The sequence below is a fragment of the Pelecanus crispus genome, chromosome 3 (assembly GCF_030463565.1).
Source record: "Pelecanus crispus isolate bPelCri1 chromosome 3, bPelCri1.pri, whole genome shotgun sequence".
Classification (NCBI taxonomy): Eukaryota; Metazoa; Chordata; class Aves; order Pelecaniformes; family Pelecanidae; genus Pelecanus; species Pelecanus crispus.
This window is the reverse complement of record NC_134645.1, coordinates 31,204,908-31,349,086: the sequence shown is the minus strand read 5'-3', so window position 1 is coordinate 31,349,086 and position 144,179 is coordinate 31,204,908. Positions and strand designations below refer to the sequence as shown.

The following is a 144,179-nucleotide window of genomic DNA, read 5'->3' as shown; positions in this document are numbered from 1 at the left end:
CCATCTCAAGGTATCTTGAAATCGCACTTGTACTGTACTAATCAACAGCCAGAGGCAATAAAAAAAGTCTGAAAACGTAAAAGTTCTAACATCCAACACATGACAGTAAGTGCTGCCATTTAAAGCGACAAACACTGCTCCCAAGAACAGATATTCTTAGAGGAAAGAGTCGTACATTTTTGTATGGACAAAAAAAATTAAATTGAAGACCAGAAGAAATATATTAGTGCCTGCCTTTTTAAAAGTTTTTTTTTTACATTAAATACAGTTTTCTTTAAAAGCAAGGTACTTTCTAAATTCATGGTTTATATACTATATGTACACAAGAGCAGAACATTGTACAGTGTTTTTTGGATAAAGCAGCACTAACTAGCTATAAGCTGGTACGGTGTTGCTGAACCAAACGCAAGATGACAAGTTAAGCACTCTAGGAGAACTATCTCCATGGTTGGTATGAGAAAAGTAAAGTATCATGTATGTACAAACTGATTATTCAAACAAAATCCTGCAAACTCAACATCACCTGTGGTGGAACTGTACATGCTGCAGCTAATCAATGGAAGTCTGACTGCAAGAACTGATCCGAGAGACCACCCAAAGTAACCATTTTCTTTCAGTAACAGAGTGCGTTACCCACGCAGAGAGCACTTACGGAAGTTGTCATTGCACCACACACCCCTGGGGTGCAGGGCTCCAAGGAGAGCAACTTCTTACTGCAGCCTCAAGTCGTCACCTGCATTTTTCCACTATAAAAATATATGAAATGCCCCAACCAAACCACACGGAATCGAGATTAAAGCTACATTAAGTACCTGTATGCGCACTCTGCCTTTCTGCAGACAGTTACAGATTAAAGCAGAAAGTTTGCACCCAAGTATCACCAGTTCAGATTAAAATAGACTGGCAGTGATTTCCATAATTAGTGCAACATTAACTCCTATACTTTATCAAAGCGACTTGCTGTTCTTCAGATGCACAACGTGCTTATTCAGGTTTCACAAAAACAGACAAACCCGAATGTTGTGCAGGAAACTGGTTTCAGGTTTGTATATTTTTTTTTAAAGTCTACCCCATTAAAAACCCACCAAACTTAGAAATAGTTTGTGCCCTGGTTCAAAGTCAATTGCCTCAAAAAATTACTTTTTTATTCTAGGGTTAGCAGTGGAGCAGAGAGATTAAGATCCTTCTTGTTACATATACTTTTAATTGTCATTCAGTTTACGCCTTCAGAAGAGGTCATTTTCTGTACTTTCAGGATGCTGTTCATCCTTGTCTTAGCCACTACACTGGCTTAAGGAACTGAATGTTTCTTCTTTGATGAGGACAGAAGTGAGACAACTTGTTTCTAAACTGCATCAACTTAAAGTTTCAAGTTTTAATGGTGTAAAAATCTGACATTCAGTTACAGTTAAGAGAAACTTGCTACACAAACTGCATCCAAATCTACCAGTTATTGATGGGACCTTTAAATTAACTGTTATCAAGTTATTAAAAGCATCCAGACCTGGAAACATCAAATCACCCAGCCAGTGAGCCAGCAACTCCCTCCCCCTTTTTCATGAGGCTTTAACAAATGCAACTGATGTGACCTTAGCAGTGGAGCCAATGACTTCCACTGGTTAACTCCAATACCCAAAAGGGCTAGGGAGATCCTGTGTTAAGCCCAATGCAATATGCATTAGTGTCATGGAGCAGGAAGATCCCAGTGTCTACTCGTTAAAGTTCACACAAACCATACAGATACAGACAGGATAAAACACAGACTGAAAAGGATCCATTATGCTTGAAGAAAATTCCAAATAAAATGACATCTTCTGCACAGCCCAGCCTCAGACACAGCCACACCTTTATCTAGTATAATAAACTCTGTAGTAAACTGTTTTTGACCTCCATAGAGAGTAAGAGTTGTCAAATTTAAGGAGATAAACTCCTCTCCCTGGGTACTGGTGGCTACCAGCATACACTTCTTCATGACAGTCTCGTCTGTACACAGGCACTATTTCATCTAGCTGAGGCTTGTTGGCATTCTTTTTGGCTTTTTCTTCACTGCTAGTATTTTCTGTAAGGGGAAAAAAAGTATCAGTTAACATGGGTGGATGCTTTACAAGAGAAAGTTAGACTGATCTGTAGAAGACAAGACACTCTTTGTTAGTTTAAAAATCAGATGGGTCGAAGGGGTTCGTACCAAGGCTATGGCTAAAGCATTCAAAAGCAGAAGGAACAGTAAGCATGCTCACTTTATCATTGATTTTACCATTCTATATTAAAACCTGCCATACCCATCTCCCTAGCACAGCTGGGTCAGTTTGTAGAGATGCCAAACTCTAGTTTTCATTAAGACATTACCCTACATTGAGTGCTACTGATCTGACACACTTACTACTACTGATTACTTAGTAGTAATATCCAGAAGGCCACTGCTTCTTATGTCAGAGCAGTTCCTTCTAAGCAAATCACATGCTCATTTCAAAACATTTTTTTCTGATGGTATGCTAAACTCGCCTGTAGGTAAAGGCTGTGATCTGTGTCCTGGCCACTATCAGGAATTGCTCTTTTAAGCTGTTTATTTGAAGCCTCAAGGAAGCTTTTCCCTAGAAAGAGTTCATGAACAGCAGGAAAGGATTTTTCTTAAGGTTTTCAGTGTGCAGTGTTCACTATGCTCCGTTATGGCACAGGTTTCAATCTAGTTTACTGAATAGTTGAATTGGACAAGAGGGCACGCTAAGGAGTAAGTAAAACTTAGGAAAAGGATTTCCCCACCCTCAACTACTTTAACCTATCTGTGACCAAATGAGGTGACTGAAGTTACCTTCCAAATTGCACTTCCTATGCAAAATTTAAGATGAGACTTAGATGGAAGTCTAGATGGAAGCTGGGGGAACTAGGAGATTACACAAGACAATCAGTTGGGTTTTCCCCCCATGGTAAGCTCTGTAGGACTGGCAGTTTATATAAATAAGCATGCTTACCTTCTTCTTCATCCTCATCATCACTGGATTCGCTGACATGCACACTGACTGCAGTATTAGGGGAGTCTGTCCATTCAAAATACACCCCAAAACCAATGTCATAATTGTCTGTAGCAAACTCCCAAAAGAGGTAAGACCCCTCCTCATGAGTTGGTACTCTAACTGTAACCACTTCTCCTCGGCCCACTGTGATCACAGAGTCTGCATCCTGCCGGATTTTTTCCTTGAAGTCTTTTATCTGGGGTCGTGTCCACATCGATGGGGCAGCTATCATTGGAACAGAATCTGGAGAGAGGAGGGAAAATATTACAGTTAAGCTTTTGTTTCAGTTATTTATCTTGCAGTTAAGTGTGCTTTAAGGGCACTTGAGGACCACAAGCATCAGAGTTGCTTCTAAGTAATTTGCCTTTTTTTTTTTAACTGAAGAAGCATCTTTTCAATCTTTTCACAGGTTAAAAGTTGCATGAAATGCAGTGCAAGTTTAGATACAACCATGCACACAAATCCTACCAGTATACCTATCTGCCACATTTAAACTGACAGTGCTTATGCAGAAAAGACAGACTGCTACAGGTGGCGGGGTTACATTGCACACAACCCTTCACTGAAAGGATCTTTAATGTGACAGAACAGAGGTTGTGATTTGTCTAGAAGTTGTCAAATATTGACTAAAATTACTGACTCTGCAGACAGGGACCATGCTAGTGTTGGTTCCACACTGGGATCCAAGCAAGTCTTTTGAGGACTACCGATTGTGGATGAAAGTATAGAAGTAACACCCAAAAATACCAGTGATGAGAGAGCTGCTAGGAGGCTACTTTTCCTGCTCCACTTCCACAGCTTCCTAGAAGCTGTCTGAAGAAGGTGGGAAATGTGAGGGGACAGCAGTCTGGACTACACATAAGACAGGGCTAAGCCACAGTATTCAGAGAGCAAGAAGGATTTGGCTTTCTTTTCATCTGCAAGGCTAAATCAAAACTCAGTTTTGCCGAGTTCAAGTAAGTTTGAACATATTTCTGCACAGAACAGCTTTCTGCTAGAACTTCTATGCTCCCTTCCTTGAAATCAGGAGTGAAAGGAGGTTCTAGATCTCATCCACCTTTGCTTGAAATGCTTTTACTGCCTCCTCTTTCCCACCTGTCAAGCTGAGTTTTGCCTGTGCAATATTGTTCTCCCTTGAGAGAAACTGGACCCAGGAATCAAACCTAGCTCTTCCATAGCCCAATAAAGCCAAGCAAAGAGCCATAGTAACATCTGAATCCTAAGAAAGGCTTTCACTATTTAATTTTAATTAAGGAATCTAGCTAGTCCTACCTTTTGGTCCATTCTCCAGTGCTTCTTCCAAAGCTTCTGAATCCAGCTCTTTTTCAGGGCTGTCCGGATGTGCACTGGCCTGCCCATTAACAGATGGGGTGTCCCCTGCAGCAGGTGCATTCACCTTTGACGCAGTAGTCAGAGGCGTCCCTGTCGCTACCGCAACCACCTCCTGCTGTTTTTGTAAGGCTGCCTAAAATGACAGAAATTAAGTCAAGTAAAACCAAAACCTCCCAAGATGTCCCCCTCTTCCAGCAGAAGGTATAAAGACACTTTAAAGAAAAAAAACAGTCTCCCCCTGCACTCCACGAGGAGGCTTGACACACAAGACCAGAAGCAGCACACATTAACCAGTGAGAGTTACATGTACTTAGTATCAGGGAAGTGAAGTCACTTTGTTCTGGGCTGGTGGATTCAACCTTAAGAAAAAGATTCGACTTTCAAGTTAATTAGGGCACACACAATAAACTCTTGTACTTAACTAGGGAAGTTCTGTATTTCAGTAACTCCTATAACATTTCTTTCAAAATTGAAACTGACAGTTTGTTTGCTGGTTTTTACCAGTGGGCTGAAAGGGTTTTGGCCTGAGCTCATCCAGGTCTAAAAAGAACTGGAAGTATTTAAGGTCTATTAAGTACTTTGCCAATTTGTGAGTTAACTTGCTCAACAGGGTTCTCTATCAAATCCATGACACCCGGCAAAGGCAGTTATTTAATATGAAAGCAGGAAGCATAAGAGCCTCAAGGACTGTGAGTGGTCTGGGAGAAGAGTTGTTAAAGCTCAAAGGTGCTGCTTTTAGAACATGACTTATGTACACTGAAATTCTTTAGATAGAATTTACCATGCTGTCCCTGTGCAAAGGATTAAATACACCTAAAAAGAGATTATACAAGGCAACAACCATCCTGAGTTTAAGCACAATGCATTATCCCTTTAGCTTCAAGGCTTATTCCTCCGCCCCTACTTATCAGTACAGAGCAATTATACACACTTTTTTTGTTGGGGCAGGGAAAAGGTGTAATTGACAGTACCATTCTTTGAAGAATAACCTAATAAGCACACGATTTTGATGAATGAATAGAATATAGGTATCCTGAAGGAGTATGAAGGCAATATAGTCAAATATTAGTTACATTTCAGATTTGAGTAATTGTACAGATGCTGCCCAGATCCACCTTCTACTAAAGAAGTTCTATGCAGTGACTCAATGTAGAGCGGTGGCAACGTTTTTAGAAAACTACTGTATATAGCCTTTCCAAAATTAATTTTATCAGAAACTGATCTGTAAGCAACCATGACAGCAGAGTTAAAAAGTGCTCATCTAACAGATCCCAAGGCAGCTGAATTACAGGCATCCAAAAGGAAAGTATTCCTCAGAAGTGTTACGGAGGCTACGTGAGTCTTCAGGAAAGTCTGAAGTATTATATAAGATAATTTTACCTCTGTTACACACTGCTTCTCCTCTACAAGAGTTGTCCAAGTACAGATTTGAGAGATAAGGTTCATTGCCTGACAGGCTTAGTATTTTGTAAGCCACTATAAAGGAAAGGCTGATTTGCCCTGGGTCTCAGAGCGCATTAGTCTTCTGTACATCAAAAGCAGATACCTATGATTGAAAGGAGCAGTGCCAATAGCATTGAAGAAAATTGGCAGCAGCATCTCTGACACCTCAGTCTCAAGGGAGCAGTATCAATTACAGAAGGCATCAAGGACAAGAGGAAACAGCCTCAGGTTGTGCCGGGGGACGTTTACATTGGGTATTAGGAAAGATTTCTTCATTACAAGGGTTATCAAGCATTGGAACAGGCTGCCCAGGGAAGTGGTTGCATCACCATCCCTGGAGGTATTTAAAAGATGTGTAGATGTGGCACTTCGGGATATGGTTTAGTGGTGGACTTGGCAGTGTTAGTGTTACAGCCGGACTTGATCTTCAAGGTCTTTTCCAACCTAAATGATTCTACGACAAGACTGATGAGGCTATAGCTTTTGCTCACCGCTGTAACACCAAAGCATTGGTACCAAGGTAGCATCAAGCTTCAAGAGTAACTATTACAGGGCAGGAAGCCTCTGACTTTCCTTTACCACTTCAATTCCATTGAATGATGGTTTGGGTCGGAAGAGACCTTTAAAGATCATCTAGTCCAACGCCCCTGCAATGGGCAGGGACAACTTTCAGTGGATCAGGTTGTTCAAAGCCCCATCCAACCTGACCTTGAACACTTCCAATGATGGGGCATCCACAACTTCTCTGGGCAACCTGGTCCAGTGTCTCACCACCCTCATTATAAAAGATTTATTCCTTATGTCCAATCTAAACCTACCCTCTTCCAGTTTAAAACGGCTGCCCCTTGTCCTGTCACTACAAGCCCTGGTAAAAAGTCTTTCTCTGTCTTTCTTATAAGCCCCTTTTGAGTATTGAACAGCTGCAATAAGGTCTCCCTGGAGCCTTCTTTTCTCCAGGCTAAACCACCCCAGCTCTCTCAGCCCTGCATCGTAGGAGAGGTGTTCCAGCCCTCTGAACATTTTTGCAGCCCTCCTCTGGACCCACTCTAACAGTCCATGTCTGTCTTGTACAGGGCACCCCAGAGCTGGATGCAGGGCTCCAGATGGGGCCTCATGAGAGCTGTGCAGAAAGGAGAATTACCTCCCTCAGTCTTCTGGCCACACTTCTTTTTATGCAGCCCAGGACACTGTTGGCTTTTGGGCTGCAAGTGCACATTGCCAGCTCATATCCAGTTTTTCATCCACCAGTATCCCTAAGTCCATCTCTGTAGGGCTGCTCTCAATCTGTTCATCCCACAGTTTATATTGATGCTGGGGGGTTATCCCCACCCAGGTGCAGGACCTTGCACTTGGCCTTGTTGAACTTTATGAGGTTCACATGGGCCACACGGGTTTCTTCCTTGGACAGCTGTTTGCTGAGGGCATCAGTCTCATCAAAATACAGATGACTTCACAGGAAATCAGTAACTGAATTTTAGGTCTTTAGCTCAAGAACAATAGACCTCAGACTGGCAGTTATAGGCCATTTAAGATTCAGGTCCTGTCCAGATAGGTCAGACTTACTAGAGTCTGAAGTCTGGCTTACATCTGTTTAAGACACTTATAGGTGGACATCTTTGACTTTAAAATAGCTTGAGATGTGAATACAGCACATTTGGCAGAGATGCAAGATTCCCCTAAACAGAGAAGCAGCCTTTCAAGCCCATGCACAAAACCCTTGCAACAAAGTAAGGTACTACTGCCAACCACTGCTACCAGAAATACAAAAGTCTGTCCTCCCACCCAAACCATGAGCAGTCTATTGAAGGCAAGCAAATGAATTAGATACTGATATCAGTCAATGGATGCAAAAGGAGACAGAAGTCAGCAGTGCTCAAGCTGACAGAGAGAAGCAATCTCAAACCCAGCAGTGGTGTGACAGTGCTGCATGCATGTTCAGCTGGAAACACGGGGCTGACCAAAGCCTGCTGCTCTGCACAGATCTTCAGGTGCGATACCTACATGGAGAGTCACTTGAATAGGTTTATTCGCGCTCAGATGCACTGGTATGTACCTCCATTAAGTTACACACACAACAGATGCTGCAGCAGAGTGCTTCACATTTGGTCTCCAAGAATTGTATTGAACAAAGTAATTAAATGCTGCTTAGAATTTTCTTAACTAACAGCTGCTTCAGAAAACTACTCAAAAAGATTAGAGGGGCTTTGGTGTTTGAATCTGAAGCAGCATTAGCTACTAAACACTATCTCTCCTTGTAGCAATTGGCTGTTTAAGGGTGTAAGGGTAGACAAGTTACCATCTCCCAAAGACAGCCTGGGACACAAAATCAAAGTTTCTCAGCTGGTCCGCCATACCTGTTGCTGTGCAAGCTGGACTTGATACAACTGCTGCATGTATTGTTGATAATGCTGCTCCTGGAGCTGCCGAATTAGGATCTGCTGCTGTTCATAGTTGCCCGGATACTGCTGGGCTGCATACTGCTGGAACTGAATGGCAGTCTGGGAGTTCAGTGCTGCCATTATCTGTTGCCTAGATTGGTGGGAGGAGAGTAGGAAGATTACAAGCAGCTGAGGGTGTTGGGGAAATCCCTGTACTTAAGTGATCTAAGTGGCCTCAAAGACAGTTAATTCAATTCCTGCAAAAACCAATTAAAACAAATCTACATAATAAAGCAGAGCCCAGAGGTAATGCAAATGTGAATTTTGCCTAAAAATATTCTCAGAATATAAAGAAGGGAGCAACGTTTTCTACCCAATTTTGAAAACATCAAATGTTAAAAAACCCCAAGAGCTCTTTCATAATTCCCTATCTGTAGTCTGATAAAGAGGTAGTGCTAGAAAAAATGTGTGACTAAATCTCTCAAACAAGCAAGGAAAAAACCCCACATTTGGTTCCTCCAGAAAACATGCAGAAATGATCCTTCTAGCAGCCCTTCTACAAATACTGATAAGAGCAAACCCACTGTGGTACAGCACACCAATGCTTCTTAGTAAATCTAAGAAAAACCACACCACATTACTATCTTAATTTCCCAGGACAGCATGCAAACAGATACAAAAAGCATGACTGACTGTGGCCTAATTCAGGAACAGAAAAACCACTGCCAAATAGGGCATCTGTGTCTCCAATAAACTCAACTGCTGAAACCTGAGGAGGAACACAGGGGTTACTTATGCACAGGCTCAGTTTTCCTCCTCTCTCCAGAGGGCTAACAGAAGCTATATAGTAAAAAACTAACTAGATCCAGAGTTTGTTTTGTCTCACATTATGCCCATCAGTGACTGGCTATTGATGCTTCACAAGAAGAAAGAAGAATCACACAAATGCAGCAGTAATTCTTTGCTTCCTGCCCTTCTTCCTTTCCCCAGCATCATCCTCTAAAAGCCCCAGTATTAGACTGGTTTGTATCCTAAAAGGCAAGATTTACTATTTCAGCAAAACTGTGACCACTTTACATACACTTGGCCTGTATATATGTATCCCTATTCCCTTTCTGTCTAAATTCTTTATCTCTAACCTGTTACAACCACTTAACACACAACTGCTGTTCATGTAACAAAAGTAGTCTCTTAAGTTCAAGGCATATCACACTTCTTGTTACTTAGCACTGTGCAGCATTTTTCTGTTGCATTCTCTTTTCATTTATGTCTATATTTTACACTTCTCTGGCTCTCTCAGTGCTAAACAAACAGTAAAACTTGTGGATTAATTATTTGCTCCCTTCTCAAAACCACTACATAGCAAGCACAGGATCTACTTCAGAGACACCCCCTGCAAAGACATTTTTATTATGGTAAATGATTGCTGACTGATGTAGAACAGCTATGAGGATCTACTATTCTCTCACATATTACGTGTGCAATGCTGGATCCATGTTTTCAGCATCTGAATGTGATGGGAACAATGAAATATAACTAGAGCTGTATATTCTAAGTAAACAACTTAATTCAGGCTACAGAGGTTAAGTGCATTTGAACATTAATTTTAACTCCTTTTAGAAAGGTGCTAAAATCCAGTAATTGCCAGTGTACAAATGAGATTTGCAGACACTTCACACTTCCTAGAAAGGGAGCACCTTTAAGTATGTAGTGTTAGACTACCAAGTTAGAAAACTTCAGCCATGCATTCAAAAGACCCCAATGAACTGCAGTTATCCTTTTTCAAGGCTCCGCCTTCTCTGACAGGATAGAAACTTTCAAGTCACAGTTCAAACAACACCTCCAGTTGGACGCTTAACTCTGCTCAGTTGAGTGCAGCATTAGTCATTTAAGAACCAGAGCCACAAGTTTTCATGAGGTGCAGCCCCTGAACCCAAAAACCTCCAGAGCTTCTCTTTAAACAAAGCTTCTCTGGCACTTTAATCTGAGCAGGCTGCATAGAGTAACACCATAGGATAATTATTCTCTGCAAACTGTGTCCCTCTTAACTAAGGATGCAAATGTCATTGCCAGACTTGAGTGCTCTGAACTTCAGGTATTCAATTCTAGCATAACATTTTAAACAGATAGATACAATTGTCTCAAGTGCAAGGCCGTTATTTTCTTTGAAGTATTGTTTGTTTCAGCTACTCACTTCTGTTGTTCCATGCGAAGCCGTTCCTCCTCTATTCTCCTCCTCTCTTCTTCTTCTCTTCTCAGTCTTTCCTCTTCTTCTCGCCTACGTTTTTCTTCTTCTTTTTGTAAACGCTCACGCTCTTCTTCTTCACGCCGCCTTCGTTCTTCCTCTTCTCTTCTGCAACATCCACTCAGTAAGCTATTTCAGCATTCCAACAATCCTAGGATGTTATTTTCAACATGCTGTAACCTGCCTTTTGCCTGCCCAATAAGGCTTTCTGTTTGGTATCATCTCCACCCACTTCAATTTGACTGCAGCAGTGTCTTATTGGACACAAGAAGAAAACATATTAATGTTTAGTTTTACTGCACTGTGCAGTATGACAAGTATAAATTCTGTATTATAATTTCATATTCATTCTAACCTATTACTATACTATGCTTAGCAGAGAGCAGTAGAAAAAAATGTCTGGAAACCTTAAACACATCTTTCAAGCTTTAACATATGTTCAGTAATTACATGGATAGTATAGTTTAATAATCATGTGATATGTAAACAATAGAAGATAGCTTTTGTCAAGCTGCTAACCCATACTAGAAGAGGAGTTTAAAGCACCTGACAGTTTCATGTTCTGTATACATTTAGTCCACAGACTTACCAGGGCAGATGTTTTGAAGTGTGTATTTCTTAAACAGATGACACTATCACCAAAATCTTAAAAACTCCTTATATTCTAGGTGTCTTCACCTCAGAAACAATCATTCATTACTGGCAAAGTAAAAAGGCTTAGAGATATCAAACAGTACCTCAACCACCTAAACTTCAAGCATTTCTCTTGCCAAGACGATTTCGACCTAAGCTAGCTGTGACACTGTCCATAGGTCAAGAGTTATACACTGAAAATACTCCAACACACATTACCTTTTCTTTTCTTGTTCTTCTTTCTCTATCTTGTGGGAAGTGACATATGTTGAAAACAAGTGGCAGCACCTATTCAGGAGCTTAACAAATTCTGTCATAGCTTTTTGCTTTGACATGTTTCCAAGGGCAGCCCATTCCTTCCTGAGAGAGAGAAAAATCAGCTGAAATAACAGAAGACTCAACTCTTTTCAAGTCAGTAGTAAACTCTGAGAACCCAGCAAAGAAAAAAAAGTTGGGAGATGAGGGACCAAATTTTATTATATGCAGTTTCAGAGAACCAACAACTCTCTCCCATTCAAAGACAGACCTTAAACCTGTAGGTTTCAGTGGTCTCTTCTGTCTGCACCAGAGCAATGCTTTCAGGCAGGCATAACTGAGTGCTTATATGAAATCTCATACATACCATCAACCTGACTTCAAATTCTGAACTACATCCAAAAACTTCCCAGACACAAGTGAACCTTAAATATTTTTTACCCCTCTTCCACTCTAGTGTGTGGAAAAAAATGCGTATGTTTTCCCAGATGAACAAACATAGCAACAACCATCGATTATAGTGCTTGACTGAGTTGGATGCAACAGCCTGGTTCTTCCTAAAGGAAGGTGTCCTTGTTTTGGCTGGGATAGAGTTAATTTTCTTCCTAGTAGCTGGCATAGTGCTGCGTTTTGGATTTAGTAGGAGAAGAATGTTGGTAACACACTGATGTTTTAGTTGTTGCTAAGTAGTGTTTATACTAGTCAAGGACTTTTCAGCTTCCCATGCTCTGCCAGGTACACAAGAAGTTGGGAGGGAACATAGCTAGGACAGCTGACCCAAACTGGCTAAAGGGCTATTCCATACCATATGACGTCATGCTCACTATATAAACTGGGGGGAGCTGGTTGGGGTGCAGCAATCACTGCTCTGGGACTGGCTGGGCATTAGTCAGCAGGTGGTGAGGGGTTGCATTGTGCATCACTTGTTCTGTATATTCTTTTATCATTATTATTATTACTTTCTGTTCCTCTGTTGTCCTATTAAAATGCTTTTATCTCAACCCATGGGTTTTACGTTTGGGTTTTTTTTTTTTATTCTCTCCCCCATCCCACTGGGGGGGGTGGGGGGGGCAGGGGGGCAGTGAGCAAGCAGCTGTGTGGTGCTTAAGTTGCTGGCTGGGTTAAACCACAACAGAAGGCTACGTCCACTTTGGCAAAAGCAGTGCACTAGGTCCAGCTCCAAGAAACCAATGCTGTGTTGCACGTTGCCATTTGCAGTGTGAAGGCAACAACAAACAGCAGAAGTGCAGCCTGAACTGCAAGCAATACAAGAGATAGACCTGAGACTGCCCAGATCTCATCAAAATTTACTCAGAGTTTGAATGAGTCAGGTATCTGATTTCAGAAGTTAGCTTTAATATTAACAAAAGCTATGGTGAATGGTGCTATATTGGCAAAAGGCTTGGCCTGCTGTAGCCCTGGTGCGGAGTTAGGATGAAACATGGGCCTGCGCATTAATGCACAGCTAACCCAAGTCTTAAACTGCTATGAGAAACTGGACTGTCGGCACAGCAGCTTTTCCTGATGTGGTTGAAAAAAACCAATAATCTTCTGTTAGCTCCTTTACTGAACTGTGACTCAGATTTCTAAGATGTATTTGAAGAGGCCACTCTCACTATCCACTACCATACACACACATTGACACAATCCACATATTTGTCTTCTTATCGCGGAAATTGGATGATGTTTTCTTCAGACAGGAAAAGCAGAGTTAAGATCAACAACAGCACCAGTCCTTTTACCTTCTATCATTCCCCAGCACATCAAAGAATCCAACTTCGGGGCAAGTGTCAGGGTTGTAAGGTCCCAGCAAAACCTGCTTGTGCAGAGCCACAAGTTTGAGTTTTTCTTCATACGTTGGATGAAAGGCTTTGCCATCTTTTTCTGTAGAACAAAAGAAAATTTCACCGTTGTGATTAATTGATTAAGCACAGGATAGCAAAGAGCATTTTGTATAACCACTATCATGATTTCTCTGTAAAAAAGGAATAAGAAAGGTAAGTCACAAAAGGTTAGACAAATTAACTCTGTTCTATTCAAATAAAATACAGATCTGTCCAGAAGAAACACATCTAACTTCAGCTGCTGAAACTTAATTATGAAGTGTTTTTCATCACACCACCTAGAATGAATCTTAGCTAGTAGGTTATCACATATATATTTATGTTAATTAGTTGAACATCATACCATGTGGATCTATCTCTCTGAAATATTTAAAAACCTTAACTTAAATTCCAATGTGTCTGCCAAGTCTATTGTAGTGTGGATAGGAATGATTTTCCACAAAGAAAGATGCGATGTTAACTTTATAGATTGCTCCCCTTTCATGCTCTTCATACCAATGAAGGCAGAACAAGCAAGGTTTAAAGCAAGTAAAACTGCAGAGAGGAAAAATCAGAATTAAGGGAAAATTTTCCTTGAGGCAAATTGATTGCTTCACTTTGCCAAGGAAGCTGGAATAACCCCTCACAATGAAAAGTCTTAGAGGTGACTCCATCAGCACCAACGTGTACAGAGAGCTCTGGCCCTGAGACACAGGCAACATAAGCTTGAACATAATCAGAATTCCAATGGCTCCACACCAACACCTGCTGAAGCAGTCCCAGTTAGATCCTGCCACATGTTTACTGGTAAGAAGAGACTTGCATTGATTTAAAATGATATATGGATTAGTCAGCTAGGACTTACCTCAGCACATTTAAACTGCCAAAACAGATCAAAGAAACAGGCACCGCTATATGTAATTATACTGCCCATTAAGAGGAGACCTTTTTCTTGAACAGGAAAACAAATAAATAACCATCATCTCCTTTTGGAAAGGCCAAAATGAGGAAGCCATTATCGGATGTAAACAATAAACATTTCACAGGACTGTACTAATAACTGCTCTCCACGTAATCAGGAACCACAGGCAGAGCTGCCACTAGTCTCTGGCTCTCCTTTTACAATAAAGGTCACTTTGGAGCAAGTTGTTTACAGCCCCAAACTGAACAGCCCAATTCAGAGGGCAGACGTTTATGTATTGCAAAATCACTTGGCTGATGCTTGTAAGCAGAGTTATTAACAGGAAAAGAAGCAAATCTCAGAACAAAAGAGGAGGGGAGATACCTCTACTATGGCTTATTGAGAAACTCAGAGCAAGTACTTCTGAAAATTGGAAACAACCCCAGAGGGAACGTGTTTGCAGGTCACAGCAAGAAGCTATATTTTACTGACAGATCAAGTTCAGTACATTACTGGACTTACTCAGCTAAAACATCACAAGGAACCACTACATGCATGCCATTAATTCTGAAGCCAGAAAAACTTTTAATCACTTATCCACTTCTAGAGGCCCACTGCACCTTCTAGAATCTCAAGTATTCACTCTTCTCCCAGTGTCACACAACCTTACAGCAAATATCTCTTCCAGCTTCAAAAAACAGAAGCCTTTGTCCACAAAAACATCCATTTCCAAAAACACCTGGTGGGGTGGAAAAGGGGGGGGGGTGTAAAGGCTGAACCAGAGTCTACCCAGTGGTATCCAGTGAAAGGACAAGAGGCAGCCAATGTAAACTGACATACAGGACATTTCACTTAAGCATACAAAGTGGGGGTTTTTTGTTGGTTTTTTTTTTTAAACTGTGAAAGTGATCAATCACTGGAACAGCTTGCCCAGAGAGGTTTTGAAGTCTCCACCCTTGGAGATATTCAAAGCCCAAATGGATGGGTCCCAAGAAGCCTGCTCTGAACAGTGAGGGCTGAACTTGACAGTCCCCAGAAGTCCCTTCCCACCTCCACAAGTCTGTGACCCTTAAGAGATGCAAATCACTGCATCCTGGTAGGCTCTCTCCCTGGGTCTCAGATCTCCTGCTCTCAGGCCACCCAAAGAGTCCTTTGGCTTTTCCTCAATTCTTGACACTTCTCACTTAACTCAGAGTTTGCTTATTAGGTAGCAAGCACTTCCATTAGCCTCAATGAACAGCACGCACTTTGAAATCATACTTAATATCCTGGGGCAGCGTGCTTAAAAGCAAGTCAATTGATAAGGGTACTACACTGAAATTTTGCCAGGCTTCCGAGTGAAGTCCATTTCTCTAGGGGGTCCCTATGGCATAGTTTACCTTGCACAACCTGTACACCTACAGTTGTCTGCCAAAAACTATAGCCCTTTGCTGTACTAGACTGCTACATAAGCCAGCTAACGTCATCAGTATTTGAACTCACTTCTGAAGACGGTTAAAGGGAAAAAAACCCATAGTTTCCCACACTATATACAGCACGTCTGCATTACCACAGAACAGCAAAGTCAGACCTCAAGCCCTAACTATCGAGAGCAGCCAAAATCTGCATTATGAAGAATGGTGACCCAAGGGAAGAAGAACAAACAAGCCAAGTAAGAGGAAGAGACACAGATGAGGAAAACATGAGACAGGCATTCAGTGACTGTAGATAATGCAGATGAGAAGCAAACTCTCAGCAAAGTATTTGGAGCCAGTCAAAACAGCAAAGCTGTATACTAGCTATTTTTCAGTTGAATTCTTCAGCACGAACCACACTATAATTATCCCAAAGATTTGGAATTTGTTGCCGTTAAACTGAACCAGAGGACCTGAAGCCATCTGCAGAGTCAAATATGCCAAAAAAGAGCATTAGTGAGTCCAGACAAGCAGAAGTGCCGAATTTATTCAAGCACCCGTGAACATACCATTTAAGTAGGTATTACCCACACATCTAATACAGCAGTCAGGAAGCTGAAGAACATCAAAGAGCTCTAGGAAACACACTGAGTAATCCAAAGGATGTGCACAGGGGTAGTACAGCAACTATACAACCCTCCCTATGCCACTGCTATGCTCAACCCAACAGGGCCAGAGAGAGGCTCAGCCTTCTTACAGAAGATTAGGCAACTTCTTTCCTGACAACACTTCAAACTATCATTCACTGAAATGGCACTTTCTCAAGTCAACCAAACTCTACACTTAAGCAGTGGCCGCTAAGAGATCAAACTCCAGTAGCGATTAAGGGGATGATGACATGAACAAGGCTGGATACGGACCCTTCAATGCTTTAGGCATTCTACAGTAAGGGTCCGTATATACACACACACATATATACACACATGTACTTCACTAATGACACAAAGTAGTTCACCCAGAACACAAAGAAAGACTGGCTCCCGCTTACTGCAAGCTCAGGCCTCATTGATGTGTGCCATGAAACCACAACACTGCATTACCTTCTTGTCACGCCGGAAGGGAAATCCCTGCACACCTAATATCAGCTCTTCATACTACCGCTCTCATTGACAGTGGCTACTTTGTTTAGATGCCCACAAAACTGAGATCCATTGCGGGCAACTCAGTTGGATACTCCAGAAAAACAGTACTTAAAACACTAACGACCTTCCTTGCGCTATAGGTAATTAATTGTATGCTTGAAAACCACCATTTGTGTCGGCATGCAAACACAACAGAAAGATGAAGCTATAACTACTAAGGAAAAGCAGATGAGAGGCTTATGTCACCATGTACTACTGTACCATTGACATGAATTGGTATAAAACCATAAATTCAAACTCAAGGATGTTTAAGAAATATGCTTAAGAGACTGCATCATGCAAGGTACTGTTACTCCCATGTAACTTCCGATTATTTTTCTCCTGTAAGAAATATGGCACAACATGCTGCAGCTTCCACTCCAATTTCACCTACTGCACTCATTCTAAACACCTAATTCCTGTGGGATAGCATTCAGTTGAGTCATCTGGAAGAAGCAGCTAGAAAACAGTTTGTTAACTGTGATTTTTCACCTCATAGTTTTTAAAAGCAGAAATCACTTATGTTAATGCTATTCTTTTGCAAAGTTTTAATGAGCAAGACCAAAACTGAGAAGCACGAGAACTAAATTGCTGCCTGCAGATCCCAGTACACACTCTTACACTTGTAATTCTCCTCTCCTGAAGATGTTCTGCATCAACGTAAGAGTTACCAACCGGCCCTTCCAATTAAATGTGATCAAAGCTCAACTTCACATCAAATGTAGATACGTCATAGGGGTTTTCATATTCTTGAAAACAAGAACGTACCTAACTTATGAATGACAAAAAAGAAAAAAAAAGTGAGGTCAAACAATTAATTCAGAATGATGTATTGCTGAGGTTGAAGATGCACTCTTGTTAGGATAAGAGGAAATAACTTGTAGCAGTCAAATAAAATTAGAGTACTTAACATACCAGGAGAGCTTTTAGATACCAAAATGATACGGTTTGTATACTGTCGACTCAGATGTGCTGCACTGCGAATCACTTTAGACAGTGCATGAACACTTCAGGGACTGTCATATATTGAAGGTTGGGTGCAATGGTATTTCAATGACAGGATATGGAAAACCATAACGCCAGGTTGATACCGGAAAAGATTTGCTGGCAGAGCTCTGCAAGCCACCCCCTCCTACTGACACAGGACACAGCTGACACCTTAAACAAATTGCCTTCACTTGCATAGCTTGTACCTGCTCAACAAGCAAAATAAGCCAGAGACACTTCTGCCAGCTGCCCTGGGGCAAACAATTACAGACAGTCCAAGAGACAAAGAAACGTACCCATTTCAGTAACATGACTGCACTCTCCCCTGTACACTGGATCCAGCACAGTGGAGCAGCTTCTTAATGGCAGCCAAAATGCTGGTCGACCTGAACTAGGCTCGACAGAGCAGTAAAGGAGAGAGTTCGTATTCTAAGGCAGGCTCTTGTCTCTCACAGGAAAATAGACTGGAACACTATTAACCATCTATTTTCTATGCCTCTATTATTCTGAAAACCTTTCTTCACAAGCCATTATGGATGCTAAAAAAAGCTAGCACACATCTCCTGCACAGCCTAAGGCCTAACAGTTGAAGTGACCCACGGTCTTTACCAGAGATGGAATAAAGTAGCTTTTGAGTCTCTTTAATATCCTAGCCTAGTTTCAGTTGTGTTTTTCACATTGTTTATATGCACTCCCACCTTGTCTTGTCTTCGAGCAATTCTGTTATATGCCACCACAGATAAGTGTTAACAGCCATTGCAATAAGCAAATCTGAACTATTTTGACCAGATTGAGCCTTTCTAGGAAGAAAGTACCTCATGAGTTACAACCAGACAACTCTGCACGCTGAAGCTGAAAGGAAGCTGCTTAACTAGCTATCGCTGCTTGCCCTTTCACCTCACCCAGGGACAACTCTAGCATCCCGACTCCAGCTCCTTCCACCCCAATAGCCACAGTTAATCCAGATACTGTTGTCCTCAAACAAGCGCTGCCCTGGGTCGCTTGTTTGTTCCATGGTAGCTGTGTGGGTAGGTAATATCATACGATGAGGCATGGATATCAACTAGCTTTAAGAAAGAAAGTTTTTCAAAGATACCCCCCCCATCTCCAAATCAGTGGTTTTTAGAAGAATGATCAGAAACAAGATCTCAGCACTGACCTATTAACATGGGTCAACCTTCAGATCCCTCATACATTGCTTCTTGAAGTAAAGGAGGAATCCGTATTTGTGCCTTGGCATCTACAAGGCTGCTAAACAAGCATGCCCACTCCCACAGTTGTTTTGACAGTGGATGCACGAAAATCATTTGGAAACAAGACCAATTATTTTTGGAGCCATGCAGATATAGAACAAGCAGGCAGAATCGGTAATCCAAGTATTACAAGCTCCTGTAACTCACCATCACATCTATAAATAAAAATTCTCGTGTTATGTCACCTTCAGCAAAAAAACTGCAGATGAAAATACGGGCAATGACTTCATATGACTTATTCCAGCCATAAGGATAGAGGAACAAAGTCTTCATTCGGAAAGTCTGACAACTCCATACAATGTGGAAAGTTTTCCTCTTATAAGCAAAACCATGAGTTACACGAAATTGCAGAAGGTTAAAAAAAAGAGCAAGTTGAAACACGTTCAAGTTAAGCTTTTAATAAAAGGAAGGCAATAAACCCACTGTTGAGACAACACCACAAGAAACTGGAACCTAGACACAAGTAACACTCCACTGACTTTTCACCATCCAAGAGGAGATAAATGTAGAGCATAAGTTTCATTAAAACATGAGACATAATAGACATAGGTTATCAATAACATAAATAAGCTTATTCACAGTGTGTAATTTTTACACTGTAAATACAGGTTCCAGTAGAATATTAAACCCAAGACAAAATGAGACCACAGTTGACTGAGACAAGGAATTCGCTACTGCAGAGACATTTCTTTTTGCATCATGTTTTAAGAACAAATGCTCATTAAACCAAACTAGAATTCTTTCAGGCAGCTTGTTTTACAGAAACGGTAGTGACAAAAGTCACAATGCTTTCAGCCTGACATCTGGTTGCAGCAGCTTCTAACACAGGAAAAAAAGAAAAAAAAATCTCTGGATGTCAGCATGCTAACAAAACAATTGCTTTGTGGAAGGGCATCAGAACAGGGTCAAAGAACCAGACTCAAGAAAACTGCTTAGAGCCTTACATGCTCCTAACAACTATCAGGGTGCAAGTCAGCCAAAGTGAAGAAAACAGACACCTCCATCCTTCTAGCACGGTTTCTATCTGCCAGTATGCTTGCCCTCAGAAGATGCAGCTTTCCTGCGGGGATCATCTAACAACTGACCGCCACAAGACTGACCTTTCCAAGTACAGAGTTATACGTTCCCTAGCACAGGCAGGGTGCTAGACTCCCTGCTCTGTGCCCCACATTAAGCAAGCAGCCACCTGAAAGCCAGCAAAGCAACACATCACTGCGAGGTGCTCAAACGCTGTAGCGCAATGTAACGCCACAACAAATGCAGTTCTTCCTCAAAAACCACACAGTTGATTTCCTCCTCTTGAGGAAAGCGACTGTGGCAAGGTACCTCTGGCTTCCCGCAGAAGCAAACCTGGCTACAGGGGATCCCAAGACAAACGTTCCAGGTTTACACCCTGGTTATTTCACGGCTCCCTCGCACAGCTGCCAGCCGGAGTCATGACGGCACACGAAGCAGCAACGCCAGCGCTGAAGTTAGCATCTTGTGGAGACAGCACAACATCCCATGCCAGCACCCTGGCTGTCAGCAGACTCCACAACACTCAAAGAAAAAGCTCTTCGCCTACGTTTGCAAGGTTTTTCTGTGCATGCCACAAGCAAGGATGGGTTTCTTTGCTCCGTTTTTAGGTCGGGTGGTGCAAACCCTGGGAAATACCTTCCCGGCCCCACGGAGCAGGCACACTGCGGCCCGGGGCAGCCTCCCGGCTCTTCTCTCGGTCCCCCGTCCCGGCTCAGTTCTCACACCAAGAAAAGCGCATCCCCACAAGCCGTCACCGACCGCCGTGACGCGACGCCCGCCCCGGCTCGCCGCCGCGCCCGGCACATCGACCCACTGGGGCCGCGGGCGGTGCCAGCGCTGCCGCCTGCCCCGCTACGGCGCCACCCCCCGCGGCTCTCGGGGGATCCGGGGCTCCGCCTGCGCCCCGGAGCCCGGCGGGGAGGCGGGCGATGCCGCCGCCCGGCACTTCCCGGGACGCGACAGCTCCCGCCTCGCCGCCCCAGTCCCGGCGGGGGATGTGCGGGCCGCGTCGCCGGGCGGCCTCACCTTTGAAGAAGCGCAGCGCCAGGCCGTACAGCTCCTCTAGCGCGAAGCCCCAGCGCCGCTCCGGACTCAGCGCCGCCTCCTCCGCCGCCTCGCCGCCGGCCTCCGCCTGGCCCGGGGAGCCGGAGCCCGCTCGGCTCCGCCCCGCCGCGGGCTCCCCCTGCCCCGGCCGCGGTTCACAGTGCGGCACCTCAGCGTTGGGGCTCAGCGTCAGCCCGTCCACCGAGACCTCGAGCCGGTCCGAGCTCAGCACCGCCGCCATCATCATCCTCCACCGCCTCCCTCCCGCCCGCCCTCCGCCTCCTGCTCCGCTGCGGCGGCCACGTCCCGACTTCCTGTTCCCTCCGACCCGGAACTTCCGGTCCCGCCCAATTGCCCCGCCCCTCCCGCGGCCGCCCCCGCGCCTCTCGCCAACGGCCGCCCCCGCGGCCCCGCCCCCTCGCCAACGGCTGCCGGCGGCTGAGGCGGCGGAGGCCCCGCGCTCGCCTCAGGCCCCGGCGGCGCCGAGGGCGGCCCCGGCGGGCAGGAGGACGGGGCCCCCTGACCCAGCCGGGCAGCGGGGAGCGGGAGGCTCTGTTTCTGTGGCCGGTGGAGCCCGTGAGGTGCCTCGCAACCCCGTCTTCCCGCCTTGCCGTGCTCCCGGGGCCTTGAACTCGGCTCCCGGGGCGCGGGTTACAGCCGCCCGTGGCAGCCTGCCCCAGCCCCTCGGGGGTGGGGCTGCAAATAAACTCGCCCCCTTCCCCCGGGCGGGAGGTAGGGCAGCCTCGGCCGGGCGGGCGGCCAGGGCAGCGGGGCCATGGCCCAGGGAGCTGCCCTGAGGCAGCGGCGCAGCTTTTTCCGGAAACGTTTGGGCTGCCTGCCCCGGATCGCAGGCCCTCCTCCGCGGCAGCCCTCGAATCCCAGGGCACAGGAGGTTGCATTAGTGTTTGGGGAAGCTGCCGCTCAATACTCTGTGCGCTTTTTGGTTGCTTTATAGGAGGGAATAATGATTTTTCAACAGCTTTATAGCACAGGTTGAAAGCCTTTTGCTCCAGCTGGAAGGTGGTGTGGGGTCTGCCACTGACCTCTCTTACTCCTCTCTCAGGAAACATGCTTCAGGCCTCACACAGGAAAGGAAAGAAATGAGCCAGAGAAAAAAAAAAAAAAAGAGTACAAGGCAATTACTTCTCCAAGAGCTATATCTGCAATTAGCTCACTCTCTTGTGACCATGAAACACCATTCACAATAATACTACTATTATGTGCTATGCAAGGGGGGAGAGTCGCTCCTGCACATGGCTAAGGAGGTTTATTCCCAGCACAAGTGATCGTTCTCACAGGACTTCGGGAAAGACTGCGTTAGCATTGAGTGCTTTTGGTCACATTTCTCACCCAAACCAAGGTGCAAACTACATGCCTAGGAAGCGAGGTGTTTGTGTCTGGTGTTCATGAAGCTGATGCAAAGGAAGAGAACCACAGTTCTGCAACCTCCTGAAACTCAGGGGTGCATGCGGGAGTCCCCCTCCGCCCCATCCCCAGTACCTTGCTGAAGCCTGCTGCCCATTTCTGGGGTCATCCCCTGGAGTCGGTCACACCGCTTAGGAGTTTATCTAACATTCAAGGTAGTTTTAGATCCATCTGCTGATCTCTCTTAAGTCACACTTATAAAGTGCTTTCAAGCCTTTGGGTGAAAGAAGAAATATGAAGATTTAATTAGAAGTACTTCATTTCCAGTTAGTATTTCTTGAAAGAGTGAATGCCACACAGGGCACTGTTTACTACAAATGGGACAGAATTTGATTCAGATGATGATGAAGCTTCAAAAGAAATTTTACAATCAATTGGAAATCTTTTGTAGCTTCTTCACTAGCATTTTGGCTTTGGTTTTTTTTTTGATTGAGCATCAAATGTAACACTGTATTGTTTGCTTTGTCCTGCCAAAGACTGCAGAACAAGGGTGTACCATCCTGTTGGAGCTCTCCAGGGCACACAGTTCTCCATACTGACTATTTGGTGCTATCTCGTGGACCAGACTAACAGCAGAACAGATGATTTTATCTCCTCATACAAGCCTGCACCCTGCTTTACAAGTCTGTCACTTCAGCATCAGATTCAGCTCCACTTTAAGATTTGTTAGTTAATTTATAAAATCACTTGTATTAAAACGTCTGTTTTCAGAGTTTTGATCTGACACATTTCCTGCTTGGCTCGAGGAGTTTGTGCTTCTTAAGTATTTTCTTATGGCATCAGTTCTACAGTTTAATCCATAGTGAGATTAATCTTAAAGTTCCTGCTTTAAGAAAATCTAAATTCTTGTGGTAGGTTGACCTTGGCTGGATGCCAGGTGCCACCAAGCTGCTCTATTGCTCCCCTCCTCAGCAGGATGGGGGGGGGGGGGAGAAAATGAGATGGAAAAAAAACCCCTCATATGTCAAGATAACGGCAGTTTAATAAAAGCAAAAGCAAAGGCTGTGCACAGAAGCAAAAGGAAAAAAAAGATTTTATTTTCTACTTCCCATCAGCAGGCGATGTCCAGCCACTTCCCGGGAAGCAGGGCTTCAATAAGCGTAGTGGTTGCTCTGGAAGACAAATGTTGTAAATAACAAATGCCCCCCGCCCGTGTCCTCCTCCTTTCTCTTAGCTTTTATTGTTGAGCAGACGTCATTTGTTATGGAATATCCCTTTGGTCAGTTTGGGTCAGCTGTCCTGGCTGTGTCCCCTCCCAAGATCTTGCCCATCCCAGCCTACTGGTGAGGGGGGAATGTTGGCGAGACAGCCTTGATGCTGTGCGAGCACTGCTCAGCAGTAGCCAAAACACTGGTGTGTTATCAGCACCTTTCTAGCTACCAATACAAAGCACAGCACCATGAGGGCTGCTGTGAGGAAAATTAACTCCATCTCAGCCAGACCCAATACAATTCTGTGTCCTAAAATGCATCCTTGTGTAAAAGAAACTGAAGTTCTGACTGATCCCTACTGGATTTGCTATGTTTCACCCAAATGGAAGGAAATACTTACTTCATTTCATATACTAGCAAAACCAGAGGTGTTTCTGCTTTGTGGTAGGAGACTGGCCCAAAACCAGGCAGCCCTTAGTTTGCCTGTGTGTTTGGAGGCCAAGCTAAATCCAAGATGCTCCACAGGCATCTTGCTTGACAAGCCGATTTTGGGAAGAATTACAGAAAACTGATGTCTCTCCTGACAGGCTCTCCCTGTAGCAAATGTTTGGTACATTTAGCAAATATGAGACTGTTCTCTTCTCATGCCAGCTTTGCTAACCATGCAACAGGCACGCGAGCTGGCGCCAGCAGAGCAGGTTTCTCCACGACGTGCAGTGTCGTCTCTTGGAGAGGTCCCAGCTGGAGAGTCGAAGCAAGACATCTCTGCTAGCGCTGCATCCGACGGAGGCATGGCCAAGGCACGGCGCTGCAGCCTGGTTTGCCTCCATTCGGAGAGCCACCCGGCAGCGCTGAGCTGCCCTTAGTGGATCTTCGCCTTCCTTCCCCATAGCACAGCTGCCTGGTGAGCGTGGCATGGACACGTTACATCGACTCTCCTCTGTTTCATGGTGCTTCCCAGTTGGATTTATAAATACAGAAACCTGCTGTTACACTGCGGTGTCAGGAAATGCTGTGATGTGCAACTGGCGGACAAGCTGAGTGCATGATTAGGTATAGGAAGGGGAATAGCTGTGAGGTGATATATTAGAAAAAAAATGGAGGTTCAAATTTTAAGAGGATTCAGGAAGTCCTGGTCTGGGATAATAACAAATGACAAAATATTTTTCCAGAAGAAAATTTTGAATTTGCAGAGATGGTTATTTGAGCTACAGCGTGGAATCCTGGCTCATCTGGTATAAAACAGAGATTTACCCAGAGCTACGTGTCCAGGCAGCCATGGGGCCCTGAGCGCATCCTCCCTGCTGCTGGAGGTCTGGCCGCCGGGCTCAGGGCCTGCTCGCGGCCGTGGGGAGCGCTCCCGGGCAGCGTGGTGGGGAGAACCCCGCCGGCACGGAGCCCTGGGAGCTGCTTCAGCTGAGGTTCTTGTCCTTGGCCCCCACCTGAGCTATGGCCACGGGCCCCCAGATCCTCACCTGCGCCCCGACCTGCTGGCTCACACTCCCAGCCCCCTTGGCTCGCTGGCCCTCAGGCAGCAGCCGGCCCTGGCTGTTCCCTGGCATGCAGCCAGTATGACTTCTAACACCTTCAGTGAATTGCTCATGAATCCTGTAAATGAAGAAGTATTTCCCAAATGATTATGACAAAGAGTTCCCGATAGTTTATGTATTTGAGAAAACCCTTAGCTTAATTCACAGATAAGATGAAAATGCTAAGTTCAGCCAGTAAATTATTCATTTATTTCTTGTAACAGCTGGTTCTGCATGGGAAAGAAACACAGAAGAAATACAAGTCCCAGAGAGGTACTCTAGTCCAGCAACAGTGCCCTCCACTAAGAAATGTAGACCTAGAAACTTTATATAGAATAAATCAGTTGTTTAAGTCAAGCTGGTGAATGTTTAACAGTTAAAAATACCAACCTACTTATTGCAATTATACAGTGAACCATTAAAACGTTCACAGAGCACTAGTCTCACTTAAACAAACAGATCTTCTATGCTTCCTAGTGTTCACAGGAACCAGACCGTCAACTCTTCCTCGCAGGCACCCATGGGTGAAACCCGTGTGCTTCCTGAGGCAGGAGCTGTCCTTGGGAGGCATCCCACTTTCTCGGTGGTGGCTAACAGAGGAAGGAGCCCTGCTGCGTAAGATATGGCCTAATGTGGTGTTTGCTAGAGCAACGGCTGCTAAATATTTGATTATCTCAGATGAACGCGTACAAGCAGCTGGGTCTGGCACTGTGCTGTGGACTCAGAAATGCAAATCATTCACTAGGAAAATATTGTTATCACCTTCTCAGGAATGGCTATGTTGAATAAAGCAGGTGTGAACATCACTCCCAGCCCTAGTGTTACCGTACCAGGCCAGAGCTCCTGTAGCTGGGAGAGAGGAGAGTGGAGTGCCTGGAAGGAAAGGCTATGTGTATCTCCAGGAGGGTGACCAGGGTAATGGAAGAATGAAATTCCCCAGGGTTTGGCAATTGATTTACATTCGTGAGCAGTAACAGGATTTACCTTTTTCCAGAACATGACAGTTCTGTTCCTCTTTTTACTGTCTTCATTTCGCATTCATGAGAGTTGTGCTGGCTGGAACAGACCAGGACCAGAAAGAAGTAAGTGTTTGTCGTGGTTTAGCCCCAGCCAGCAACTAAGCACCACGCAGCCGCTCGCTCACCCCCCCTACCCCGATGGGATGGGGGAGAGAATCGGAGGAGTAAGAGTGAGAAACACTCCTGGGTTGAGATAAGAACACTTTAATAATAGAAATAAAGTAAAATAGTAATGATAATAATAACAATATAATAATGATAATAACAATAATAATATACCAAGCAAGTGATGCACAATGCAATTGCTCACCACCCGCCGACCGATACCCAGACAGCTCCCGAGCAGCGATCGCTGCTCCCCGGCCAACCCCCCGCAGTTTATATACTGAGCATGACATCATATGGTATGGAATAGCCCTTTAGCCAGTTTGGGTCAGCTGTCCTAGCTATGTTCCCTCCCAACTTCTTGTGTACCTGGCAGAGCATGGGAAGCTGAAAAGTCCTTGACTAGTATAAACACTACTTAGCAACAACTAAAACATCAGTGTGTTACCAACATTATTCTCCTACTAAATCCAAAACGCAGCACTATGCCAGCTACTAGGAAGAAAATTAACTCTATCCCAGCCGAAACCAGGACAGTGTTCAAGTTCTTTTACTTTAAATTACAGGCTTCTCTTTGTCTTTCTGCCTTTCCTTAAAGGATGGATACAAGCTGTTTGGTTAGGAGCTGATCTTACACTCGAAAACCACCCATGGAGGCACTGTTATGGGGTAGTAGACTCCCAACTCTGCTAGCAACACGGAGGAAAACAAATTTGGTTTGTCCTTATGTCTCTACATTGCTCTGGCTCATATAATCTAGACTAAAAAGTATATGTAAATATTTTTGTTTTCCCTTTATAGTTCTCTTGATCACAGTCATTTTATAGAAAATGATTTTTATTTTTTTGGAAGCCTGTTGGAAAATATCTTTGTCCCAGGAGCTACAGTGAATCTGCCAGTGTTCCCCATTTTGGTGACCACTCAACCTCATCTACCACCAAGCTGCTTTTTTGTGGCTGCTTATTGGTTTTCCTAAAGTTTAGGAGCCCAGGACGACCCTACTGTACGTGTGACAGACAGCGGACCTTCTCAGTAACTCTTTAGGTGTTCAGGACACATTAAACTCAAGGATCACACTCCAACCATTTCTGCATGCACAGTGAACTGGGTTTGGACCTACTGGGATTGGCAGATCTGAGACAACAAAGTGTATAATGGCACCACAGGATTAATTGAGAGAAAATTTTCTTAAGTCATTTAAATCCGTCCTTTTTCATTACTACTTGTTTATTTAAATGTCGTATGTCTGTGGAGAAAAATAAGCCAACTCAAGATTTTATGTTTCTGCTTTTCAGTTAAGCAAGAGAGCACTTTCAATCCACTTCTGCAAGACCTCCACCGCAGTCTCCAGATTGAATAGTTTCAGTTTTTCTAAGAACTAATGAAAGCTCCAAAAACAGAGGGAGAGGAAAAAAAAAAGAGAAAGGTAATTTTCCAAGTAGAAACCTGTATTCAATTTCCAAGTAGAAACTTGCATGCAATTTGGGTCGATGCCTGAAAATAACCACAATTCCATTTTCTTTTTCCTTTAAGAGGTCTCCTTTAAAGTATGGTCTCATCTTCCCTGGCACCCAAGAGCAAACAGTGCCGTGTGCTTCACGTCCTGTTGGACAACTCTGAAAGATGGCAGTGCAGCTGCAATTTTGCAAACAACTTGAGGTCTCTTCTGGGACCTCTCTACAGTGGGGTGGATAATAGTTGTCTCTGCTTTGAAGCTAACACCATTCACTGCACTGCTGCCTTACATTACATTTATGTAGTAATTTATGGTGACATTCACACTGACTTCTCTAAATTATTACATGAGGTGCTGAATAACAGTCAATCGGATGTAGGGTCTGGCAATACCTTTTTAGCCGTGTCAGCAAACACTGCTGAAAACAGGTTTATTGACAGAGTGCTAGAGTGACTCCTGAGGAAACATACATGTGCTAAAGTCCATCTTCACTAAATATCCCCATTTTGACAGACAGCAGACATCCTGTAGCATGGATACGGTTATACCAGCTACAGGTGATCATAAAAGAACAGTTCAGTTTAATAAAATAAGCGATACCAGTTTGATACATCTTATGCTGAAAGGATTGCATCTGCAGCAGCGTAACTGTAAACAATCATGCCTTTTACAGGCACATGAGCTGAGAGAAGTAGTACGGCACTGTTACCAAGAAGTCTTTGTAAACAAGATATAGCCGGGAATTTGAGCACTTCCTGAATTTAACCAGCTCCTCTAATAAAGTGATTTTACAGAAGAGAGAACATGGAAATTGATGCAAATAACAATTGCATTTTTGGCTCTCTGCCCAGGAAAAACTGTGAATCAGCAGCCAGATGAATGATTTCCATCCACGTAAGTTCAGAGCACCTATGGATGCTCTTTTAAAACACCTCCAGAAGGGAGTGGTACCTCTGGGTCAGGGTCTGACCCCAACTAGCACATGTCCCCAAAGGGGAAAGAGATGGCACACCCTGCCCCTGAGCTCTCCTGATATTCCAGACACATCCTCCTCTGTGCTGTGCTATATACCAGCTTCCTCCTTCCTGTGGCTATTCCTTTTGGCTTTATTTTCAAAGGAACTATATCTGCCTTTGGGCCTCCAAGCTGCCCAATGGCATGGGAAATGATAGGCAGAGAGGAGATTTCTTTGCAAAACTGTTTGCTGACCCTCCTGCCTGTATCTTGGGAAGAGCAAGGCTACGTGTACAATATGTGGCACTATGCATGTTGCTCCTTCCATTCAGCGAACAGAAGGATAACATACCTTTCAAAAACATGTGTTACACCTGTCCCTCTTCATCTAATTATCAGATGCACTCTTTTTGAATGGAGAGCATGCGGCTGGTTCCCATCTGCTCAGGTGTGGCTCACTTTTTTATGTTGTTTGGGGTTTTTTTTCCTGCTTTGGGTTAAATTGAGAATGAGGTTTCATAAAATGGCTGCTGTCAGAAGGAGCTGCCCTGGTCTGCTCCCAGCCACTCACCACACACTCCCATCAGCATTCTTGTTGCCAGCTCTTACACTCGTCGGACCTCTCAGCAATGCCCTTCACCTTATCAAGCAGGCAGAAAACTATTTGCTTTCTAGGTGCTGGGTTAGTTCTCTGCTGGCTTAGAGAGCTGGTCTGGTTCACTGAGGGGTCAGGAAAGCACTGGCATCAGCAGGGACGTGCTGCCGGGAGCAGGGAAAGGAGGATGGGAGCAGGTTGTCCTTTTGCAGGCAGTTTGAGGTTAGAGCCACGAGCTAATGCCAAATAGTGGTGGTCACACTCCACCACAGCTTCCAGCTGCATTCTCCTGCCCTTTCCCTTGCATTGAATTTAGTGATGGAGTGGCTTCAGGGTGAGTTGATTTGGCTGGCTGATCTGGCTGAAAACTACTCATTTTTATGGCATGGTTATTTTGCCGCTGTTGTCAGCCAGATGAACAGATTTGCCCTGTGGTCACACAGCCACTAGATGCAATGTAAGTAAAGCAATGCAAACAGGAAACATGGACAGCAACTAGCTTGTAGATCAGCTCAGCTGTCATACCAAACTGCACCCTAAGAAGTAGCTACACCAATCCAGCCACCCTGCTGTTACTGGAATAGTCAGATCACTGGATATTTTGCTTCCCTACCTGTGCTCTTCTGCTCTAATGAACATATTTCCAGGGCAGGAAGTATATTTTTATCTCCCTTATTCTGTGCAAATAGAATTGTACTCCAGCAGGCAATTTCAACCTCTTCTGATTTGTGGGCTACTAGTGGAGAGGCAGGTCCTGCACAATGGGACGAAATCTATTGACTTCCATTCCTTTGTGGCTTTTGTGGACCTTGGAAGTTGTTCACAGCGGCAACAACTGTAGACTGAAATCTACTGTGCAGCCGAACTGCTGAGAATCACACAGGTCCCATCAGACTGGTGATAGTGTTTTGACATCATTTTCTTCTCTCATTTCTTTTCTTTCTCATCAAGGATAATAAAATCAGAGCAGATTATGGTGCGCGAGGCTGGTGAACAAAGATGGAAACTTTGAGCTAAAAAGCTTCTCACTCTGGTTTCCTAATGGACAGCACAGGGCAAATTACTGAGACAGGACTTCCCATTCTCTTGATCTGTGAGTAGGCTGTCCTGAAAGGAGATAAGCAGTAACATCCTTTCTTACAAAAGTAATGCAAGCTCCTTTGTTGCATGGCAGAGTCACAAATCTAACTTTGTGTATGGGCTGCACTAGTAACCGTGCCTTTTCTTGGCTTGCAGATGTTTCTCTTGGAGACACTGTGGCTCCTCTTCCCATCCCTGCAGAAGGCTGTGTATGATGGGGTTTCAGTGGCAATACTGGCTCGTAGTGAAATGCAGACTCCTTCCTTTTATTCCACTCTCTCTCTCTCTCTCTTTCTTTTTAAACTGGCTTTATTCCCAGATCTGGTTCACAGCCCAGCCCCATAAACAATTGAGTCAGTACAATTGTCAGGGGAAGGGCTGCAAGGAGAGGAGTGTGAATGAGGGAGATGGCAAAGGGAGTGGCAGGCAGGATCTCCTTAAGCTGACAAACCCTACTTTTTCATCAAGCCAGAGTTCAAGACTGGCACATTTACTACACCCATAATCTGACCCAGCCCCTTTGGCTTAAAATGTCTACAGTTTATTTACACACCTTCTGGTCCATATCTTGCTGATGCTTGAGAGGAATTGCTGTTGAACAGGTCGTATATGTTTCCTCTTAAATACAGGGAGACGTGAATCCTCTTCCTTTCACATGCTTTGCTGCAAGATATAATGAAATCTTTGAATGAGGAGGGGAATGACATATTAACATATAATTTAAAGTAGTCATGGAGTCATCCACTGGGGACCTCATCATGTATCTCATGTAAAACAGGGTCCGGGATGGCTGGCATGTGAGGGATTTTCATCAGGGAAAAACAGGGCAAGAGTTCTCAACGGAAAAGCTTAACCAAGGTGATTACATCTTACCAGCCAGATTTCTGAACCATATTCCCAGGAGAGAAGTATCTGAATGCCTGATTCAGTAGTGATGTGCTCCTACACACCAGTCCTAAAATAGCAGAGGTTAACAACACTCAAAATGTCAGCACTAGGCCCCCGAGATAAAATGCTATCATGATGAAAGGAGCAATTGTCTTGCTTCCTTCCGTCTGCAGAATCTGTATAAGCTGGCCTCCACTTAAGCAGCCTCACCAGTGCAATTATGTGAGTTAAGAGCTGGGTCTTTTGCTGACATAGTTATGTTGGTAAAAGCCCTCGTTTAGATGTAGCTATACAGACATAGGCAGGAAGAGTGTGTCTTTAACATCACTGAGATACAGCAAAAAAAAAATATCTCTAGTATAGACAAGCCCTTAGGCTCAAAAATATGTGAATGTAATATCTCCTTTTGTGTGTTGCTTTTATTACAGGCCTCCATAGAGTGCCCATCATTGTAATCATTGAGTAGCCTTTATATAACAGCAAAACAACAATATTTTCAAGCTAGAGAACAGGCTCTGATATTCGCAACAGCAGCTGACATTTCTTTCCCAATCAAAACCTGGGGAGGAAAATTCCTTGCCAGATGGAGTCCCAGACATCACCAGTAGTGTGCCCAGCACCTCCCAGTAACCTGTTAGCCACGACAGACAGCCATTTCTTGCTAATCCTCTCTATTCAAAAGAGGGCAGTAGCAATCTTTGCTGGTTGAACCTTATCGCTGTGGTGTGAAATGCTGCATTCAGGTCAGTGGGTATTCGTTCTGACCCCCTCACTACATTTTGTGTGCAAAATGTAATTATCTCACCATTGATCACTTTAACAGAATAATCCAGTCCCCAGGCTTTAGTGGTCATGTCAGGAAGGGGCTGGTCCTGACTAGGACTCCCAAATCCCACAAAAATAAGTTAAAGCATCCAATACGACTGCTTTAATGAAAATAACACTTATTTAGAGGCAAGTAATTTAATGCACTGCAAAATACCTAATAATTTTCATCTTTTTAACAGTCACCTAGGAGTCAGGAGAAAAACCCTTCAGGAGGACTGGAAAGTTGTGAAGATCCAAAGAAAATTTCTCTAACCGTAAGTGAAAAAACCAAGATGTCAGCGTTAGCATCACAATCATTGCAAAAGGATCCAAGTTTTCAATTAATTTTATTTTTTGAAAGAGTTTGTTTTCCTCGACTTGTAAAATACATCAGCGGGAAAACATCTGTTTTGAAAGAAAAGTTATTTTTTTTCCCCAGTGACACATTGCAAGATCTTGCCTTCTAATGCCTTGCAGGAGTTAGTTTGATGATTCCTTCTGACACCCTAAAGCTCTGAGACTCTACAAAGAGGTAGTGAAAGGATTAAATAAATTACTGGGTCACTGTGGAAAATCAGAGCCAGGGAGTCAGAACAGGAGCCTGAGGTTTCTATGGCTATTGTATGAGACAGACAGCTTCATCTTGTCACCTGTGTAGGATTGCAGTACTATTTTCTTTTCTTCTTTGAACAAATGGGCTCATGGCCAATGATTTACCGGTCTCACTTCTAGAAGCGTGGAAGCCACTTAGTTGTCACAAAGCCTCAGACAAAGGTAGACAAAAGCTGTGCAAAAAGTCTCAGCCGTCCCTATCTAGAATGGAGGCTGCTCAATATCTAAAAAACTGAGCTCCTAGTTATCAAGGGATATAGTAAAGTCTTAAATAATCTGCAGACTATTAGAGGACAAATAAAGGCTCTGGCTGGGAAGTTACTGAGCGTTCAAGGATTTCCAGTATCCTGTTCCTAGGTGCCACTGAAAACCCACAACCTTAAATTCCACAGCAACTCAGCTTCCCCTGTGATACCATTATGTATACATGGCTGGACACAAAAAGTGTGCCACTTCTTACCTAACAGCATATTGCTACGTGCTGTAGCATGTAAATTCACCTCTGTCTGTTGACACAAGTCACCCTTCTTCAAAATCACTTTATTTAAACAACTGTACGGTGTGTGTTTGCATGTGTATTTGTGCATAGAAGAAACTAGCTCCCCCGGTCAGCTCCTCATCCTGCTAACTCTGCTCATGCCTGCAGCACAGAAAACAGCCGAGTGCCCTGGCAAACTGGGGGAGCTCGAGGGGTTTCCAGAGAGCCGGCAGGGAAGGATGGGCCTGCACCTGCAGGGCACCGAGGCTGCTCCCTGGCTCCCTCCCAAGCTTCCCGTGTGACTGGAGGCCGCTTGCTTTCCTTTCTGGGTGCATCCGATGTCCTCGCGGATGAAACATCCCTGCTTGGGAGCTGGGTGCAGCCAGTGCTTGGAGACACGGCTGAGCCCATCCCGTGGTGTGCGCGTTTCCGTCCCAGCGGCTTTGTCTGATGCCAAATCGTTCCTCATGTTGCCTAACTGTCCTGTCACCTTTGGCAGCCGACCATTTCCTTGCAGACTGGTGAGCTCACCACCGCTTCAAACCTGTGTCAGAGAAGTTTACACGTCACTTAGGAACAGGCTGTTCTTCACCCACGCTACAAAGGCCCTATCTGCACTACAAAACAAACAAAAAGAACCTGCCTACAACAATGCGGCCACTTTGCACTGCTGAGTCTTGTCGAGGATGCAGAAGGGACCTGGAGCTCGGGTGGATCCGCTTGGCTCTGCGAGGCAGGAGGGTGCTGTCCCTCAGCCTCGCTGGTCCCCACGACAGACCCCCACCAAGTCAGGGCTCAGCCCAGCGGGACTTCAAGCAACCACAACACCAAACTGGGCACTCGTCAGATTTTTTTCTGAAACTTTCCCTTGCCCCTTTTATGTAGCTGGTGCTTCCTGGACTCATATTGTTCAAATTGTCTCATTTGGTTGTAGAAAAATTGGATGGTGGTAGTGTCAGCTCACCAGACAGCAAGCCCAGTGATGGAAGGGAAGGGGGAAAGGGGAAAAGGAAAGGGGGAAGGGGGAAGGGGGAAGGGGGAAGGGGGAAAGGGGAAAGGGGAAAGGGGAAAGGGGAAAGGGGAAAGGGGAAAGGGGAAAGGGGAAAGGGGAAAGGGGAAAGGAAAGGGAAGGGAAGGGAAGGGAAGGGAAGGGAAGGGAAGGGAAGGGAAGGGAAGGGAAGGGAAGGGAAGGGAAGGGAAGGGAAGGGAAGGGAAGGGAAGGGAAGGGAAGGGAAGGGAAGGGAAGGGAAAAAGCAGAGCCAGGCTCCCCTTCTTGCTCTGCTACTTGCTAGCTTTTGCATAACTGTGGGCAGGTCACTCAACCTTCCCATGTTTTAGTAAAACAGAGACATATCCCTGGAAAATGTATCAAGGTCCTCAACAAACAAAGACCACAGAGTGAAATGCAGGGATTACTCCTAAATCTTCATTGTGCAGATTTTAGAAAAGAATCAGCTTTATTACAGCATTCACAGTTTCAGTGCTGTCCTTAACAGAGACCCAGCTGAGACCCCGTCTCCAGTACTGAGATCGTGTGTACTCCTAGCACAATTCCACAGTCATTCACTTCTCTCTGTTCAGTCTAGATTAATAAATCACGTTTTCTTAAATAGTCCTGCTTTTATGGGAAATTTTGGCCTGGTTAGTGTGTTTTCAAATACATGTGGCCACATCCAGTTAAGAACAAAACCAGGTTTCATATGTTGGGTAATATATTGCTGGATGTGTGTCATGCAGTACAGACGAGCTCGGTTTATAACTGTATGTGAACAACATTCAGCAAAAGTGCCCAAAGGAAAGCTTTGCTGCTCTGTTGTCACTATGTAGGGATCGCTAATAGCACGTAGTCAAGTGCTAGGTAAAAGTCAGGCTACATTGCAAAGCCAGATAAAATTACCTTTCTGTTAACAAACTGTGTAAAATTACCCCGTTTGGCTAACCTTGAATTTCTCCTGGTTTCTGGGGAATTTATGTCCCAAATTCCTTGAACTATATAATAAGATGATTGCTATAATATTTTATTTTGGTTGTGTGCAGATGAAATAGGGCAGACTGGTAATACACCAGAGACTCTGTAGAGCAGCAGCTGTTACACTTTCAAAGAGCATTACTGAGCTTTTTATAGTTGGCTGCAGTTGACATCATGGCTAAATAGAGTCTCGCTCTAAAATATATTCCACCCAGCCTATGCAACCTTAAAGCCACGCATGGCTGGGAGGAGAGAGGGTCACAGGAAGCAATGCAATGCCAGCACGGAAGTAAAAGCATGGGGATGTGTTTACTTCTTTTTCCTGCATCCATTAGAAATGCTCTTGAAAGACTTCTTCAGGAAGAGCAGCTGCCTGTGGAGAAGAACAATAGGGTGAGACCTCTCATCTTGGGGCCCAGCATTCAAATCTGGCCCAGGTCAGCAGTGACCGACAGCTGTGGTGACCTAGCGAGTAGGTAGCTCTCTTAGTACCTCACAGATGACTGTCCAGACCAAAAGAGGCTAAAATCACAGCTGCTGCTTTTACACTCTTACCACTGGTGCCCACCGTGATGTGCTAGAAGTTGGGTAAAAGCAGCTGTGCAGTAAAAACCATAGGTGAGGAGCATCGCACACCCAAGACCCTTTATGGACCGGACCAGCACCTTCCAGAGCTTTTGGGAGAGTGCTTTCCACCACACTCACTATTAAGAAAATAACAAAGCTGGGTTTGGGGGAAGCTTATCCAGAAATCGAGGGTATTGGGGATAATGATCCCTGAGGGTGGCATGTGCTGCAGCACAGACCTCCTGAATGACAACACTGCATTGCTTTAAATCCTCGCAGCCTCGAACACCACTGCCCTGAGGACCTTCTGCAGTAGCACGAGGGGGTTGCAGTTTGGGAACAAGTCCCATAAACCTGAAGATGGGGACTCACCACGCTGATTTAGAGCAACTCCTGCCTGTACTCTGCAATCTCTGTAGCTAACACAAAGGGATTAAGGACTAAGGGAAGAGTTTGGGCCAGGATGGCCCTTCACACTGCAATGCTCTATGAACTCATCTGGGCTGCTATAGCACATAAAAAGTCACATGCTTGCCCTGCTGCTAGAGAGATATGGGATGAGATACATGATGTGCTTCTTCCCTATGCCTGCTTGGCATTTCTGTCCAGCTAGCAATGATGCCAGCCGGTGGAGCTGAAATCACACATACGCATCAAGTATTTTTCCCCAAAGTATCCAAACTGTTGCCCAGGTTCCTTCCTTCCATCATCACATCTGCTGACTGAAAACAGACATGATGGTACAAGAATAGGAGCAGCTGCTGTGACTTCTTCACGTAACCGATTCTCTTCCATGTGGGATACTCAGAAGACACCTTTGGTTCACTTTCTTTCAAGGGTGCTGCTCAGGGGACTGCCTGTGTGATACTAGACATGCAAACTAGGAGAAAATAAAATAGTGGAGGCTGAAATGCTGCCAAATAAAAGTTTAGTGCACCGGTTTCACCAATGCTGACTGTATGAGCTCGAGCCCCCAAAACTTCTAAATCCACCCTGCATTTACGTTGTGTCTGAATATCTACACTACTATATTGCTGGACATACTCCATGTGAATGGCCTGGGTTTCCTGAGGTACCTTTCACAGGTTAACACACACTGCACCTCCCCTCTGAGTCTGACCGAAGACTGTTTGGTTTTCAGCTATGGTTTCTTCTGAGATCCTAAAAGACCTCACAGGAAAATGCTGACATCTTACACTTTCCCTGACCTGCTCTGTTTCATCTTGCAGGGGCCCACTGTCCTGGCAAGAAGTCCATTTAAAAGGCAAGGCCGGGGATGTCTAGCCTATCTTCACCAGGAAAGGTGTGAAATGTGAGGAGACAGTGCATCACCCCAGTCTGAGAGCCTTCCCTGGGCGTTGGTTAGATGGTGTGCCAAAAATGTCATGGGTAAGAGTTACTGGTACAGCCCCTTTCACAATCTGCCACTGTTTACTGTCTTAAGGGTGTGATGGCACAACTTGACCTTAAAACTGCATGGACACAAGCCTCCTCTATGCTGGAAAATGCATCATCCTCATAGCCAAGTGCATCGGCACGTACCCAGCACAGCAGCCAGGAATGATCGCCACAGCCTTCCCCTGTCCAAAATGTCACATGAATTTCTGCTTAAACACGTGACACCAGCAACCACAGAAGGCCTCTCCAGCCCCACCCCCAGGTTGTTGCTGCCCTCTTTATGCTGTGCTCCCAGCTGGCACTACACGCGGGGACCAGCGGAGAGTGTCACACCATCTCATTAAGGCACGTGTAGCCCGTGTACTTCGTGCAGGGCAACTGAGCATGGTGCCCTCCAGCATCCCCACAACATTGCCAGTGCTGCCCTCCACTCTTCTGTGCTGTATTAAAAGCACAGTTCTAACAGCAAAATCTCTGTTTTAACAAGCACTGCTTATATTCTTCAGGAAGGAGGTGGAAAATAACACTGCTATATGGCAACAGCCATACTAGGAGTATTTTGCTAATGTAGTCCACCAACAAATAGGTCTAATGGAGGCATTTCCTCACCAAAAATTGCCAGCCAAAGCTGGTATGTCCCTCACTTATTTCTGCTGAGCCTACCTGAGGCATTGCTGGCAAAGATATTTTCCACTTAGCGTTCCCCTTCCTATTCATACTATGCTTAATGGTCAATTCCCAAATGGGCCAAACTTCACCCAGCAAAAAAAAGTTGCAATTATCTAAACCATGGCTATTCTGCAAGTGCTCCAAAGAGCACTTCATGACTCCTTTTTTTCATGATTCATGATTTCTACATGCCTACATAGAGAAAACCAGCAACCTGGACACACAGATATAGAGAGGATTTTGCAGGAGTGGCTGTCCTGTTGTTGTGAAGAAAAAATAAGTCTTTCGTACCGTGTGATGTGGTCCATGGTTCTGCATCTGCTGAAAACACTGGTAAGAGTTTGAGAGCTGACCCTGGGAAATGTGGACAGAGAAAAGAGGTCAGGCAGACCTGCAATGACCTGGTCTTCTGCAGCTTTTTGTGCATATGCATTTTACATGGTCCTAAGTAAAATTCCCATCTGAAACCAGCTTTTCGACTTTGGTTAGCCAAAGGAATCTGGTGAAGCTGCATTGCTGCAAGATTAGATAAATGTCTGGAGAGCAGGAAGCAGGCACCAACCCTGGTCTGGAACACGGATCTTCTAGGAACAACCCTGTGTGTCTCTGCCAGCATGCCATGTACCTTCCCTTCAGCAATGGGGCCACAGGCAAGTTACAGTGGCATTTGATGTATACATTTGGACAGCTCAGACTTGGCTATACACTGTTAATGGCAACCGGCTGCTGTGGAAAGCTGAAATGTAAAGACCTGCTTGAGATGAAGGAGGTCAGTGCTCACACACATTCTGGACACTTTGTTAGGATGAGGAGAGAGCTCAGCATACAGCAGTTTGCTTGTGTGGGCACCTGTGTGGCTCTTCACATCTCACAGGTAGAAATTATCCTGGTCCCTCAGGCAGGAGCCTGCTCCATGCAGCCAGTGGAAAGATCACCATTCATCTGAAGAGATGCAAAATCAAGCTCTTCGGGCCCGGCGGATCAATCTGCAGTCGGTCGGGATTTTCAGTGTCAGCAGGTTCCCTGTTTCTCCTGGACTGCTCTGTACATGCCAGGACTCCTGCTGCCTTATCTGGTAAGAAATACAAAACACACAGAGGGAGGACAGTTCAACCAAGAGAGATTAATCAAAGGAAACTCCTTATCTTCTCACTTCTGCCCTTTGAAGACCCCACCTTTTTCTATCCTGTCAAGATTTGAGAGAAATACAGCCTTTATGAAATGCTAGAAAACCATGAATGCTGTTATGCTGGCACTGACCAAGACACACATGATGTAAAACCCCCAGGTGATGCTGTGACTGACGTGATATTGTGCCCAGTTTTGCAAGTTCCAGCCACCATCATAAAGACCTTCCCTACAGTCATGCTTCAGGCATCGACAGTGAGCCCGAGGGTGGTGACAAAAGAGGATAGCAGTGGTGGAACTGCAAATAGAAACCTACACTACGATGCTGCTGCACCCTTTTCTGACCACTCAGCCTTGCAGCAAACTCTTGTCACTCCTTTATACCTTCTCTTACCTCAAAGTCCTTCAGACAGCCTCCCAGATATGAATGTATGACAGCAAAAGAGGAAAAACGTGGTCTTGTAAGGATATGGGGGATGGCTAAGATGGCAGTAGAGAGCTGCTGCGATCACTGCCACCTGGAGTCACTCTCGATCTGGGATTGCAGTTGTCTCGTTTGGAGTAATAAATGTATTTGCTCTTTGGCATGTGTCCTGCGGCACGGAGAAACTTCCAGGGGGTGGGGAAGAAAAGCTGTCAAACAAGAAAATTCTTAAAACCCCCAAGTAATATGTATAAGACAAGCTTGGTCAAATGCAAAAGAGAGGAGAAAGAATCGAGGGGACTAAAAGATAACAGAGAGAGAGATAAAAGTACCAATAAAAGGAAAGAGAGGAAGACCTTTAGACAACAAAGGGGAGGATTAGACTAAGGAGGCGACAAGGGTGCGCCCTTGACAAATGGAGCCAAAGTCAAATAGAAAAATAACCTTGCCAGAAATAAAAGCAGAGGAGCAGAGCTTGAATAGTGGGGGAAGAAAAACAGCTGTCATATAAAATGGGGATGAGACAACAAGAGGCGTTTTAAAGGTCTGGTGCCAGAGCTGCCTGAGCAGGGCAGCCCAAGGGGCACCGGTCCCGGGTGGAGGGCAGGAACGTGCCCTGGAGAGTGTGTCTGCGCAGAGGAGTGAGGCAACATGCGGGATGGTGTCGGACAGCTTATCTGGGATGGTTGAGGCAGGAGAACCGGATAGTGGGGGAGGAAGACACAGATAATTTTCTATGCAAGCGCGTGGAGCTTCTGTGTGAGTCAGACACCAGAAAATTGTGCCGTGGGCTTACAAAAATCAGGCTAACCCACAGGAATAATGCCTACCGGGTTTGTTGCGTGGTATTTTCTTTCTTTTTCTTTTCTTCGGTGTGATTTTAAATAGCAAAGAAATATGAGTCAATTCATGCATGGAAGACAATTACTTCATCAAATGGCATAGTAACCACTGCACTCCCCAGCTATGATCACCCAAAACTGCTGATTTAATGATCAACTGCAAATCCCCAACTCAGGTGGAACTTCCCACCTTCTATCTACATGTTAAAGCTGAAAATCTTCCAAACTGTACAGAGGCCTTAGTATCTTTGAAATGAAACACCCCAGAAAAAGATGCTAGAGCAAACCAAAATGATTTTGTTGGAAATGCCATGATACACGAGAGACCAACAGTCCCTTGTCTCCAAAACTAACCGGAAAAGAAGATGGGAAACAGAATGAATGGTAAGACTGAAACCAGAGCACCGGCCTTGGCACCTGCCTGGGCAGCAGCAGGGAAGCGCAGGGAAGTCAGCTGAAGAAATCTCCAGTCAATACCACTCAGAGAGGGAAGATGTGGGGTTTAATAGCAATAGAGCAGCCAGGGGCAGAGAAAGATAGTGGATCCGTGTTCGTATTGTAACAGGCGTCCGACCTTACCAGGAAAGTTCTGGTTCTATGTATTGCCTTCTGGTTTTGAACCACTGGAGAAAAATTTCCTTCACATTTGGATCCTTTTCTCAATAACCATGAGACATAAGCGTTAACAAAAAACAAGAAGAAAGTGAAATTCTCGTTAAAAAATCTATTGATTTTAGCAGCTCACGCACGCAGACAGATACCAAACACTGCAAGACAGAAACAGAGAATCTTGTGACTGTCGTTTGATAAGTTGGGGTAGAAGGAAGACCTCACCACATGCAGGGGATGATGATAAGGGTTTAGGAGTCTGCCAAGAAAAGGTACAAAACAATGCCTTAACACTGCTTCCTAAGGCCAAGGAGCCTGAAAAAGGAAGAGGGGACTGTTCAGAGCTTTTCTTTCCGTTATTCAGTGCTATTAAAAGAGGATGTGGCTTCTCTGCTATATATCACCCTGCCTTCCCCTGCCAGCCCTGCTGTGATTGCATATTCTGGCTGCACCCTGGAAGGCTGCCTCTCCTAAGTAGGTGCTGCATGAGAAGGAGGTAAACAGGGTCATGTCTTTTTCCTTTAGCTGTTCTGTTCTTATCTTCTTCTTTCTTTTTTTTTTTTTTTTGTTCATCTGCAGAGACAGAGTTTTTTCCTTTGCTTGTACAGTGAATCCATTAAATGTTACTGGGAGTTCAGCTAACCCAATAATTTTATTTATACAATCACCTGCATCAACAGTTGTTATAAAATCCTTCATTAAGGATAATATCTCTACGAATGGCATATGACCTTGTTCAGAGCATGCAAATAAGCAAAGCAACATGATGAGCCCTATGAGGCTTTAGGTTCTCTCACAGTACCGCACGCTACAAAGTCAGAGAGGGCACAGATAAATCGCAACAAGGACTTTTTTAAGCCTAGGGCTTGCTGCCACAGCCATCTTTGTGGGACTGCTCACTCACTGCAGAAGCAACAGTGAGAGTCAGGTACACGCGTCCTGCCATTCTCAGGGTATCCCAAAACTCAAAGGCAGGCTGAGGTTTAACAGTGTCTAAACTCAACCCTAAATATTACCTGCCCTTTCAACCAGGTACCTCCAGGTAGCTTCCTCCCTATTGCCCTTTCCTTTCCCTCTTCCCACCCCCACCATTTGCTCTTATCTCCCTCCCACTCCCAAATCCTTGATCTTCCTCTCCCTCCGAAGGCAGGGAGCCAGCTGCCAGGCATCAGACATACTCTGCTCTTGCCCCTTTGCTACGTCTGGGTCCCCTCTGAACCTGGGCATCTCGCCCCAAATCTGTTCCTGTTCGGATTTAGCAAATGCAGCCCCTTGATCTTTTCATATGCATTTGCTAGGTTCTTACGCCTCCCCCACGGCTGCTTTCTTCAAGGCTTTCTGTGAGTCTGAAGCTCTTATCAACTCCTCGGAACAGAATACACGAATGGCACCACCAGGTCTTGAAGTCACGTCTCACACCTCTCAGGAAATGGCTTACCCCACCAAGTCACATCCCCCTCCTAAGCACAGGGCTAAAGTCACAAGATACTATTAGTTCCCTGTTGCCAAAAGCAAGGAGAGGCAGCAGTTTAATTTTCAAAGGAAAATAGATCATGCATACATAGATGTAATCAGATCCTAGCCAAGCAAGACAGTCATCTTTCAGAGAGAACACAACCGCTTGTCACATCGCATTTATTTTAACCCCGTGGAAGATCTGTGCATAGAGCTGTTGGGCAAGACTGGCCCTTTGCGATCTGAAATAACTGGTGGCACTGCAGCTGGGCTGGGCTGCACGAGCAGTGTCCTGCGCTGGGCATTGATGTCACCAGGCTCTGACATCATTCTGGTTCTCCAGTGCGATGGGCTCCATCACATATTTCTTACCTGAAAAAATCACATATTTCTTACCTGACAAAAGCCCTGAAAGGTGTTCAGCCCAGCCCCTTGGTCACAGGTCACTACTGAGGATAGAATCATAGAATCGTTTAGGTTGGAAGAGACCTTTAAGATCATCAAGTCCAACCATTAACCTAACACTACCAAGTCCACCACTAAACCAATTAAGGGTAGAGTAGTAATTTCATGTTTCCTGGCTTGGTGGCTGGATTATTTTTTAATGAAAGTAAAAACTAGGAATCATTAAGGATACTGCGGCCATGCTGCCACGGGTCACGCTGTCAGCCAGCCAAGAGGGACAGCACCGCTCTCCCTTTCGCTCCCCAGCCCCAGGTGCCTGCTGCCAACCGGGACAGCCTGGAGCACGGCCAAGTCACGCTTCTGACTGTGTAGCAAGACACTGGATCCACCTCAGTGTCTCACAGGTGGAGGCGAGCCTGAGGGTCAAATACAGCTATTTCAGTTTTACAGATGGTGAAGCCAAGACATTTTGCCTGGGACCACACAAGAGAGCAGAGACGGAGCTGTGAATGCAATAGTGGCATCCTCAGCCTGCGGCGCTTTTCGAGCAAGTCACCGTACTGATCACACCCACCACACACGTGCGATGGGAGCGGCACAGCCCTAAGCCTGAGTGTGCCATCGTCCATCCTTCTGAGGGGCAGAAGGAGCCCTCTACATCAAGTACACTTCCTGGGCTGACCAGGAAGGCAAAACCCATCTTCTCTGTAGAGTGCTGGTCCCTGTCTTCAGGGAGGCTGGGATCTGTTCTGGGACTCCCCTAGGAGCAGAGGACAATGTGCCAGGTGAGGCAGTGAGGACCTCCTCAGCACCTCTGGCGAGGAGGAGCTCTCAGGGACACAGCTGGACATCCAGGATGGACAGGCAGCTCAACACCACGCTTCAAGACATCTGCACACTATGCCAGAGTGAGAACTATACACAGTGCGCTTTCTCAAGCTCTTCCTTCTTATAGCCCTGAGGGCTAAAGACACAAACATTACAAAATTACAATTTTAAATTAAAAACATGACATCACTGTGAGACCTCAGAACTCTACCTAAAAGCCTAGATGTGCCTCAATATATAGATCTCGGTGTATGTACATTGGGAAGACCTCTAAAAGCTATTCGGAGGCTGTAAAAGCTTTGTCACGGTGACGAGAAGCAATTGGAGGGAAATTAAGCATTCACCTAAAGATTCCTCTTAGGCAGAATGAAAAAAGCCTCAAAACCTAAGCCTAGCATGCATTAATGATTTTTTTGCTATCAGGGTCTTGCTAGAGAAGCTGGAAATTATATGGCATTTTTATGCCAGCAGAAACTCTGCTGCAAATGTAGTTATATATGCAACCATAAAAATGTGTCTGGTTGGCAATTAATTTTGTTTGTGCAGTAGTTATACAGGCATTGCTTCTTCAATACAGCTTAACTTTAAGGTAAGTCTTAACAGCAAAAAAGTGTTTTTTTTTTTTTCTTAAACTTTCTCCAAGTTAATGAAATCAGGTTTGTGTGACCACTGTTCCTTTTTTGGTCAGTCTCCTAATACAAGCTTTTGAACCTGTTGGCCAGTTTCAATTAAAACTGATGTAGAAATCGAGATCTCCAAGATACCAAGTCTTTGCAAGTTTAATCAGGGAGTCAAGAGACTGCTAAATTTGCACTACTAAAAGCTTTAATCTTGGGTTTAGGCACCAGAGAATTCACGTTAAAGACAGCCACCAAAAAGGAGAAAAAAAAAAAAGCTTTGCTGGAATGAAAAAATACTGTGCAAGAGTTGTCTCCGTGCAGAGCCCTAGAAGGAACAAAGCGATGTGACAAGCCAGAGGAGTTTGAACACAGCAAAAGTGGTACTAGTGGTTACAGACCACTGCGTGGCAAAACCCATCGTGTCTCATCCCCTCTGGGACTGAGCAGCAGAACTGCTCATGTGTGTTTATCTAAAGGGGCGCGTTTGTTTTGGCAGCAAAGACACGACTGAATGTCACACCACTGCCTGCTCTTGCCATGCGTTCTGGGATGCTTCCCAAGCCCCAGCTCTCAAGTCAATAAGGCAGGAGCTTAACCTGCACATTTAAAAGATGACTTTGTGGCCCTTAACAGCCTGAGAGAACCTCCCCAGCTTGATATGCAAAAAGCCAGCAGGCCAGCAAACCCTGCACAGGGCCCATCTCCCCCCTTCCCCAAAATCAGTTTTTCAGAGCCTGTCTTATCCTTGCTGGATGCCTGAAGCTGGCAGTGGTGACATGATAGCGTGTTCTCCACCTGAAGCTTAAAACCATGTTTTCATTGCAGGTATAGGTGCATTTTGTATTGTGAGAGTCCCCTTGGCACAGGTACCTCAGTGCAGAGGTGCTCCCAGCATGGACAAAAGCATGACGAGTTTCTCTCGACAAATACAGTGAAAATCAATGTAATCAGCCTCTGAGGCAGGCTGTAATCTGTTATCTACACAAGATAGTCCGCTCTTCCCTTAGAGGTAGCGATCTCAAATTTAGCCATCTTAATTTCAAAAAGCAAGCCACTTCTGGCCTTACGTCATAGCTTCTGCGTCTTGAGGGAAGAAGTAAAATCCCCCTTTGTGCCTAGACAGGACAGAAATAAAAGCAAGTATGCAGAACAGGAACGGACAAAAGTCTGAATGTCTTCCTAAATGCTTCCAGCCCCTACCTAGGTATAACTCCATGCAGACGCTGGCACCTACAAGGCATTGGAAACCTCATCAGACTACGAGGAGCACAGCAGGATGCAAAACTTCTTGTTGGGGAAAGGAAACTCTGCCGAACCCAGACACAGTGGGTTTTTTTCTTGCTGCAGGAGGCATGCTGCGGTACCTCACAGGCATCACTTTTAGCACATCGGTAGGATGACACTCTGCGGGAGCTGCGGAGAGGTGTGCCAATGCTGGGAGGGGAGAGAACTGGCAGGAGAAAGCGAAGAGCTGTCTTTCCTGCCGTCCTGCTTCCCTAGGAGGAGGCAAAAGCCTCCTACTCTGATCTCCACCTAACAGCACACTCCTTTACAGTTAGAGCACTGTCCCCCTTACCTTTCTTCAGTCTCAGATCCCTTTCAAACCAGGCCAACACAAAAGGGTGGTCACCAGGATCCCACAGAGGAAGTTAGTGTGGAATGCTTTGAGCGACAGGAAAGGGAAAATGCGATTCCTGGGCTCTGGTCTTGCCCCAGAATTGCTCTGCTTTCGTGTCCAGCGCACACCGCTGGTACGCAGAAGAGGACTCATCACCAAGGTGTATCAACATGCTGGTATTAGCCAGCCAGCCCAGAAAGGGAAACTGAGGCAGAAAAAGTGGAAGTAAACAGAGGTCAGCCCCAAAGGCGTGCAGCCGGGCAGCGCAAGCAGGCCTGCCTACAGCTGCCTCAGCCACTCACGGGTAGCTGTGGGAACGCCTGCTAGGAAACGCAATCGTCCGCAGACGGGTAATTCAGTGACTGAGCATGAACCCCATACCCTGGAGCCTGTGTGTAATTTGGGGCTGCCTTGAGGGCACTGACCATCTTTCCCACATGACTCAGTCATGGTAGCACAGGTGTACCGAGCCTGTTTTATAGAGCTGCAAAACACAGGCTTCCCATTCCGTATCGCAGAACTAGCCGTCAAACTGCAGTCACATACAAGATCTATTGCAACAAAGTTTAGTATGTAGAAGTTATTTTTCTTCCACTGTAACAGAGTGGGCTTATCTTTTTTTTATGGTCTATAAATGTTATATCTGTGTCTCCCAATGAAAGCTTTTAGGCCTGGGAAAATGTCTCCATTCATTTCCTCATCAGGGGAGGCACGTTAGCTGCTGCTACAAGATAGCTATTGGAACACCTCTGGTACCGTAAAGCGCAAGGGAACTGAGGCGGCTTTTGGCCCGAAGGATGTCACAGCAGTCAGAGATCAAAGAGTCAGCCCATTTCCAGATTTATGAGTTGGGAATAGGTCTATTAGCAACCAGTACTCGCTCCTTCCTGAGTATGTATTCAATATACATTGATAAAGTAGTTGTCTTAATGGGAAGTCTGACACTGAAAACCACCACGCTCGGGAGAGTCTGTCTTCAGTTTTGTCTTCTTCTACCTCAGCATCAGATCCAGGTGGCAGCAGTCCTAGAAGCACCCCCAGATGGGATCCCCTCATTTCCCTCCTGCTCCACCTGGCAGTGCCCTCTCGCTTGTATGTCTGTCCCAGGGGCTGTTGGTGGCCCACGGGCAGGGAATCCCGCATCTGGACTAAAAAAGCCCCACAAACTGCTGTTACCGTACAGTTAATTTAACTGGGATGAGTTCCCTGATCATACTGTGTGGACCCACGTACAGCTCAGCGACCCACTCAGCTGAAGGGAAAGCAGCAGGGTGGGGGTGAACGGTGGGGGGCCTGCGGTGCCAGCAGCTACTTCAGCCTGGGCTGCTGCTGCTGAAAGAAAAATGCACGTACATGTGTGAAAAAACACATCTCCTTAAAAAAGCTGCGCACTCTGTCTGGCGTACTTAATCCGCCTTACTCAAATCCTAGAAATGAAAGTCAATATCCTATAAGGGCATAATTCAAAGCAGGATGAAATCCTTCAGAAACCTAAAGGATGTCACATCTCTGTTCTGCATTACACAGGAAAGAAACCTCTGCTTATGTTTTTCAACAAATGTTGTTTGATGTAGAACAGAGTAAAATATTCATCATGTAAAGGTAATACGGAGTAATTCCCTTTTGGTGCCACCCATGGCATCTTCTAAATCTGCACAGAATCTGCAGAGTAATTCAACCCTCCCCAAGTCTTTTATTAAAAACCTAAAATAATGCTGTCCTTGCTTTCTGGATCACCACTCACCTGTGCCCTTTCTCACCACCGTGCCCTCTCGTTACACTGCTAACACTGTACAAGTCTCGTGTTTCTGACCGCTGTCTGCAGGCTACAGGCCATGATTTTGGGAACAAACGACCTGGAAACTTCAATAATGAAAACACCCAGATAGCTGCACGTGTAAAAGCACAGAGGTACAAGTGCTTTAGGAATCAAACTTTCAAAAATGGCTTTTAACAATCAAAACACCATTCTTTCACAGGAAATGGTCCCGTAAGGGCAAACCCTTTCTCAAGCGCCGCGGTGACAGTCAGGCATGGCCCGGTGGAGCGCGCGGGCAAGGTTTCAGCGCCGAGACCTCTCCAGCTGGGAAACACTTATCCCAGAAGCGCCTGGACTGCGCGAGCGGGCGTACGCAGGCATTCGCAAGTGGGTGGAAAAGGCGACGACACCAGCGTCTGTCTCTGCGCCGTCTGAGCTGCTGGGGCTCTCCAGGTGCGTTTAACTTGCATCTGGAAAAGAAAGAGATGTTTTTGCAGCAGCGGCCACAGGCACAGCAGGAGGCCGTACGCTGGCTGCACAGCGTGCGGCAAAGCGCTGCAAAGAGAGCAGCCAGGGCCTCGGGAAGAGATAACTTTTGTTTACTTTGAGTCTCGCACCAGGTGAGATCCCTCACTCACCAAAGCGGACAGCTGCTGGAAAACACCCACCTCCACACCAGTAGCTGGAGGGGGGCAAACTCCGTCACCACATCGGCCCAGATGCCGCATCGGCCCAGCTGCGGGACGGGGCCCTGTCCCGGGCGCCCACCACCCCACGCCAAGCTGCTGTGCCCCCAGAAGGCGGATGCAAACCCCGCTCCGCTCTCCCCTTCGCTGCCCGCGGTTCGTGCAGGGGGTCGAGGGCCGCCTGCCGTCACCCACCCCGTCGGGCAGGCGCCGAGGCCTCCGGGCTGAGCAGGGCCAGGGGCCGCCCCCGGCGGGCACCCCACCGGCACGCCGGGGGTGCGGGGCCAGGCGGCTCGGCGGGGTGCCCGCACCTCCGCGCCCACCTTCCCCACGGGGCCGTGCCGCCTCCCCTCGAACCCCCGCCCCTGCCGAGCCCCCTCCCCGGCTATAAAGGGCGGCGGGACGGCCCGGGCCCCCTCCTCGCCCGCCGCCATGGCCGCGCTCCGCTTCGGGGAGCCCCCGGCGGAGCCGCCCGCCTTCCCCGCAGGCAGGTGGGCGGGGGGCGGCGGGCCCGGCCCGGCCTCGCCCGCCCTCAGGGCGCTTCCCTCGGCGGAGCGGGGCCGGCCGCCGGCGGCCGAGCCGTCGGAGGGGGCGCCGGCGGCCGCGCAGCGTCGGAAGCGGACCAGCTTCACGGCGGCGCAGCTGGAGACGCTGGAGCTGGTCTTCCAGGACACCATGTACCCCGACATCTACCTGCGGGAGAAGCTGGCCGACGCCACGCAGATCCCCGAGTCCCGCATCCAGGTGAGGGGCGCCGGCCGCGCCGCGCCGCCCCGCCCGGGGCCGCCCCCGGCCGCCCTCACCGCCGCCCTCTCTCCCCAGGTCTGGTTCCAGAACCGGCGCGCCAAGTCCCGCCGCCAGCGGGGGCCGACCCGCCCCGGCCCCGCTCCCGGCCCCGCCGAGCCGCCGCCGCCGCCGCCGCTGGGCTACCCGCGGCCGCCCCGCTTCGCCGCCCTGCGCCCCCCAGAGCGGCCTCGCTACGCCCTCTCCAGCCTGGCCCAGATCGTCCAGATCAAGGAGGAGGGCTCGGCCCCCTACGAGTGGCCGCCGGCCGCCGCCTTCCCCCCCGGCCCCGGCTTCGAGGGCTTCCCGCCCAGCCAGCCCGGCGGCGCCGAGGCCGCCTCCTTCGCGGGGCCGCCGCCGGCGGCCGGCCCCTATCCGGCGGCCCGCGCCTTCTGCGGGCAGTACTCGCCCGTGTCGGACGCCGAGGACACCAGCGGCTACTCGGAGTCGGGCTCGGAGTGGGAGGAGAACGCCCTCGGCGCCTTCCGAGCCCTCTGAGCGCTGCCCCGGGCGGGACCCGGCCCTGGGGGGTTCGGGCTGCACCCCCCGGCCTCGGCGCCAAGCCCGGCCTGGGGCACGCTGCTCGGGCGGGGAGCGGGCCCCGAGCGCCCTACCGCACCCCTGCTCTGCGACTCTTGCACTTTATCCGGTAGTAACTGATTTTACCTATTTATTTAAGAAAGATACGGGTCAGCTCCGTCAGCTGGGGGCATCTTTTTACGCTGTATTTAAAGATTTCTGTTAGCACGTTTTGTATTCCTATTTAACCTTCTTTAGCCAAAAAGCTAACCAAATCCACTGTGTTTTGGGGGTGGGAGCCGGTCTTAGAAAAGTAGAAGAGTGGGATGGTCTGTTGGGATTTTTTGACCGAGGGGGGGGAAAAAAAAAGAAAATAAAGATTTACATTTTTGCTTTACTTGTGTGCATACCCGGGACGGGGTTTCTTACCTTGGCTGATGTGGGGTAGAGGACAGGGGTGGCAGATACCCCAGCTGCGGGTTCTCTTCCCAGGTCCTGCAGAGCCACGGCTGCGGTGCAGGTGTGAATAAGAGACCTAAGGGGCCTGAAGGACGGGTTACAGAACCTGCCGTAAACCACCTCTGTCAGCGTTTGCTTTAGATCTGCTCTGAACAGCCACCCCGATCCCTGAATGAAAATGGAAATTTATGGCCTAATACAAAACCCAAACCATCAAATCATTGTCTTGCTTGGACAAAAGCCTCAACTCTGCCACTTCAGCCAAGGTTCATGTTAAACTACAGAAAAGTAGGAGTATTTTGTGAACATGCTAAAGGCGCTTTAGCTTTGGATTTGAATACTAGGGATGGCACAGAAGTTCACATGATCGGGAGTGGGCTGGATGGCTCCACACTGAACACTTCCAAACACCAAAAGTGGTAGTAACAGAAGCCTCTCCTGCAATTCAGTCAGTTTATTAAGGAAGGATATATTAATATATATGCATTTTGAGGATAAGGCCAATTCTTACTGCCTAGAAAGCTGTACTTCAGAGCCTTGCAGAGCAAGTTGTTAAGACCCCAGTTACGGAAGAGCACCTGAGTGCCACGAGGCTCTGATGGTTTGGAAGCACAGAAAAAGTGAGCCATGTGCTGGTGGCAGAAATACCCTGTATCAGGAATCATGGCCCACAGAATAAGGTTACCACCAATGCACAAAATCCCTCAGTGTCACCCTGTAATGTACCTGTGCTTGCAAGATCTGGGACACCTGAACCGTGGTTGAGCTGCAAGCTCGTAAGGCTACGTGGCGTAGCAGGATTGCAGATTAATATTCTCCATCCAAAAACCAGAGCTGTCCTTAAAAAAAAAAAAAAAACAAAAACCCACCACAAACCATGAAGCAAAACCCAATGAACCAAACAAAATCAGGCGCCATCCTCCCCAGGGGGACTTCGGTGCCTAAGGAGCTGTTACCTTAGGGGTCAGGAAGACCCAGAAGAGAAGCACTTACAGCAGGAGACGGAAAATGAGGCAATCATTTCTTGGGGGTGCAGGGTGAATTCAAGTTTCCTGACTGTAAGAAACCAAACTCACTTGTTCTGCTCCTGCAGACTTAAGTTACAGTAGTTGTAGTGAGTTCTTGAGATTCCTATGCAGCACTTGGGCTGCATTCAGCAGAAACAGTTGTATTTGTTACAGTATTTCACCAAAACTTGGCAACATTAACTCTGACCCAACATACCAGTAATTGAGGGGAAATGTAGCCCCTTGAAGCAGCATGTATATTCACATTGCCCACATGTGTTGGCCAAATGCCATGTGCAAGTACACGGATACTTTTATCACAAATTACACATCTTCCTATTATGTTACATGACCCTGCAATGATTAAAAAAAACCCATTTCAACACAAAACACGTTAGAAAGAGCATATTTAAGAATCCACATGTAAAAAACATCACACCTATGGAATCAGAGTTAAGACTGGAGCGTGGTGGTTATTACAAATATTCTGTATCTGGCAAGAAATGAGTTTGTCAGGAAAAGCACGTTCCCAAATCCTCTTTGCCGAATACCATTCTTGGTAGCAGTTACCTACCAGTGTCTACAACTTCTCCCTCCCTCGGTTTGGGGTGCTTGCTATCAAGTGGGCAAAGTTAGCCTCTGCAACTGCCTGTCATTTCGTATAGGGAAGTCCTATTCCACAAAAGCATCCATGCATACGCTTAACTTTTAAGTACTGCTCCGTCAGGGCTCCGCTTGCGTGAGGGATTACGGAGGTTCATACAGTAAGCCAGCGAGCTGCTGCTGGAAAAGGTAGTCCTTGCCGTGCCCTTGTGCCAGTGCTGGCGCCCATCAGCGGGCGAGTTTGGTGCGCTACGCAGGTGGAAAACTTGACCAGAAAGGCAGACTGCTCTTCAGCAGCAAGGCTCCCTGAAACGGCGTGCTAGCGGGCTTTGCGAGCGGCAGATGACGAGGATAGGGGTGCAAGTAAACAGCGAGGGGACAGTTCCTTTCTCCCAAGGTTAGCTGTAGCACGTGTTAGCTTTGGCACGTTTCGCTGTTTACATGAAAAGGGTGGTGGGAGAGGACCTTTCTGTCGTCTTTACCAAACAGATGGTAACACCACAAAATGATGGGTAATGTAATTACAAAAGTAATTGCAGGGACCCCTACAGTGTTCTGTTGCATTACGAGAGGTAAATTTCCATGGGTAACTCGGCAAAATCAGCGTTTAGCATTATTTTGTAATATCCCTTGTAAAGTTTCTAAATACCTTTTAAAACAGCTACTCACCTTGTCCTCATAACATTTCCTTTTCAGCAATTAACTTCTCTTTAAAAAATGACCTGAGACCATCTGCAAAAAAGTTTGCATTTTTGTGAAATATATCAACTCTCATAGGTCAATTTATTCAGAGTTACAAATTTCATTGAGAATAAAAGATTTATGCATTTCTCTTAATTAACAGAACAAGTTTAGCTAAATATAAACTCTGCACTAAAGTTTTGCAGTGGCACAATACCAACACAGAATACAGAAGCATCTTTAAACTATACAAAATTTTAAAATTGAAAATAATCCTGTTTACATATTCTTTATACATTAACATATAAAAGACCTCATTTAATGAGGCATCTAAAAGAATCAAAAACATCTCTACAGCTATCTCTGAAAATCCGTATCTGGAAACAATTCATTACACAGAAGCTTTACAAGACTATTTAAACAAACCAATACACACTTTTTACAAGATTAACATTCCAAAAGGTACTCATAGGCAGGTTGTCACTTATTTTTGCAGTTTACCTCACTGGTTATCTTTAATTGTAAAAATCTTCATATTTATATATGTTGGGTATTGGTGGATAACCAGTAATCTAATTTAAAAGTTGTGCAAAACAAACAAAAATTTGGAAAAACAGTATGTTTAACCAGTCATTTATATAAAATACCAAACTAAAGCGCTTCTTTTGCCCCGTGTGGGAAAAAGGGAAAAAGCCATAACCAATCTCTTTCTGGAAAGTTACCAGTTACATTTTTATATTCCTTCATGAGACTCCTTCTATAAGTTATGATAAATTAAAAGTTCCAATAAGACACTGACTGATGGATGGACCTGCCCAGCATCCTCCAGTTTCCAGCTTCTGTTTGCTGTCCGTATCCTGCTGCTGCTTCTTGAGATCAGGAACACTCAGCCTGCGTTGGCACCATGCTACCCGACGGCTGAAATGGCAGCTCTCGAGACCTACCGAGAAGCGGAGCTCTACATAACAAAGACCTGCCATGGGGCTACTAATTTGAGCCATTTCCTCTTCATCGCTTCTAACATACCAGGCGAGCCAACAGCAAGAGGTGTGCAGAAGTCATCTGAACTTTTAAAAACTAAGTTCAAATTATATTGAAAGTATGTTTTCAAGTTTGTTATAATAAATGCAATTACTAAGAGATTACCAGTTAGCAAAACTACTGCATGTGAATAACAAATGGAGAAATCTAACATAACGCTGGCCAGTAATGCTGGTTTTAAGAAGCAGATATAATATATTTAAAAGGGTCCTTTCTGAGAGGTTTTCTTTCCCCTTATCTTCTGGCAGTTAGGATATTTGGTGAAGCCCATATAAAGGAACAGGATTTTCCAGAACTACTTGCTGTACACTTGAAAAAAAAATTTTCAGTCTCTGTTGGTGTTATTAGCTGCAAAAGCATGTAGATTTCCCATCTGGCTCAGACCACTCTGAATATGTGCAACGTGGATCTCAACGTTATTCTGAAAACAACTACAGGAAGAAAAGAAGAAGAAAAAAAAATATCTGTTAAACCCCATATTTAAGAGTTGTGCCTGAATATTTCTACAGTGAAAGCCAAGGTACAAACGTAGCCAATACAAATATTCAGACAAATCAGACAGTAGTACATACTAATGCAACTTGATGGACACATATGTGAAAATAGCATTTGCATAAACAGCTGCATGAAATCAAGAGTTACTGACTTGGGTACTTTTAAAGATGACTTTAACATGACCAGAATTAATGAAAGAAAAATATTGCAAAGAGATGCTAAAATGCCCAAAGTAAGTACAGTGAAATGGAAACATCATCACCTTCGCAGTGTACATCAACCTCTAGTTGAATCCATTCCAACATGCATTTGCAGTGTTGATTATGGAGAAGTTTCACCAACGTTTAGGGTTTATTTGTGTTTTTACTAACAAAAAATGCTATAAAACAGCATTTCTTAATCATTATTTTTAAATCAAAAGGCCATCCTACTATCCTTGCCAAAAAAAAAAAAAAAAATTCATGGCTGCAGCCTCCCATTATTATGTAGCAATACGAGTATGGAGGGTATAAGGAAATACTTAGCATTTAGGTATATTTTCTAAATTATGTAATTTAGCACCATTTTAAGTATAAAAATATCCTGGTCACAAATTGCTGGAGGCTGCAGTGTACTCCAGACAAGCATAACCACATTCTTGCTATCACCACATTCTTGATATTTTTATGCTTCCTCAGGCACCTGCTTGTGACAACTGTTGAAAAATGGCCCATCTAGCCTAGATGGGCCTTTGATCTGGCACAATATGGCTGTTCTTCTGTTGCTTGGTTTAAAATACTGCTAATGGAAGCTGGTCAGAAGCTATAATTATCTCATATGGCAGCTTTTGGTATTTACAGACAAGAGGTTGAATAACTGTAGAAGAAGAATACTGAAATTGTACTGTTCTATGGTTTAAAGAACTTACATTTAGTAGTGGGATTTCAAAGTCTGAAAATATTCTAAAATAACTTACTAGTCATAAATGACTGAAGAGCAAGAAAATCTAGTTGTTGCTGCTTTTTTTTTTTTTTTTAAATTGGGTTACTCCACTGATAGGTTCAAACAGAAAACTGCTAATTTCACGCCCCCTTTTAAATGGGACCATTCCTATAAGTTAAAGTTATGAGATTAAACCCTTCATTATATAAACAATGTTCACCTCTAAAATCCAGTAAGAATTGCTTGCTGGCACAAAATGTGTAATTAAGAATGAAATATTCAAAAAGTAATACCTGATATTTGATGAGTCTATTGAATTCTTAATGTCATTTAATGAATCTGTTAGTGATTTAAATTCAAAGGAATTCAGATCACCTCCTTCTGCTAGACACTGTAGGAGAAGAAAACGAACAAACAAAAAAGTTCTCACAGTTCGGCACAAAAAAAACTGACAGAGCTTTAATACTACGTATTTTATGGAAACTATTTTTTTGCAAACATTTTACCTTAATTTGCAGTAATATTGCTGTAAGTTTAGAGATAAGATCAGTTAAATTTTCACTCTCAACACAAAGCTGTCCTGTTGTTGAGGAATTTGCTTGCCTGACGATCTCCTGAGCCTCTTCTTCACACCTACGCCTCAGATCTGTTGGTTGGTCGGCAGGCTGGAGGCCTTGATCAGGAGCAAGCTGCGTAGATATAATGAAGAGAAATTAAGAATAAAGACCTCCTTTGCATTTAGTGTATGTGTGAAATGACAAATGATTTCAAAGAGAGTTCACAGGTATATAGTACACAGTATTTTTTTTGCATTTATGTACATGTATGTCTGTTTCAAAACTGGCCACTGGCATCTGCAAAAGTTCTGGTAACAGACAGACGGAGAGAGAGAGAAGGAATCCAATCAGCTACTACTAGCTTCATTTCAAAGTGACCCCCACCTACACCCTATTCCCAGGAAATCCTAATTTTTTTTTTTAACTTCGGTTAAACGAAGCCAACAAGTACATACAGATTCCAGCAAAGTCTTACCTCATAACAATACTGTTGAACTTTATGCAAAACTTTATTTAAGTCTTTGTTTAGTTGTTCTAGATCTAGAACAATAGTTGCGTATCTCCTCTGAAACTCAATACCTATTGGCATAGAATAGGATTTCTGTGGAAAAGACAAAGCGTATTAAAGTTAATGCAATACTGTACATTTATTTCTTTTGAACTCATCAAAAGGAATTTTCACTTGAAAAATAATACTGAGATATTTGAAATCCCAGTGTTTAACAGAAAAATGTTAACATACAAAATACTAAAATGCAGTATCACTATTTAAAACTCCAAGTGACAACTGTGTAGTAAGTACCATGCTTTTATTCTCTTCATAAAGTGCTATGATAATCTGTGGTGGTACATATGCTACAGAAGATGGGTATGGTCTGACCTGCTTATTTCTCCAGTAGTTGGGTAAGGCTTTTCTCTACTATATTAACAGAAAACTATCCTGTCAGTAGGAGAACAGTACAGGACAATATGGCCATGACCACCTCTGCTCCAGGGTGGGCGACACAGTTGTCTAGTAAGTTAGTGGTCACTTGAGGATGACTCAGTGCTACGCACCTTCTGTTACAACTAACAGTTCTGCCAAAAAAGAAAGTTACTAGAGCTTATATTTAGTACCATAAGTATTTTGGGTAAGCACAATTCTTCACAAAAAATAAATACCAGAATACAGTACTTTTTTCTTACACTGTTTTCAGAATGTGTCTGGACACTGGTTGGGTGATATTTACAAATATATTGCAAACTGTCCTCCACAAATGGCCTCTACTGCAAGGTAAGCTGGATGTTATTTCCACTGTTTCTCAGCCACAAGTGTGAGATACAGGTACGTCATACGATCAAACCTGTAGCTGTAGATTTCACACCACGAGATAAAGCAAATTGCAAAGTCAAGAGCTTTCATCAGGAGGATCCAGGTCAAAAACTCAAAATCAAGGTTTCAGTTATCAGTTCAGTTCAAAGTTCCCCATTAAACTTAATCACTGAAATGATCTCCATGGATTTACAAGTCTGAATACCAAATAAATAGGGCTTTAAACTAACACCATAACTTCAGAAGTCACCTAAGAGCAAACTGGAAACCAGCATAAATTTGATGTATTTCCTGCAGCTCTGGAACTTAAGGAAAAAATTGTAACTTTCAGACCGTCTTCAGTGACCAGCCCCTCTAGAGCAGACTAACACAGGTTGGCTGTGAAAGCCGCAGACAACTGTCAATTCCCCATCAGAGAGGAAAGGCTACGGGCATTCTATGCTAGCGATGATGAAAGAAACACTTCTCAGCACCAGCACTATTTCTGATCCGGGAGCAATCCAAGATCTGGAAACACTGACAAACAGCTGAATTGGCAGGCAAAAGATGGATGGCTTTCAGTTGATATGGAAGCAGATAAGATCTCTGTCACTAAGCATCTACATGCTTCTCTGGAATGACCAGCATCACCTTAACCTTGTCAAGTGAAAAAATGAACTAGCCATCCTTTTTATTTAGATTTGTTTATCCAAATGGCTATCAGAAAAGTCTTTACTGTTTAATGTACATGGTAACTTGTTTATAGCCTGCAACCAAGACTAGTATAGTGATGTCAAGATGCTTAACTATTAATAACCTGTCCTTTCAAAGAAAGGAAATAGAAAATCTGCAGTTGTATGTATCAATAGCTCCTCTGAAGGCATGCCCTGCCTCATGTAAATTTATTATTATTGATAGATAATAATGGACTACATTCAGTACCAGTCCTGATTTTGGTCAGTTCCGTTTATTTCTATATTGGATCAGTCATTAAAAAAAAAAAAAGTCTCCATAAAAGGATTGCTTTAAACCAAACAGTGGTGTTACTATAACAATTATCAAATCACAATTGTATGAATTATTATCAAAGTCTGACAATTAAACTATACCTGAATGAACTCAAAGGATTCTATTTTATTCATGTTCAGGTACGTTACTGATGTTCAAGTGCATTGGTGCCGGAAAAAGATTCTTGTTCAAAGAAAATACATTTTAAAGGAGAAACAACATACACTCAGTGGCACAAACGTAGATGGGATTGCCAAGGGACAAAGAGGATTAGAAGACAGGCTAAGAATATGGCCCAATAGAAAGGTATCACATCCTCTATTTTTATCAGGACAGCCTTGAATAGTAATGGAGCTTGCTTTATGATCGCTGGTTTACAAAGGCAACAGTGCAAGGGAAGAATTTCAGAAGCATCTCGAAGTACTTATCTAGGCTACAACTAAGCTAAAATATATCAAATTTAACATTTATTTCTAGATTCCCTCCTTCCCTGTTGCTTCTTTGCTCTCTCAATTTTGTTATTTTCCTTGATATTCTTACTCCACAATACAGTTGATTTATGACTTAATAGCTGAGTGACATGTTGATATCTGGATTCTTGTCAGAGGAAGGCTACTGTCATTCCTATGGATTTCCTATCTACGCAAATGTACTAACATCTCAGTAAAAACAAGAAGTTTTTTAGTTTGTTTTAGGAAGAGTTGGTAATTTTTCAGTATCAGAGTTACAGATTGCAATGGTATGTTTTAATCTTGTTTCTTTTTGGATCTATTTTAATTATTAATACAAAATTAAAAGAAAACATTTGATGCACAGGAAAAAATAATGTAGTAACTGAAATGATAACAAGGTTTTGAAGAGCAGCATCACAGCACAAAAGAAGAAAATTACAGAGACATAGGGATGGGACAGTAGGAAGCAGAATAACAGAACGTGCATGTGATCACTGAAGGGACAAAGAGGGAAATCTTACCACAATAAATCAAATCCTTCAACATTCAAATATTTTATATTAAAAAAAAAATTAGCATTTTTGGTTTCAAGAAATAAAAAGGACTCCTCTTCCTCTCCACAAACCTTTAGCCTTCTGTCTGTATGTTGTAGAGACAACTGTCTGAATGGACGCTAGCAGAAGGTTGAGACTGATAGCTTTCCACTTTCAAGTTGATTGATAGCCATGGGTGGTAGAAGAGGCATTCTTATCATTTTGATTTACTGACTGATGATTAGATAAAGCCTAGCAAGAAAAACTATTCTGCTGCTGCTAATTATGCTGTAGCTGCTCTGGCATTGTAATTTTAAATGCCGGTCAAGGGCACTCAGAACTTTATATAGAAAATCTCTGAACTGAGTTATTGTTTTAGCCAGAAAGCTAAATAAATAAGTACCTACCATCCACAAAATAAAATAATGATGAATGCCTTACCATATAAACTTATACCCAAGATTCTCAAAGTACGTAGTATTTCCTTACTTTACGTGTCAACTGACATATGCTATTCCAATGTTAACATTAATCAGTTTCCAAAGCATAATGCTTTCAAAGAAGAATCATATTTGAAACAACTGACCTCTCTGACTTGTCTTGAAAAAAAAAAAAAAAGTCACATTATAGAAAGTGATAAAATACAGATTTTATCTAGACTTTAGTTTTAATTGTATCTATTTGCATGAGCTGTTAAAGCATATCCTGTTTTAAGAACTGAAAAGGTAATATTCTCACCAGCTTTTCTGCTTCTGTATTCATCTCTCTCAATTGTTTGATGTGTTCTTTCTTGATCATAAGGATTTTCGATAACCTGGTCTAAAACAAAGGAACTATTTTTAGAATGAATAGGTCCTTAAGCAGTTTTGAAATGCCACAGAAATTCAAGACAATAAAATGTGTGTTTCTTTCATCATTTTAAGATACATTTCTCAGTTGTTCATCAAAGTTAAGATGCAGAAATAAAAATTAATTCAAATTAAACAATGGATTTTCCACAGATTTTTAAAGCATTTTCAAGTGCCCTAGATTGGAGAATGCTAAAAATCCATCAGCCAAAATTCCCTATAGGAAGACTAGAATCATAGAATCGTTTAGGTTGGAAAAGACCTTTAAGATCATCCAGTCCAACCATTAACCTACACTACCAAGTCCACACTAAACCAATCAAGGGTAGACTAGACTAAACCATGTCCCAAAGTGCCACATCTACCCGCTTTCTAAACAATTCCAGGGATGGGGACTCCATCACCTCTCTGGGCAGCCTGTTCCAATGCTTGACCACCCTTTCCATAAAGAAATTTTTCCTGATATCCAACCTAAACCTCCCCTGGCGCAGCTTGAGCCCATTTCCTCTCATCCTATCGCTAACTACTGGGGAGAAGAGACCAACACCCACCTCACTACAACCTCCTTTCAGGGAGTTGTAGAGAGTGATAAGGTCTCCCCTCAGCCGCTCCTCTTCTCAGGCTAAACAACCCCAGTTCACTCAGCCGCTCCTCATAAGGCCTGTGCTCCAGAGCCTTCACCAGCCTTGTTGACCTTCTCTGAACATGCTCCAGCACCTCAATGTCTTTCTTGTATTGAGGGGCCCAAAACTGGACACAGGATTCCAGGTGCAACCTCACCAGCGCCGAGTACAGGGGGACAATCACCTCCCTGCTCCTGCTGGCCACACTATTCCTGATACAAGCCAGGATGCTGTTGGCCTTCTTGGCCACCTGGGCACACTGCTGGCTCATGTTCAGCCGGCTGTCAACCAACACCCCCAGGGTCCTTTTTGGCCAGGCAGCTTTCCAGCCACTCTTCCCCAAGCCTGTAGCGTTGCATGGGGTTGTTGTGACCCAAGTGCAGGACCCGGCACTTGGCCTTGTTGAACCTCATACAGTTGGCCTTGGCCCATCGGTCCAGCCTGTCCAGGTCCCTCTGCAGGGCCATCCTACCCTCCAGCAGATCGACACTCCCACCCAGCTTGGTGTCATCTGCAAACTTGCTGAGGGTGCACTCAATCCCCTCATCCAGATCATTGATAAAGATATTAAACAAGGCTGGCCCCAAAACAGAGCCCTGGGGAACACCGCTCATGACCGGCCGCCAACTGGACTTAACTCCGTTCACCACTACTCTCTGGGCTCGGCCACCCAACCAGTTTTTTACCCAGTGAAGACTACGCCCGTCCAAGCCATGAGCTGCCAGCTTCCCAAGGAGAATATTATGGGAGACTGTGTCAAAGGCTTTGCTAAAGTCCAGGTAAATGACGTCCACAGCCTTTCCTTCATCCACCAGGCAGGTCACCAGGTCATAAAAGGAGATCAGGTTGGTCAAGTAGGACCTGCCTTTCATGAACCCATGCTGGCTGGGCCTGATCCCCTGGTTGATCTGCACTTGCCTGTTGAGTTCACTCAATATGAACCGCTCCATAATCTTTCATAAATATAATTTATGGCTAGCTAGAGGCTGAAGAATCTTCTCTATTTGCAGCCTGAAGGAAAGCGAAGGGTGTTATCATCATGTACTACAGTTAATATCACTCACCTTACCATACCTTTTTTCATACAGTTCTCAGCCTGTTCTCAGCTATGCCCTTGACCGAGCACCAGCCCTTTGTGTACACTCCTGCAGTAAAATTCGGTATAGAGATTGGATCTATTTTATAGACAACAACTGTGGGCTTTCCATTTCCCTCTTTCATAATGGGAATACCCTGTTTCTGCTGCCCTTGGGACCTAGCAGGCTAAAGTGGAAGTCACTGGGAGTGCTCTCAACACACACATCACTCCTAAAACTATTCATAGTCTCTAGGGCCATGAAAGAAATCCTAGCTCTGCTACAACCAGCAACAGTTTTATTACTGATGTAAACAGAGCCAAGATTTCAGGTTTTATAAATTGCAAAGGGGTTAACTGCATTCTAGTAGTGGAACATGGAACTGGGAGAAATAGTTCAACATAAATCTGTTTATATATCATCTCCTTTGTTGATTTTCAAGTTCAGTCTTAAAGCAGCTAGGTTTCTGGTCCTCACAAATCCTAATGGAAAATTGTTTCAGGACCTCTTTCAGCTAATTATGAATCTTCTTGGAATTTCCATGTTAAATGCATCCTGGTTCACTTCATAGCAATTTGTTCTGCCAAAGCTGTTTTTCAGCTAAATATAGGCTCTCCCTCCTAGTATTTATCCCTGTTTATTCACAGAGGGTGAAGCGTTTCTTCTCCACCCTTCTTTCACTAGACTAAAAACAAGCCAAGCCTTTCCAGTCCCCTCTCCCATAAAAGGCTCTTGATGTCCTAAACTTTTGTGGCCCTTTCTGTATCTTTTTTCCATTCACTGTCATCATTCCTGAATGTGAGCAGCAGGAAGCCTGTACCGGTATTCCAAGTGACAGACCTGTAAACCAGACCTGTAAAACAGCATCAATGCTTCTCTCTTTCTACCACAAATACTTTCCCAGATGTATCTTATGAACGGATGGCAAGCCATGGTCAGACGCACAGAGACAATGCTGTGTAGGTTATCACTCTTCCAATTCTAGCTGCTCATTTCTGTCGTTGTGCTGTCCCCCAATGCCTGTGCTGAGTCAGCACTTTTTGCAGCTATGTGAAGAATCCAATCAGGGAACCGATAATGACAAACAATAAATTCAGAAAAGGCAAGAAAAAAAAAGTTTTAAAATTGTTACTTGTGAGCTGGATTATCTCTCTGATCTAGTTTCTAACACACCACATTAATGCTCATGTTGGCAAAAAAACACCTGGGAGGAAGGAAAGCACTGTACACCATCTGCCACTGCTGCCAAAAAGTAACTCGTCAAACTCTGCTCATCTCCATCCAGCAACTGCCTAACATGTCTAAGGCCTCCTCTTTGATGAGGCTGGTGAGTCCCCACCTTAATGCAGAATATATTATTTGTCCCCAAAATTTGCAAGGTATTTGGTGTTTTACTTCCACGCTGATGTCCACACGTATTCGAGGATGCAGGGCCCTAGTTCTCCAGTTCATGAGCTTCAATTTTATATTATATTCATCCTATTTGCAGATATACTCCAGTGATCAAGATAATATGATTCTTTCTACAAGAAACTCTGACCTTTCACTGTATCTATGATGTCTACCAACTTTCTCTCATTGGAATATTTTATTGAATAGACTTCCATTTTCATTTGCCAGTATCATCAGTGAATGCTTTGACTCAGCTCAGGCCTATTTTCCTTGAGGAATTCTTGCCTAACAGCTCTTTTTTCAGCATAACTCATCCTGTTTACTGTTATAGTTTATAGTTCTCATTAAACTGGAAATGAGGTTTTAGTACGATGTTTTTCCACATTAAAAGAGATGAAGGAACAACCCAACCACTATGTTTAGATTTGTGCTTTAGATTTCATTTTTACTTAAAGGAGTATTTATAAGAACACAAACATTTCAAAGTAAAGTGTGCAATAACTTACTATGGAATACTTTCAAAATTTTCATAAGCACAAAACTGTCAAAAAACCAGCATTCATTTTTAGATTTTTCCTCATGCATTTTCCTTTTTCCACAACAATCAGGAAGACACGGATTCACTTTTCCGAATGCGCTGCATGAACATACTCCCTCTACTGGACATGCAGCAACCCTGCAATATGTTTTGTCCTAGATTGGTTCCTTCCCAGTCTAATTCTTTTCCCAAAACAAAACAGGAAGGGCAAGGGAGGGAGGAAGGGCAAGGGAGGGGGGAAGGCCAAAAAAAAAAAAAAAAAAAAAAAAAAGCTGTAGTGAGCACTTGGAAAAACATCCCCCAAATTTTAATACTGACTAGAATGTAAGAATGTAATCTGTCAATATTGACATGCAGTATAGCCTATGAACTATTTAAGGATACATTACAAGTGGCATGTAAGCATGAAAGAGTTTTTTTTTTTAGATTTATTAGTTGTTTCTTGTTGACTTTATTCTTAATATCATAATGTTAATTTTCAAGCCATTCGTCTCCTAACATGCGTATATTTGTCCACAGTAAAATCCAAAAAGAATAGCAGTCTCTGATGCCAAAATGTAAACATGTAGAAATTAATATAAAGATTTAGAAAAACTAAGACTTACCAGTGTAGAACTATGATTAAAATAGTTGTTACAAGTCCCAATGTTTGCTTACAACTGCAAGTTATACGTAAAGAGAATATCCCTAACATTTATTTGTCAGTGTCTGCACATGATTTTGGCTACGCTTCCTTTTGTTCCTAATTAATTTCAGAACCTGTAAAAGAGAACTAAGGGGCTGGGTTGAAACCTTATTCAAGGTGTGCTGCATTTTTTCTGTTTTGTCCAAAATAAAGATTTCCCATGAAATTGTTTATTCATGGTATCATAAATAATTGCCTAGCAATAGTTCTCCAGAAAATTTTCTTTGAATCAAACATTTTCTGATCATTTACTTCCTGAATTGCCATTAAATCAGAATGAGGGCTTTGACCTTTTTACTGTACCAGTGTATAAGAAAGGCTAGAACATCTTCAATGGTCACCTTTAACATAAAAATACCTTCTGGACTGGTGAAAGCAGTGCAGTCAATAATCAGTATTCACCAGTCTCACGTATTTCACAACACCAAATTTCAGTACCATCGTTAAACTTCTAATAAAAAAAGTTGACACTTAAAATGCTTACGATGCTAGGCTTAAAAATAATGCATGGTCCTTCAATAAATGTTTTTTTTAAGCCTTGTGATTTTTTTATCAAAAACCTGGATAAAGTATTAAGATGCTCACATAAACAAATGCCAAAAATCTGTGGCTTCATTTTGTTCAATATCTTCTGACAATCTTCAAGCAAAAATACATATTAATGCAATAGCTTTGTAAAATGCCACCATTTCTAATACAAGCAAGAGGCCTACACTTTTAAAACTCAGATTTCCTTAGAACGAGTAATAATATACCACTAAATGTGACTGAGAAATCACACATTTTCAGATATAAAATACAGAAACCATATCATAAACAGATCAACTCGACGCACTAAATAGTTGTAAAGCTCAATACAACTTTGTTACCCAGTTTCATTGCTCATACTCAGTGACTCAAGGAGATCAGCTGCAGACACAATTTAGCAGCATAAACAAAAGACCGTATCTTTTGTGTATTTCAATTTTTAACATAATTAATCTTACAGCAACTACATCTATTTTGAATTTTCTTAGCTAAGCTAGATGCCAAGCCACCTTTTTCAAAGTTAGCTTCATACAATAAGTTTCCCCTTAAAATCTGAAGGGATCATTCTGTCAAATAAAATTCATTATGTTGAACGGCCAAAATATTAGTGTCTCATGTGAGCTACAGACACAACTTGATTCTTTTGACCAATTACATACACTTTAAAATTTGAGAAGCATTTAGCAATGTTATTTCTCAGTTCTTAGTATTTTAAACACAGATCATTCCAATCTCCTTTAGCATGTTCAAACCAGCTTTCGTTGTTAAAGAATTCAATCATAGATCTTAAGCTAAGCCAACATGAGCAATTACATTCTTCCAACATCCTGAAGAGTAACTTGCTTCAATGAGTTTTGATATTCAATAAATCTCAGCTTCCTAGCGTTACTTGACTGTGCCTCTTCTGAACTGGTGTACAAAAATAACTGAGGAATTCTTTCATAAGATGAAGACAAAAAATAGTTTTCTTATAACATGTATGTTTGCTTTCAGGGAAAAGAGTGCTTCTTTTCTTCTCCAAGAGGGTAGGACATAACAAAATACAATATTATACAATATAAGATCATGCACATGGGCAAATGTTCTTTGCATAATGCAAGTATATTTTAAATGAAAAAGAAGTCTTAGCACAGTACAAAGTTTGCAGGTAGAAATAATATCTTTTTTTAGACCAAGTGGTAGAGCTGGGAAAAAATAAGACACACTTTTGGAGACATAAGCCCCTCCTGCAGTCTGAAGAGCAGCATATTTGAAAGCTTATGGACAAGTGAGAAAATTAAGAAGGGGCAGGGAGGGGTTAAAAGTTATTAACATCTTTTCAAAAGTTCATTTGGATATCACCATATCTGTCACAAATCAACAGAAGGCCATTTAACTGCAGAATAATTGGCAGAACAAAAGGACAATACACAAAATTAAGAGTTGCTGTTAACACTTACCACTTGAATGAGGAATTCTACTGGAAAGCCTCCTAGTGTTTCACTATCTGTGCCTGAAATTTTGTTTTTCCACGAAGATTGTCCTAATAAAGGATCACTGTCCTATACAAGAAAGAACATTTAATTTAATAGCTTATTTTTAGAGGGATTTGGTAAAATTTTTATCTTGCCAAATTATTTATCTCGGAAAATTAATCTCAAAAACTGTTTAAGGTAACAGCTTCAACATGTATCAGAAAATATTTCAATGATTAATATTACATAAAAATAGTAACGTACTGTAATTGGAGACTGGAGTGAAGGTGTATAATGCAATCGGGGAGGGGTCACAAAGAACCTTGAAGGACGTTGTTTCTGTCCAAAGGCAGCAATTGGCATGGTTTCATGAGGCTCATTACTCTGTAAGGAAAAGGAAGGATATACTTCAGCTGTCAGATTAATTAATTTTACACACCTCTTGGAATACATAATTCATTTCTGGAATCTGGACTAGCCATGCCCATCCACGCCCCAAACCCAAAAACGTTAAAAGATTAACATTTTGCTTTTGGGCTAGCAGGAGCTTCAAAATTGTATTCCATTGCTGGAGTTTTCAAAGTGTTACAGCATCACATTAAATAAAACCTGCGAGAGCATTTCAGAAAATTCTATTGGCAAGTTGCAGGCAAATCATGACTGAACAGGAGTTCAGCAGAGGCTTCAAACTCAGATCATGACAGAGACTAGTTCTTAGACAAATTATGGGCCCTTAGTAGATTCAACACTACAGAAGATCGAAAAGAACATGAGGTCCTCTGAAAAGCTTGAAGTCTAGGTCAGATGGTTTGGCAGGAACAATTCCTGGAGCTTATAAATTGGTACAAAAGCCAATGAGCTAGGAAATAATCCCAAATTGTTTGACCAAAGCAACATCCCCACAGGTAGCTTCATTACCATAAGAAGTTTCAAAGTAAGGTTCAATCAACTCACGATACTTGCTTGTGACTACCAGAGGCTTTTCCAGACTTTGGCAAATTACAGAGGGGCAGGTTTTCTTGAACATTTTCTGCAAATCCTGCCAGGAACCCATAGCAGAATTTTCTTTGGGATCTTACACTACTTGTTATATTTCTTCATATTAAACTCAGACTATTATAATAACCTATAAATAGCAGGCCTAGTAAATTATTCCAGCCTGAGCCATTATGTTTTTATCAGAGGGTTATCCTGTTCTAAAAAAGCATAAACAGTAGAAGCTCATTCCCCTGGAATTTCCCATGCATCTGTTATTCTTCTTTCTTTATGGCCAAACCACCTGGATGTAATATTTTGAATTGTCTTCCTTTTGATTAAAACATAGTTGTAGGTTTATTTTATTTTTTATTACAGCTATTTTAAGAATGTGTCATTGATACTTACAAGAACTTCATAATCTGGGACTGTGTGTGTTCCAAGACCTGCCCTGTCGAAAGTCACTCTGTATGTAGCATTAAGAGTGTCTACAGCGTCTATTTGTCCAGTGAATAGCCCATCATGGACACCTCGCAAACGTGCTTAAGAAAAAAAGAAAGAACAATAAACCAAACATTATAATGTTCTGATACCATTGAGAAAAATAGACTTAATACATCTTTTGCAAGTAAACAGACTTAATACATCTTTTGCAAATAACCCCTTATGTGTATATTTAAAACCCACAGATTAAATGAAAAAGTAAACCCAGAAAAATAATTGTATACAGTAGAAATACTATCCAAATTTTTGTCAAATTTATCTTTGCAAGTCAAGTATTTCCCAAGTCTAATCCTTAGCACTACACTTATGTCTAAATAAAATACTACTGAATACCCAATACCTGACAGACAGATTTTGCAGGCAAAAGTCAATTTCCGGATGATTTTGCATACCATTTCTCTTTGATCACTTCCACTGATGAGTGCATATTTAGCAAAAGACAATAAGGAATGCAGCTCAAGGATACAGCTCTAGGAGAGTGAGGAGAGGCAGTGTTGTGCATGCCTGCTCTTCAGCAAGAATTAAGGGCAGCGTTGCTGAAGAATGCAAAAAGCAACAAACAGTAGTGGCTTGAGTGGGAGATACCATGCTTAAGTGAAAAGCATCTGGATCACAAACAGACAGGACAGAGGAATTCAAGTTTTTATAAAATTAGACAAAACCTGTGGAATGTTTTTAGCAATATTCCTTCCTCAGTTATGTGTAAGTTTTTCAGTAAGGCAATGTCATGTTTAGTATACATGTCCAACTACACTGCAATATCAAATGTAATACCTGTTTTGAAACAGATATTTTATATTTATGGAAAAATAAAGCTCAAGTTTTATATTAGGTTAGATTTTAAACTTTCAGACAGCACTCAGCTCTTTGCATTTAAGCATCTCTCCCTCCAAGATTTGTTAGATATACTAGACATAAGAAAAAAAAAACCTACAATTTGAACAGCAGAAATAAAAACCATACTAAGTTTGTACCTCAAAACCCATATAACTGTTTTAAAAATACTAGCTAGTCCTCACAAGCACCTTCTCAATGAGATAACAATAAAAACATGTTTTTTGATGTTTTAAATTTATTTTAACTACGTGCACTAAGTATATTATGGTTTGCTAAAATCTTTGCAAAACACTTAGCTGGTTTTTTTTTGTTTGTTTGTTTTCAAGACATTACCTGTAACTTTTGTTCCTATTACAAGCGGTAACGGAATTTCTTCTGGAAGATCTTTGAACTGTGAAATATCTGCAACTTTCCGCTGCTGCAAAAGTCTTATTTTCTGCCGTTTCTGTTTTAATGCTGACCTCTCTTCCTCAAAGAATGCAGAGGAACACCTGTAATACAGTTAGGTAAAACAATACTTAAAAGTCAGCACTGAAAACATACATATGTGAAGACACATCAGATAAATATGCATAGTTTACAAATCAGTGAGGGAAAAAGAAAAAGCTTGGGGTGAAGCATTCAAGAGAAAAGGATTTCGTTGAACAGATTTAGACAGTCTTACTCCCCAGAATTATCACTCCTAAAATAACAGTTTATTTCAAAATAATACTCAGGAATGCTAGCTGTTTACATTAGTGTATCCGAAGAGTACAACTTTTTAGGACTTTTTCTGCTTATAGGGATCCACCTGGTGTCATAACAAAGCTAAAGCAGGTCCCACATCCAGTCTACTCTGAATACCAGTTCAATGCATGTAAGGACTTACTGTGAGGTCTCTGGCTGCCATCACTTACTGATATATAGTAGATCCCTTTCACATGTGCTCAGCAGCTCAATTAAACTAACTTGGTATGAAAGGGTAGTTCTCTGTTTCTTGTACTCTGCCCAGATGCAAGCAAAACTCAGCCACAAAATCTCTGTTCTGCAGATGAATTGTTCTGAGATCGATCATAGTAAAAATACAAATTTGTCTGAACTTGGGCTGTTGTTCAGCTAATCTCTAGCAGTCCCCTCCCCCATTTTGCAGGGGGTCTTAAAATGCAATCTAAAAGATGAAAGACTTACGCCCAAAGTCCTTACTTGGGTTTATTCATTTTTCACTTTTAACCTACTGAACAGGCATGATGCACGAGGGAGATACTGAAAGCATAAAGACATTAAGGACTCGATCCTATCTCTGATTCCCTTATTAAAAATAGTTTTATTATTTTTGTGTCAATGAAATAAGTCTTTTAAAAAAGGAGTACAGATGCTATTGTAGGTCTGCTTAATTGCAGAAGCAGTTGTTTATCAAATAATTTACTACCTTTGCTAATTGCGTTACTGCAGGCAAATGCAATTTAAACATTTTCTGTGGAACTCATACATTTATATATTGATTACTGATTAGTAAAAAGTCCTATTTTATGAGGTTATTTTAGAAGACACTGACAACTCCTCTGCTGGTTCCCCCTTCTACACTGCAAATGATTTTCTCTTTTAAACCCCTTCAAGATCTTTCTCAGTTATTTATCTCTCACTCAGGAGCTGACTGCTCGGTACTATTTCCAAGTCTGCTTCTACTACTCTCTTATTATATGCCGAAATAAACATTTTCATGTTTTCTTCTGTATACCCCTCACTCTGAGAGTTCCACAAAGCCATTTCACTATTCTCCAAAATGTCTCTTCCTTGCAACACGTATGAGAAGATCATAAGAACTAAGCTGCTAGGATGCCGAGACCACTTTCTTTCATATTGACCAGTAGTTTCACACTCATTTGTCTAAATGCATACATCATTTGCCTTTTATCTTATACATGGTTTCTAAGTTATATGGAGCATAGACCATCTGTTTTGTCCAGTGTGTACAGTGTTAACACAATAAGATCTTAGTCCTAAGCGAGACATTAAAAAAAGAACGAGCAGGAATGAACTGAAGCTGCGATGTACTTCTGTCAGGTAGGTGCAGTAATGCACTGCACTGAAGGTTCCTTTACTAGGCTTTCCAATCACTATCACCGCAGAAGTCAACACTAGCCTTTGTACAGTCTATAAACTGTGTTGTAGATTGAGCGACTGTAGGTGCGTGTCCCACTCACCAGTTCACCACTGAAGAGCAGAATGTGTTTACCTGGAGTTGTGTATTGCCTAATGATCCTCTTATTAGGAATTCAAAACATCTGGAAAGGGATATGGCAGAGAGAGAACGATGGTGGTTGGGAGACTTATGCTAAGCTTATTCGGATATTCTCATTTAAAGATGCTATCTGCTTCCTGTTTACTACTGGGGAGGAAGAAGTCTGAAATTATGCTTGCCATGGGCTGTGAATATGAACTAGCAAAATACAGGTCAGAGCTTTTCAATTCCATTGAGGAGAACAGAGTGAATAATCACAGCAAGACAAGAAAAAAATAGCAACACAGACTATAATATTAGTCCTTCTAATCAATGTCCAGGGTCTTAACATCAGGAACATCAGATATTGCCTGATGTTCTTTGACCCGTGCTCTTAGAAACACAAATTCAAATGCTAATATACTAATCACTGACCTTGGAGGTCCCTACAACAGCAGCTACTGTTTTACTGCTAGCTCAGATATTCTTAAAATGCCTCTGTTCTGAATGCTGTAGGTCATGGATGTAGAAAGTATTTGCAACATATTTCTGGCTTCTGTTAAAGAAAATCTCCAACCCCACGCCCCCCAAATGTTTTTAATAAAGGTTATCCCATCTTCATGCCATTCCTATGAAAAAAAATGAAGATTAGAACTATGGTACAGATCACGTTGCAACCTCATTAGTTTTCTGTAGAGACTTTTTAAGAGGTTGAACATACTTCTCAGTTTCTGCCTTGGTCATGAGAATTTGAACAAACAGAGGAATCATCACCGTCATATAGTGGCAGAACAAGCATATCTGAGCTTAATTCATATCCATTGCTATTTCACAACCCCAATTAAATTTATACAGAGTACACAATACTAACTATTACCTCTTCCTTTCCTTGGAGCATATCTTTCCCCACAGTCTACTGGAATCTTACAAGCTTTGCAGGCTCCCATGAAGAATACTGTTGTGCCAATCAACCACACTGTTGATGGTGTGATAGGACATTTAAAGTAGCAGCAGACATAAGAAAATATTACAATATATTTAAAACAAAATTAAAAAAAAAAGACGACAACCACGTGCACAGCTATCACACAGAGACATTATTATCCTCTGCCATCAACACTGTGGATGTAAAATGTCTTATTTTTTTTCTTCCCTCATGGGGAGATATCAGTATTGACATGGTATTTAGCTTACTTGCATATGATGAAGACAGACAGACAAAATTTCTAACAGAATAGTAATGTAAGAAAAACCTTTGCTCTACAGGTAGATGACAGTTATCTTGAAAAAGCATTCAAATGATTTAGAATAATTCAAAATCTTTTAGAACTAAGGCCAAAAACTCTGGACATCTTGAAAAAGACTACCAATAAGTGGGTTTTTTTTAAAATTATTAAAGAAGTGAAAAGCAAACAGGAATGCTTATTTTACGTTGATAAAAAGCAAAAACTTGTCAAGTTTTGGTTAACAAAACAAGACTCTATATCCAGTCAAATACTGGTACTTCAGAATTCAGATAAAAACTTCCTGCCCATTTAGACCTGTGGTTCCTTAGGCACGAGTCTCTCTCTTTAAAAAACTAACTGTATGACAGCTTAACAAAGAAACCCAAACCCAAACCAACAAGCCATCGTCCCCCCAACTTTTGGCAAAAATCAAATGAATAAGTGATGATTTAACCTCCAAATACACCATTTTCCTCTCAGTGGGAAGCATGATGCTAGAGGAATGAAAAGCTATCTCGGTTAAGCCCAAATGATATGAACACCTTTCCAAAAGGAACTATTTTTAAAGCTGGTTCTGCTCCCTTACCTTGACTGGCAATCTTTAGTTATGTAAAATTGTTTATAGGTATAGGAGATGAAATAGCCTCCATCAGACAAAATATAATCTGACTCAGCACAGTGATCTATGAAATGGATTCAGTGCTTTAGTGTTCGTACTTTCATAAATAAACCAGTCTTTTATTTCTGCAACACTACTTATACATTTTTCTCCTGATCTTACACAATGACAGGATGGTTGAGTTTGGGAGGGACCTCTGGAGGTCATCTGCTCCAACCCCTCCAGCAGAGTCACCTGTAGGAGGCTGCCCAGGACCATGTCCAGATGGCCTTTAAGTATCTCTAAAAATGGAGATTCTACCACCTCTCTGAGCAACCTCTGCCAGTGCTCAGTCACCCTCACAGTAAAAGGAAGTGTTTCCTTATGTTAAGACTGAACCTCCTGTGTTTCAGCTTGTGCCTATTTCCTCTTATCCTGTCTCCAGACAATACTGAAAAAAGCCTGGCCTCATCTTCTCTATGCCTTCCCTTCAGATATTTATACATAGAGATGAGGTCCTCCCTGAGCCTTCTCTTCTCTAGGCTAAATTGTATAGGTTCTGTGAAAAGGCTGAACTGAATCAGTGCGTTTAAGAATTAAGAATTCTAAATTAGAGGAAAAAACTATGCCCTTCGTTAAATTCTGGCTGCTTCTCTACAGTGTACAATATTTTATGGGTGACTTTCTCCTCTGTCTGTTTTGGCAGCCAAGCCAGGAAAAGTTGAGGATCTATAAAATGGTTTAAAAAGTACTCAGATAAATGAGATGAAAATGTGCACTTGTTTTCCCCATAAAGAGCTAGTTATAGCCAGAAAAAAAAACTTAGTGGAAAAATTGGCCTGTCTTCCATGCCAGGAAGCACTGCAGCATAGAAGATACAATGATAATTTCAACATATCCTAGCTTGGACACTCAGTTATGTAGAGTGGGAAGAGAGCATTTCAAGTATAGGCTCATGAGAACTACGTGGACTGGACACATGCATGTAAGGAATAGGGTGTGTGGGGAAGCGGGATGTGTACTCAGAGAACACCTTTTCAATAACATGTTTTTCTACTCTCAGCTATTATTTTGCTTTACTACCTGCATGCAAAATTAGTTTAGAAGGAACAATTCCAGTAACATCAAAACTACATGTAGTTATTAGTTGAAAAGAAAGAAAGAAAAAAATTACCTCCGTGGTTTTCCCATTAATCGTCTGATTTTCCCCCACTCTACTCTCGTCAATTTTCTGGTTTTCAAATTTGGAAAAGATTCTTTCAGGCATACACAGAAGTCATTATCTCCTTCAAATAGCGGTCTGTTGAGACATAATTGGTCCTCTGTTAAGTACACTTAGTAAACTTTTGTCATGAGATTCCAAAAAACATCCATCATAAGGAATACATTGAAAACAAAAAGTATAAATTAGTCATATAAACAAGACACTGCTATTCAAAGGACAAATTTAACCTGCAATACATTCAACTGAAAACAAAGACACAAAGTTTCCAGGACTACTGTTCTATTTGAGCCTTACTATCAGTGATGTTTAAAAATGTTCCCCTCTCTTGTTACTACAGGGAAACATATGTATTCATCCTACTTTGTAATGTATATAAAGGCACCAAATGAAACTCCAGCAAAGCCAATGCAGTGTCATGAGGATTCTGCAACACACTGAAGGAAACCATAGAGATATGGTAAGGTATTGAGAATAAAGGAAGGGACAATGTGATACTGAGAAATAGAAAGACGGTACCTTTTTCATAAATTCCTTCAGTTATAACCCAGATTCTCAACAGAGGGTTCCAAAATACAGGAAATTGAGCCATTTTGTCATTCTCTACAGCTATACAGGTGAGACTTTTATTCTATCATACTATGACTCCATGATGAAGCATGGGATCAATATCATGGAAGTGACAGTTCAGAGACCTTCCTACACAACTTATTAATTTCTCTTTGATGCTACGACCTGTTTGTATCTCTGTGCTTTATGACTGCCTTTTACTTTGTAGTACCACATCCTTCTTGGGCTGAAGAGACAAGGGAGCAGCAATGGATATGCCTGTCTAATAGCAGGTCAATCATTAAAGACTATGTGCAACTGAAATAGATCTCACCTGGTGAGAACAAAATAACTGCCTCCTAGATAAAGCCACTTTTCTCCACTCTGCAGGGTGCCAGGGTTTAGAGGGGAACATCCCCAAGCACAGAACAAAGAGGATCTTGGAAGCAACACTGCTTTCAAGTGAGTGTGTGGGGTGGTGGGAGAGAGGAAAGGTGCATGGAGATAAGGAGGCTTGGGCAAGAATGGAAGAGAGTATTTTGCAGTAGAAGGATCTGCAGCTGTAGCAAGAAGCGAAAAGGAAACCATAAAGAGCAACGAGGCTCAGGAAACAGACAAGGAAGTGTATAAAAGTTTTATTTTATCCAGATTTACTGTAGCTAACATAAAATATCTGTGTAAAGAACAACTCTTTTGGGGTTTTTCTGGAGAAAGAAAATCCGTATTTGATTGGTTTTACTATCACTTGTCCCTAAGCAGGCAAACTGTAAACCCACAGCGTCCACAAGATTGGAAGCTCTGGGAAATGGTGTAAGCAAGCTACAGCTGCCTCTGGTTCTGAAGGCCCGTGATCACTGTAGTAGTAAGTAGCTCTTTAGAAGTCTCTGCATGTCAGAAGTCAATGGGATTTTACAGAAAAACGGTCCTCTGCAGCAGCATAGAGAGAATCCAGCTGGAACAGCTTCAATAATCTAATAATCACAGATGATAGTTGTAGAGATTAAAATATTTCAAAAACTTATAGTAGACATGGCATTTAAATTGATGATTTCAATTTTGGGTGAGACAATTTGATTAAAATATTTTGAGACTTGTACAGTGAGCTATATTTTGTCAGTTGACAGTTAGCTCTATGCTTTAAACTTTTTTAAGCTTCTCATTACATCTAGATCATATCACTCAAAACAACATACATCAACATTTTTCTTCCGAAGATATGTAGTTTCTTAGTAAACTATGGTATAATATCTTAACGTGATGAAATCTTACTAGCATTACATGCATACATTGATAACTATCAAAGGGGTTTTCAGAATTACCTGCTAAACTCAAATTCTAGTCTACTGATAGACCTAAAGTTCCACAGACAATTATTTGAGAATAAACTAAAAGTTCTTGGACTGTTGTAAAAATCATACTTATAAATGTCACATATTAAAATTACTACTAGGAATAAGTAGGGTTTGGGTTCTTTGTTTTGTTTTTTTGTTTTTTCAAATAAGGGGGCGGGGAAAGCATGTAAAGACTACTTCTTTCAAAGGAATTAAATCCTACAGATGATGAATTTAAAACTAACTAAAATGGACATGTAGTTTTTCTGCTTGTGATGAACATATCCTAAAATGTTTTTCTGTTGCTATGACTGCCTTCTCAGCTAAGGAAAACAGCCACAGCAATCATGATTAAAACAGGAAGGAAAAAAGGTAATTATTTTGTTATGAATAAATTCTGGAAAAGAATGCTTGTTAACTCTGAAGCCATTCTTTAGAATATTAAATACTAGTGTTTCATCTATTAGCCAATCAGTGTAGATTCTAAGATTCCATTCATCAATGATGATTTTTACATTTTAGATTTTTAGTTTTTCATGATTAGGAACTAAATTAAAATGGTTCTTTTAAACAATTCACACCACCTTGCTAGTGGCGTTAAGAGAACAAGTGCCAAAGACTTTGAGGCACAAATTGCAGGAACAGTCTAGGAGATAGATTAGGAGATCCAAGAAGGACGCTGATGTCTAGACAACAGCTGAATAGTCCCAACGCAGAGCTCTGTTAGCGATCACAATAAAAACAGGATGATGGGGAAGAAATACCCAAAATTAACATTTACAGCTTTTAGGGAAGCAGCACCTTATGAAGAAGCAGTCTCCTTCCCATCCCCCATGTGTAACACTGACTCAAGGGTTCCAAAAAGTCTGAGTGTTCTGATAACTTCATGCTTAAGAGGGTAAAAACATTATGAATAAAATCTTATATCTGGTAGATGCAGAGGTGATAAAATTATTTCCATGAAGGAAGGCTTTCCTTAGAAGACTACCAAAGGAACTACCCAAGTAGGTAGCTCATTATAAAAAAAGAGAAAAAAACAAACCAAACCAATAAAATAATTTTCAATAACTAATAATGTAAGAATAAACTTTGGACTATCTAACTAATATATAGAAATTTGCAGCTCAATTTCAGAAAATTACTTGTTTCTATGCTAATAAGAGATAATTATATAAACAAAACATACTTATCTATATTTGAATAGAACCATTCGTATATGCACCACTTGTGAGCTTTGGGGAGTTTCAGCAGGTTACGAAGCCGTAAACCAATCTTCTGTGATGCTTTCTTGTCTGGTGTTGGCATTGTTGTATTAAACTTCTGTGTAGTAAAATAAAGGAAATGGTTAAACGCAGTCTAACATTCTTCAATATTCAAATAATTAAATTAGATTTTCGTGATAAAAGTTTGCACATTAATAATTGTTACATTTTAATTGCACATACTGTTTTATGACATTTTTTTTGTTGCAGATCTATAATAATCCTTACTGCTTTATATCAGCAATGCAATCAAACACAAGAGATGGCAAACTTCAGCAGGATCAATACAAGAAATTATCTCTGGACAAAGCTCTTCTAACAGAAACATTTTCCAACACTTAAACTACATTATTGGCAACAATAGGTTGGCACTAAAGTACACACAGACTTCAAAAGTTTGAGGCACCACTGAACAGTCTCAAGTGAGCATACATGATGCTGCAGCTCAGATGCCAGCAACACCAATTGCCTCATTTGCACTAGAGTGCTTCTACTCTTGCTAACTCCTCTTAAACTGAGGATGAAGCTAGCACAGGAATGTAATACAGCCAAAGGTTTGAGCAGAGTGTCTGCTTTTTAGAAAAACTGCAAGAGAAACTAGCAGGGTCATAAGCAATCAAGTTTTAACTTCATTTGAAAGCTATTTTATAAATTGCAGAAGACACTGTCTTAGATTGCATGCATAATACATAGACCTGTGTTTAAACAAGACCACAGAAAAATAATTCCATAATTTTGTTCCAGGGATGGCTGTCTTAATTGACAGAAAGAAAAACTTATTTGCAAAAATAACAGCTTTTTGAGAATATTAGTTTAACTGAGTGCCCATGCCATAATCAGTTGTTATCATTCTCCAAACGCTCAGAAGTATTTTGACCTTTAATAGCAGCAATAACAGGATAAAGCATAAGCTAGGCACCTTGCTGGCTCTTGCTGTGCTTAACCACCACCTTCTAGATACAGGTCCCCTTTCTCCCACTGGAAGTCCAGGAAACAAAGCATAGCAGGACAGCAAAATCTGTGAGCTATGGCAGCTGCAGTCCCTCATAAATGTTCATCTAGCAGCCACTGGACCTCCTGAACCAGACATTTAAGTACAAACCAACCGGGCTTAGAACATTAACCAGGCCTTTCTACTGTTAAGAAATCATGGTAATCAATAGAGAGAAATGTCATGGTCCTCATCTCTGACAAAATGGACCCAGCAAAATGGTAACTGCTAAGTCTTCCCCATTCGACACTGCACAGTACAGTTCAGAAGGCAAATAAGACCAGTATTCAAATAGTACTTTTCCAGTGTGGCAAATTCAGGCTCATAAGGTGATGGTATAGAGAAGTGATTTGGATGACAAAGGTACTAGAGAGCCAGTTCTTTGAGACTAAGAGATATTGCCCTGCCTAACATAGCAAATAAAGGCTGAGAGAAATTACAGCTGCTCTTTCATACTATATCAAGGAGTAGATGGTCAAGTGGAGGAGTAGAAAAACAAGCTGTTTGAATTGGAGGACATTATCATTACAGGATCAAGAAGGTATAGATGGCCATGAATACATTCAGGCTACAAATCTAGAGCAAGTTCCTAACTGTTGGAATAAATTAAGTTCTATAGCAGCCTTCTAAATGATGTAGTCAGTGCAAGAAACCTAGTCAGTTTTTAACTGAAGCTGAATAAATTTATGCAGACTACAGGATATGATTGTTTGCAGGACCAAGACGGGCAATTAGTCTGGAATCCTTTCTAGCTCTGTATGCTTATGTCCAGGATCAAAAAGAACAGGTACTCCCATAAACAAACTGAGGAACCCAGTTGTGAGGAAGAAAAATAGAAATCTGTTTTGAATTGTGGCTTACTCCTAGCAACAGCTTTCCTCACAAGAATATTCATAAACTGATACTGCAACTTGAAAAGCAAATGTATTCTAATTTTCAACTAACACAGATAGGTTTTTTTCCCCTTTTTGGTAAAAATATCTGCATACATGTAGGTACCTGTGGAACCATCGCAACCTTCTGATTTCTTTTGGGTGACCTTGTGTTTATTTGTCTGTCATCTTCTTCACAGAAGAGTCGACTCCGTTTTGAATTTCTGAAGGGCTGCATGTATCAAAATTAAGAATGAATTACAAGAAAAAAAAAATCTGATTTCTCTGTTCATGCACAGAATTCACAGTGAGAGAAATGGAATGCCTTTTCTCTTGCCACCTATTAGTTTTAAGGCACACGGTACACAATAAATAGTGCCTCCTAGCAGTTAGAGATCTAAGGGCTGAGAGAAGAGAAGAAGGAATTTAAGATTCCAGGCTTTCCAATGCTAACTATAACCCATTACTATACTGCTGGCCCAGTTCCATGGAAGTATTTAGAACCTAACTCCCACTTGTTTCCAGAGGAGTTAGGTGTCTAAACACTTGTGTATCTAAGCTTAAAATAGTCCTTGCTTTGATTATAAGCACATCTGTTAAACAGTTTGTTCTGAAGTTTGGGTCAAAAAAAAATTTATTCAGTGTTATTTGTTTTGGTACGTTCTCAGTAAAAATATTAGCCAGATATAATTCTTTTGCAAGGATTTCTTATGAGTCTAATAAAGTGTTGTGGGTTTGTTGTTTTAACTCATTGAAAGTGCCTACACTGCAAAATGCTAAGAACCTGAAGTTTGAATCAAACTAAAGCTTTCATAAATTATGTGAAAATACCAGAAAAGAGAAGAATTTAGAATTTATGCTAACTAAAATTTACTTCTGTGCTAAGATGTTACAGCTCAAGAAAAATTAGAAGGCTGATTGAGAACAAGAAACCATATTGCAAATACATGTCCTGAAAAAATACTTCCATTTAGTTATTCCTCAACATTTTACCCTATGACAAAAAACTTATGCTTTCAGTGAGGACAAAAGAGTAACCTATGACTGGCTGTTAATGCTGCGAGCAAGTGGCTTTTCCTTCCATGAAGATTTGGTGGCCCAGAGCAGGAACCAGCCACAACTGAAACGTATCTCCTTTGCAGAACCCCAAGACCGCACCCTGTAGTGTTCCTTGTATTTCAAACTATTTACAAAGGTGATGAGTAAAAGTAGAACAAATGCAGATTTCACTTCTTTCTGTACAGATGGTGAAAGTGCTACAAATTGATATGGGTATGAAGTCTATAACACCCACAATGTGAAGAATACTGACGACAAAGATAAGCCCTTAATAGGGGTCAGAAACAAAATAAATTTAAGTGAAATAAAACTTCACTAATAAGCATTTACACTTAAGAAAGACATTTAATAAGTTTGTGACTGATTAAAGGATCTGTTTGAAAAGAGATATTCTCTATCAAATTAATTAGTGGTAGCAAAAAATCCGTCTGTCCCATGCCATGAGAAAAGCTGGAGCTTTCCCAGGGAAATGTGCCTTTCTTACTCTAAATTATATCTGTTTTATAAATATAACTACACAAGTGTACTTAAGTAACAGTAGTGCCCTGTATGTGCTAGACACCTAAGCACATTCAGCACAGAAGAAAACGTCCATTCCCTGTAGATGTTAGAAAGCAGGAAAGAGACACACACTGACAGAGGAACTATATATCAGCAAGGTAACCAAATGGTGCCCACATATTAACACAGTAATTATTAACATCAGTAATCATATTAACACAGTAATTAGTTTATCACATTAATTATTATGAATGTTGTTTTTCTCTCTCCACCTAGATACATCAAGTTCTTTTCTTCAAATCTTCCAATTCACTAAACCTTAAGAACAATCTTAAATTTCAATTACCATGTCTTTATGTTCTTTTATAACATCTCTCCATCCTTGACAAACCATCACCCTAAAAAAGAAAGGTTGGAACTATTCTAACTTTTGAGCAAGAAAACAACTCACAATCCTGTTCCAACAAATAAAAACTCCTACGCTGCAGAACTCCAGGACTTTTAAATCACAGCATTCTGCCCACAGGATGAAGAGCCAGGTTCCTATTGAATATTTGCAATTATATTTTAGTCTTGACATTTGAGATGCTGGTTCCAGAACAACATTTTTCTCCCAAATGTCTATATAGGTCTTCTTGATTTTCTGACATTGTACCAGATGAAAAGCATGTGCCAACGCAGGAACACAAATGCTAAAACAATCCAGACAAAACTTAAGAGTTCCTTCAACTTTATACTATGATCCAGATCAAGAGAACCATTTTAAAACCCTCAACAGAAGCTGCCAAATTCTATTCTAAGGAACTATCCAAAATGATAAGAGTGTTTCATCAGTCAGGATTGCCGGTGTCTCACACAAGAATAAAATAACAAGCGTCGCAAAGAGGTATAATCCATGTTAGCTAAATAGGTCAGGCATTTTTGGAAGGATTTTTCAACCAACAGTACAACATATCTGCAAAACTTCCAGTGTTCAGGGAACTCAAACTAGTGCAGAAGACTACACCACATCTCAGCAACACGGGCCCTTGCTAACACATCAGACTATCCTCTGATCTTTCTCCCAGCTGTCTACAGAATACTAAGCTACACTCAGAGTTTGACTCCTTAATACCTACAGCCAGCATTCCTAAAGATTCACAAAGTTTTCGTGCAAATACTATGGCTAGTGACTCTGGTTCTTTAGCACATGTGATCTAAATTACTGGTAAGGCTTGTTTCTGTGAGAAGATGAGCATTCCTGGGGAACAGCTGAAAACTGTGACATGAACTCCTGCAGGAGCTAAGGGCCATCACAAAGTTCTGGTCACTGCCTGGAACTGCATTTTGTAGACCTTACGTTCTTTAGCATAAACACATAGCAACATGTATCTGTGTGAATCCTACCAAAATAAACACCTTATCTGTGTACATTTCTCTCTACAGGGAGAAGATCATAGAACAAGCTACATATGACAGATGTTAGTCCCATTGCTTAATGCACTACTGGATGCTGCTCAGGTATTTTGATTATGCGCAGAGCAGGCAAGTGCGATAGTTTTCAAACTAATGTTTCCCTTCCAGTAAACAAGCAGTTCATAAAAAAAATAATGATTTGAATAAGAAACAGATGATAGTTGGCAAGTTGGTCACAATTACTGTAGAAGAAGGCAGCACCAGAAGGGTATGGGAGAAAGACCTGCCTAGCAATTGAGACAGTATTTCATATACTCTCCACGGTGTAGTAAAAAGACAGTATTACAGATGTAGACAAACAAGGCACTGGGTGCAATATAGTTGGTGGCAAAACCAAACCAAAATCACATAATTCAGTAAGGTAGAGGAGGTTGAGAATAGCCAAGAAAAGCTTGAATGTGATACAATGGGGAAGGAAACAACAATGGAATATTTCAAAAAGAGAGAGGGAAATGGTCAACCCAAAGACCAGACACCTGCCCTTGGAGGTTGTAGGCTCCTTACCTTTCTTTCCCCCACCCCAACATTGTTTTTTAATGTCAGGTCTTCTATGAGACCTCTCAGAATACTACATGACATTTCACTGACATTCCTTTATTTTTATTAAAAACTGCCCCCAGAAGGCATGATGATGGAAGTGCATTATGACATTTTCCTTTCCTTTTCTTTATGCATCAGTTCGCAGCCATAATTAGAAGTGAGATATTTCATGAGATAAAACAAATCCTTGATCAGAAATGGCGATTCCTAAGTTCAAGGTGGTAGATACAGTACAAATGTTTCACACAGCACTTGCTTTACAAAAAAGAGAGAAAATTATTATGAGCTATTTTGAACAAGGTCAGCAATTTCATTTGTTTGATTATTCATTTAAAAAATATGTTTTCACCCCATATTCAAACTGTGTAGACTGCTTGTGAAGGACATAGTTTAACATTCGAAAATTATGAAACTATAAATCCCAGCCAAGTTTTTTGATCCTTAAATTTGATTCACTTCATGGTATTTTACCAATGCTGAAGTTGTCTTTTTATTGCTTCTTACCATTTCCACTGCAGAACCAGCATTCTTGCTTTTCCAAATGGGTGTTTTCTGCAGAGAATTATACTTTTCATTCCACGAACTGGATAAACTTCCCTCTGTTGTGCAAAAATCATGTCATTAATATACATATAGATAGATGTATGTTTTAACTAACTACTACCCAAGAGCTACAATAACATCATCAACTACTAATACTTTTTTGTTATTTGCAACATCTTCTTTGGATTCCACTACAAATGGATTTTAGATCTCAATATTTTTATTAAATTGTTCTGAACACTAATTAAAAGAAAATTGAAAGAGATTTTTATTACAGGGAGAAACATGAACAAAACATTTTTTACTCCTCACAACATTTAGATTTCTTGAAACCTGCCTTGGTGGAATCAGTTACTTCCATTGCCAGGTTGACACACATCTACACAGCCGTACTGTGGCTGTAACTGAAATCTGAAGAAGGTGAAGTTCTACAAGACCTGGCCTCCTTCTGGTTGTAAAAAATTAAGTGGGGGCACACCAACAAGTAAATAAAATTTTATTGAAACAAACCTATATTAGTTACAACATATTCAACAAACCATGCCTTCTTCCTTGTGTAATAGAAGCCTTGTAATAGATACAGAAACTTTTATTGATGGGCAGATTATAAGCATTCAAAATTTATATGAGTGTTCATTAAGACAATTCCAAAGAAAAAGATACAAGAAACAGATTTTTTTTATTTAGCCCACAACTTGCTGACAGAAAACACAATGAGAGTGTGAAATTCCTTCCTAATGTAAATTTTGTCACATGTACAGGTCTCGCTAAGAAACCTTTTCCTATCTCATCCTCAAGAGAGGAAAGATTACCTCAATCTTCTCATCAAACCTGATGCCTAGGCAGTACTTAGGAAGAAAAAACACATTTCAGGAATTTCACCGAGAAGAGCAGTGTCTAAATACACCACAACATATGTAGTTTCAACCACCAAGGATTATTAGTCTATAGAACTAATGAATATCCACAATAAACCCAATCGCATTTCAACAAGAAACCTTTTTCGGTGTTATTTTCTTGAACTTTTTGAAGCCGGAAACTAAGTACACCTGAAAGTCAGATTGGTACAAGTAAATAACACATTAATTTCTTACCTTTCAAGCTCACAAGTGCTTTTGCTGAAGAACCTGCAATATATCAAAAAGTCCACATAAATCATAAGTTATTTCAAACCATACAACCTATGCAGCATCTACTCATTCTTAATTAATTCTTAGGCAGAAAGTGGAATTTAATATTAAATCTTTCACAGCTGAATGAGTGAACCCAGTGCGCCCTCCATGGCAGGAAGTATAGCACTACACGTTTATTACCCAATAAATCTTGAAACCATATTAATGTTTCATTTTTTCCCTTTAGTTTCACACTACAAAACAGCTTCAGATGCCGAGCACTCTTGTTTAACACAGCAAATTCTGAACAAGCTTTATGTTCAAACTACATACTTCCATGCAGCTGCCTGTTTGATGCAGTTGCAAATATATTATACAACTGACAAGGAAACTGTAATGAACACTTCTTTTTTTGGGTTTCTTTTTTTTATTTTTTTTTATTTTTTTTTATTTCCAGCAATTCAAAATTCTTCAATGCCAAACATTTCCACGAAAGCAGTAGTTTACGCTCTCTAAGCTTGGTTCACGAGTAGGGAGATGGATAGTTAGTTGCCCCCTGGTGGAACCTCCTTATTCAGAAAGGCAGCAGATTGAGATATAAATGCAGATGGCACCCTTAGTTTGCTTGAACTGTTCAAACTGTGTAATGCATCCATCAAAATTTCACTGCTCCCCTTCCACTGCATCTGTAGGACCTCTGCAGTGCTTCTGGGCAAGGAAGGACAAAACTGGGCCTATGTCCTTCATGCTCTGGAATTTTCAAATGTCTCTCTAAGAATGACCTGTTTGAAGCAACTGCATTAGCAGAGGGGAAAGATATGTCTGCATGACAATGCTTCCACAAATTCATGCTTTTCTCTCAAATCAACTTTATCTTTCCAGTTACGTTCCAGTGTTGCAACCACTCCTTCTTGCATTGCATCCTCTTCTCCCCCTCACTTTCCCCACTCCCTCCTTCAGCTTCTCTTTGGAACTGCTGTTCCAAGAACATTTCTGACTCCAAAGGTCTGGAAATTCCTTTTCTTGTGGATGCGCTATACCTAGGTACTAACCCCACTAACTTCACAGTGCCAGAGATCCTTGCCTCTAAAAGGATGCACTCCAGGGAATATCACAGAGCCAAAAAATGAATTATTGTCCCTTTCCAGGGGAACAGAGCATTTTGGTTTGGGGTGGACTGTTGAAAAGAATATAGGTGCAGCAATGGCAAAACACACCCCTACATTCCTTATTTTTTCATCATATTATTTTGTTTGCTGCTATCTTATTTTGTCATGTGTTAAAAAAATTTCAGTAAAAAAAAAAGAAAAAGGAAAGAAAGTTTCTATTCTTTTCAAAAAATTTTAAAAAATATTTAACATATGAAATGGAACTAGTTTTGACTCACTGGTGGTTTAGAGGGCCTCCACCCCAGTATCTCCCAAGCTGTTCAAATCTACAACAGCTAATGCATATGGGATTACACGTCAAAAACAAGGTGACAAACGTGGGCTATATGTTTCTTTTCTGACATATCACTTTTGCCAGGTTGAATACCTCCCAGTGACTGGTACAGGAACATGCTTCTATGATGATCTGATTCACAGTGAATTCAGCTCTTGTAACTAAGCTGTACATTAAAGGTATCACAGGATTAAAGCCTTATTTTTTTTTCATTTCATACTAATAATCAGATACTGTACACCGTGCTTGCATAAATACATGGGTACCCTGCTATCAACCAAGAATGCAGTCCTGAACAGTAACAGTAAGAACAATAAAGAACTAGTGTCCCCCCCAAATTAACATAAGATATGGTGGGAAACGTGTGCAGGGATTAGTAAGTACACGCAGTTTAAGAACATCGAGAAAGTACATGTCATTGGAGATGGAGAGGCAGAAACAGGGTCATCAGGATTGTCAAATGGAGGAGATGCTGGCTTTTCAGAATGGATCACTCTTCTGAAAGATCTTAGGCATTTCACCTGCAAGACTGAACATACGATCGTTTTCCTCTTTTTCTGACCATCTTGGTCATATGAATCAAGTTCAATCAATTCAGTCAAGGGTGAGTATGTCAACAATGGAAATGAAACAACTCAGCAAGAGGCAGCAAAGCTTTATATAGGGGTGGTGTCAATCTCATAGCTGAAGTGCCTGAGATCCTTTGCTAACCATCAAACTCAGATGCTTTGCCTGTGAGACTGATGATGGGTCAGTGGAGCAGGGCATTAGATGACTGGCATCAGAAACAACAGGCAGAGAAGTGATGGACAGCAGAATGTTACTGCGCTACCTTCTAGCTTTAGAAGGTTACCACTCCAAAACAGCATTAGTTGCCAGGGACTTTTCCACATGGGATAGTCAATCTTCAACAGATGCATGCTAGACTAAGGCTGCATTTGTTTTCACTTAACCTGCAACTAAGGTAATGTAACCGGAAAAAGGGTATCTTTATTTAGGAATACAAGTTTCCAAATAAGAAATTCCTGATCTAGGCAAGTTCAAAGTTAAACTAAACTATTTTAATGTAACAAGTTGCAGAAAATTATTAACACCAACACTTCTGTAGCTTAAATCATTAGAATACATGTAGGATATCAAAATGACAATGGAGATGTCAAGCTGAATTTTACCTTAAAGGTAACAACATGATACATGGGTTTTCTTGTCAAGTTCTTCTATATTGATTTTAGGGGCTACCTGCAACACCACCAAGGTTCAAGGAATACGGTACATCTCCCTACTCTTTCCATTTAGTTTGGCAGTACTGTACATACTACCAGGGCCACAAAACCAGAAGCTAGGATTATCTTCTAAGCAATAATGTGTTACAATAAAAAACAACCAACATTTAATACAGATAAAGGCATTTCAGAAACTATAAAAATTGCAAAGTGATTTGGGATAGATTAAGTTTATTAAAACTATCCAAAATTCTAGTTAAAATAATTATTAGATTTATAATATCCCAGCCTCACATTAAATGCCAGTAATTTTTTACACTCCTGTTCTGAATAACAAATATATAATCATAGGCAGTCTTTTTAACCAGCATTTTAATTATAAACATAGAGATTAAAGTAGAATATACACAGATGCTCGAGTGTAAATACCTATTATGAAAATGACACAGATTTCGTTTCTACAAACATCAAACACTTAAAAAACAAATGGGTAGAAAGGAAGAAATAAGGCCTATGCATCATTTAGGGTATTACAACCAAAATCTACTTCCAGCTCCTCCAGGTTCAGAGGATCACGGAGGTGACTTTCTTAATACTGAGAGTAAAAAAACGTCAACCTAGGGAGGAAGTTCAGCCAGCTCACCACGGCAGTGGCTGAGGAGTTAGAAGGCCCGCTTTCAGTAGCCTACACTGGCATACTATTCCAGTGCAAACTGTACTATTCGCTTAGTCTTGCCTTAGCATCCTACTGAGTATTACTTTGCATATATTGTTAGTAAATTAATTACTTGAACACAGGGTTCACATTTCACTAATTTTGAAAAATTAGGAAAGGATTCAAAACAGAGCTAGGAGAAAGATTTGAAGATCTAAAAACATGCCTTATTGCGAGAAAGTCAAGACACTCCAATCTTGTTCTTCCCAAAGAAGGTCAAGATCTGCACTGATCACAAGTATCTACAAAGGAAGATAATTCAGACAGTAAATAGCTCTGCAGCCTTTTTCTACAAGGAAAGGCATAACTAGATCTATTTGTTGGAAAATGACATTGGATAAGTTCACGTTAGCAATGAATGCAAAGTTTAACAGATTTTTATGTAACTATACTAAGAAAGGGCATGTTGAGCTCCCTATCATTCACAATCTTTACACAAAGTTTATATCTACTTTTAAAGAGAAAACTACAGCTAAAAAGGAAGCATGGACCTGATACACAGAAATTCCAAACACAAGTATCCTAGCATGCTTAATGAAGAATGTAAGAAGATTATAATGGCCTTTTCTGGCCCTAAAAACAAAAAAAAATTTGTAAGATATGTGCACCACAGATGTGCAGTAAAAATAACTGTGTGCTAGATTATGAGGCATTTGATAGTATGATAACAGGAAGCTCATTAGTAACTAAGAATCAGAAATAAGTCTATTTATGTGTTTTATAAGACTTCCAAGAAATGATTTTCAGGAAGTCCATGTAAAACTGAATTAAAAAAAAAAAATCAACATTAAAATAACTTCAAGTCCGCCAAGTCTAGCATGATGAGGACCCTGATGGTTTCATGCTAGGCTAGCTAGAACCCGATTGGCTTCAGTGGCTGCCAGTGCGGGGTCCAGCGGACGGACAGCTCCCTGAGTCCTGAACCGCCGCTCTCCCTGTGCCGGCGTGGCTGCCAGCAATCATTCCTCTAGCCCCAACCTCCTTCTCCCAGCACAAGGGAGCACATACAGAAGATTACCAGGAAGAGAACCTAAAAAGTCTCTAACTGCTCTGCAAGCAGCATGAACAGACTTAAAAAGGAACTCTGATAGTTTGCCCTCCAAAAAGTATTTCTGATGCGGAGATATGCTTTGAGGCATGGGAAAAAAAAGTGCAAAAGCTTTTCTCCTTTTCAAAAATTAACATTGGGTTTAAGTTTAAAAAGAAGCGTGAATTGCCTCCCCTCATTTGAAAATACCGTAACTAAACAAAAGAGGTGGAGCATGACTGCAATTCAATAAGGCAGTTGTGGATGCCCTGATGTGTATTTTCAGTCCTAACATGAAGCAAAGCAGTTTAAATACAGCTTCTCAACAGCTGATCTTAAATTTTAAAGAGGAACACAGACAAGCCCATTATATTTGTGAAAGTGTTTTCAGATTTTTTTTTTATAATGAATTTGTAACAGCTGATTACAATTTTGAAAATAAAGGTTACAAGGAACCACAGGGATGTTCCATAACTACTGATTTTACTAATGTGTGGGTGCAAAGGGGCATATCTAAATCAATACAGAAAATTCTAGGATCCAGATAAGCAATTACATAATGTAAAACCTGTCGTCTCCAGATCATTACACTATTTCGTCTAAATTCTGCACAGGTGAGCAGTTATTTTAACATTGGTTGCATGACTACCTCAAAAACCTATGTAATTAAACTACATCACCAGCACTAAAAATGGTGTGACAGAGGAAACTCATGGACCAGAAGGGAAAAACACAATCCTTCATTATAGATTGAGTCATTAACCCTCCAAGAGATCATTCATCTACACAAGCACAGCACAAGTTCTTTCAGCAGAGGAAGCGTCTCAATTGATTGGCCACTAAAAGGACAGCTTAGTTAGGAAAGCTTAGAAAGTAAAAAGCACGCATCAGAGGAAAAAGCGGCTTTGGGTAGCTTTTAAGCTCCCCCAAAACTTTGGGCTTGTTGAAGAGGTAAATAAATAAACAAATGAAGAATAACTTTTTGCTTCAAGCATGAATCAGTATTTCCCTCATGCTGTGAGCCCACTAATAAACTGACATTTGTGTATTTCCAAATCCTAATTTAACTACTGGATGGAAGTCAGTTTTGCAGCCACGTGAACCCTTATTACAGGACTTGTGAAGGCAATAACCACAATAACAAAGACCTCTTCTTGAAACAGTACGTTCTCATGATGGACAATACGCTGATACCATGGTAACATAAGGTTTTAAAGGTATGCAGCACAAACGATCCCAAAATTATTAGTTGTGGGTATTATTTAGCAGCCACGAAACTAATCTTGAGCCTTCTCCCAAATACTGTAATCTCATCTAGTTCTGCTGATTTTTTGCCTCAAACATCCAGAGCACAGTGGTGCTATGCTCACAGCTCCTTGGGACTGGAAAACAACAGTGGCAAGAGGTGCACTACATCCCTCCTCCAGCTATCCTGGAAAGTGTCAGAGCAGGGTCTGACAGGTCATAGCCTGCAACTGGCTATGCAGGGGCAGGGTGCCTGTGAACCACAGCAAAAGGTTGTGCTGCGGGTAAAGACAACGTGCTGCCCTTATGCTGCAGCCTCCATCCATGGGATAAAAGGCCATGCAGAAAGATCCTTGTCCCCCTTCCCTTCCTCTGCCTGTCCTAAAACACAAGCCCCTAGAAACAGCACCAGCGATGTCTACCAGTATATGGTATTTGGCAACATGCTACTGTTTTCAGTATTTGTACTGTAAGAGGTCAACACTTTGACACCCATCACTACTACAGCCTGGCTTCTTTCTCCGACTCACCTGCCACTTGTTGGTGGCTGCCTACATAAACACAGAAACACTGCACTCTGCAGTAGCTCAGTGGTTTACTCCTGCCGGCCGCCCCGTGCTGACAATCATTTAGTTAGCTAAGCATGCTTTCACTTCTATCAAAAATGGCATCTCACTCTCACTTTTACAGAGCCGATTCCAGGTGTCCTCCTCATTCAGACACGCTTGTGCAAAAGAACACACCAAAATGCAGCTTTGCCTGTGCTGTTGTCTGCCGAGCTCTGCCTCTACTGGGACTAAGACAGCCTTCTAGTCACATTTGCACGTGTTGTCTGTTTTATCAAAGTCCCACCTCAGCTTTACTGCGTGTACTTTATAACCAAGTAATCAGCAAATAAGATTGCTATTACTAGTAGCAAGAGACAGGGCAGCATTATATACACTCCAATACAATCAACTGTTTTCCTCTTCCGAGACAGAGAGAAACAGCCATCTGGTTTGCAGCAGTAAAACTGCCCACCATTTACCTCCACTGCAAAATTATCAGGAGAGAAGGGGGGCAGGGAGGGGGAAATGCATTGACTGAAATTAGTCACTCATCAGGCACCAATCCAACAGCCTGCAGAAACAAATTTTGTCTCCAAAATATAATTCCAATTATTAGTACTTCTGCAACTGGGACCTTTAATATTCCGGAATTTTTCAGCTAGAGGATTTGCCACAAGATTCTTCACAGCACTTTGCTCCATCCTAAGCTACTAGGCAAGAGGATCCCTTTCCCCTGGCAGCACTAGTAAGAAAAGGCCTCAACTACAAGAAATGCATGTAAACTTACGCACTGCCACCTTCTTCCATTTTTAGGATGTCAGTGTGAACTCTCTTATCCGTTTCAAAAGGACAGAATGTCAGCTTCAGAGAAGAATGGAACAAGAGTAACTTTAGCAGATAAAATAAGCACCTATTACGAGAGACAACTATGTGCATTACATTCATCTCCCTCCTGGGTTAAGGAATAGTCACTGCCCAGCTGCATTACAGAACCTGCCAGAGGGCAAGCAGGGGCTATCAGAATACTCTGGGACAAGTTCCACTTAATCAGACTTCCAATTTGAAAGTGAAACTGCATAGTTCTTACAACACTGCAAAATATCAGTTTTCTTGTCACCGAGTATACTGTGTTTACTTACAAATCTTTTTACGTGAAAACTCATTTATGGTCTACTACTTTACTATAAACTATGCTGGAGAAAATTCAGTGATGATACATAAATCTGAAAGGCTGTTAGTCATGAACTATTCTAACTTTTTTAGGAACTTATTTTCACACCACTGTGGAAGATTCCAAAAACAATTTTGCAATGCTTACTGTTATGATCCCTTATAAATTAAGTTGCAAACTGAAAGCTGCATGAAGTCAGCATTAAATCAGTCAGGACTAAGTTTACATCTTCATTTTAAGCATCGGACTGGAAATGAAGGAACTATGTGTGGTGATAGTTACAGTGTAATTTAAAAACATCCAGTTTACCAAAACAGGAAAGAATAGGAATGGAGGCACAAGGCAAACACTCTGAAACTTTCCCATTTCTAGCAGTTCACCAATGCTACCGAAAACATGAAGCTCCCTATTTGATGAAAAACCAAAACATCTCCTACTTGCACCAAACTTATAATACAAACCTCAGGGGCAAGGTCAGCACAGCAGAAGCCTACTACCTTCACAAATACACGCACTGTGTGTCTGCTTCACCTGCTGAGCAGATACCATAACAATGACACTGCTGGCAAGGGTCTGCAGTATAGCACAATCCGAAGTGAAACCAAGTCACACGCTCTATTCTAGTACCTGTTACAGGTGAAGCAACAGACCTGTCCAATCTTCCTGATGCCACTGTAGGCAATACAAAGGTGACAGAGACAAAAAATTTGTTTTTCATATTTTATGTTAACTTTTTGCAACACGTGGTGCCTTTCCTGGAAGATGGGTAAGGCAAAAGGTGACACAGTAACTTAAACACTGTCCATTCTAGTGAAGAGAGAAGGTTGATTCAATAAGCAATAAAACGCTGCTAATTATTAATTACGGTTGTTTCAGTTGGTCCATGACTTGTATTAATCAGACTCTAATGCGGTACAGTGTACATGACTGAGCTGTACCAAATTGAGAGTGTCAGTTCTATCCTTAATTTACGATGATCCTTCATAAATCTGTTCGGTTAACACAATGACACTGGCCACAGAGGCATATTAACCAATTTTTCTCCTGACAGCTGTTGGAGCAGTAACAAAGACCCACAGAGAGTAGTCAGAAGCAAGATTTTAACTCTGAGTCACACCTCTCTGAAAATCTTCTGATATAGAAATAGTTGGTATGTTCACGAACTTGCATGGTGATGCACAAAACAGTGTCACCAAAAACATAAGTCCACCCTGTTGTGTGCACATTTATTGAGACTACTAAATGCCCTAGTTTTAGCTTGGCATGTATTTAGTTTGTAAGAAGACATACCAAGAGAGTGTGCAGACACATCTTACGTTTAATAATTTCCTCTTTTATAACACTCAAGTACCTTGCGCGTGAAGCCATATATACAACAATATGTGTATCTTTCGTCTATGCCTACATTCTTATCTAATCCTCGTGTGCATTGAAAATGACATCCACACAAACCCTATGTCGATGTATAGGTCTGTATGTACACAAGCACGTATTTTCATATTGTCTTCCTATACAACTAGCTTTCACCTACTGACACACAATACGGGGTCTTTGAGCTCTTCCCTCTACGTTTATCAGTGCCCCCTAGATGCAGTGTGCGTACCCTAAGCCCCCCAGTCCTTCAGAGGTGCTCACACTGTACACAGCCCATGCTGCGGATGCGTAAGCCCTCCTTCCCCCCTAGGACGACAGCGGGGACAGGAGCACTAGGCTACTCACCCCCTCCCCGGGACAGGACGCTCCTTCCCCCCGCGCTGCCCTCACCCCCACCGGCAGGACAGGCTGTCAGGTGTGCCCCGCACACTCACGCCCTCCCCTCCCCGCCCGGCTCCCGGTTCCCGCGCCCCGCACCCCGCCCGCCCGGCAGGTGACGCCCGGCCAGCCCCGCCGCTTCACCCGGGCGGGGCGGGGGCCCAGCCCCAGCACCCCCGAGGGCAACGGGTGTCGCACCCTCGGGAGGGAGCTCCTCGCCCACTGCCCTCTCCGCGCCACCGGCTGGGCCAGGGCCTCGCCCGGGAGGGGCGACGGCGGCGGCGACGGGGGGGGGGGGGGGGGGGGGCCGGGCCGGCCCGGTTGCCAGGGAGGAGGCTCGGGCTCCGGCCCCGCACAGCGCCCACGACGAGAGGGAGGGAGGCGGGCCGGCGGCGGGGCGCGGCGCGGGCGTCCCGCCAGGGGCGGAAAGAGGGGGCGGCGGTGCCGGGAGGGCGGCGGCGGCGGGGGCACGGGTCGCTACTCACTCTCGTCAGGCAGCTGATCGAGCTCCGCCATCTTGAACGAGCCGCGCCGCTTTTTCAAAGGCTGCCTGGCGCGGTGCATTCTGGGGGAGGAGACGGGGCCTTGCGCGAGGCGGCGCTGCCGCGCGGGGACGGCGCTGGCGGGCCGGGCGCGTGCGCGGGGAGGGGGCCGGATAACGGGCGTTCGCCGCCCGTGAGGAGCCGCCGGCGGAGGGGAGGGGGCGGCGGGCGGCCCGCCCCGGGTCCCCGGGGCGTTTGCGAGGCGGAAAGGGGCTCTGCCCCGATCCGCTGCGGTGCGAGGGAGAGGGGGGGACAGCGCCCGTGACGGAAACCGTACGCTCCTCCCCGCGGGCCTGCTGGATCTTGGCAGGATGAGAGGGACCGGGCAGCCGGCGGTTCAAGGGTGGCAGACTGGCACTCGGTCCAAAGGGTCACCCCGAAGTAGCCGTGCTAGCTTACTGTCTTTAAACAAGCCCTATAGTATATCCATCTTCCTTCATTAAATAATTTTTTTGCTAAACTACTTCTCCTTGTCTTTGCTTTTCACTGTTAGCAGTCCCATGCCTAACCAAAATGACTGCAAAGGTGAGACTTCAGGATGGGTAAGCGAGAAGAATAAAAAAGCCCAGCCTAATCCGTCCTGGCCCTGTAGTCACGGTCTGTGGCACTCTTCCTGAAGAGCTGACTGAAACGCTCACCGAGTCCAGGGCCTGAAGGTCAAGGTCTCGCTTGTTCTCACCCAGTGTGAGAGCCAACAAACCACTGACAGTGGATGGCTGCTGCTCAACAACCTCCTTGTCTTGGTCTGCCCTCTAATGCAGTCCCCAACCATCACAGCTGAGAGCTTTCTGCAAGCAGCAGAGATGGGTTCCTCGTGTGGTCCCCTTAGGTCTCTGCACCACAGGGAATTTTAAAGCTGCTGCACCAAGAAATCTAAGCATAGAGACACTATCGTAAGCCACAAGCACCTTAAATGCTTATGGACCAGACTGTGTGTGTGTTGGGCTTTGACAACGGTACCTACTGCTACTTATACCAACCAAAATTCCTTTTTTTTTTTTTTAATATATGAAAATGCAAACTGAAGTTCAAGATAAATTAACAGTATGTCTTAGTCAAGGCTAAGTCAGTGTCACATCTTAAATATATTGCCAACAGCACCATGGTGTAATGCAAAATGGATGCTATGCCTGTTTGCATCTCTTTAAAAGCATCTAGGTGAATCCAAGGATTCTGCAAAAACCAGAAAATTTGTATCTCAGGACATGGAATAGGGTTTTTAATTTGTGTTCTTAATTTGCTAATGAACTCAGATGACTAGGTGCCCTAGCAGGTTGAGAGGGCCAGGATATAGGTCATGTTATTAAACAATTTTAAAAGAAAAAAAAAAAAAATCAATGCTGCCCTTCTGCTTAAGAGGAAAAAAGTGAGCTTCTAAGAAAAGAAACAAACAGAGTAAAATGCTTTAGAAATTCCCCCAGGGCTTTCTATGTACATTGTAGCAGAGGTTTGGGGTTTTGGGTTGGTTGGTTTTTTGGTTTTTTTTTTGGGGGGGGCGGGGTGCATTTTTTTTTGTTTGTGGGGTTTTTTTTTAAAGTAAAAAGAAAAGATAAAGCCTAGCATGCATTTCTACTCCCTTTTTCAGGTCATTTTGAAAAGCTGTTAAAACAGCCTTCCTTCCCCTTAGCCCCCACAGGGCCTAAGACACTTCAGCGAGAGCTTTCCATGCTGCACAGCACAAAACAAAGCAACTACAGTAGACAGATGCAAAGCCGCGTAGGCATAACACTAAATAAACTAGTAACAAAAAGCAACAAAACAGTAATCTGTGCTATTTCAAAGGCAAATCCTACACAACGTTAAACCCTGTACAATCTCCCCCTTTGATAAAACACCTCCACCACCCAAAAGGCCCGACAGGGACCCGACCTTCCAGGCTCAGGTAAAAAATAACATGTTAACGACACTAATACTTTTTCCGTATTTCAGCTAGGCTCCCCTTGTTCCAAGGGCTGTATGTTAACGCTCAACTAAGAGTGGCGACACTGAGAGTTCCACAGTTGACAGAAGACACTGATCAGCAGCGAGATTTTTACTGCTGTCTTTTGTGAAGCTTGTCATCGGGTCTCACTGTGCTGAAAGCAGCGGTTGCCCAGCCCCACCCTGATGCTAGAACTTTCACCGAGGCAAGGGATTTTCAGGGGAGGGAAGAAAAGTTTTCTGCAACACAATCACATTTTGCAACAGTCCTCAAGGCCTGAATTTCTGGAAGGGAAAGAGGAAAAAAGAAACCAAAAAAGCCCAATGCCTTTCAGGGCTTCTTTGTATATTGTGATAAAACCAGAACACAGATGAAAAAGCTGAGAGATTTCCCCCTGCCCCCAACACCTCCTGCTGATTATCTTAAAAGTTACCAGGTCAGAAGGTAGAATTCAGCTCCCAACAGCATGATGCTGGGTATTCCTTCATTTCATTCCAACCGCTGCATTTGGAAAATATTTAGCAGAAGCTATTGCCATTCACTGTGCTGAAAGGGCAACAATCAACAGTGTATTGTGAGGATTCCTGCTATAAAAGACCTTTTACATCTTGGCCTTTTATGAATGCTGCAGTATCTCTATATTCTGGTTTTTCATTTCTCCTCTGCATGCTGTTTCCAAGTCACACAAATGCAACCCTGTCTGACAAAGCTGTAGCCAGTGCCACTTGACAGTAGGCAGACAAATACACAGTGTTTTTTCAGTGCGGCCTTCTACCATTCTGGCAAATTTGTGGTCTGCGCTTGGGCAACATGGAAGTGAAACAACTAGTCTGATAGACAGGCTCGGTGACCGAGAACATCGGTGCTCATTGCTAACAACCTGCCATTAGGTACTGCTGACTCACCTGCCTCGCACAGATGGAGGGAGATCTTTAAACTGGCTTCACTCATGCCATTTGCTTTCCCAGAGGGTCACGTTAGGCAACTGCTCTAAATGGCATGCGCTGGAATGCTGCAGAAAGCACTTCCGCGCTTCCAGTTCTTCTTAATCGCTGCAGATGATATTAAGACATGGGTTACACCGCCTACTACTCAATGCATTCAGCGTCTTGTCAGCACAGTGCAGGTAGCGCTATGTCCTGGGGACAGGAGACGGCTGGGGTGTCATTTTCTCACCTCCCCAGGCAGGCGCTGGTAGTAGGAAGAAAAGCACAGACGGCTAGCAGAAGAGTGTGCTCTTCAGTCACTGAAGCATGTTCTTGTGAAGTCTGAGTCCTGCTGCATTAATCACGTTATGAAATTAGAATTTGTAAGGAGGGGGTGGGGGAAGCAGCAATTTCCCCTTTCAGCTGTTGGGAAGCCGTTCCTTCTTCTCACCTTCAGACTGTACTTGCATATCTCACTTTCTGTGAAAGTGACCCACAACGCCCACTGGCTCACATGCTACCTTCACACTGAACAAATGAAAACCAGCAAATCATCTTGACTGGGATCTACATCTGCACTTCTTCTCACAGGTGCCACTGCATCTCCAAAATGATCACTTCTGGAGAAGTACCCCAGCATTTATTTGAAAGTAAAAGGACATGCAAGCTCTTGGTCAGATGCATGTACTTCCACAAACTATCTTTTTATGGGCATAACAGAAGGAGTGAGAGTATAATGGACTAAGTTAGGGGCCTCACCACATATATAAAAGCAATTTAAGCAAAATACTAAATGGGGTATAAACTGGCCACAAAAACACTTCAGCAGAAAATTACATCCCCAGAACTCACAGAGGGAAGTCTGGAACAGTCTTCCAGAAAGAAAGCTGAAGCAAAGACCTCAGTAGTTACAACCACTCCATGGCTCATTTAAGAACACGAGTACAACTCTTTATGGTATTGAGAAAGTTTGATATGGCCAGAGGTCTTTTTCACATATAAATTATTTTGGGTTGGTTGGTTTTTTTTTTTCCCTTTCCTCCAACTAGAAACAGAAGGGGGGCAGGGGGTGGGGAAGACTTCATTAAAGGCTGTACCAACTGATTTAAAGATAGGTTTAAGGCTGAAGTATGGGGTTGCGTGACCTGTGCTGTACTTCTTTCTCAGCCACTTCTTTCCTGCCTGAACTTGGACAAGTCACAAACAATGTACACTGACTGCCAATCAGTAAGCCTAGGCTGGCTTCCTTCAGTTTACCCAATTCATATAAACTGCACGGACTATCTTAACATTTGCAAGCCATCGTACAACAGAGCCTCCAGCCACACTAAATAAAGATACAATGGTTAAATATTTATACGTTGCTGCTTTTTGTAGCTTAACATTTAGATCAGAATGCATTTCTCAACATCCCTCCTCTGAAAAAAAGCAGAGGATGTCACGGGACCTGATGCCTTGACAACTCATTCCTTTCAAGTAGTTTTGACAGAAATGGGACTACCTATTCATCCAGCTCTGCTTCGTGCACATACTCCAAAAGTAATGCCTTCAGTGCTTGTCGCTGTGCTGCTCTTCTCAGCCTGGCCCCAGGGAGAGGCTGTCCGTATGCTGCGTCTCAGCAACACCAGCGCCTGCTTCCAGAAGCAAGTCCGCTTTGTGGTCGGAGAAGCTGGCAGCAGCAGCAGCACCCTGAATTCACATTAGATTCCACTGCAGGACAGTCACACCAGGGTTCTCCTACGGTCCCCAAAGGGCATCCGTCGCTGCTTCGAAAAGTCCTGTCCCACTGTACCTTTTACTGCTGTATTTGTGAGGTTAGAGACAGCTTGGGATATACTTGCTTCTGCTGCAATTATTAACTCAGCACTACGTACACATCATAAAACACTCCTTGCGCTACACAGCGCTTATGGCTGTATCTTAGGGCAGGACAAGAGGTCTTAAAGCAAAAGGGAACTCTGAGCCACCTTTGGTACAGGTGACAGAAGGAACATTGAAAGCATCAGCCTTTAATTCCTGGTCCCAAACTGACCTGTAAGCTGTTGTTTTGGTTTGGGTTTTTTTTTTTTTTGGGTGGGTGGGTGGGGGGGGTGAATATTCTACCTCACAACTAAACTGAACCATTTCTCATGTTCTCTTTCATAGACTGACAAGATTATACTTAAGTCTTAAATGACTGATCAAAAGTTTCTGTTGAAAGTGAAATGATTAGCCATTGGTTAAGCTACTGAAGAACCAGAAGACAAGGGCCACTCTCTTCACTTCCTCTCAAATCCATGAGCACCGACCTCAGTCGATTCTCTTGTGTTCACCTGTCCTCAAGTCATATGACTTACCCAGTCCTTCTACATTTCCTTCTCTCCCCAACAGCAGCTGCTCTGTTTTCCATCTATCACTCCTCATCCTCCTCTCCTTCATGGGTCCTGGAAACAGCTGCACTGTAAGCAACCACTTTGGCCTGGAGCTCCTCTTTCAAAAGGCACTGGGGCATCACAACATTTTAGGAAATGGATCTGTTTTTTTCCATGCAGGTTACCAAAGACTGAAGCTGCACCTGTCAGAATGAGCTTGAACTGTCCCTCCTTGGGAAAGGAACTGTCATAGTGGAGAAGATACTGAATTCACTGCTCATGCAGAGCTGTCCCTGGGGATTAGCCAACTTGCCCTAATAGCTCAGGGAAATCAGTAATTCTTGAAGAGAAAGAACTGATGTTGCACTATAGTCAAATACTCCCGTATCGCTCAATGACTTACTGAAAGTGAGTTGGTTTAAGAGAAGTAACAAACATCATTAAACATTGAAATTATTCGTTTATATTGATTTTTCAAGACACGTAATTCAAGACTACCCACAGAGTAGCAATACACCTCACTCCAGTCACAATGAGTGAAGCTTGAGCCCAAACTCAACTTATGGCTTTGTTAGGACTTGAGTCTACAACAACCAACTTACATCACGTTGAAGGTAGGTATTTAAAGGAGGTTTATTGGGGCTAATACTAAATTCAAACAGCCACAAGTTCATTTTCCATGTTTACCACACCAACTGTTGACAGATGAAGTCTCAGTGGAAAGTCCAAATTTTCATTTCACCATGACTTCCTGAAACATGACTACAGATTTCAATATTTGGCATTTGATCTTCAGAGAGAAACCATGTTTAAGAACATTCTACCAAATACATTTAAATCATGACTCAAAACCAAAACAATTTGGAAGTTCTGAAACATAAAGCTGTTAGTATGAAATTAGCTTTTATTTTTTACCTCAAAATAAATGCACATTTATCATTTATTCAAATGAAAACTGAAAAAGGGTATCTTAAACAAGAGGGAATGGAACCTTAACAGAGCAAATACCAGAAACATCCTCAAGTTCCTTCTCCTTCTATTGCCCAACTCTGGCTAAAAACACATGCTTGATTTTTTTTTTTTTTGGGTCAGTTTGGTCAATTAAAAGAAACACTTGAAAGCCCCCAAATTCAAAGTGGTATAAAACAAACCCAGGTACTCGTTCTCATCAGAATTCAGGTTCATGTGTTGCCACACATTTATATAAAACTTTCACTAAGTGTTGTACTAAATAAGATTTAGTAACCTCTTCTGCAGGTTAGCTCTTGATATCTTGGTAAGAGAAGTCAATGCATAAGCATGTCAGAAGTCAACGCTATAGTGTAACTACAGTATAACAGGGCTTCTAAATACTGTTCACCAGAGTGATGTCTTATAGTTGAATTTCAGTTTCAGCAGGTACTTCAGGTTTACCTGAGCAACATCATACACAATATATCTGGGAAGAATGTTAAGGAATAATTATGGTTGTTGATATTAATAACACAGAAAAACCTCAAAACACAGTCAAGCTTCACCTTTGAACTTAAGTTACCATAGAGATGCCTGTGTCATTAAGCAGTTCTAACAGATCAAACCACAAATCTTTAAATATGACTTTTCGTTGACTCTGAAAATGTTTTATACAATAGCTAGAAACAAGCAACTAACAGTCATGTCGAGAATTAATGGTGGTGCAGCAGGAATCCTGAGTGACAGGCAGGTGAACTGACTTGGGATATGGGGCTGTAGCTCTTGAGATTATTTTTTGTCAGCCAGAGCCATAACACACAACATTTCTCTCACTATCTAAACAGTGGAGTGATGCAGCCTAGATGAGATCTGCAGTTACAGACCTGGCACCTACAATTATAACTGTAGCTCTATTGCTACCTTCCAGCACAAAGTCATTAATGTCCTCTTAATTTCCCACTAAAAAACCCAAACTGGAACCACAGAAAAGAGCTCTACAATGGTTGGCAGTGCCTGCACATTCTATGACTGCACCATTTTATTTTTTCAGAAGATAGTCCCAGCTCGTCTATTTGTTTCTCAATGCTTTAGGTCTCAAACTTACCTCTAATCCCAATTTTAGATGAAAAGCATCCCCATTAAACAGTGTAAAACAAAATGAATGCACATCATGTTACCTCAGTTAGCTACTATTAACTGTATTATATTTTATCATCTGACCAAGATAGATGCTATATTTAAGAAAACTCAAGATAAAACCAGTAATTGCCATGAATTCTGTTGCCAAGACTACTTGTAAGAGGAAAACAGCTTACCAAGAAAGAAGACAGTTTCTACACAACCCAGAAGTTGTATTAATGGGTTACTTGCTTCACTGACAGTGAAGAGATTGATCTGGGACCTTAGACATCACTTATTCTTATGACCTCGTGAGCACTGAGCACAGGTTAATTTGGGGGCACTTCTGCCTAGAAAGAACCTTAACAGCTACATCTCGGATGGGCATCTTGAGATTTACCTCAATACTTGCAAAGGCTCTGGAGAACACAAAAGAAGCTGTGTGATGAGAGACTCCATCAAGCCACAGAGCTGGCTCCCCACCTCCTCCTGGCCAAGATGGCCAGGCACAGCACCACAAGGAAGAAACCAGACTGGAGTGATACAAAACAACTATAGGTTGCAGTCCCCTTCCCTTGCCCTGGCACGTCTCTGGGCAAGGCACTACTGGGCAGCGTTACTTGGCCACTCCAGTGCCTTCAGGTATTGAGTCCTGTTGGGGCAACAGCTATTTGCTATGTGTATTATTTCCGCTTTTGCAGAATGACAATTTAAGCATGACAACTGTAAAATCATCTCCCTTGGAGAAGAGATTCTAAATTGCGAGTACTCCAAAGCAGATCTAAAAGAAACAAAACACACTGTGCCAAAACTCCTGACTGACATTAGCGAGGTCCTGCTAAACTCAGCAACACTCAAACACAGTGTGCAGCCAACATAATAGCAAAGGATACTCATTATACAGAAGACAGGTATCATTAATTCCTGTTGAGATCCCATTCCCTAAGGGAACCTCTACACCACCAAGGGTGGTAGTGGCTGTGGGATCAGGTGCAGTTTTGCCCAAGCCTAGAAAGGGAAAAAACATTAGTTACAAATCTAGAAGGCAGAACGGACTTTGCACTTAAAGAAAGTGACTTGACCAGCCAAATATTACTTGACGTGTATTTTCAAATGCTGACCAAGTGCAAAAGTATCTTAAAAAGAACACAGAGGAAATAGTCCGTTTATGCAATTCAGCATCACCATACTAATGGTAGTCACACTCTGCTACATTGAAAGTGAGAATTTTGGACTTTTGACTGTTAATTGTCTAATCTGTATGATCAAAGCTGAAACAGACCAGTCTTACAGCTCTCAAATCCTAGGTCCATTAATGAAAACATGCACATTGTAACATTTTCAGAAAAGCGTAACAAACCAATTCTTATTCTCTTTAAACTCTTCAATACAAATCTGATTTGACATCCATAATAGTGTGAGTAGTATGTATTGAAAAAAATTGCTAAATCACATTTTATTCTATTTTAGGCAACTGATTGCTTAAGCCTCTCAAAATGAATAGTTTAAGAAAAGCCACTCATTACTGAATGTTACTGTTCTCCGCTCTCCCATCTCAGTACAGAAGATAGCCATGATTACCATTTCTTTTGCTTGAATTAGAGCGCTAAGTCTTTTCTCTCATCTTCTTTTTCAGTGCAATATACTGATACTTTTTGCAGCTAGAAATGTAATGAGAACAGCTGTTCCATTTGAACTTTTATTCTTAGCTTTTCGCTTCTCTCAAAGCTTCTAAAGCACTTCGAAAGCTAAACCATTATTCTTCTGATCTGTCAAACCTCTCATCTTTCTTCTAAAATACATAGTATTGTTATGATGAAAGCAAGTAGGAAGTTGCAGAATGCACCTTACATTTTCTCTTGGATAATATCAAGTGAAAGTTTCCTCCTGAACTTCAGGCAACACATTAACGTCAGTCTTAAGCTTCCAAGCGTACTAACTCCTATCTCAAAACATCACATACACATATACAGATGCAACTATAGGGCAACATTATGCAAACTCTTAAAGGAAGTACAGCTATGAAGTGACTGTAGTTCTCTTCGCTAAGCAGAGAGCCACAAGGTGATTTTGCCATCAATAACAGATTACCAACGACAACCGCTAATGCTTACCTTTCACACTGTGTTTTCCCTTGGGCAATTTTGTTATGTGAGAAGCATTCTTTAACTCATACCTGGACAGCACAAAGAACACACAATAGCATTTTACATTCATCTTAAACTATCTTGGTGAAAACCCCCCTTTTTTCAGGCTTCACTTTATGGTGAGTTAATATAAAGTTAATTTAGATTCTGTTCTTCTGGAACTCAAGAGCCTTCCTTCTTTGTCTCAGTTACCAATTTTAATGATATTAACATTTAGTACAAGATCCTAGAACTGAAAGACTGATTTTTTTTGCCCCACCAAATAGCTGTCATTGTAAGAAAAAAGAAATTTTGTTTCTGAAGAAATACAGAGTGCTCTTTCTTCACACTGAAGAAAAGGCTTGCAATTTTTACATCACCTTCTACCATGATGTATTAAGCATGTTCGGCAAACACTCTTTGTAAGTTACTTACATATTTCCAAGGGCAACTTCTCCCAGTAGTATTAAGCCTATGGGATCAGCCTGAGATGTGTGACAGTAGTTGGCACTCTTGGATACCATGTCTGCAAAATAGATGCCCTTCCCAAACATGTAGCCAGTCTGCAAGCAGCAAAAGAAAAGGAAAAAAAAAAAAGAAAAGAGGGAGAGAAAAAAAAAGATTAGAACAATAATACTAAGGCAGTATTGAATCCACCTAGCTGGGCTCTCAGGAGAGCAAAGCTGCAACTCAAGCTCTTGCGGACACCAGTCAGCAACTGACTCTGGACACACAATGTTGTCTGCATGCCAAGAGATAACATTGAGCCCTCCCCACACAGAAATTCTCCTACTTAAGTTGTCTCCGACTGTGGCCATCTCTGGGCACAGAGATGGTGGCAGCCAGAGAAGCTATGTGTTTAACATACCACAGGAGCTTCAGGGGGAGCTATCCGAAGACCCTGTGAGAGGATACCAGCGAAGTTGGTGGTACGGGAACCATGCCACAGCAACTGGCGATTATGAAGCTGCTTAAATGGCTTGTAACGCTGACTCTCTCCTTCACGCTCAATCCTGAAGATCTTCAATTCAAAAAGGGATAGGAGAAAAAGAACAATGAAGCCAGTAAACCATTACCTTCATGCAACTAATCAGATAAAAAAAAAAAAAAAACAAACCCAAACCACAAAAGAATTCATCCAGTGTGGAATATACACTAATCTGCTAGGAAAACTGATCTGGATGGTTTTTAGTATTTGCAGTTTGCTATGTCATGCTAGCAAAAAGAGGTAGCATCGATCACACAGTACTTGTTATTGATTACTTCTGCACCTTCCCTTCTGCATTTTCATGAGGCCATAGTTTTCTGAAAAAATCATTCAATGAACTAAGGCTCAATTTTAGAAGATGATTACTCCTCCACCTCCTTTTTGAGGCCAATTAAATTAAAATAAAAACACACCCCCAACGACACCTCAGTAAGCTTAGATTCATCTCTGCCCAGACTTTTGCTATTCTATTAAATAGCAATTGGTCTATCAAACCATCCCTTCAACAAGGGAAACTAGATAAGCTACTAAAAAATAAAAGGAAACTGTGAACAAGTAAGTCAACTTAGAAGAGTCCATCTTCACAAACTTCAACCCCAGTATTGCCCAGCTTACATCCACGACTTTGAGATCATATGCGTTGTGAGTAGCAGCATGAGTATTTTTCACATATTGTTTAATAATCTTGGCTTCTTCTGAATCTTTGTCAACAACCTGCAAAGAGGCAAACAAGAGAAGTTTCTTTAGCATACAAACTATCAGGCTTCTTATAACATGACAACATCCACCCTATGCTTGCAACGCCCCAGTTTAAGCCTCCTTTATCATTTAGGTGGAAATTTATTCCCAGCTAGAGAAGATGTACAGATACACAGACAGCACTCGGTCACAGAATATCTAAGACATGAAGGCACCTCTGGAAATTGAGATGATTTCCAACTCCCCTGCTCAAAGCAGGGTCAGGTGGAGGAAGTTGCCAAGGGCTGAGTCTAGTCAGGCTTTCAACATCTCCAAGAATGGCGCCTCCACAGCCTCTCTGGGCAACCTTTTCCAGTGTTTGACCACCCTCACAGTAAACCAACCAACAAACCCAACCCAACCCAACCACCATCAAAACCAAAAGCTGCTTCTTTTGTTTAAATACAATTTCCTGTATTTCAATTTGTGCCTATTACCTCTTGTCACTGGAAACCACTGAGAAGAGCCTGTCTCTGGCTTTACTCCCTTCCTCCATCAGGTATAGACATGGATAAGATATCCCCTGGCCCTTCTTTTCTCCCTGTTAAAAAGCCGCAGCTCTCTCAGCATCTCCTCATACAACACATGCTCCAGTACCTTTACCATCTCAGTGGCCCTTCATTGAACTCATGCCAATACATCTGTCCACTTACAGTTTAGGCGATTTGTTACACTCCAAACTAACAGGACAGCAGCTTGTATTCACACTCATTTCCTTTTACTTCCTTTACCTTAATATCAGTTCGAAGTTTTTCATAGTTGATGTCAATTGGGTCTTTATCTCCATCTTCATTTCCACCTCTGAGAAGGCTGTAAGCAACCTCAATATCAAGCAAGTTGTCCAACATCTGCACTTTAGCCTGAAGAATTTAAAGACGTTATTTTACTTGTGCCTTTGATATGTTCAGAATAACTCTGGAATATTCCAAATTATAAAAGTGTATGTGAATCACTGGCCACACACTGCCATCTAAAAACACAACACTGCTTTTTTTTTTTTTTTTTAAAATATACACATATACTTAAATATACTAAAACACACACACACATATATACATATATAAAAATAGACCATAATATATCATACCTTAAATATATAATTATTTCTACATGTATACACACATACATGCACATAAACAAAGACACTCTGAAGAAAAACAAGCATAAGCTCATAAAAGCATGAGGTTTAGGTCAGTCTTAAAACCTCACAAATTCTCTGTGTTAGACGTCCGATATCAGACCTGTTGCCTGCAAACAACATACTTTCCAGTCAATACCTGAATGTATTCCAAGTTGTTTAGTAGAGGTGGTTTCTTCATCCCAAAGTCATGAGGAATCAGAGTATAGAAGCGGTTGGAGAGGTCCAAGATCTGGGATTCTGAACCACTGTCAGAAACTGCCTAGAGAAGACAACAAGCACCAAAGAAAATTACTGAGTAAGATCGTCTCCACAGCAATAGACACACACAAGATATTTCAGGACTAATACACAGAAGCAGCAATACAAATAGTGTTAATGCTGAAACTCTCACAGGACTAAAAAGGGCAATTCTATTTAATTGTTTTGCATGTATTAAGTCACAGTACTTGCACAGAAATACACAGAATTTCTGGTACGAGAAAAATCTAATGGGGATTACGTTTCTGGAAGGCAAAATAAAGGCTTCTGGATATGGAAGGAGTGCATGTCCTTGGCAAGGCTCTGGTCTGCTCTAACAATTGATGTAAAACTTCCCCTATCTGTTCTTTGCCAGGGAGCCCATGGCAAAAAATGGGGCATCCCTGTACACTTTTGCAAGTTGTTCAGGCAATACTGTGTAGTGATTCTTGGAAAGGTCCAGATCATGGTGTGTAAATACAGTAATGCCATCAAGCCAGACCCTTTCCTGTGTCAACTTAACCTTTACTCTCATCCCCAGAGACTTCTCTGGAGTGGAAACACCAGCTTGCTACTAGATCAAGACACTGGCTTCATTTGCCAACTACCATTTATGTCTGGCTCAGCCTGAAGTTTGTGCTACACAAGTGTGAAAGATACAAGTACTGCCTACACTGGTACAACAGTGAAGAGAACTAACTAGTTACTCATGGAAGGCACATCCTCTTCTCCAGCAAGAGACAGCACAGATCTTTATACACACAGCTCAGCATTCACCCCACTCCAAGCCCAGAACAACTTCTGAATTCCGCTCTTGCTCCAACATCTCTTTCATGCTCACCTGCTGAACCTCGTTAAGGATGGAGTATGCGCTCTGGATCTGTCGCTTGCTCAGTTTTCCCAATGGCATCTTCTGCAGGTCAATCTAATGAAGATTTAAACGATTAAAACAGGATTTTGCTACATTGAAACCACTACAGCATTCCCTCTCTAGTTTCTAGGGAACAAATCTCTCCATCCTGGTAGGACACAGAGAATGGAAATATTCCAGATTTTGTATTCACGTCTGTGGATCGAGACGCTTCGTATTTGTTAACGAAAAACGAACTGAAAAAAAAAGCAACTGAGTTAGAAGTGATGTCTTGGTTGCCTGCATTTATCCAGCGATTTAATTTATATGTTACTTTTGTTTGTGTATTGATGGATCTTGGGAGAGTTTTGGATTTGCATTAAATCCTTGCATAGCTAAAGACTAACTGAATGCAAAAACGTTTGACGAAAGTCAAGTCCAGTGGAGTCTTTTACAAAGATCATACATACACCCTCTAGACTCCTGACAGTACTCACCGTACACCCTGCAGGTGGTCAAAGTAGCTTTTATTTAACTTGATGGGTTTAAGATTCAGCTAAAGGACAGAAGATCCTATGAAACCATGTATATCATGTACCATCTGGTTACGTTCCACATTATTTATTCATTATGGAGCTAGGAAACCCAGCTGTACACAAATCTTCTCTGCAAGCTGAACTCAGAAGGCTCTTCCAAGCTACAGACTAGTGTGAAAGCCCTGAAGTGATTTTGTCCGGAGATTTCCACCCTGTACCAGGCTTAGGAGAACTTTCACCTTTAGCTGCAGCTAAGCATACATAAAGCCAGATACTAAGAAAAGCCAAGATGGACTGCAAGAAAGAAGACAGGCTTCAAAACTGATCATGTCTTGAGGACACAAAAGAGTCACAAAGTCAAGATTAATAACCTAATGAAAACCAACTTGCAATAGTTTTGTAGCTCCCAAACTTTTGGGGCCAATACTTTCTTGTTGAGTACCATCCATCTGTACTATCTGTTAGCTGAAAAAATCATGATGGACACGTAGAAGTAAAATGGGCCATTTAACTTGGATGTGCAGAATAGCTGCAGACACCTGTACTAACTGTAAGTTATATAAACCTATAAACTAACGCATATAAGCACTAACACGTAAACACTAACACCTATAAACTAACACATCCCCCAACAATGTGACTGAGTAATATATCTCTTACAGAGCCCACATACAGCCAAAGGGCTGGAGTTTGTGCCTCCTATGAGTCATGGGAGGTGAACAGAGCCCTGCAGAGCTAATATAAAGCTCAACTGCATCCAAAGCTTTATCATTAGATGCATCAAAAGAGCACGGCAGCCAAGAGGCTGGGTCTAAAACAACAGCACTGCAATCGCTGCCAGATGCACTGAGGGTAACATGAAGAATCAGCTCCACATCACAGATGTGTTCACCAAGATTGTCATGAGAGGCAAGGGAGACGTTTGCCTTCCACCCAGGCAAGAGAGGACACAGCACTAGAGTAGACTCAGCCCTCTAACTGGCCTTTTCATGTAAGGCAATGACATAGATAATTATAAAAAACCCCTGTGTGCTTGGTGAGGTAAAACTCTTGAAACCTAAATTAGAAGCAGGAAGAGAAATGCATCAGGTAAATCTATTGTCATGTAATGGAAAGACTAAGAATTCGCTACAGTTTTGGCAGAGGGAGAGCGGCTGGATGGAATGAAGTACTTGAGATCAGGCTGATTAAAGGAACCAAGCAGCCGCCTTCAGAGGATGCACAGAAACTCTAACTAGGAAAAACATTATTTCCCCTAACAGAAAACAGCTGTTTGGCAGCAACAGTACAGAAAGATAAATCTAATAGGAAGACAGGCCCATCTGGACTCCCAGGTCTCCTATAGATCTGCAGCTGGCGTGAATTAACATAGTTTCAACAGAGTTCTACAAAACCAGAAGACATCAGATGATGATCAGTTCAGAGTCTTTAGCCAGTTCCAGTTACAAAAATTTATTAATATTTTAGAAGACTTTGATGTAAAGAATGACTGAAGATACAGGAGAACATAATTAACTCAAGGTACTACAAAATGTTGGGCAAGCCATCTGAAAGCTTTCAGAAAAGCTGTACGAAATGGTGCGAAGCCTGTTCTGAAAAGTAGATACACGAAATACTGATACAGAGAGCAAACAACAGCTGCTTAAATATGAAGTCTTAGAGCAGGATAACTAAGCTGGCTGAAGAAAACTGAAATTTGTTATTTAGAATTAACCCAGTTTGAATGGCTGCATTAAAGCAAACTGCAGGATTTCTGAACACCAGTAAAACTGTTTCTATGCAAGGAGACACAGATACTACCAGCCCACTCCCCGAAAGCTTGTCAGAAGCACGGATCAAGAGCATGGAGGAAAGAAGAATGGATGAGAATAGGGTATTGTTAGAACAAATGAGAAATACAACAAAAAAATCTCAAGTTTGGCCCTGTTCAGAAGAGGATCTGGACTCCGTCAAGGCCAGTGCATGTATCAACTGGCAGCATTTCTCAAGTCTGAGCTGTATGCTCATTTGCTACGTAAGTTAGTGGTAGTGCTGCCCTCCCAAAGTGTGGTTCACCACTCACAAAAAGGAAGTGCCTCCTGCCTCACATCACCAGCAAATTGGCCATCTGTGTTAGTATTTTGAGAGCATTCAGCAAACACTGGTCATGATACATGTGTCACTGGAAAAAACAGAGAATGATTACTGATCCCAGGACCTGTAGATGAGTTTCTCATAGGCTTGTTAAGTTGAAAACGCTGATACAGACATTCTCCACTGAAGAACAAAGGCGGCACCCATGTTATAAAAACTGCATGCATCATAACTAAGTTACTGCTTCCAGTGCTGGGCAAATTCTGGTCGGACTCTTGCCTTTATTTTAAGGCTGATCTGAAACTCACACTGACTTCTGGGAAGTATGATGCACCCTGGATTGCAAAGAACTTGCTTCTGGCCGTGTAAGTATGACATAAAGAAAGAAAGGAGGATTAGCAGTGAGAAACATGAACGTGTGTGGTCACCTCAAATTCCACCATTGCTTTCTTCATGCTCTCCACATCAAAGATCATCTTAATAAGGTCTTGGATTGGCTTAGGAAGTTTTGACTTAGTCCCGGCACCCACTGTCAGTTTCCTGACAGCTTCTTCATCCTGGGAGGTAAAAACAGTATCAGAATTAGCAAAATCACAAAGGATAAAAGTAACAGGCTGGCTGCCATGGTAACAACTCAAAACCAATTTAGTATATGCATACTATGACTAGTCTGAAGTTCACGGAGAGCGTGGGACATTGCTCTGACATTTTGGAACAAAGAGGGTTTAAAAATCCACCTATTCAGTAATTTGGCAGACATTATTTTAAGAGGTGGCACTATAAACTATAAGTAGAATTAAGGGAACATGAACTCTGTGTGCATCTCTGCTTCACCTCAAGTAACAGTATTAATTACTTTTTCTGCAAGCTTTCTGCTGCATAGAGACCTTGACAGCAGAAAATGACTGTTTACTTTGTTGCTTTTATAACAAAATAGAGATGCAATAACCAGTTTCACTAAGTTTTTGTAATAAGAACTGTCGTAGATGAGTACAGGAATCATCAATTAGCCATAATACCATCTAGATGCTTTCATGGATAGAGCATTGCACCAATAAAGCATCTGCCAGATGCTGTAGAATATCACTCACTTTGCCGCTGCAATATTCAGATTTCCAGAAATAAAGCTAAGTATTGAGTACTTTGCACTGAAAGATGACATCTGGTAATTTGGCCACAGAAAAATGCAACGGCTTGAAAATATGTTCTCTTCATAGCTATTAACAGCATTGAACTATTTAATCTGAAAATAGTTTAAGTTATGGGTATGCCTTTAAATAAACACACAAAGCCCCACTAGGCAGAAGGAAGAGAATTCTTCTTTAGCGTAGCTGTCTAAATAGCAAATCTTACTGGCAATAAGTAATCTCTCTTTCTCAGCCTGCTCAATATGTGCACTAAGCAGAATACTGCATAGGAGTTGCTTCACCATTTGGGAGGATTTTGGATGTGGAAGACAGATGAGAAATATCTATTTTAAATAAAAGAAAATGGTGTTTTCAGACAGGAAGTATGTGAAATCACTGCTGAATTAAGTTAAAATTAACATCCTTAGAATTACAGAGTAGACAGGAATGAGCACTAAAGGGACTTCAGACTTGACAGTGGAAAACTAAAGTTTCCCAACACATACGTTTTAATGCATGACACTCATTGATCTACAGCTCTCTGTAGCACAGTGAAGATGCAATAGTTGCACCTGCACTTCATTCCTCAGGTTTGTTAAGTGTAAGTGATCCAACAGTGAGCTCAGAACACAACAGCTAGAGGAAAGCAGCTGACCAATGCTCCACCTGGTACAGGGACATTTCAGAGTTACCTGCCCATAATCTATTTCCAGCGGGTAGAATTTTTTGGGATATTTAGTGAAGTTCTTTGAATGCCAACAATTGCCAGTTTTCTCTTCATACAAATTCAGGAAGTGTTCAACGGCATCTTCTTTTGAGGGCATCTGCTCCAGCTTGTTACTCCCAATTACAGTGCCCACGCGACCCCAAGATCTGAACACCCAGTATCTAGAGAAGTAAAACATGAGAAAAGAACAGACATAACATACTCTGGCTCTAGATCTCAGTCCAAATGAAACAGAGAAGCCACCACAGAGCATATGTCCAAGAAGTGGTGTAAAAAATTGCTCAGTGTTAACACACCAGACCTACAGCCCTGAAGATAAACGTGTGCACAGCAGGAATAGAGAGGCTAGTATCTCTTCAGCGTTCATGTTTCACAAATATGAATCTTCATACTATTGGGATCATGTATTTGAAAAACAAACACCATGCATCTTATAAGCCTCAAGTCCTAGAGTTCAGATTTTTACAGAGACCAAAAGTAACTCAAGTATTTGTTTTTATTACTGGCGCCACCCTGGATAAGCTTCCATATTATTCATATGGATATAATCAATCAACCTTTCCAATTTGTCAGGCATGAAACGCAGGCATAGAGATCCCTCCATGTACTGAATCACAGATCCCGATACAAACCCCACATACATGAGCCAGCAACAAAAGCTTATTATGAACATGGTGAAGTGCAACAAATCCAGAGCTGAACCAGGGTTGTTGCTGACAGCCATTAGCTCCCCTAGATTTCTGTGCATCCCTTATGTGCTTGGGGGAGCAGTTTCATTTTAAAGAACCCTCTACATTTCTTTATGAGTTCAGTAATGTAACCACTGGACAGCTCTGCCACGCGTCTGATAAGACTGGAAAGCTGAATACATATGATCATCCCCTGAACACTTCAGTGCATTTTGTTAAGCCTCAGGGCACCCAATTTAGGACTACATTGTGGTAGAATAGCCAGAATCTGGTTTTGTTTCCCAAGGTTACAGCTCCATAATTAGAAGACAAGAGTAAGTTGCCGAGTATAGGAAAGATTCCCAACATCACTGACTTTACGTGTGGGGTCTTGATGTTAGAACAGAGGAACGTCCACCAAATTCTGCTTCTGTACTTTCAAGAGCAACCACCAGTCACAGAGCACTGTGGCCCTCCTGTTAGCCAATTAACCCAGTCCTAAAGACATCAATTGTACATGCCTCGCTCATCCTAGGATGCAGGAATGAACACTACCAGATGCAATTCTGCAAAATTACTCACCTCCCAACTTAGGCTTTGCCAACACCACAATGAAATTGTCCTCACGCCCAGCACAGATCTCTCCAGGGGTGGCTGGTTGGTTGGTTGTTTTGTAGTTTTGGGGGTTTGGGCAGGGGGAGCTTGGTTGGTTGGTTGTTTTAAATAAATATACCTATTCATATCTCCTCACAAAGATATTTACTCATACTTTTGCTTTTGTAGATTCCAAAAATCCAATATTTATTGGAAAAAAGTGAACAAAAGTATTTCTAGGGAAAACTAAACTCACCTGTTCTCTCTGTCATCCTCTAGCAGCTGCAGTTTATAATAAGAATTTGTTCCTTTCACAATATCTACTAGGCCCAGGGTTGCACTGAAAATCTTTCCACCTTTTTCAAAGACATGAGCAGAATCCTCCAAACCTACAGAGACGAAACATTACAACACAGAGGAGGTTAGGTCTCCTTCCTACAATTGTGCTCACCCAAATGTTTCATGAAGTAGCGCGACTCTCAACAAAAATATCACAAGAACGGTGACCATGTGCTCACTCAAAACTACTTGAAGCATGTTTTCTTTTTAATAAATTGTGAGTACGCACCTTTAGATACACTGGAGTGAACCTCAATACTAACTAGAGAAAGAAAAAAATTGTAACTTTTGAAGGACCATCTAAAATCTAGTATTTAACACTGCATGACCGGCTGGAGGAATTCTCAAAAGAGATACAGCTCTGCAGGTGTCACATTAGCAAATGGACTGAAAAACCAAAGGCTGGCCTTGGATGCAGTATGAGTTCACAGAACAATGTCTGTGCACCACAGGTTTGGAGAGTAGCATCAGCTGCTCTCCTCCAAGAGCCGGGGGGCAGATGCTCATGCCAGACCTGTAGCCTCTGCTGGCTGGGCCTTTATTCGCCCCACTGACAGATGCTCCTGAAGCTGAACAAGGTGCACGCCTTAGCTGAAGTGGTCCTTCTGAAAGTTACACTAGAAAATCCTGGAATATGCAGCTTTGGATGTCAATCAATATCCTTCCTTCCATAGCAAGAAAAAAGTGGTTTAAAAATTCACATTCCTTTTATGGAACCCTTATCCTTTCACAGAAAAACATTTTGCAAACGATCACACATCCTGAAGACTGTGTGTGGCACAGGCACAGCCACTGTTATCACTCACCAGAATCAGGATCTACTGCTGCTCCACCTTTAACCGTTAGCTTCATTTTCTTTTCAGACTTGCTAGGTCCTGCAGCAAAAGAGAGTTCATTTTTTTTTCCTAGGCAGGCAACACGGTCTGACTTGAATCAACACTTAAAATTCTTGATTTGTGTAATTATCACCTTAACAAGACTTCAAATCAGATTCCCAGTATATGAACACAATGACTTCAATAGCTTTTTTTTTTTTTTTTTTACCTGGCTTTAGAAGCCAATTCACAGCCCCCACTCCCCCAATTAAATTAAAAGTAAGAACTCCCCAGATTCTATCTATCACCTTCCTTCTGGCCCCAAGGGGTGGACTGTATCATTTTTTCCCCTGCACAGCAGATGAAAGTAACATTTGTGGTTGTGTTTTAGTGGGATTTAAAAACTTCAGAGGGTGTGGGGGGGTGGTATTCAGGTCCCCTGGAAAATCTGCTGCTGTGAGATAGTCTGGCAGTAACATACCCAATTGTATGACAGAAACCTATGCTTGGAGGACATTGAGAAGAACGGGTTCTGAAGATAGGTGAGCAGATGCAATAGTTTTATTCACCATCCAGCACTAATAATATTTTTCCTCCTCCATTAAAAAAATATGTTATGTTCTAAACCAAGTAGAACAAAGACCCATTGCTCTGGACCCCAGTATTTTCTCACTGGCTAACACCACTCAGGGGTCATGGTAGTGTCTGTCACATCTTGGTGCCCCAGCACCTCCTCAGAGCTGCAACACTTACACAAACTGGGAGAAGCTGAGGTATTATGAGGAAGAGTCTGGACTGATGTCAGGGAGCCTGGGCACTTACGGCACAGAAGATCTCTGAAGCAAGACTGAACTAGGGGAAACAAGAGCCAGCTCAGGAGACAGCTTCATGTTTACTTAAAGCTAGTCTTGCCCTGAGGTCTTATTATTTAAATTTATTATGAGAAAAAGGGCAGAACACTCAAGGAAGGGGCAAGGACAGACTATACCCAGGTTTGCTTTGTGCATGTACAGCATTGAACAGGCCTGCGGAGAAACAACCGCTTTGTTCTTCACCTTGTTCTTCTTTGACCTTCCCAGCACTCTTCATACTTGCAGGCTTGCTGCACTTCCCATCTACAGCCATTTCCTCGTGCTCCATTTTCACCTCCGCACCCCAAGGCGAAAGCGCATGGAGAGACACAAGCTCCTGAAAGTCCTTGCTGGAGGATTTCACATCCTGAAGAAACTCTTCTGAGACCACACGGACTTTGGCCTCCTTCACTTCTTCCATCTTCTTGCTCATTTTCTCCACATCCTCTGTAGAGGCAAGGAGGGAAATGGAGAGAAAAAGCATCAGTGAGGTTTCAGACTTCAGCCCCTCCCTCTGGCCATGATTCAGGGCTCTGTTACACTTTGTGGAAACACAATTCCACCACAGTTTGGATTCACCATGTTCTCTGGAGAGCAAAATCCCCATCAGCTCAAAGCTGCAGCTTGCACTAGAGCAGGAATACTCATGTTTTATCTGGCTGGTCCAGCTCTCCCCTTCCCGGAGCTGGGCTGGGGCTGTACAGTCCCTCTTGGACCTCCTAGCAGGTGAGAGCAGTTGTCCTACCTCAGCAGCCAGTTTGCACCTCGACTCCAACAGGGAGCGAGAGCAGTCCCTAAGTTACCAGCAAAGAAAACAACTGCCCTTGGGCACCCGCAGTCAGCTCTGCAGCTTCTCCAAGGCAAGCATGGATACAGCCCCCAGTACCTTTCATCCCAACAAGGGTGGCCTGCACACCACCATGGTCTCCATAAAGACCCGATCTCCAGCTGCTGCAGACCCAATAGAGCCTTACAGCACAACCCGCAGGATTAACGTGCTAGGTAAGTAAAACTCAAACAGCACTCATCTGTCTTTATTTTTCCAAGCACAGTAAGGCCACATGCACATTCAAAACACTCCCGCTAATCCAAACACTGATCCCCAGAGAGCTCCAAGGATGTGTGCCCTCTGTAATCTGCTCAGCTGTTATCAGTGCTACCAGTAAGCAAGACAAGGCTGCTCACTCTGTGTGCTGATGCACAGGGTGGCCTTATTAGCTGTTGTTGTCATCTTTCCTCCCAGCTCCTCCACAATGCTCTTCACTTCCTCCTTGTTCTTTGACAGCTTTCCAAGAGCCAGGATCTTCATATTGGTCAGCGGTTTGTCTAGGGGTTCGGAAATAACACAGCATGTCAGCAACAGGCATAAAGCCCCCCAGGCAAATAACAAACACAAAGGAACAGCATCCCCCCACACTTAGGACAATCAGCCCAGCTGGCTGGGACACAAAGGGTCCAAAAGCAGGTGTGACCTGCGCTAAGCAAGTGGGAGGAAGCTGCCCTTCACCTACGAAAGGCAACAAAGCTCAGCACCTGCCAACAAACAGAAGGGATGGAAGATGGGGAGGATGGATATGTAGGCACATCATCTGCCTGCCTTTTTTTTTTTTTTTAAATGAAAAAAACATCAGTCTGCTTCAGCACAGTGCTACTAGAGACTCTGCTCTGCTTCCCTCTTCCTTTGATGGCTGGACAGCATGGGAAAAACTCACTGTAACATAAGAGCTCCTGCCTCTTCAAGGAAAGCTGTTTGGAGGGGCTGGAGAAAGAGAATTGTCTCCCAAGCAACATGTGTTCCCACATGTTACAGTACATTTGGGTCTTGATCTTATAGACAGTACAAGGTTGTATCATGCAAACCCCATAACAAGTCAGGAACAAGCTGGTAACCATCTGAGGCTCCAACACATCATCGTGTTAACACCTTGCAATGCAGGTGGGTGCAGGACATGGCAAGTGTCTAAGAGCACATCTGCACTGCCAAAGATAAACGTGCTGGTTGACCAACTGAGGGGTTTGTTTCCTCCTCTGCCCCTATATAGATTAGTTAGGTTGATAGCAAACAAAGTAACCTGGCTTTAACTCTGATCAATACTTTGAGTTTACTTTCAAGGCACACTGGGGCTGGAATCGGTTTGCTAATTGGAACCAAGACCAAGGTTACTTTGTCTTCACTGCTAGAATAACATGATCTGGCTAAAATTAGCTGTGCAGAATTATTCCCACCCTTTTCACCAAGTAACAATATTCCCCTGCACCCAAAACTATGGCCAGGGCTGAAAAGGCTGAATAAGAAAGAAGTCAGCATAGTTCTTAGTGAACAGGCTATATCACCAAAGCATGCAACTCATTCCAACAGCCTATGGGAAACTTCTGGAGTCCAACCTTTTCCCAATTTGTGGGCTGGAGACAGCATATCTATTTTGCATAAGGGGAGTTAGTGATTGGTAACGCCAAATCTCAATGGAGGATTTAAAAACAAAAAAAACCCCAACCACCACAAACAGCTCTTGCCCTTAAAACCTAGCACTGGATGTAGAATCTCTGGCATTAAGGAGGTCCCTGGATTTTTCCCAAGAAACCAGGCAAGAAGGCATTTCATAGCATGTCTCCCTTGGGACACATTTTGCAACATTGGCCTTTCCGTTTCTGATTCATTGCAAACACATAATTTCCTCACCATCAACAAATATCCAAAACAATTTGTTAGAAAACAACCAGAATCTCGAGCCCATGTCCCCAGGCAACCCACCACATCAGGGTCAACCTGTGCTAGGAAGGTGAAGCACATGAGACATTGCTACGCTGTTTTTTACCAGGAGAGCTCTGCCTGCTTGGGGGCAGGAGAACAGCACGCTTGCTCAGGGTGGCATGTTTGTCTGGCAGGGAGCGGCGTTACACACCATCTTGAACTCCACCGAGCCATGCCCAGCCAGCTGCTTACCTCTGGGTGCAGACACGGTCTCTGTCAAAGGAGCAGATGCAGAGGGAGGAGGCACAGAGTTCGCAGTCGCAGCATCTGGAGGGAATACCCTATCCTGCTTCTTACACTTAAATTTCTTCAGGTAAGGGATTTCCCGAAACTCCTGTGGGATGGAAGTGTAAGTAGAGTTTAAAAAACAACAAATACTATTATAAGATTTAAAGGCTAAATTGAGCACTGGCCAGATGTTGGCATTTACTGCAGGTCTTGGAAAGGATTTCCGAGACATTCATACTACGGTAGGCAAATACCCACTTTACTGACTGGGAAAACAAAGCTAGAAGCAGGTAAACGATGGGTTCCAAATCACATCAGCAACATCTCTTTCAATTTAGTGTTACTGGAAAAAATATGAGTTGGTTTTGCATTAGCTGCCTACCCCTAGAGGGATGTAGCTGTGACAGGACTTCCCCACTACCACAGCTGCCCAGCACTGCAGCACACTCTGCTCTCTGGCATCCAACACTGACTGCTGTTCATTCAATCCCCTTACAAGAGGTAACATCAGTTAAGAAATGCGCTTCAGATCATCAAATTTGCAGTAAACACCCACCTTTGGGATTACCCAGTCTTTCCTGTTGGGAGTCTGTGTTTTAGCAACACACTTAGTCCAGGCAGTAATATCCCCTGAACAGTAATATGCGTCACTTTTGAATACAAACTGCCCCTTACACTCCTCGCAGGGAAGCAGAGCTCCAAATGCCATGCCATCTGCTACTCGGTCCAAAATCTAAAGCAACAAAGAATACAAAACAGGTCACAGCAGAAGGAGGCTGGAAGCCCACGCCGTACATTACACTGGGCTGCACAAGAAAATAACTGTCAGGCTGCTGGCACACAAACGTAGATGTTTCCAGCACTTGTCATGCATACACTGCACATAAACCAAGACTCTTACCAGCACTGATTGATTTACGACGTCTTAAAGACATGACACAAAGTTGCCCCGGTCACACCGTATCTGCTCACACCCATGGCTCGCAGTCTCTCCTATTCGGATTCAGCATTCAGGAGAGCATACCTACCACACAGCACCTGACCAGGCAGCCGTGCCGGAACAGCCAAGGAGGAGATGAGCTACTGCATCTGAGCACATGAGTAGGTAGGTGGGAATGTAGGCTCAGACAAGTCCTGGTTTTCCTGCCTAGAGAGTATTTCTTGACCATTTTGAGTCTAGACACTTCCCACACCCCAGCCCACACTTCTTACAAAGAGTCTTAGTAAATACAAATACATAAAGCGATGTGCGGCTCTGAAAGAGAGAAGACTTTCACAAGTTACACAGACTGAAAAGTGACTGTTTTCAGAAAAGATAACAGGAAAGAATTTGTGCAGTTTTTGCTTCTTTTTGCATAATTTAACAACAGTTGAGGGAGGCGACGTGAAGTGCCATAATTAACCTGCTCTTGAAGAGCCAGCAACAAAAAAAACCCCCAAAACATGGACCAGTTTGGGCATAGCAGAAAAAAGGCACGTCACTGAGACTAAGGCACTGAATTCAGCATCACCACGCAGCCCTTCACAAGCAAGCATAACAGCAAATATCATCAGAGTCCTGAGACAAAAGGACTGGGTTTCGCACCGAATTTCTTTCTGAAGTGTTATGTTAGGAACGTGCTTCATACTTGTGGACCTTGCTGCAATATTGGTTCGGGTCGGCTTCTCCAATTCAAAGACCCAGCACACATGCAAAGCAATTACAGATCAACTCACGGCATTCTCCCCTGCAGGCACTTCCTGCTTGTTGGCGATCAGCAGCTCTTTCAGGTCATTAGTGGAGCAGACCTTCCTCAGCTCATCCTTGATGCTCCAGATCAGCTCTGTCTGCTCCTGTTGACAAAACCCAGTAGCTTAGCCACTTGCAGTCAATTGCTTCCTAAGAACACTCCTGAAACTGCAGTATGTGGACAAGGTTTTAGCAAGCCCATGGTATCTTAAATACAGACTGTGAGATCAAGAGCACCAAGAACCAGTAGCTTTACCAAAAGGGAGACTCACACATGTTACCCAAACACCTAGAACAGGTCTTTAAAGTCACATGCTTCAGATTTCAGTATGACAAATACTCTCTTCTTATGGTTACATGTGGATGGACATCTCTATGGGATTCTATATAAACCAAGGCTTCTCCATCATGAACATGTGAAGAAAGGCCATGGAGTAACCTTTACAGCACTATCCCATACAAAAAGGCGTATATACATATAGCTGGCTTTTAGGTAGAGTGGAACCCATGTTTTTATCACACTTCTACCTTTAGAGAGTTCTCAATAGCCTTTGCAAAAGTCATCTAACTAGTTCACACTGCCAACAGCAGGGATGTGGCTGCATTTGAGCCTTGTATTAAAACAAAAAATCAGAAATGCTGATCAGCACTGTCTTTCTTTTAGGCCACCTAAGCATATGAGGAATTTCTATCAGATCCGTCACCTGCAGCAGATACACCTGCAGAGGAGCCTGCACATTCTTTTGAGCCTTTCTACAAAAGGTGAAAACGTCGGACAGCAAAGCATCATCCTGAAATATCTGTTTCTGAATGTTATTCACTGGCTACACTCAAAAATGCAATCTACTCTGGGAGAACTGGTTGACTGTGTTAAATCGTTTAATTTTCAGTTTCAATGGTCATGCTTGATGAAATGCTGATAAAGAAAATTAGTGAACCCCAAGTTAACCCTGATCCACAAATTGCCTTGATCCGTCCTAAACACCTGCACTGCAGCAGCAAAACCTTGATAATGTCTCAGCTAAGTTTTGTTGAAAATTAAGGTATTAACAACAAAAAAGAAAACTTCTCTTCAAAGGTGGACATACCATTTTTCTACAGCTCCATTAAGACTTCAATTGCAGCAAAAGCAGCTTGTTAATTTTTTCTTGGAAAGTACCTGTGCCAAACTTTCAATGAATACAAAATTCCTGATGCTCTACTGGGAATTCTTCCCACATATTCTAGAAACTGAAAGGTAGAAAGCTGTGATCTATCCCACTTTGTACCCAAGAACTGAACACAGCTCCCCAGAGGCTGAAAAAGACATGACTTCTCATTAATCTAGTTCCATGTTTTACCTCTGTTTAATTTTTGCAATGAGCTGTTTATTGGTTTCCAAGCTCTTCTGCAACAGCGCTCAGGCTCAAGAGCTTCGGCTACCACAACCACGATACAGAAAGGACCACAGAACTAGCATCCCCAAGAGAGAGAAGGCATTTAACCTAATCTGTTTAAATCCAATAAGCACAAGTCCTACAGAGGTTCCTTCCTGTCTTTCAGGAGCAAGCACCAGGGTGAACTGCCATCAGCAAAGCCTCAGTGACAGGCCATCTCCTGCACCAGGACACGAGGACCAGCTGTGCTGCAACTCTGCTTTGTCTGGGCACCAGGTACAGCCCCTCTCTAGGTGCCACAGCTCCTCAGTTAGCACCTGACACTGCACTCTTCTAACAAAGCATTTCTTAGAATATGATCAGCTAAAACTCACCTTCAGCTGTTTTTCCTGCTTTGATTCTTTCTCTTTTTCTTTTTTCTGTTTCTTTTTCACAGTCACATTTCCATCTACCTCTTCTCCTTTTCTCTTCCTACCAGACAAAAACAAAACAAAACACACACATACATGAAAGGAAGTTATTTAAACGGCTGTCCAGCAGTTATCAGAACTCAGTTTACTGACTACTGATATCTGCAGAGGCTTGAATATCCTCAGTTTTGGCAGGCAAACCCATTTTTCAAATTCCTCAGTGCTAGACTGTAGACATGTACTTGGCTCTGCAATGCCAGCCGCCTCAATCAGGTCAGGTACACTTTAGAGCTTTTCCACAGGGTAACTGTATGGTCTGGCAGAAGAGCACATGAAATACTGCAACATTTTCAGGCATGTTCGTCTACACCTGTATGAGTTACACCAAAGGCATACCTAAGGATCATTGAATACAAGCACATCTCTCCAAATCTGAAGAGGTGTAGCAATGCAGGTTAAAAGACTATAGTGTCTTTGAGCTGAATCAACAGCTTGACTTTTCAGTTTAGACAGTCCATATTGAAATCAAGGACAGCAAACACGATAACTTTAATAAGCTAACACACTGGGAAAGTAGGTATTTCCTGGATAGTTTCTCTTCAGACTGGAATTAAGTCAGGTCTCAGAAATCAGACAGGAGGAAGTTTCTACTTGCAAAGTGCTCCCAGGCTGATAGCAGTTTCGTGATGTACTACTGTGCAGTTGTGTGTGAGGAAATTTATTGTTATTAGCTGGGGCTTTAGAGCTGTGCAGGGAGAAGTTACAGAAAACACTGATCGAGAAAGACTGGAAAGAAGAGGAAGCCAAATGAAAACCAGGGTATTTTGGCAGACTTCAGAATGACAAGAGACCTCAGAGGAAGATCATTTATGTTTCTAGAGTCCTGTCCTCCTCTTGGTCTGCTTGGCTTCAAAATACATCAGTATCAATAAATCAAATCAGTGTGTGCTCTCCTTGTGAGAAAATAAAGGGAAATTTTGCCCCACTTGAGGCAGGATGGGTCTGGAACTTGAGGCAGAGCATGAAGAGCTTGGATCTCGCACTTGTTTTTGACAGAGCTGCTATAATTTCAAAACATCAGCCAGGCTTCTTTTTAAGAAAGCATCTGTCTTAACTTTTTAAGTTGTGTCTGATGGTTAAGCCATAAAGTTGACATTCTCGATTGCTCACCTACTTAAACACTTCACTTTCTAGTACTTTGCTACTGTTAAGACTAACCCTGTATGACAGCTTATTAGCTATAAAGCTGCAGGAGGATGCTAAAAGGTACTCTTCTCCAGAAAACTCATGCGTGAGAGACCTGTAAGTTCTAATAACTGTTCTGGCCCTAAAATTGGGCCAAGCTCTCATTTTATTTGCAGTGGCCACTACTAGCCCATCATTAGCACCTCTGACCAAACCATGATTCAGAGCACTTTGCAAGTCTTTAAGAGGCTGGTTTTGCAGCTGCAGTCCCCCTGCAAGGTCCCATCAGTCCGAGCTGAGGTTATGCTTTAATGCGCACTGCCTCAGGGGGGACAAGAGCCGCACTGTGCTACCAGCATCTGCTTGCATTTCTTGGGAAAAGCTCCATCTTGTTTTCTAAATCAGGCAAGCAGGAACTAGCATGGCAGGACTGGATACAGCACATGCACAGCCTTGCCTTCAAAAGCCCCCAGGCCAAGCAAGTCCCCCCTCCTCCCTGGCTGCAGCCCCTGCAACGGGCAAGACCAGAACATCCGCTGAGCCCTGCCACGAGAATCATGACTTCATTAAGTTTTAACAGAGTCATGGGTACACAACGTAATCTGGGAAAAACGTATCAGCGCAAAGCGCTCTGCTGCACCTTCCCAAGCCAAAGGGCTTAATAATATAAGTATTTAGGATGGGTGCCCAAACTCTGTGTATCTGCAGCGCCTCTCGCTCGGCAGGCTGACAGTCAGGCTGCCTCCAGCAAGCCAGCGCTCGCTCCTATGCTGTAACTTGTCTCCCAGTCTCCAAAAGGAGGAAAGCCAGCACACCAACCGCTGGAAGGTAATCACCCTGCTGAGAGGCCCCAGGACCCAGGGAAAAGCATCCAAATTCCAGCAGGGACTCACACTGTTGGCAGCTTCTCCTCAGAGTCAAGGGGACAACGGACTGCTCTCCCGGACCGAGCAATTACTGTACCTTTTCCAGCCACCTGAACAAACCACAGAGCGAGAGGCATAAAGCTGTCAGTCACCACTTTCTCTTTTGTCCCTGGCTATGCCCAAGGCTCGAAACAAACGCTAATCATCATTTTATACAGCCTGGAGAAGGGAATGGCAAAGCTCAATTAATCTCACATCTTCCCAAAACAACAAATTTTAGAACAATCGACAAAATACAAACACACACACACACATTAACTTTATCTGCTATCCCTGGGACCAAACACTGCTAGGAGCAGCTGGGTGCTACTGTGTACATCCTCTCTCCTGCTGGGGAAGGGAGAGTCTTCCCCCATTGAACAGGTATGGCCCAACAGCTTGCTTCAAGGGGCTGGTACTTACCAGCCAACGCAAACCACTTCTCACCTTCCTGGAGGATACACAACTTCAAGATTTATTCCAACTTTAGAGAAGATAAAGAGGGAGGTGAACTGTCCCACTCTAGCCTGGCCCTTCCTTACCATCTACTCTGTTTTTCATACACTGAAAGTGAAGGGTATGGAAAGGACAGTCACAGCAACCCTGGATAAAGCAAGCAGCTGACACAGGGAGGAACATCTCCCCTTTTCTCCTCCTCCCTGTAAAGCACTGCCAGATTGTTGCTGACCCGAGTACTTACCCTCTGCCTCAGGCAACCTCTGCAGTTAATCCCATGTTGCATGACATCTCCAGAATGACACTTTGCTCCTGTCCTAGGCAGTAATTCTACCCAAACAAGTGAGGCAGAAAATACAGGAAAGTATTACAGCTCAGAGCAGGAGGGCGAAACACATGCTACCGAAGGAGCAAGAGTCAAAGGGAGCTCACAAGCTGCTACTGCAATTCCTACATCAGTACATGAGCACTCTTCCCATAGAGAAGCTGCTGGCAAGGACACAAGATCCTCCTTCCCCAGGCCTGCAAAGTGCTGGCGCTCCGGCACAACAGCCTGTAGCCCAGGGAAAGCTCGGCATGTCTCACCCAGCACTGACCGAGGAAGGGAGCCAGGATCCTTGCAGGAAACCTTCCCATTTTTGCCCTTCAGAGGGAAGGGATTTTCCAACGTACTCTCAGCAGCCCTGCTCAGCACCTCACTTCTCATCTGCAACAGGCACATCACACTGCCATTCTTCCAGAAAGGGCTGGCAGGGCAGTCCCAAAGCCTGAGCTTCTCCTCAGAGTATGGGCTAGACACACAGAAGCAGCACATGAATTTGGATGTCACATATGAATTGCAGAGACGCCTGAGTCAAGATGTAATTTGGGCGCAGCACAACTAGAAATATCTTTAAAGATCATTTTGAGAATCTCACCTACAGCAGGTGCTGTAACATCATTTGTGTGAGATGCTGTAATTCCTGTCATTAACTTCTGTTATCTGATTGATTGCACAGGATGAATTATCGGAGGTAACTGCATCTCATTCAAGCTTCTGGGGTGTTTTTCTTTTGGCTTCTCCAGAACTTCCATGCTTCCTTGGCAGAAAATCAGCAGGTAGGAAGCACACCACACCTCTCCACTCATTCTGTTTATTTACACTCTCGCTCATTCAGTTTGTTTGACAGACAACTATTTTTCCAATTGACCCTTAATACCCTTGGCTCAAGCACACAGCCCAAACAGCAGAAGAAAGGTAGTGGAGTGTAAGAGCCAGCCAGCACCTTCACGATCGAGGGGCTTGCCCAGGCAGTGCTCAGAAAGCAGGAAAGATGAGACATCCTGCTGCTTTTCTGGCCTGCTGCTTTTCTGGCATGAGGTCCTGGTTCACATTACCCTACATTACCAGTCTAAGCTTTTTTCCGCTGCAATTCTAGGCTTTTATTTACACAGTGACTTGGCAAACCACTCTGTGGCCTACCTTTACAAAGCCTTCGTATTTTGCATAGCATCCCAGAAACGGCCCAGAAAAGCAGAGTCAGGGCAGACAAGAGAAACACACAGTCAAATCTCCAGAGCTTTGCTGAAGACGTGGGAGAAAACTACAAATAACCCTATTAAAACTCACACACCGCTCTAGGACAAAGTGGAACATGCACCTTGGCACAAAAAGCAAAGGACTACTTGAAAAGCTGCCAGCGCATTAAAACATTGTACCTCTATTTACATCCTGCAACACACGCAGAGGTAAAATGCCTGCGTGAAAAGACAGCAGGCTGCTGGGCAGACGCAGACAGCTTGTCTCAGCCTCCGGTGGTTCAGCTGAGTGAGGTGAACAGCGCAGAATCTGACAGGGCTCCGGCAGGAGCACCCACTCCTGTGGCACTGCAGGACCCTCCCTGCGGCACCTGCAACACTGCTGAATGCTTCTGGACCAACTGCTTGCCAACCCAGAATAAAGCATGGAAGCTGCAGCGTCTTACAAACACACATACCAGTTTATGCAGCACGCTCCGCTCTGTTACCTGTGGCCGAGGATGACATTCATATACACGGAAGGCTCTGAACAGTACGCAACAACTGTCAGCCATGTATCTGGGGGACCAATACTGACAAAGACGGCACAGATTTTACATGGCTATGGCTTCTCAGAACCTGACATCAGTCTCACTGGACAGTCACATGGCGAATCCTTGCAAAACATAGAAGCCCAATGTTTTACAACCACAAGATCTTTCCTATTTCTAGGACCCAGAAACACCTTATGTTCCTTCCTCCGTGGGGACAACGCAACACTGGCTTGTGTTATGAAGCATGACTCTAGGCAAAGTCACTTTGAAAACAAGTAACAAAAGCTTACATTAACAGAGAAAGATTGACCAAAGCTAGCAAGTCACCTGGAAGCGCTTCTCCATTAGTAGTAGTTCTGTCAAGAACCTCCACTAAAAATTTCAATGCCAGGCAATGAAATTTCAGTCATACCATAAAAGATTTAGCAAACAAAAGCATCCAAGTGTAAGCACTACGCTGCCAATAAACTCCATTATCAGATTCAGTGCCTGTCACAGATCGGCAGCTCATAGATAAGACATGTGAAATCAATTCTCTAACAAGCAGTTAGAGCAGAGAAACCATCACTGATAACAGCATCACACAAGGAGGTGCAGAGCCCAGAATCCATTTGTATTAAGCATGCATTATTTTATGGTTGAAAGCCCTACATCAGTCCTCTAAGTCACAGCTGCTGGTCTCTGCCTTTTCTCAAGGCAGTCACAGGGGGCAAATGGACTGCACGCTCCCCGGGACGGGGAATTTGTCTCCTGTCACCTGCCTAAGGTCACAGGAAGGACCAAATCCTCCTACGACCAATACTCTTTTGAGAGAGACAACAATGTCACAAAACATTTATCATGGATGTATTTGAAGGCAAGCAACGGCTCCTCTAGACAACGCAATTTGATGCATTCCCCACATACCCTTCACTCTTGGTAGCCGGGAGCTGCTTCTTCAGAGTTTCTTTATCTTCAGCTTTCAAGATGCTGAAGCCCAGGAGCTGGGCGGCCCCGTACGTCGGGAGGAAGCCCAGCTCTGCTCGACGGCTCACGAAGCAATCCGGGTGGTACCAGTTATCTATCATTCCCAGCTGTGGCTTTTCAGGATGCACCATCTTCTTGGAAATCCGGATCTGGCCCTAGAGGCAGATTAATTGCAATTGTTAGGCCATTCTGGAAGGAGCAGGATGTTAACAAGTTACCAACATGACGCTTCCTAAACACCCATAAAATAGCAGCAGTTCCTCTATCAAAGGCTGCTGCAACTTTTGTTCAAGCCCTTTCACTACAGTTCCTCTGCCTGCTTCAATACTCTTTCTAGGTTAAAAAACCCCAGCTTTTTAGGTAGTTTTCTGTTGAAAAAACCACTCAAAGCAGGTAATCCGGTAGTCTTCACTCCAACTCCCAGTACGCCTGAACAAGCAAAACTCACATGAGCAAACCCCATGCAGGCAACTCTAAAAATTAACTTTATGTCACTACCACTCAAGCATCAGCGCTAACGTGATCTCACCCCTTCTTACTGCAAATTACTTTTCAGATGCCCAACAAGTAGTTGTTTTAAGTGCTTTTAGACCGCAATACTTCATGCTCCAACAAGGAAATGTCTACGCAACAGTCACCAATGTTTCTGCAGATACAAGCATACCAGCACTGGTGTTTGGCCCTTGCCGACTTTACCCAACTGGCAGGTCTATTCACGTCTATCAGAGGCTCACAGCTTCATTTTGCCAACTGTCTTTAAAAGCAGAGCACCAAGACACATTCACCTACAGGGCTGCATCATTAATTAGCGGCATTGCTAGTTTTGTCTGCTTTCATGGAGTTAATATGGATACACTGCACACAAGCAGAGCTGGTCTTGCTGAGGAGGAAGAAGAAGCCAGCAGCTTTGCAGTGCTGCAACAAGCAGGAAAAGCTGCAGTTAATGGTGGCTCTCTTGCCAGAGAAATGCTGGCGAGCGGTGTTCCAGCCTGCTCTAAGACCCAAGTGAAAAGAAGCATCAGCAGGTTTGAAGCCCAGGCTACAATGCCCGAGGGATGCCTTTACTGTCAGCTGTCCAGGATGCAGCTGCTCCTCAGACACAGAAATGCAGCTCTGCAAGTGCTTTCCATATGCAGGACAGACAAGAAGCAATTATAGAAGTCACTGTTTGAATTGGACCTGGTGAGAGAAAAGACAAGAGATGGAGAACTAAGAAAAGCTTTTTACCTTTTCTATTTTCTGTTCACAGCCTTTGCAAGTACTTCTGTTAGACTTGGCATATTCTGCAGCGAAGTCATTTAGGCTCTTCTCAGCCTTGCCACCTCCTTCCTGTTCCCCTCCTTTTCCTGGAGAACAAAGCAAATACAGAGTTTGGCTTTAAAAGGCATTCCCTCATTTTCTTATTCTCTGTCCCAGATTGTTAGCAGTCTGGATTAGTAAACCTCTATGTTCCAGCAACTCATCTGTCAAGAATTTGAATACAGAGCAAGATAAGCAGTCCTTGCTCAAAAGCACTTTTTAAATAGAATGAATTCTTTGAACAGCCATGTAGTAATTGAGCAGGATTGCTTATTTAATGATTTTAAAAGACTTTCAAAGGTGCAGAGAGCTGACCCTTTTTACTTCTTTCCTGAAAGTAGTGTAAAATGAGATCTTACTGAAGAACTGACTGTAACAGGAGTCACAAATAGCTCTGCTTCAGAGCAGAACTCCTCTTCCCAATTGCCAGTTTGCTTTCATTTTTTGTATTACTACATTTCAACAGGCAGACATCAATCTAAAACTGTCCAGCATTCTTGGTTTACACAGAGATGCAGTGAGTTTAGTCTGGTCTGTACTTAGACCACTCTCACTTGCTCCCCTGACTCATCTGTTCACAGTGTAACAATTTCAAAGAGCCATCATAACCATATGCTGCAGTGAAGGTACCATTTAAACAACACACTACAACAGCATTTGTTAATATTAAAACAAAATACACCAATCATGGTAACAAGAAATATGTGGCAATACATCTACCAACTGACTTGGCTTTTTCCCTTGTTGATTTAACATGCTGGATCGTACCTCTAGCATCCTAGCTCTGGAATGCAGAGATGCCACAACAGTTCTTCCAGCATCACTTGCTGAAGGGACATGACAATCAAATAACCACAAGAACAGCTCAAGAAGAGAGAGCACGGTTCCAGCTGAACCTCCAAACACCAGGAGACCTCCGCTCACCTCCTCCAGGGCCTCCAGTTTCAATGGCTTTCTTGATTTTCTCCTGATCTTCCCACCGGAGCTCAGGGAAGCCATCAATATCTGTGTGTGACACAATTCGAGCCCGCTTCCAGAAGCAGCTGTAGTGGTGCCAGTGAGGGACTTTGCCATCAAACATGGGTGACTAGGAAGAAAGCACATTAGGCCAGGATGAAGCAACTCAGACAGAATCAAGAGGGAAAAAAAAAAAAAACAAGATAAAAAGGAGCACCTGGGCAAACACAAGTGATTTCTTTTTTTTCTTTTTTTAAATTAAGAGATGGATACTATTTAGGACAAAGTCTAAGAAGAAAATCTAATATGACAGACAAGCTGCTGCAGAGGTCCGAAAGGGGAGAGACATGGAAGGAGCATCTACCTCGCTTAACCAGTTCATTGCCCTGCTGCTTAGCCCATCTGTTTTACTCAAAACAAAAAGGTCATAGCCTCAGCGTGGCTGTAGCAACCCTGAGCAGACAAGGAGAGGTTTCTTCTCTATGAGAATCAGACCATCTGCATGCATGAGCAAAGCAAAACAGAGGTTGTGGAAAAACTAACACGAGTAACAGCACGTGGCTCATCTGCTACAACCTCCTTCGAGATTCCTGCAGCACAAGAGGCTGCTGGCCTTGCTCTGCAGGACCTCTGAGCACAACATGCAGTCCCTTTGAGAGCTGCTTCTCAAGCAAACTGTCCATGCCCTGGAGAGCCCATCGCCAGGCACAAGACAGGAAGAGCAGCTCCAAGCACTGTGGCCTGAAGAAATTTCTGAGGGGGCTGCAAGAAACAGAGGCAAAATTTAAGGGAAATACCAGAGCCCAAGGAAGCCCTGCATCAGGTTGGAAGCATCACCCAAGCCCTCCCGAAAGCGCAGCTCCAGAGTCCTCTGCCTTGCACCAGCCTCGCTGTAGAAGTGCTCTGCTTGTTTATGACTCAGACACATTAAGTACCAACCTGGCATCGCTCCGGTTACCCATCAGACAAAATAACCATATAGTGGTTTGGCTCCAAGTAATGCACATGAACAACTGCTGTACTAATAATACTCAGTGTTGTACAATTATTATTACTGCTGATGATACAGAATTAACGACCTAGGAAAGCATTCTATGTGTCACTCACTGACAGGGGGGAGATCTCCAAGCTGAAAACAACAGCAGAGAGTTTCGTGCATGAGCAGGAAGGAGGAGGAAAGGGCTTCGAAGATCATAGAATAGAATCATAGAATCATAGAACCGTTTAGCTTGGAAAAGACCTTTAAGATCATCCAGTCCAACCATTAACCTACACTACCAAGTCTACTCTAAACCAATCAAGGGTAGACTAGACTAAACCATGTCCCAAAGTGCCACATCTACCCGTTTTTTGAACACTTCCAGGGATGGTGACTCCACCACCTCTCTGGGCAGCCTGTTCCAATTCTTGACCACCCTTTCTGTAAAGAATTTTTTTCCTAATTTCCAACCTAAACCTCCCCTGGCGCAGCTTAAGCCCATTTCCTCTCATCCTAAGCCCATTTCCTCTCATCCTATCATAGCGTGGGATTAAGAGCCGAGAGCCCCAATTACAAGTAACCATCAACCAAAACTGTAAGAGGACATCGGTATTTCCAGCTGGATTCTTCCCACAAGCAAAGATTCGGGTTACCTGGCTACCCTCACAGCACCACAGCCACGCAGCAGCCACCCTGGGGTTGCTCTCAACGTGACTGGAAGTCACACGCAGCTCTGGCACTGAATGTTGGTCACCCCTGAGCTCTGGGCTCGTGTTTGGAGTTTTCCTGGAGGACTCCTCATGGCTCTGTCCCCAAGACAAAGGCTTTGGGGGCACAAGGCACTGGGATGCGTGGAAGGGGGCAGAGCTGGCTCAGTCTTTAAGACCACCACGCAAGCAGTGAGATGATCTCCTCCACTACATGGAGTTGTGCACCAAGAGCACGACTTCTCTCTGTTTGGGAAATGAAACCTCCAGGCGAGCTAGACCTTGTTTACACAACTTCTCTCAGCTCACCTATCTCTAGACCATAGTTTCCTAAACAAACTATAAAAAAAAGAGAGACCGATTCGCTTTCGCACTGCACATGCAGGTAACAGAAACTGCTCAGTTCCAGCTGGAAGCAAAAGTTGAGGCTGTGCTGGTCCGGCAGGGCCTGGGTGCCCGCACCGAGCACCCCACCATCATTCAGAGCTCTTCACTTGAAAAACCAAAACAAAGGAGCAGTTATAGTCGAAATGGCATCCAGCTAACGACTTGGTCTGGGCCTCCCTTTAATTTCTTCTGCGCAATTTGCAAAAGACCTCGGTGCACTGAAGGCGGTGCAGAGGCTGCTCTGCAGGGGATTTCCCCAAGAGGAAACAAGGGGCCCCAGTGCTCTGGTAAAATCCGGGCCCTTGTGTGGGGGGATGCTCAGCAGCAGGGTGTGAAAAGTGCTCCGCTGGCACAAAAACTGGCAGTGAAGAAAGGGAGCCCTTTGCAGAGGAGATCAAGCAAATTCAAGAGGTTGGGGGGGGGGAGGGAATTACAAGTGGTTGGTGGAAGACCAACAGTTTTGGAGAGATGGTTGGCTAAAATGCAGTGGCTGTGTGAGGGATGCCAGGGTCCCAGCTGTCCCCCTCCACCTGCCCCTAGGAGATCGCTCAATAAACCTAACTCTGCAAAACCAAACACATCGGTTCGCTCGGCTCCCTGAGCTAAGGCACGGCACGCTGCGGTCCCACAGGCCCCCCGTGCTGAGGAAGGTCAACCCGACTTGCATTGGCTTAAACCGCTGGGTAAAGGCAAGACAGGAAGGGATAACAAGCGTGAGGGAACTGGAGAAGCAGCAGCCGGAGCAGGGGAGGAGGAGTGGAGGGGTGCAGACGAGCGACTGAGGGCAGCAGGAGAAACAAAAGAAAAAGGCAGCAGGAACACGTGTGAGCAAACACTGCAGCTCGGCACCGCACGGTTAAACATCTTTCCCAGGGGAGGGAAGCCCTGGGGAACAAAAGCAGGGGCAGGTACTTCCCCCCCGGGGAACCAGCTCCTGCCTCCAACCCAGGCAGACCTGCCAGCCCTGCCCCGGCAGCCCGGGCAAGGGGCGACCGGGCCCTCCTCGCCCACCTCCAAGCGCAGCCTCTCCCAGGGCACAAGGCCACTCTCGGCCGCGCAGCGTGGTGCGGTCTCCAGCAACCGCTCCTCAAGGGGCTGGCAGGCGCAGCACCCACCTGCGCAGCTTTGCTCCAGCGTTGGCGCCCCACGTCCTCGCTAGCCTTCCATAAATACGCGTATTTGCATTTGCTTGTCTTTCACAAGGCACGCACCAGCTTCGGCCCGCTGTCCATCCGCGCCACCTGAACGCTGGCGGTGCCTCTTCATCGGCCTCGCCAGGGACAGGCCAAGGCCCCCAGCCTGGGAAGGCGGCTCTTCGCCCTTCCCGGGCGAACCCTCGCCCCCCCGGATAGCCGCCTTTGCTCCACTGCGGAGAGCCCGATTCCCTCCCCACCTTCCCACAACAGGGTGCGATTTCAGGCCGGCCAAAACGGCGGCGCAGGTCCGTGCGCAATTCCCAGCCCTCCAAGAGCAGACGGGGCCCTTCCCTGCGTTTTCAAAGGAAGCCGAGCAAGTCTCTTCCCCAAAAGGCAAATAATTCGAGGAAGGCTGACAGCAAGACGCGCCTTCGTATGCAGTTTGCTAATCGCGGTTCAGCGCTCTGTTTCGCGTCTGCAATGTGCCAGCCAGCTCTGCAAAAACCCCTCTCTGCTGCCGGCAGCGCAAGCCTGACCGCCGACCCTGCGGCTCTCCGTGCTGCAAAGGGGAGACGGAGGGGAAAACGCGGCACCGTGCGCGACCTTCAACGCGTTTCGGGTCTCGGTTTTTCTGTTTCATATGCAAAGCACGCACCCCACGGAGATTTCCCTGACCCGACGCAACACCCCCCGAGTGACAGACGCTCCCCGGGGCACGGAAAAGGCGAGGCGCTGCGCTCGCCTCCCTCCTGCTCCCCCCTCCTGCTGCCCCGCTCGCCGGATGACAACAAAGAGCCTCTGTGAGCGGCCCCGGGCCCCCCCGCCGCCCCCGCGCCCCTCCGCTAAGGCGCTCCGCGGCGAACTTTGCACCGCTTCACCCCCAGCCGGCTTCACAGCCCCGGCTACCGACAGCGCCCGCCCGCAGGGCGAGCGACCCCGCGGGGCACAGCTCCCCCCCGGCCGCGGCTCTCCGGGGGCGGCGGCGGGCGGGGCTGCGGCGGGGACCGGGGAGGGGGTGGGGGCAGCGGCGGGCAAAGACGCCGCTGCTAAAAATAGGCTGCGCTCGCCCCCGCGGCGGAGCGAGGCCCGGCTGCGCGGCTCCCGGCCGCCGCGGCGGGCGCAGGGAGGGGGGCCCCGGCCCGGCCCCGCCGGCGCTGCGGAGCCGATCGGCCAGCCCGCCCCGCTGCCGGCCCGCGCCCCGCCACGCGGTACCTGCACCATGAGGGCCAGGCGCAGCGAATCCTTGGCGATGCTCTCGCCGCACTTCTTGCAGGAAGCGCGGCCGCTCTTAGCGTACTCGGCCCGGTACAGCTTCTCCGCCGGCTCCGCCATCGCTGCTGCCGCCGCCGCGGAACCGCCCCGCAGCCGCGCACCCGCCGCGCCGCGCCGCGCTAGCCCCCTCCCGCCCCGCCGCCCGCGGGAGCGCTAGCCGAGCGCCGAGCGCCCACCCCCGCCTCAGCGGCCGGCCGGCTCTGCCGCTCGGGCATCGATTCGGCGCGCCTGGCGGCGCCTGGAACGTTCCGGTTTGCTAAGGTTTATCAATGGAGGGGGGGGGGGGGGGGGGGGGGGAGCGGCGGCGGGTCACGTGGCGGCGGAGCCGCACTGCCCCCTGGGGCTCTGCGGGTGCGAGGCCGAGCCCCCCCCCGCCCCCGGGAGGGGCGGCCGGTTCCCCGGCCCGCGGCGCGGGAAGGGTCTCCCCTTCCCCCGGGGAGCCCAAGGGCCTTGAACCCGCGCGGCCGCGGGCTTTCCCCGGCGTGCGGAGCCCCGGGGGAGCGGGGAGCGGAACTCGCCCCCCTGAGGAAGGGCCGCGCTCGGGAAGGTGCGGGCGAGTCTCTGGGGAGCCCGCCCGGCGGACCGCCCGCCCGGCTGCCGCCGGGGAGCCCCGGGAGGCGGCGGAGAAGCGGGGCGCGGGGTGTGCGGGGCGCCGGCGCCGCTGCCGCTGCCGAAGCCGCCGCTCCAGCCGGGGTAGAGCCTGGCGCGGAAAGCGGGCCTGGGGAAGCCTGTGCTCAGCCCCTACCCCGCGGCCAAATGCTGGCCAGGGGGTTTCAGTGCCAGGCAGGAGTTTGCTCCTTCCCGGGGATAACGGTGTAGGTCCTAAGGAAAGCAAAAAAGAGCTCTCCGAGTGGTTACATCTTGGCTTCTCTCTTGCAGGAGATAATATCCTCTGGTAACAGCAGAGGGCATGGGTTCTGTAGCTTCGCTTGAGGAGGGAAGAGGAGAAGCCCTTCAGTTATTCCGAGCCCTGGCTAAGTATTTTTCATTACTTCTATTGCGATTCTATAATTAGGGTTCAAGTAAAGCAGGATGTTCAGTCCTGGGTGGGCTGGAGACAGCTCGCAGATATCAGTTTTGGAGTTGCCCACTGGCATCTAAGCAAACCTGTGTGGCCCGAGATGTTCCGCACCTCCAAACTCGTGCTTTCCATCTCCCAGGCTGTCACACGTTTGCTACGAACGTATGCAGCGTTTGCCTTCGCAGTGGGCCCTCCGACAGCATACAGACTAGCCGTGTGCTGGGGATGAAAGGATGCACCCTGAATACATCACTACAGATTTGGGGAAGGAGGGGAGGGGAAAAAAAAAAAAAAGAAATCTCTGTAAAGCACTAGATGGTGCTGCATGCACACAGTCAGTCACAGATGCTTGCTACAGCAGTCTTCACTATTTCTAATTACTTCTTACAGAAGTTCTTGAACCAGACACCCGTGGTTCAGAGGCAGATCAGTGCATTTAGTTTCACGCTGGAGAAAAGTGAAGGATGCAAGAGAGCTCATCTAGATGATCTGACCAGGGGCCGGAGGTGGTTGCTCCCCACGCTGCCTGGCATGTCTGCCAGGGGCTTTCCCCAGTTTGAAGGTGACGAGCAGTGAAGTGTGGAGTTGCATGCACCCGTTTCAACAAACCTACTGCCACCCTGCTCCATCAGGTTTTCCAAGAGAAAAGCAAATTATGCACAAATAAGTGTTGACTTGCAAGAGTTGTCCTGAGTCTAGTCAATGGACTCTTTAACTTGGATCCTGCCTCTCCCAGTGACTGTCTGCCAGGAGCTGACAGAAGAAAGGCCAAACAAGCAGTACTTGCTCTCCCAAATATTTTCCAGCCTCCAGAGATTTGTGGCTCAGGGATTTCCTGCATGCTATCATCCTGGGGGGAATTTTTCTATCAATAATTTATCCGGTTCCTCTGAAAATACTATTTTGTTTAAATGGTATTTATTTATAGGGTTTGAGCAAAAAAGAAATGGCTTCTTGTTAGTGTTTCCACCAGCTGGGGCCATTTTCACTTCTAAGGAAAGGCAGCCCTGTCTAAATACCACAGCGCTGCTCCACAACCTGCAGCGTAGAGACTAGCAGGGCATCTGTAAGGCATCATGAAGTAGTCTGCAGAGCCATACACAGACATTCACAGGCATGCAAACACGAAAACAAGCAAAGCAAGTGGCAGTAACAAATGGCTGTTTGAAGTTTAGCCTTTTTTTTTTTTTTTTTTTGCTTGTGAATGCAAATCACTAAATTAATACTATACAAAATGGGGTTTAGTGGATTTTCTTTTTTAAAGGGGTAGGCGGTTCTGCTGTATGAATGAGATCAAACACACTGCTTGAAAGGATCGAGCTCAAAGCTCTGGGCGCTTTACCTTTTCAACCTTATTTTGAGAAAGAGTACAGGAGTTTGTATAGTTACAACCAGTGTAAGCCTTGCTTTGAAACAGGGATGTCTACACAAAAAGAATCACATTGTTATGATTCTTTTTATTGCAATGTGATGTCCTCTGTAGGCAAACTGTCATCCTGTTTTGTGGTGTTAGAGTTGCCAAATCACATTAATCCCTTTCATAAATCTATTGATCTCAATGGACCTGCCTTGCTCTGCATCTTTGTTTCCCTAGTGTGACATGTGGATCACAACGCACACCTTCCCCTGTCCCAGGGCAGTGGGGGACCAGTGAGTTAGCGCACACGCAGGGCCCTCAGTAACACAAACAGCGCCCGAGGATGCTAAGTTTTGTTACAAAACAGAGAATGCTCTGGTGGCAGCCATGAGAAGTGGCATCTGCAAGGCCAGTTTCCTGGGGGACCATCCCTGTAAGTAAATCCAGTATTTCAAAAGCTGCTGGATTTTGCCAGAGGCTGCAGCAGGAGCAGGGGCACTTAAAGAGGGAAAGATTTTTATGATCACATGCAGGATGTCTACACCCCTTTCTAACAACATTCCCATCTCAGTGGACTGCTGAGTTCTAGGATCCCGTTGGATGACAAATGTTGTACAGACATGTGAGACCAATGGTTTGTTTTTCCTCTCTGTTACCAGAGCAGAAATTGTGGGTTACAGCACCAAAATCCTTAGAGATAAGTTTTGGTTATCTCCAAATACTGACACTGAGATGCCAGACTGGCTGCTGGTGCTTACAATGCGGTGCTTGCCAGGAAAAACCCGTATCACACCTGACCATGGGCTCCTGTAGCTCGCTGCACTGTGGACAGGAGCGTAGGTGAGGAAGGGGATCTAATCAAAGGGTCTGAGATTTGCAGACTTCATCATAAATGTCAGGTTATTTGGTATTTTTCTTAAAGCCTGTGTTTCTGGAGTCATGTGATTATATGGGAATCTCATCTTTAGGATGCCCCCAGCAATTTCTGACCTGCAGAGGCAAAACCCAAAAAAAACAGCAAAGAAGAAAAGACCAAGCCAAGAAACCCCAGCTCTGACAGTTTTGAGTAGCTCATGATGTGAAACTCAATGCCAAGCATCTAGGTGCCCGGCTTGTGGCTTCAGGGCACCGCAGCTAATTGTCTTTTCCTTTCTGGGCCATTTTGCATTAGATTCCCCTGAAAGCCAGAGGGAAATGGGTCAAACTCCCGTACCAGGAAGCCATAAAATACCTCGTCAGTGTCACAGGACCAAATGCTTCCCCTCACATAGTGCTGACGGTACCCTGAGCACTAAATCTTCCAGACTGTGTTGCTTTGGGCTCCATTCCTGACACATGCTTGAGATGCCTTCCTACAAGATTTCCACCCTGCTAAGCATCTCGTAAAGGGTGAGAAAATGTTGGACATATATAGGGATCATGATTGCTTATAGCCTGTAGGGGAGTCAGAACTGTTCTTCCTCAAGTCTGGATTTGTTGCTGGGGGAGACTTTATATTATCTGGCCTTTGATAGTGGACAGCTTGAGAGTTTTGTAACAAAAGCCCGTTCAGTGCTAGGTTATCCTGTCTATATTGATGATCCGCTTCTTTCATGCCGCAGCACTTAATCAGTATGGCTGGTATGACCCTGGCTTGCCTTTAGGCAACAGGCTACAGGCAACAACTGCTATGGCTCAGCTGTGCCTTCCTTGCTTATGCAAGTGATCATCCCATTGACATCAGTGAGACTACGCCAAGGGGAAAGGGATGAAAGATCGTACACCCCACATCTAACTGAGCATCATATTGTCTTTTCTTTCCACTGAATAAATCAGAGGGCTTATCTTCCTGTCTGGGGGTTCCCAAAAATGGTTTGAGTAGCTTAATAACCTCCCATGGCTCCTCTCTCCCAGATGATAATTAACATATGCAATCTCTTAGGCTGATCTTACAGTGTTCCTGCAGGGCAGAGGTGAAGTTTTGGTGCCCAGAGCTGACTTCCATCTCGGCCCTCCTGAGCAATTTTTGCATTACAGACCAGCACAGAGCTCTCCGGGAAGTAGCTCTGATGATTCCTCCATTCTTTAGAAAGCTTCCTTAAATAAACCTGTTTTTTCAGCTTTCCAGATGCCTGGGAAAACAGATGTGGAAAAAGGCAAGGAAGGAGGGGGTGATAGAGGAGAAGCAGCATTTCAGACTGACTGGGACCTTGACTGAGCAGCCTTCTCTCAGTAAATTCAGTGGTAACGTAACAGTGGTGTGACTTACGCATCCTGAGTCTGGGGGAGATCACAGTCTGAAGTCAGTGGCAGAGCTGAGTGCAGTCACAGTACTTGCCATAGTTAGTATCTGGGTACTTGCCAGGTTCTGAAGTTACTCACTCTGACATTATCCCTGTATAGGAAGGACTGTGCCATTATCCCTGTTTTACAGACCCCATGTGGCAACCGAGACACAAATGACTATTTGATGAAATTAAAGAGTGGGAAATTAAAAAAGGGTAAAAGGAAATTTGTTCTCATGGCAGGTTAATTAAACCACAGAGTCTACAGCCAAAGGCAGATGTTGTGGCAAAGTAATGCTGAAAGAAATTAGAGTTCTCCTAACTGCAAATGTTAAAAGGGACATAAAACATTGAGCTTTGGAGATTAAGCCCAATACCTAATTAATGATGGTCATGAGGAGACATAGCACAGGGAACAGATGATCCTCAGTCTCACCGTGGCACCTTCCTTTGAAACACTCAGTCCAGTGAGTTGGAGATGGATGAGCACTCACTGAGTGGGCAGCTGTGGTCCATTCTTGATTTCTGCTACCTGCCAACAAGAAAAGGAAATCATATCCAAGCAAAAAGCAGATCACAGGTCTCCCAAATCCTGGGCTAATCCCACAGCCATTTGGTCAGCCTTGGGCACAGTTCATGAAAAATTATGACAAACTCCTTCTTGGGCTACCTTGCTACTTTTTTGTGTGGACGCTGCCCAGAAGCTTGTTCCTCCACCTGAGTTCCCAAGCACCATCTTTTCCCCCATGTGGTGCAGCGTGGCTGTTAAGCATCCTGCCTGTGTGGATGCCACTCATAAAAACCTTTGCTGCCAAAGGAATGAAGTGCCAGCTGCAACACTGGAAACATTCAAGAGCAGGACCAGAAGAGAGAGTAGGAAAGTTCACGCTCTGAGGTCTGTATGTGCCAGTCCCAAGCTATAGCGTTATGGAGAAGGAGTTTAGTTAAGGCTGGCAGTTTCCCCATCCGAAGCTCTAATCTCAAATATATCTTGTTTCCACGTAGGCTTGACACCAAGCTGTGACTCCTGACTAGAGCACGACGCTACTCTGGCCCCATGGCAGAGGACCACACCCCTGGGGTGGCAGATACCTGCCCTACCCGTGCCAGCAGTTTGGGTATCCTCTGGCCTAGCACAGCTGCCGAAATACATATTGGGCAACACGAGATACCAACTAGAGAGTCTGGATATGGCTCCCAGTTTGGGTTCTTGAAAATTAATAAAGAAAAGCAAAATTGAAAAGCCAGAGGGCTAAAAGGGACAGAGTAGCCACTGACACTCTCAGTAGCATTGTGCTAATGGGCTACGGAAGAAAATGACATTTCTACCGTCTTGTGCACGCTTTGTGGTAGATTCAGGCTGCACTGATCTATAGGCCCCGTCCACAGATATCACCCGCCTCTGAAACAAATCCATCTTTGAAATGGTGATTTCTTGCAGCATCCTGCATTCTGTTAAAAAGCAGTGAAACTGCACATGGAATTGAAACATGTCAAGTTACTGACCCAGCTAATCCCTATAATTTATCCAAAATCTAAATCCCATCTGACTTTGATGGACACAAGCAGTTGAGACCTTGCTTTCCCAGCCCAGCTGAAGACAAGCTTTGCTTCGCTTGTACCCACACTGGCTCTTTTTGTCAGGCAAAGGCCAGACATGCATTTGTTCAGATGCTCTGCAGTTCTGCTCCAGTGAGCAGCAGGATGTTTTCTTCAGGTCTTTGAGCACCCATTAAGTGACTAATTCCAGTAATTCATTAAGTGCAACAAATGAGTGGTGGCAGTGGAGGGCTACACTGCTCCATCATCCGTCTCCCTTGCCTCTTGAGGTTTCCTGTTACGCTGGACAGACCTGTCCTCATCGCTCTCCTTACAGGCTCCCTCTCATTCTGAATTGCCTTCACATTGTATGCTCTTTTTCCTCAGTTGCCAAAAATCTGCAAGATGCTTCCAGTCTGATGCTTCCTGACCCTGGGTTTAGCCAAGAGCTCAGCATTGCTTACATTCATTTAGAAGAGCTAAGTATTTCTGCCTGGGTCACAACTTGGTAAAAAGCCAGTCTAGCTCCTCTGTAATCAATAGGTTTCAGAAAACTCTGATCTGCGTATATGAAATGCCACAACAAGGAGCACTGACCATTCATCTAATCAAGCTTGCTTTTTGAAGTATTTCTCAGCTCTGACTATTACAATCACACAAGTTCATGTCAGTAAATATCTCCAAGTATGGATTTTATCTTGACAGTTCTCTTTTAAATTTTACATTCCTGATAGGGAATCTTAGCCTTCCTTTGTGACTAATAACTGTTAGGGCGTTGCTTAAAGGACAAGTGGTTTCTTTGTCCTAATAAAAATAAACTTTTTTAAGGGCATCTGATGTATTCACAGATCTGCAAAATATTCAGCCATTAATTTAGATGCCTTGCGTTTATTCAGGGTGCTAATTCTAGAGATCCCATTTACACAATTTACTCTGTAGTGATTGCACAGAGAGGGAAGGCTGGAAGCAGAACCCAGGAGTCCTGATGTCTGCTCTCCTGATCTCAGAGAACAATGTCAACACTGAGAACCCATGCTTCAGTGTTGCTCTAATTAGAGCAAACCAGGTACAATCATATTAACTTTGTTTGCACTGTGTTTGTAGACAAACTATACATAAAGCACACCAGAGAGCTAAAGCATACAGGGCAGTGATAATATATGGCATAAATTAAAGACAGCGATGATGAAAGTGACTACTTGATAAATACATCAGCCCAGCCAAAGGCAACGCATTTCAGAGGAAGATGTTAGTTTTCAGTAAAGCTGCAGCAATCTCTCCAGCTGCTAAGTGAACTTTACAGAGGATTAGCAGCCTTAGAAGTGAAAGTCCTTTCTTCACCCAGAGAAAAAACTGCATGAAGGCAGTACAAGGCCACTTTTGCCACCAATACATCTTATTCCTGGGCACGCTGACCTCTTGGTAAGGGTAGGAGAGGAACCAATCCACCCCTTTGCTGAGGTTGCGGGCAGCCAGAGCCGGCTGTGCCACTGGGGCTGAGAAGTGGACACATCCCTTCTGCAAGTGAGCTGAGACCAGGTGCCCGCTTCATGAGGCTTAGCACATGTTCAGCTGCTGGCAGCTAATTTTGGATACAACCAACTTTCAATTACCTACGGGGAGCTTACATGACCCTGACTTCCTGCAACACCGCTGCCTACGGTCCAGTGCTGCGGAGGATGATGCAGGGGACAAGCAGCTCTTGCCTGCCTTGACGAACTGGCAGTGGCTGCTGCTGCAGAGAAACCGGCTTTAGCGTTTCTCAAAGTGGAAGGCTCCAAGTTTGCTCACAGTCTGTCTTGTTTACAGGTACTTTGCCTTATCCCTGCTTTTCTTTGGTCTGAATAAGGGAGTTATTCCCGCCTGCCCCAGAGTCAGCTTTGGCAGAGGCCTCATTGCTATTCTCAGCCTCCTCGGGTCATGTCCCCTCTGCTGTGTCAGCCTGATCCCATGGTCTACAGTTACATTTCACAAACCGCTTTTGGAAAGCGTGGTCCTCCTTCATAGTGTCTCTCTAACAGAATCAGCTAGCTGCAGGGACCAGCACCGAGGCCAGTAATCCTGGGCTTCATTAAAGGACTGACAAATAAATGACCTCTGGGAGAGATCCTGGAGTCCTATGGTCTTCCTCTTTCCAGGGTTGCATGTGTAGTTGCTGATTTGTTGTCATGTGCATGCTTATCTCAGTGGCTGCTCATTAAGTAAGACCCACTATCATTACCGCTGATGGGAAGAAATGCTCAGACCTCCCACTGAACCCAGAGTCTGTAGGAGTGAATGGGGTATGATAACTTCCATTATCTCCTTCTCTAACATCAAGAATTCAGTGACCAAAACCAGCAGGGAACATGTAGCAAGGAGCTTGCATTTCCTAGCCAAGGGAAAGCATATGGAAATCAATTATCTAGGGCACGAAACGCTCATGGTTCTCCCAAAGGAAAATACTGTTTAGTTTAATCGTTCTGCAACTAGACTTAATTAGTTATCATGCGTCATATTTCTATTCACATCCCCAGGAATCGAAGTAGGCCAGTATATGACAGTGTATGCTTCTCAGGATCAAGTTAAAAAAAAAAAAAAATAGCAGCACTCAATTTACACCAGCTTTCATATGGCGTAGCTTTCATACTGCATCTCTATTTTGGCCGCCTGACACATTGGAGGTCAGAGCATCCTGGCCAGGGAGGATCCTGGTGCGAAGCAGCCCCACACAGTCGCTCCTACCTGCACAACCCGGATAAGCAAACCGAGTCCGGAGCCACTCTGAGGAAGTTTGGTGTCAGTTGTGCTGGTCACAGCCAGTCGGCAGCATCTGGCACATGGGGGCAGAGAAGTCACGCCCCATGCGAGGGCGGGTGATGGCAATGCCATGGTGAAGCAGCCAATGCCATTTCTACATATCAGCAGTTCTCCTGGCCACAAGGATGCTGCTGTGGTATCATTACTGAAACCGTATGATGAACTGTATGATGCCTGCTGAAAACAGGCACTGAATTTTTCTCCAGTGCCTGTGTGGTTAGTGGCATGTACTTTTTTAGCTGCTATAAGGAAAATTAAGTCCTTTATACTGATGTATCCTCCAGTTTTCAAATGCCACTGATTTAAAAAAAAGAAGAGGAACTAGCAAAGCTTTCTGCCCTCCTTCGTCCTGATTCAGCAATGTTTCTGAACTCACTTATGTGCATGGGTCTTATATGCCCATCTAGAGTTAAACATACACTTAACATGTCTTGTTGGATTCTTAAGCCTGACACCCAACACGTATTTTCTTCATAACTTTGTATTACACAGTTATCTATCAAGGTGACACTAGCACCCAAAAAGGTAAGCTTCAACAGGAGACTTGCTATAGCTCTTCAGATACTTGAAAGTATAGTTCCCAAGAGACCTCTTTCTTACCGTTCTTTAAGGTTTCCTGTTGCACAGATGTTCTCTTATGATCCCACATTGCTGCCATTGCCATCAGGTGACCAATGCAGTGAGCCAAATTCAGAGCTGACCTTGAAGTCTGAACACATTGACAGAATTGCAGCCTTTTACTCTGGCTTTGGCTTTGACTCATTACACCAACCAGTTTTAAGGGGATCTGCATTCCTGAGAGGATCAGCACTTAACATCACATATCAAATCCACCTGGAAGGACAAAGGGCCATCTCAGATGTGACCACCAAGAAGTGTTGGGGCATTCACAGGCTTTTGCAAAAGAAAATTGGACAATTTATTTGGAAACTTGTTTGGAGAGGTGTTTCCTTTTGGCTTTTCTTTGTGACAGATCTGGTCTGAATTCCTTCATCTGTGCAAGGCTCTGAGCGATGTTTGACTCTCAGATCAAACATGATTTTTGCACATTTTTGTTCCTCACTTAAAGGTCAGCTGAACGAGGAGCTCAGACTAATTCCCCCGGAGTTGTAATATCTGAAGTCTCAGTCTGGATACGCATTCTGCAACTCTGCCCATCTTTTTTTCTTATGTGGCCCAAATTCTGTTAATTGGGAGCGTTTAGAGAAGACAGAACCAGACCCTTCGGAGAGGTGTACAGCAGAAGGATGAAAGGCAATAGAGACAATTTGAGACACAAGAGATTATGACTTTGATAGCAGGAAAAAAGGGTTATCATGAGTGTGATGAAGCACTGGAATAGGTGCCCAGGGAGGCTGTGGGATCTTCATCCCTAGAGATATCCAAAACTCAGCTGGATGAGGCCCTGAGAAACCTGCTCTTGCTGGACTTGACTGGAGCAGAGGCCAGCAGTGGTCCCTTTCCACTCACCCCGATCTGTGACTCTGTGATGAAGCCTGTTAGCAGCACATGGAAAAAAAGTAATAATTGCCACATTTTCTTTAAAGGAGCAGTAATTCTTGTGTTCCTGGTGAAGAATCAATGGGGTAATATGGCATTTGACATGTCACCAAGGAGAAAGAGTCACAAACTACATACAAGCATAGGGACCAAATCCTGCCAGTAGCTGAGCACATGCATTGAGCTTAATGTAATTTGAGGCTGTTCATCATTTTGTAAGATCAACTTTAAGAAAGGGAACCAGTATGAGATCCTTTTCACACTAAAATACATGGCAAAATGTCCAGCAAGTACAGTGAATGCAAGCATGGATGCCTCAGTTTTCAAGCTCAAGCTCAGAACGCGCATTGTAGTGGAGTCTGATAAAGATTTGTGCAAAGTGCTTCACCTCATCCTTTTTTAGAGCTAAAACCAGAAAGCACACCCAGAAAGGTGATATCGTGGCTGCTTTCTGAAGGGAGGCTGAAATCACAATCATTTCCCTTCAGTTCCCTCCCTGGTGGCCTCAGCTGTTCTGGATGGCTTTCTGGCTTCCAGTAACTTTCTCAGCAAAACCTGTTTTCACACTGGCTTTCAAATCCACTCAAGCTTTTCTTCTTCACAGAGGAAAGACACAAACACCAGCTTGTCTCTTTTCAGTCAAGGAACATGCAGTGCCAGAGGATGAAGCATCAGATTCTTTACTCTTAATTGAAGCTAATTAGTGTTTCCTCTAAAGAAGATTAGAAAAAAAATCCACTGGGTATTCAAAACAGAAATTGCCTGAACTCACAACCCAAGCAGTGTTGCCTGAAGGAACCGGACTGCCTGATACAGCTCCAGAGGTTTCCAAATGCTCGTTTGGACATCTCATTCAGGGTGAGGAGGAAAGCCCATTGGAGGCAGCTTCTTTAGCTTGCTTTACAAGCAGCAGAAG

General features: G+C 43.7%; 4 protein-coding genes across 9 annotated transcripts; 1 reads left to right on the top strand and 3 right to left on the bottom strand.

Annotated features, from left to right (window-relative positions):
* Nucleotides 1-28: 28 nt before the first annotated feature.
* ACBD3 (acyl-CoA binding domain containing 3) lies at nucleotides 29-21,138 on the bottom strand. Its single transcript, XM_075707025.1, has 8 exons — nucleotides 20,880-21,138; nucleotides 13,040-13,181; nucleotides 11,262-11,402; nucleotides 10,359-10,517; nucleotides 8,141-8,315; nucleotides 4,284-4,476; nucleotides 2,970-3,254; nucleotides 29-2,059 (listed from the first exon to the last, which is right to left on the bottom strand). Exons 1-8 carry the CDS (start codon nucleotides 21,136-21,138, stop codon nucleotides 1,848-1,850), a joined length of 1,566 nt encoding a protein of 521 aa, XP_075563140.1. The 3' UTR covers nucleotides 29-1,847.
* A 27,267-nt stretch (nucleotides 21,139-48,405) lies between these two features.
* MIXL1 (Mix paired-like homeobox) lies at nucleotides 48,406-49,254 on the top strand. Its single transcript, XM_075708316.1, has 2 exons — nucleotides 48,406-48,717; nucleotides 48,796-49,254. Exons 1-2 carry the CDS (start codon nucleotides 48,406-48,408, stop codon nucleotides 49,252-49,254), a joined length of 771 nt encoding a protein of 256 aa, XP_075564431.1.
* Nucleotides 49,255-52,138: 2,884 nt separating this feature from the next.
* Nucleotides 52,139-92,932, bottom strand: LIN9 (lin-9 DREAM MuvB core complex component). Of its 5 annotated transcripts, XM_075706997.1 has the most exons (15): nucleotides 92,854-92,932; nucleotides 83,227-83,259; nucleotides 82,094-82,188; nucleotides 78,162-78,266; nucleotides 76,096-76,229; nucleotides 72,982-73,107; nucleotides 68,117-68,274; nucleotides 66,851-66,984; nucleotides 65,732-65,851; nucleotides 65,453-65,554; nucleotides 59,062-59,142; nucleotides 55,515-55,640; nucleotides 54,989-55,171; nucleotides 54,776-54,873; nucleotides 52,139-53,497 (listed from the first exon to the last, which is right to left on the bottom strand). In XM_075706997.1, exons 1-15 carry the CDS (start codon nucleotides 92,930-92,932, stop codon nucleotides 53,392-53,394), a joined length of 1,680 nt encoding a protein of 559 aa, XP_075563112.1. In that variant the 3' UTR covers nucleotides 52,139-53,391. The 5 variants fall into 5 exon arrangements, with proteins under 5 accessions (XP_075563112.1, XP_075563114.1, XP_075563116.1 ...); XM_075706999.1 differs by lacking the exon at nucleotides 59,062-59,142; XM_075707001.1 differs by lacking the exon at nucleotides 65,453-65,554.
* A 5,845-nt stretch (nucleotides 92,933-98,777) lies between these two features.
* Nucleotides 98,778-132,843, bottom strand: PARP1 (poly(ADP-ribose) polymerase 1). 2 transcript variants are annotated; one of them, XM_075707071.1, is made up of 23 exons: nucleotides 132,724-132,843; nucleotides 128,270-128,432; nucleotides 127,274-127,392; nucleotides 125,987-126,201; nucleotides 120,448-120,544; nucleotides 118,685-118,801; nucleotides 117,525-117,701; nucleotides 116,933-117,074; nucleotides 115,174-115,314; nucleotides 114,193-114,435; nucleotides 113,129-113,197; nucleotides 112,240-112,372; nucleotides 110,687-110,882; nucleotides 109,296-109,424; nucleotides 106,250-106,333; nucleotides 105,308-105,430; nucleotides 104,762-104,890; nucleotides 103,908-104,006; nucleotides 103,173-103,325; nucleotides 102,740-102,867; nucleotides 102,293-102,354; nucleotides 101,072-101,186; nucleotides 98,778-99,546 (listed from the first exon to the last, which is right to left on the bottom strand). In XM_075707071.1, the coding sequence occupies exons 1-23, from the start codon at nucleotides 132,841-132,843 to the stop codon at nucleotides 99,465-99,467; spliced, it is 3,036 nt and encodes a 1,011-aa protein (XP_075563186.1). In that variant the 3' UTR covers nucleotides 98,778-99,464. The 2 variants fall into 2 exon arrangements, with proteins under 2 accessions (XP_075563186.1, XP_075563187.1); XM_075707072.1 differs by having other exon boundaries at nucleotides 127,274-127,386.
* Nucleotides 132,844-144,179: the final 11,336 nt, after the last annotated feature.

Excerpts from the sequence above, each read along its gene's own strand:
- ACBD3 (XM_075707025.1), bottom strand. The coding sequence starts at position 21,138 with ATGGCGGCGGTGCTGAGCTCGGACCGGCTCGAGGTCTCGGTGGACGGG. Across the intron at positions 4,477-8,140 it reads TCCAGCTTGCACAGCAACAG|GCAGCCTTACAAAAACAGCA; the intron begins GTATGGCGGACC and ends CTGTCATTTTAG. Across the intron at positions 2,060-2,969 it reads TGATGAGGATGAAGAAGAAG|AAAATACTAGCAGTGAAGAA; the intron begins GTAAGCATGCTT and ends TTCCCCTTACAG.
- MIXL1 (XM_075708316.1), top strand. The coding sequence starts at position 48,406 with ATGGCCGCGCTCCGCTTCGGGGAGCCCCCGGCGGAGCCGCCCGCCTTC. Across the intron at positions 48,718-48,795 it reads TCCCCGAGTCCCGCATCCAG|GTCTGGTTCCAGAACCGGCG; the intron begins GTGAGGGGCGCC and ends CTCTCTCCCCAG.
- LIN9 (XM_075706997.1), bottom strand. The coding sequence starts at position 92,932 with ATGCACCGCGCCAGGCAGCCTTTGAAAAAGCGGCGCGGCTCGTTCAAG. Across the intron at positions 82,189-83,226 it reads AGCACTTGTGAGCTTGAAAG|AGGGAAGTTTATCCAGTTCG; the intron begins GTAAGAAATTAA and ends TTTGCACAACAG. Across the intron at positions 65,852-66,850 it reads TCCCAGATTATGAAGTTCTT|AGTAATGAGCCTCATGAAAC; the intron begins GTAAGTATCAAT and ends TTTTCCTTACAG.
- PARP1 (XM_075707071.1), bottom strand. The coding sequence starts at position 132,843 with ATGGCGGAGCCGGCGGAGAAGCTGTACCGGGCCGAGTACGCTAAGAGC. Across the intron at positions 117,702-118,684 it reads TGCCTGCAGGGGAGAATGCC|ATTTTGGACCGAGTAGCAGA; the intron begins GTGAGTTGATCT and ends TTGTTGCTTTAG. Across the intron at positions 102,868-103,172 it reads CTCCCCCTGAAGCTCCTGTG|ACTGGCTACATGTTTGGGAA; the intron begins GTATGTTAAACA and ends TGCTGCTTGCAG.